Source organism: Calonectris borealis, chromosome 25 (assembly GCF_964195595.1).
Source record: "Calonectris borealis chromosome 25, bCalBor7.hap1.2, whole genome shotgun sequence".
NCBI lineage: Eukaryota > Metazoa > Chordata > Aves > Procellariiformes > Procellariidae > Calonectris > Calonectris borealis.
Window position 1 is genome coordinate 751,011 of NC_134336.1, and position 136,975 is coordinate 887,985.

Below are 136,975 nucleotides of genomic sequence, written 5' to 3' on the forward strand. Positions count from 1 at the left end.
CCCCAGCCGGGCTCGGGCTGCACCGGCCCGGCCACCCACGCCAGAGAGAGATTTGCTCAAAGAGGAAGGGGAGAGGCATCCCATCCCCTCCCGTGCTCAGCCTTCGGCAGAGGTGGGCTGGGAGCAGGGTCCCCTCTGCAGAGAGCGACTGCTCGTCCCTCGGGTGATTCGGGAACACGCTTGAACCCTGCCAGGAGCCTTCTCCTTGTCTGGACGTTACTGCCTGTGCTCACACGGATGCAAACTGTCATCTGCCTGAGGCTGACACCAGAGGCATCCTGCTCATCTCTTTATTTAGGAAGACATTTTCCGCTTTTCCAGTCTCCTTTCCTCCCGCTCTTTATCCCTGCGATGGCCGGGGACGCGCAGCAGCGAGGGGCAGCCCTGCCGAGGCGATGTGCCACGTGCTGCCGGCGGAGCGAGGCGACGCTCCAGGCTGAGCGGGGCCAGCCCGAGGGGGCCGGGAGGCAGAGAAACAAACCACGGGTGCCACTGCAAAACCTGGGGACTGTAGATGAAAAAGCACCGGAGCCCCCTCTGCTCCCCTCCTGCCACCCGCTGCAGCACGGCCCTCGCCAGCACCCAAAGTCAGTGGAAACATATGATGGTTTTCAAACGTGCAATTGGGCGTTTTCCGCTCGCAAAAGCCAGCGACCAGTCGCAGGCTGGTGGGGCTGCGAGGCCCTGGCCCACGCTTGGGTATATTTTGCATAGAGATGGAGACGCAGGATCTCAGGTGGTCTCCGTTTCTGACACTCGGATGTGACCTGCTGACACTGGGATGTTTTGCTTTGCTTCCTTGTCTGGGCCAAACGCAGCCAGCGGGGTATTTGTATTTCTTTCTCACATAGCTTAGAATGCCAACTGCTGTCATATTATTTTTGTTTGGGATTTCATGTCAGTTCAGTATGCTACTGAAATGTATCCTCCCCACAGACGAAGGCTGTTGGGAAACCACAAGCTTCGTGAAATTCAAAATTGGTAAGCAACAAAATTATGAAACCACAGGAAATGAAATGAGCAATTCCTGCAATTCTTGCTTTTCCCCTCAACTCCTCCATTGCTCTTAGAAAAATGTGCATTAAATGGGGTATTAGCAAATGCTTCCTGTCCTCCAGAAAGATTCACGGCTGTCCGAGTGTCGAGTGGGTGCTGAGAAGGATGGAGGGGAAGAGCCGTAGAGGGTAATGCTGACTCATACCAACAGACACCACAAAGCTGGGAGTAAAAAAAATACATCAGGATCAGTGGGAAGAGGATGACAGGAGACCCCCACGATGACAATAGGCAGTGACATCTGTGACCCGCCAGCACACAAGATGTACATGGAGGGCAGCCCGGCAGCTTGGAGAGCAGCGGCTCACTCTTTGCTCTGCTCTGTGTTTTATGGGTTGATAGTTCATCTTCTGTTTGCACCACTGCAGCGGGACAGCTCAGCGCTGCTGCTCCGCCTGTTGTCTCCATCTCACACCAGGGTGCGGGACTGCACAGCGAGCGTGCACAGTGCCGTGCCTGGCGTTGGGCAAGCCACTCGACCCCTCGGTCAGATGGGGTGTTGGTCCTTCCCAACCTCATGGAGAGAAAGCTACTGATTTTGAGAACATTAACCGCTGCGATGTGACCCAGAACAGGTGCAGCACGGCTCACAGCACATCTCCTTGCCGAGTCGAGCCTTGTCCCACGATGTGGAGCCCTGGAGTCCTTCATCCTCTCTCAACTTTTTGTTGCAAGTGCAATTATAGGCTAAGGGGCAAACGGGCTGATGCGATTCTGACTATGGTTGCGCTTCTCTGCTGCAATTTGGTTTGCATTTCGCTGTTGACATGTTTATGGGGTGATGATGCTGGGGCAACGGCCCCTGTGGGTAAGTGAGAGACATCAGCATTTTTTTTCCCGTTTGAAGAACGCACAAGTTGCACAAATAGCCAGAAGCTGGAAGTTGTGGTACAACTAAATCCAGGACTCCAGGATGCTCTGAGGCATGATTCGCGCTGCTTCACAAAAATAGCAACTGCAGCAGCCTCAGACCTGTTCTTCACATCACCAAGGTGCAGCTCTAGCCTGGCTTTGGAAAGGCAGGCCACGTCCTTGCAAGTGAGCAAATCAGTAGGGTGCCGCTTGCAGTCGTTCTTGTACTTCATCTTGCTTTTGGAAAGGGAGAGGGTGATGGTGGGGTCTGTGGACCGCAAGCATCCATGCCTTCTCCAGACACAGGGCTTTGCAGAGGGGCCGAGAGGTTGCCAATGTTCAAGCTGCAGCATGCGATTCAGTGATTTATCCTTCCAGGGCAGACTTCCTGCATTTCTTGTGGACAATTTCAGCCATGGTGTAGGTGTCAAAGTGACTAGCCCAGAGCAGCGGCTTTGGAGAGGGTGGAAGAGCACTGCTGTGTTGCTTTGGTCAGCACCGTCTCTGTGGGATGAAATGGGAGTGACAGTGAGCCCTGCTCTGCCCTCCTCCAAATCCTTTATCAAATGGGCCAGCGAGGGCCAGCTACCTTGAGGACCGTACTTTGCCATTCGAGAGATTGTCACAGCCCGCAGAGAGCAAAGTGGCAGCTCCCGAGCGCTCGGCAGCGCGTTGGGGAGAGCAGCTGCCTCTGTGCATCGTGCATTGCTGGCTCCGGCAGGATGTCCTGGTGCCTCAGATGAGCTGCGAGTCTCCAGGATTTCCCCAAGAAATGTCAAGGGACAGTGCAGAAAATGATGCTTTTCAATAACAAGGAAATATTCCCTGAATGAAACCAGATCTGTTTATTTTGAGTTCACTGTTGCAAATCATTGCAAAGAGAACCCAGTCCTACAGAATGGATCCAATGTGGATGTGAACCACATGAGGTGCAGGTTTGATCCAGCACAGAAACATTTTGAATTTGCTTTTTTTAATCTAATTTCTTATTGAAACAATGTGGTTTGCATGAAGGTTTTGATGTTTTGTTTTAAAACCACACATCTAATTTTAAATGTTTAAGGCTTATAAATAATACAGTAATTTTGATGCAGCCAAAGAAGATCTCATGCGAGAAACAGATAAATCAGTAAATCAGTACCTCATTTACGTGTTTAACATGTGCCACATTTCATTCCCTATCCTCCTTGGATGGGACTCCAAAGAATTTGCCCCCACATCCCTGCTTCATCCTGAGATAGAAACAAATTCCAGTTTGGAAAAAACAGCTTTTATCACAGATGTCAGCAATTAAATTGTCCACTAAGTAAAACATTCACTCACCTTATTTTTCCCTTTTCTCATTTGCTAAGATGAGAAATATTTCCCTCCATAGCTGCATTCCACCAGGAAGGCTTCCCAGCGCATCCCTGGGCAGCGCTGGGCGGCTCGTGGGAGTGAGCTCTCGCAGGGGCACACGGAGCTGCTTGGTGGAGCCGGGGCTGCAGAGCCCATTGCCCTCACGTGGGATCAGCCGGGGTCCCAGCTGCGGCGGCAGGACGACGAGCGCTCATGGGCGCAGGGGGGAAGCCCCCCCATGACTGGTAGTGAGGCACCGGCCGGGTAACCTGGGCTGCTGGGGCTGGCCAAGGCCAGGACGCGGCCCTGCGCTGCTGCGTCTGCAGGCACAAAGAGCACGCACCAAAGCAGCGGTGCAAAGGGAAAGCGGGAGCTGTGGCCCCTTAGCCCCCCTTGGGGGACCTGCCCTGGGAGTGAGTTTCTCCTCCAGAGCTACCTTCGGCCAGCTGGGTACTCCCTGGAAAAAGGGCAAGTATAAGCAAAAGCTTTAGGGAATTAAAGAATGAGCTTGCTTTAATGGACCCACACGTACCTCTGTTCTCCATGCCTGAGCTCATCTCCCCAGCAAGGACACCCAAACCAGCACTGCTGCAGAACTGCTCATTTTCACCTGCTTTTGCACCTGTCATCAGCCATCCAATAATCACTCAAGTATTAACTAATTTCCTCCTTGCTTCCACCTAAGATAGCTGCTGTCTCCTGCAGAAGGGTTAATCTAATTCAGCCACTCCAGCCGTGAAAACGAAACGTGCCCCAATTATTGTCTCTCCTCACTGTCAGAGTGAAATCTCATTAGCACTTGCGTAGAACCGAGAATGCACTAATGGGGGTGTTAGATGTGTTAATGGAAAACATTTTCCTTTATCCTTTGGCAAATCCAGCTGTTTCCACCAAGGAAGTGTGGAATTTGATCTGGAAGAGTGCATGGCCAGGCTTTGAGGGTGTGAAGTGTTAAAAAGAACAGAGCACCAAGAAGTGCACTAATCCCAGGCTCATCCAGCATCCCCTCGCTTCCCAGTGTCTGTCACTCTGCTCTCTTGATCAGCGTTATCGGATTTTTGCAAGGTACAAGGACCTGAATTTTGAGCCATGTTATCGGCTGATGTGAGTCAACGTGTAGCGCTCAGCCTTATTAAGAACAGCACCTTTAACTCCAGCTGAAGGGCCGGCTTATCTGAGAAGAGCCCTGTACTTGGGAAAAGATGAGACTGCAAATGACACTTTGTTTTTCAGTATTTCACTGCAAAGTGGATGAGAAGAATGTGAAAAGCAAAACCTGAGTGTCTTTACATCCCACTGAATAATTGTTGTCCCATTTCCTTGACATTTTTATATGAAGATAATGCTGCTCTCAAAGCTGGATTCAGATGTGATGCCAGCTCACCCAGCAGTGCTATACTCTCCTCTTAGTTCACACATTATCGAAAGCAGAGGTTTTCCACCAAATGGAAGTTCCAGATTGTAGGACACAACTGTGCCAGCTCCGGCTCTGGGTTCGGCGGCTGCACAGAGTGGGAACCCGAGTACGAGAGGGGACTTCGCACACCGCAGGCAGGGGGAGGAGAAATTCTCTGGCAGAGAGACAAAAACTGCAGAGGGGAGAGTGATATGGGGCACAAATAAATCTCTTTATCTTAATACAACAGCTCAAAAATTTCTCATGTCAGATAAATCAGAGAGCCAGAGGCAGGCGCACTATGAGGCAGGCAAAAAACGGGTGCAGAAAATTTCCCTCCCAAGGTCCAGGAGAGATGGCTGAATGTTCAGCTGCATGCTTGACTTTTAAGAAACTAAGTCACAAACAATTGCAGGTCATTTCAAGCTCAAACCATGCCTTTCCTTGTGCCTCCTCCCCATGCTGGCACCCTGGTAATTCGGGTCCCCCCGGGTCCCCGCTGACAGCAGAGCTGTCCCTGCCCTGGCTGCCCGGGCTGTGCCACACAGCCCCCGCCTGGTTTGCGTTTAAGGCTAGAGCTCCTCCAGAGAATGTAAGGCCAATGCAAACAGATTACCATTAATCCCGTCTGAAGCTGCAATGCAATTGCAATTGTTTCCTGGCAGTGCTGCCTGCTCGGGAGCAGAATGGTGCTGTGCGGGGCTGGGACTTGCATTAGCAGGGAGCGAGTCTCCTAACTCCATGTGGGAATAAGGCAGGGAAAATATCTTGGTGTTGCAAAAGGCTTTGATGAAAGCCAGGAGTATTAGCACTAGACCTCAGGCAGAGCTGTGTGAGCATTGGGGGTGTACGTCCTGCTCCTCAACCTTATTGAATATCTCTGAGCCTGTTTCTTGATACCTATTTCCAGAGTTCCGGTAGATCTTTGTCCTTCATTAAAATTACAAAACTACATTGTGTTAAGTCTCATCATCTTTACCAAGTATAGCTAATCTGAACTCCAGGAAGAAAAAACCCCAGTTTTCACAGGGGCGTCCTGATTGCTACATCCCTGCATGCTGAAAGGGGTAGCATGGGGAAAGCGGGACCTCGTGGGGCTGGTGGGACGTCCCTGTGTGAGAGGCAGCTGCAGGGTTGCAAAGGCAGCTGATGGCAAGGCTGCTGCACGCAGCGCCTGCGCCGGCCGCTGCGGCCGGGGGAGCCCAGGCAGCCCGTCCTGAGATGGCACGCCTGCGGGAGAGCCTCCTCCTGCACGCCGTGCTCCTGGGCATGCCTCCACCAGGCCTGTTTGAAAAGGTTAAAAGCATTCTTGATCTGGCCCCAGTGCAGGTCTGTATTAGAAATAAATGAAAAAGGAGAGAAGAAAAAACTATCATTCGACTTTTATTAAAGTTTCAGGAGGGATACAGGCCAATATAACTCTCCTTTTTATTAATAAAAGTGCCATTAAACATTGCATTCCACCATCTCTTTCCACTTTTCGCTGTAAGGTGCCTGGCAGCGGATGGGCAGAGGAGCGCGCTGCTCCCTTAGGGAGCTGGGACGTTTCGGTCCAGGGTGCCCCGAACCCGCCGAGGGCTGCTGGCCCATCGGCATGGCGCGGGGAGCATCGGCAGAGCGGGGAATGACAGCAGCACGATGCCCCTTGGCGCGGATTTCACAGGGATGCTGTAGCCCTAACCAAAAAGATACTGTTTGTTTAGTTTGGCAAGGAAATCCACTTTTCTTTCACTGTGTTTATTGACATATGAATCAGAGCTGGCACCGAGACCGAGGACTCAACAGTTGTGTACAAGCAAGAGAGCGTGTGTCAGGCAGCGCAGTGAAAGCTGCAGTAATGAGACTATTAATCATGTCACTCCCAGCCAGGGAAACCCCGCAGTCCCCGGTGTGTGGGACACTCGCGCTGCTCTGCGAGAGGGAGCCCCGTCACGTGGTTGCTGCGCCACTGCCTGCGCTGCCTGCCTCCGGGCTAGGAATCATTTCAAGACGTATAGACATGAGTTTGTGCTGCCACTCTCCACCGCTGCCCCGTCACGGCCGTGGGGGTCCTGCCGGAGACCCCAGCCTGGTGGTGAGAGCTGCCCCAACCCCGGGCGCGCGGGCGACCGGCTGTGGGACTGGGTGTTCCACGGTCCTTCTGTACTCTTCTGACCTTTCCTAAGTGTTGAGCCGAGATTACCCCTGACCTCCCCAGGTGAGACACTGGGGCAAAGCCCTCACCCTGGGGAGCCCTGATGGATGGTGTCTGCACCCACCCGTCCTTAGGCAGAGGTGGCCGGCAGCGCAGCTCGGCTCCCCGGGACAGCGCTGGCACGTTCTCACATCGGGCTGCAGCCAAAGAGCCACGTCCCTCCCTTCCCTGAGTGCCGGCACTGCTGCAAACCCCTAGCCAGTGCCAGCCCAGCAAGAGGCCGTTTGGTTTTGTTTCCTCCTGCAGCTGGTTCCAGATGAAGCTGCAAAAAGGAGCATTTGTGGAGGTGAGGGAGATGGAGGGAAGCCCATGGCACTGCGGCAGCCCATGGCACCGGGCAGCCCATGGCACGGGGCAGCCCATGGCACTGCGGCAGCCCATGGCACAGGGCAGCCCATGGCATCGCGGCAGCCCATGGCACAGGGCAGCCCATGGCACCGCGGCAGCCCATGGCACGGGGCAGCCCATGGCATGGGGCAGCCCATGGCACCGCGGCAGCCCATGGCACAGGGCAGCCCATGGCACTGCGGCAGCCCATGGCACAGGGCAGCCCATGGCATCGTGGCAGCCCATGGCATCGTGGCAGCCCATGGCACAGGGCAGCCCATGGCATGGGGCAGCCCATGGCACCGTGGCAGCCCACACTGTCACAGGGCCCGAGCGGGCAGAAGGGGCGGATAGATGAGGTCAGTCCCACTGGTGGCAGTGCCCAGGGCAGGATCCTGGCGCTCCTCCTGCCCTTCTGTCCCCAGCCCCATCTCCCTGTGCAGGGCCACCTCCCGGCATCCAGCCTGCTGGATCTGCATCCCCCCGTGCCTCAGCTCTGCCCGCACTGGCGACTCCTTTCTGCTTCCACGTGCCCCTGCACACACGTGCCCCTCGCCTCCGCCCCCCCGCTCTGCCTTCCCAGAACTATCAGGACAGCTAGTTAAAAAAAAACAGCAATTTTTATTCAGGATTAATAGACATTTTTAGTCATTATTTTTCATAACTTGAGAGGATTTATTTTGTTTGATCCTGGGATATAAAATCTTCCCCTCCAGGGAAATTCCCACTGAAAGTACCAACCTAAATAAGAGGTTTTCTTGTAAAATTTCAGAAGAAGCATTCTTTTGAAAATGATGGCATTTCAGGGAGAGCTTGCAATGAGAGTTTTACTTTGAGTGCAACACTCAGCTTGACCTTAATTATGGAGCTGTCCCTGCTGCTTCATTAAACAGATAAAATAAATAATAATAAGAAGCAGATTTGCTTAATGTCACTGTGGAGTTAGTGGGCCAAGTTCAGTTTGACTTGTTAAGTGCTACATCAATGTCTATGTTAATACTTCAAGCATGATAAATAATGATAGCCATTGCGTGTGGTGGACACGATGCTGTTGGAGCATCCTTCCCCCACGAGGTTTCCAACCCAACCAGTGCAGGAGCCCATCGCTCCCTGGCAGGCTGCGGCTACCAGGCGTTGACGGCGTCTATGTCTGAGGAAGCAGGTACACGTTTCGTTGCATTTCTACAAGACGATCTGTGAGCAGCCAAACCAGGCAACGTGCAACATGTGAAAGCCGAGCTTGCCTGTACACAAAAAAGCCTCTTTGTGTTTATCATGTGCCAGCAACAAGGTTAACCCCCCCCCCCCGTGCGGTGGCTGCTCCGGTACCGCTTGGTATCAATAAACTACTGGAGGAGGTTGGTGAAATCAGGAAAACACTAGATCATGAGCACTGTGCTGGGTCACCCATTAGCAGTGTCTTGGCAAATGGGGCAGTCGTCACAGCATGTATTTCATTTATGAAAGTAGAGCCCCAGGACGGCTGCTAGCAATTCAGCCGGGGGTGAATGAAGTGAGATCTTTCTCTGCTTAACTGCAGTCACACAAGGAGAGCGCTGTGCCTGCAGCCCTGGCTGGGAACGGGCTCAGCCCTGCCTCAGCGGCCGATTGCCTTACGCAACCCCGGCTCGCCCAGCACGTGGCCTGTCCCGCCTGCCCCGGCTGCGCCGCGGGCTCCTGGTGCACATCTCCCGCCTTGCTGCTGGGGGGCCTTGGCTGGAGAGCTGCACCCCGGTGCGGGAGGGTACGGACCAAGGTGGGGAGCTCCGGAAGACAGGGAGGATTGTCCGAGGTCTGGAAACCGTGGTCTGTGGGAAAGAATGGGCAGGACTGGATTTGTTTAGTCTGGGGGTGTGAGGACCGAAGGAGATGTGATTGTAGTCCTCAAATATGCAAAAGGTTATTGCAAAGAGTATGGAAATTATCTGTTCTGCGGGTCCCCGGGGACAGGTCAGGCAGTGACGGGCGAACGCTGCAGAGCGGCCACCTGGACTAGGCAAGAGGACCGTGCCGCAGCCCCAGCCCTGGGGCAGCCACGGGGCTCGGGGGGGAAGCCCATCGCCAGCTGCCCGGGACCACTCGGAGCCGCCGCGGCAGCGCTGTGTTTCCCTGGGGCTGCGGTGGGCACCCTCCGGCCTCCGAAGGGCTCTTCTGTGCCCGTGGTGCCGCCCGGTGAGCACCGGCCCTGTACGGAGAGAGCTGGTGCTGCAGCGGGGACTGTCCTGCTGTCCACCGCCCAGGCTGTCACCTCCGGTAGCACCAGCACCTCCGGGAACGGGCTGCGCGTCTGCGGGTCCTGCCAGCAACTCCCCCCGGTCAGGGGGCTGCAGGGACAGTGATAAATTCGTTATTTCTTTGTAGGCAATCAGGGCGCTGGGCTACTCTGCAACAGAGGTTTCAGTCCACACAAACACGCTGCTTTTGCTGAGCCTGTACGATGTGAGAAGTCCCTCTGAGCTTAAAGAAAAGCCTACAGGCTTAGACGTATGGCTGAGAGATGAAAGACCAAGGCCCTCAGTCGGTGACGGGAGGCCAGGCTCTGCGCGGGGCAGTCGGTGCCTCTCCACAGGGCCAGGAGCAGGGCGGGTTCACGGCAGCTGGGGACAGTCCCCAGGCGCGCTGGGATGGCGCCCGCAGACCTCCCTTTCCCCAGCTCCCCAGGACTGAGGCGAGGGCAGCACAGGCGGTGCTGAACCCCAGTTTTCTCGCCTGCTTTCCCCTGGCTCCCGGGGACTCGCTTGCCCCCAGCTCTCCAGCACGGACCTTTCTGTGCGAATGCACCGAGAGTCACCGACATTTCTGCCGACTGCGAGACACTGCCTTGTGAATGCTCCCGGCCGGCCGGGCCAGCTCGGCGCTGGTTGTCCCGTCCCTCCAGCCGCAGGCCAGCCCTGCTGCAGCGCGGGTGTGAGGGTCGCTGGTCCCACGCAGCGGGACGGGGCACGGCTGGATGCGGGGATGGGGTCTGCAACCCGCTCTCCCGCACCCAGGAAGCAGCTCCAGAGAAACAAACGCCGTCGCTGCTGCTCAACTTCTAGATATTCTGATTAGAACAATGGAGCTGATTAATGCAAACCAGATACAAAATTCAGAAAGGGGCCGGGGATGAAAACCGCGCATCCCCCCTGCGCCGCTCGGGAAGTCGGGGAGCCGCACAGTCACGTCCTCGTCCCGCTGAGCGTTCCTGCCCCGAGTGCTGGGTGCGGCACGCGGTGAGGGCAACGCCGGCGCCGGGGAAGCCGTGAACACAGACCGTGCACACGGGCCCCAGGCTGGCAAGGACGTCAACATGTTTTGGTTTTACTCAGCGAGTATTTCCACTGGGGTCTGTGCACTAAGGGAGTGCAGGGTATGGCCGAGATGCGGCAAAAAGCACAAAGTAACGACAACGGGTGAAACAGAGAGAAACACCCGTTCCTGATCTCATTCAGTTGGACTCAGTGCAAGATCTTGCCAATCTTAGCATGCAAATTAACTTATAAATTAAACATGAATTTTAAGTTGATGACATCCCTTTAAATAAACAACAACATTGGTATCTCACTAGCAATCGGCTCCTGATCAATTATCTATGTTTTCACAAATGTGCTGTTATTGTATAGTGTCTGCAGTTCCTTCATATATTGCAGCATCCTGAATCAAAGAAATCTTTCACACGAACATCACGGTCTGAAAACAATAGAACTGAACACCACTTCTTCAACTTAAATTGCTAACAGACCACAAAATTAAATAGATTTTTTCCATCTGAGAACTCTCCGCAGCAGAGTCGATCATGAAGGACCCAGTAATATCTGAGTAATTGCGCAGGAAGTGGATCTAACTAATCCTTGCAGCTTTTGCTCAGACATCGGGAGCTACAGTAAACAAAACCCCTGGAGCTGTGGCGTGCCTGATGCTTGACGTCTGCGTGTCGCGCGTGGTGCTCTGCGCCTTCCCTTAGGGATATTGCATTTTGAAACACTCCTGAGGGCTGGGACAGCTCCATCCCACCTGGGGGGCTGGAAGTGTGGGGGCTGTGTTACCCCGGGTCGCATCTGAATTGCTCTAAGACACTGCTCAAAGATGGTTAATTATTCTCCAGCCGCTGTTCCCGCGCGTGCAGGGTGGACGAACGGACTGAAGCTACCGGGAAAGTGCCTGGGCTCTGCTGCGGTGCAGAGCAGGCTGGAAGGCAAAATAGCTTCGGTCCTGCCCCGTGCCCGCGAGTCCCGAGGGAGGCTTGTTGCGGTGGTGGCACCTGCTGCCTGCTCTGCACCCGCGCCCAGCTAGCTCCCAAGGATGCGGGAGCTTTTTGGTCATGTTTTGGTCCTGAATCTCAAAATCAGAAAAAAGTTGAGCTAAAATTTAGCTTTTCCCTCTGAGTTACTTTCTTGGCAAAAATACAAGCTGTGTGACAGCTGCTACTCCAGACACTGAAAATGTTCATTCATCATAGAAAATAAAAATCCTTGTTGCTTTTCAGCCGAGAACCCATGTAATCACCATGTAACTAAATTAGAAATGGGTGACTTTGCTTAGTTTCGGTTTCACATGATCCGAACAAGACCTGTTTGGTTGACTCATCTGGGAACTGTACTTTATTACATCTTCAAAAGTTCAATAATGTTCAGAAAAAAGATATCTTTTATGATATCTAGCTAGTGCCTGCCATGCCTAGAACTGTGATTTTACCACAATAACTTTTATACTCTGAATTTCTGACATCAAAATGAGGCTCTTTGAACTCCGACTTTGCTATTTTTCTCATTGCTGGGATTATTTTTCTGCTGCTTAATTGGATGCAATGCGCAGGATCCGGGGGTGCAATAGCAAGGACCCAGGGGTGCAATGCCCAGGACCCAGGGGCGCAGTGCCCAGGACCTGGGGGTGCAGTGCCCAGGACTCGGGGGTGCAGTGCCCAGGACCCGGGGATGCAATGCCCAGGACCCAGGGGGTGCAGTGCCCAGGACCCGGGGATGCAATGCCCAGGACCCGGGGGTGCAGTGCCCAGGACCCGGGGGTGCAATGCCCAGGACCCAGGGGGTGCAATGCCCAGGACCCGGGGGTGCAGTGCCCAGGACCCGGGGGTGCAATGCCCAGGACCCAGGGGGTGCAATGCCCAGGACCCAGGGGTGCAGTGCCCAGGACCCAGGGGGTGCAGTGCCCAGGACCCGGGGGTGCAATGCCCAGGACCCAGGGGGTGCAGTGCCCAGGACCCGGGAGTGCAATGCCCAGGACCCAGGGATGCAGTGCCCAGGACCCAGGGGTGCAGTGCCCAGGACCCGGGGATGCAATGCCCAGGACCCAGGGGTGCAGTGCCCAGGACCCGGGAGTGCAATGACCAGGACCCAGGGGTGCAGTGCCCAGGACCCGGGGGTGCAGTGCCCAGGATCCAGGGATGCAGTGCCCAGGACCCAGGGGTGCAGTGCCCAGGACACGGGGGTGCAGTGCCCAGGACCCAGGGATGCAGTGCCCAGGACCCGGGGGTGCAGTGCCCAGGACCCGGGAGTGCAATGACCAGGACCCAGGGGTGCAGTGCCCAGGACCCGGGGGTGCAGTGCCCAGGACCCAGGGGTGCAGTGCCCAGGACACGGGGGTGCAGTGCCCAGGACCCAGGGATGCAGTGCCGCGGCCCCGCCGCTGCCACCGGGCTGAGCCGATTGACACCAGCTGTGGAGGCTCTGGCTCCGCGTGTCCGTGGTGGCTCTGTGCCCCGCGGGGAGCTTTGCGCAAGGCGATCTGCTGTGAGGATTTGCACATAAGTCACAGGGTTTAACCGAAATCCAATTTGCCGGAGAGGAGTGTTGGTTTAGATTATGGAAGAACAATTCACTTGTGGGTGTGCTGGAGGGGAGCAGGCGCGGGGCGGGGGCTGGAGGGGGCCTTTCCCTGCCCACCGCCAGGTTCGGTGGAGAGTTCACTGAGCCTGAATGAAAACAAATGTAAAACTGATAGGTACATTTGTAACCCATTACCAGGCGGGCTTTATGAAACCCTAAACTTGCTGGCGAGGGAAGGGAGGTGGCGGCTTCCAAAATATTTTTCTTAAATGAGAAAGTTGCTTCAGATCGCGCCGGTTCTCATGCGGGCGCTTGGACGAGGCCGAGCCCCCGCGCCTGAACCAAGGCAGCCGCTGGGAAACAAACCCGGCTGCACCTTGTTCCAATTACTGCCACCGCAGAGGCCTCGCTTCCCTCCGCAGGGCTGCAGCCCCCCGGCAGCTGCGTCCCGCCGGGGCAGGGGGCGGGATGGGGGGTCAGGGTGTAGGGTGCTAGGTGCTGGGTGTAGGGTGCTGGGTGCAGGGTGCTGGGTGCAGGGTGCTGGGTGCAAGGTGCGGGGTGCTGGGTGCGGGGTGCTGGGTGCAGGGTGCTGGGTGCAGGATCACTGCCCAGCCTCTGCTGATGCAGCACCCGGGGACTTTGCAGATGTCGGCGGGAGCAGGGGCTGCCCCCCTGCCTACCGAGACGCTTTCAATGCCCGATGCGGCAGAGGCAGAGCTGGTAGAGGTTTGGAGCACAGGTCATGTCTCTAAGACGAGCACATGAGCAGATATTTTCAGCATATTTGAGCGGCTTGGCCAAATATGGGTGTTGGTTTTTGCTTTCAAAAGATTTGGTTCAGGGCATGAAAGTATGAGGGACTCTCAAAGAAGAGGTTTGCCAGAATATTTTTTTAGACATTGTAAAAATTTTTCCCTTAGTCTCATTCTCAGATGCAACTGAACCATTTCAGGTGAAACTTTCCAAAAAACAAAACAAAATGCAATGAAATAAAATGCATCCTGAGGAAGGCACACAGTCGAGAAAATATCAACCCTGTTGACTTGCGTTTTGCACATTTAATAGGAACTGCATGTAGGTGCTCATAATACGAGGCGCCTGGCAGCCTTAGCAATAGCCTATCTGCAGTAGGCTTGCTACTATAAGGGCCAGGGAGGGATTTGAATTTCCTAGTTGTAGAAATAGAATTAAAAAAAAAAAAAAAGAATACAGAATAGAAGAAAAATTAAAAAGAAATAAATCTAGTTTTCAGTCAGCACCACAATGGACTCTGTGTTGTCACTGCCCGTCCCCAGCGCAGGGCTCCTGGCACGGGAGAAGGTGCCACTTTGCATCAGCTGGATGGGAGGGATGTGCGGCTCTATAAATGAAAACTACCAAACGTGGCAGCTGGGGAGCGGGCAGGTCATTAGCGGTGCTGGTGTTTGGTCACTCGATGGACGTTGGGGCTCTGGGAACGGAGCCTCAGCAAAGTGTGGCTCACCACAAAGGGGCTGCAGAGCTGAGAACAAGAGACATCTGCCCTGGGCCAGCCCCCAGCTTGGAGGGGCTTGGGGGGCTCGGGGGGCTGCGAGGGGTGTGTGGGACTGCCAGGGTGGGACCGCGGGGCTGCCCTGCGGGGGGGTGGGCTGGGGCGGCGCACCCCTGCGCGTGGGGCTGACGGGCCAGAATGCACCCCAGGAAAGGCTTTTCTGCCAGAGCCCCATCTCTGCCTATTATCCCTTGAAATTAAAAAGGCAGCAAACCAGGTTCTGTCCCCTGTGACTGCAGGATGCTTTGGGATCTCTCCGTTTGCATTTAACCGTAGGTGGGGCAGTGTTTCTTCCGCTGCCTTTCCCTGGCGCAGCTGCCCGTGAAGAGGAGCCCCACTCAGGGACGGTCACAGCACACGAACCACACAGAGCGTGGGAGCAGCTCCCCTGCCCATTGAGGCTTTGCCCGAGCGCGCGACTCCCGGGGTTGACTGGATGCTCCAGAACAGCAGCATCCCTCTCCCCGGCACAGACCCCCCCAGCCGCTGGTCACTTCTTCCGAGGTCCCATGGATTTGTGCAGAAAGCGCTGCCGGGACGCGACGGTGCGGCGCAGAGGGGATGCGGGGGAGCGAAGCCAGAGGCAGCACCTGCGAGCCCGCGGGTGCACATGCGGGTCTCACGTGCCCGTCCACCAGCAGGGACGTGCTCTCTAATCCACACCATTAGCAAAAGCTGCTCCATTAACATGGGTGGGGATTAGCAAACAGGCCCCAGGGAAGTTTTAGCCAGGCAAGCTGGAGGAAATGAATCCTTGCACATGCTTCCTTTTCAGAGGGGCACCATCACTTTACGGCGTGGAAGCGATGTGCGAGCATAAGTATCCCATTACAGACATCTGTGCGATAGCCCGAGCGCTCCCCAGCCCTCGCCACGCCGGCCGGCTCACTGAGTGTTTGAAAATGGAGACATCAAAGGTGTCTGCTTTATTTATGAGTCATGTTCTAGTGACTCATTCTGGTCAAAGCATGTGTTGGGGGATGTTTTAGCCATTCTGATAATGTATTGGTATAAAACCAGTACCCAGCTGTTATATAACACGGCACATTCCCTGGCCTCACAGGGACGGGGACGGTGTCACCGTAGGGATGCCGCAGCCCGCCGCACTCTCCAGGGCAGGAGGGTCCCTGGCGAGGTGTTGCCAGGGGGTCGGTGTGTGCCTGTCGCTTGGGTGTGCCCGTGCCAGTGTGTGTCCCCAGCAAGTCCCGCGGGACCATTGCCACCTCTTCCCGGCAGGGCGGTGGCACGGTGGTGGCAGCCAGGGCTGCAGGGCTCGGGGGCACTGGCAGCTTCATCCAGACGAAGGGGTCACCGCGGGTCCCTGAATGCAGCCAGCCCGGAGCGGGCAGCCAGAGCCAAACAGACCAAACTGTGGAGTCAGCCTGTTCTGTTTTCATCTATTCACATTATTTTACAGCCCTCACCAGTGCAGAATCCGAAATCCTTCATGCCTGTTAGGTTGCGATACTTGTCCCTCAGCTAGGACACCAGTGGGGAGCCCTGAGCTGCTGCAGAATGGGAACGGGAGCAAATTTCCACCTAAACAGCAGTCCTGCTGCAAGGCTGCAACTCGCTTTGCTTGCTGAGCGCCAGCAAGTATTGGGTTCCCAAGTGTAAATGACACTACCTGCCAGTGCAGGAGCTTTTTATGGATGTACTCACGCTTGAAAATTTGACCCTCAAATCCTGTGCAATGCACATGAATTTTGAGGGAAGAAATATTGGGTTTTATTTCTCAGAGGAAAATAAATGTGATTTCAGAATAAATCAATAGAACATGACTTTGCTCAGTGGAACAAGCCAAGTGGAGACATGGAAAAATAAACTCTTTCTGACAACTCCTGCTGAAAGATTCTCATCTATCCAGGTCATGGGATCAACAGCAAGAATGGCAGCCACTTGAACTCTGGCAGGCAGCCCTCCGTGGCTTTCACAGATGTTCCTGGCACTAAAGCACAAGGATGCTTTGCTGATTGCTTCTGGTCTGGACAAGGCTGGCTCCTGGGCAGCCGCAGAGCCCCCATGTGCCACGCTGGGAAGGCGCAGCCCTGGGAGCGCGCCTGGCTTTGGCAGGCAATGCCCTCACAAAGAGTCCGGTGCTGGGCATCACCTGGGGGGGGGACGCCCGAGACCCCCCAGCCTCCGCCTGCATGCCGTCCCAGCGTGGTGGTGGCGGCTACGGCAGCTCTGGTGGCTCGGGGGTTAAGGCAGGCGTTAGGGGCAGTGGGCGAAGAGCTCAGGGTTCACCAGCAGCCTCTGAAGATGTTGAAGCATTGCAAAGGGCTCCGGAGGTGCCGGGGGATTGTGTGTCCGCCTCCCTTTGCACTGTCCGTGGATGTGGGTCCCGATGTCCCGGGAGACGAGAGCCGCCCGCCCCGGTGCAGAAGCGCCCGGTTCCTGCCCACGCAGCCAGGGCAGACCCTGGGTGCACCTCGGGGCTCTGCGCTCCCGGGGAGGCCCGGCTGCCCCATCCTCCCTTTGCCTACAGGAGATGATGGTATTAAACCAACAAAGAGCGATCTGGGAAGGCTGGCAGGACAAACTCCCACTGCGAGCTCAAAAGGTGGCACCTGGAGTCCCAGCAAAGTCACTAAAATGGGGAGAAATTCTCATTTAATTTGGTTCATTTGTTATAATGATTCTTCACCGTGGGCCATATTAAACACTTCAGTGATTTTTGCCTCTAAAACCCTCTTGCAGGGATCGTGATGAAAGGTATATTTATTGTACTTCAGCTTGGAAAGTTGTTTCAGATGTTTCCAATTCATCAACCAGTTCAGACATCTGTTCCTGGTTGGGGCAGAAAAGCTTAACTTGCACACACACACAAAAAGCGCTCATTTTGGAGATTTTATGATGAGCTTTCTAATCCTAACAAGTTGTCAAATAGCACTAATAGCCAGGTCACCCGCAGCCCCCGTCATCCCCCGGCCGCCAGGTAGGACCCGCGACGGCTGCTCGGCTCTGGGGGCTCGGTGATGGCCCCCGCGCGGGGCTGCAGCCCCGGGGCTGCGCGCCCGCTGGGGCCGGAGGGGAGAGACCCCCCGCTGCCGCCCCGCGAGGGGCTGGCCCAGGTGGGATGTGTCCGGGGCTGCGCAGCCGCACCGGTGGGCTTGTCTTGGGATTGCAAAATCGGGCTTTAAGTCGGAACAAAACTAAAATACTTAGAAATTCTCCACTACTTAAAATAAAACGTGAAAGCAAATTTTGAGGGACATGTGTCATTGAGGCAAAAATCAATTGCTTTGTTTTGGTTACAACTTTTCAATAAATATAATCTATTTTACTCTCCCAAAAAAGGCAGTGAGGTCACTCCAAATAAAAAATCAAAATGATTCATTCAGAAAATGTCAAAACAGGATGTTTTGATAGTGTCAGCAGTCTATTTCCAGATTTCTTTCGAAAGATATTTTGGTTAAATTGACCAGGTTGCAGGAGGTGCTGTGATTTTGGAAGAAGAACCACATGCTCTGACAGGACACGGGCAGACACATCTCCCTCCCCTACCGCTGGTCCAAAGTTTTCTTCCAGCCCTCATTAATACTGGCCGCTAAGAGGACTGTGACTGTAATGAATCCCAACAGCTCCCATCCCAAAAGCTGAGTCATGAGGCCAAGCTGAAGGCAGATGCTGCTTGTGCTGTGCAAAAATAAACCCCCCAAATCCAAGCAAGATGCAGACGCACACCCACACCCCCCAAGCCCCAGCAGCTCCCGGGCAGTTAAGGCTCCTGCTTGACCCCTGTTATCTCCCGGCCTTTCTGCCCTCCCCCAGGCTCCACCGTGCACAGCAGCACTGCTCCCGCTGCAGTCTCCCATTGCAAGAGCCAGGGGGGCGAGGAGAGCCCCCAGCCCTGCACAGGGTGCTGCTGAGCAGCAGCTGGGGATACCCCGAGCGCATTGTTAAGAGCCCTTTGCAGCGCCGATGAAGAGCAGCGCCGATGAAGAGCAGCGCCGATAAATGGCATCGCCGGGCGGTGCAGAGGCTCGGTCGTTGCTGCAGATGACTTTTGCCTGCAGACACGCTCGCCGAGCACACCGGCCGAGGAGGTACGACTGATGAGCTGAAGGCTTGTTTCCAACACACAGTAAAAGCTGTGTCCTATTGGTACAACGCCAATTAGCGCAGGAACAGCTGAAAATGACGAACTGCAGGAATTTTGTCCTGATGGTGCAGAGAAAGCTTCTCATGCTCCAGCCAAAGAGAAGGCGAGATGCTCTGAAGGTACCCAAGGATGGATCCATCACCCGCAGCCCTGCAGCCAATTGCAGCCAGACACCGTTCCCATGGGAAGGCTGGGCTGGAGTGCGCAGGATGTATTAGACCCTGGAGCCAGCGTCTCCCTGGGCTTCAGTCCTTGCCCTCAGCATTTAATGAGGTGCTGGCAGTCCTTGGCGACTGCCAGGTCTGGACAGAAAGGACCGAGCCCTGGCAGGGCAGTGCCTCAGCTGCAAGCAGGCGACAGCTTTGGACGTCCCTCTAACAGATAAGCTGTAGGTTTTGGGGGAGCCGGGGGATCCCTACCCGGGTGTCCGTGCCGGGACCTGCCTCTGTCCCCCATCTCGAGGGTCCCAGCGGGCAGTTGCACCCGTCTGGTGACAGAGGCCTGGGGCGAGCAGCTCCATTCGGCCTGGAGCGTGTCTGCTTTCTCCAGCCACGCCAACGGTTTGGATGTGACTTTCCAGTACAGCCACGGAGAGCGAGGAGTGAGGTGCCACCCGCCGCCCCCCCCGGCGGGCAGGGGGCTGGGGACCCTCTGGGCAGCGCTGGCAGCTCTGGGAACCGCTGGCTCCCAGCGCCAGGCTGCTTTCCCGGGAGAGTAGGGCTCCAGGAATGTCAGCTCCTTAATTAATCCTGGGCCTTGTCACCTGCCTGGGGTGTGAACCCCCAGACACACTCTGTGTCTGGCCCAAAGGGAGAGTGAGAAAAGTTAATTGAACTACGTTCTTCAAAGTCACACAGAAGCTCTCCTGTTTTTCTATGCCAAGCAGCCTGAGAGCTTCCCGGAGCCTAATCCCTGGCGAGAGACAGACTGTCTAGCGACTCGGTGAATGCAGCAAATCCCGGCCGGGTGAATCTGCCCTCTGGTGCCGCACGGAGATTCTTTAATTAAAGCAAATGTTGCCATGGTGGGGCATAGAAAGCTCTTGACAGATGCAAGCTGGGGAACAACAGACAATGCACAATCTCATTAGCACCTGCAGCTCCATCTGGTTATTGGATTGGGATGCTTTGAATTTTTATTGTATGGCCTCCTTAGGTTCTCACCCCTCTCACGGTGCGAGGCGCAGGTTTGTGGCAGGTCGCAGGCATCCCCGCTCTGATCAGCACCGCCACGTCTCCCAGCGTGATGGGACCCTTTCTGCGGGTATTAGAGAAACAACAGCTTCTGCTCTGATCTTTGGAAACAAGGCAGGTTCTAGTGAGCTCGTGCCTGGCATGGATAAGTTAACACAGGACTCCTCTCCGGATGGCAGGAAGGTGGGGATCCTGCCCTCAGCCCAGGGAACACCCGCCGACGGACAGCTGAGCATCCCACACCCGCCCGTGGAAGTGATGGGAGAGGCCGGGTCGTCCAACGGCTCCCGGCGCTGCTGCCCGCGCTCCCAGTGAAAGGCAGATTGGCTGCCCCTCAAGTTGAATACGCCACGCAGGACCAGTCACATCCTGGGGAGCTGGAGCGGGACACGCAGGTGAAATGACGTGCAATGGCACAAAGGGGCTGCAGACCAAGCAGCCGCACGCTGCGAGCAGGGTTACGGGATGGAGAGGTGCTGCCCTTGCTGCAGATGCCAGCTTTGCAGGAGCGAGGGAAAAGAAGGTTTGTGCCTATCCCTGATTCTTTCTGCGAAATCCTTTTGTGGCCTCCCATGTTAGAAGCAATGACTCACGCTGGAGGCAGGCTCCCAGCTGGGCATGCCTGCTGTCCCGTCCCATCCCATCCCATCCCAACTCAACCCGGGGCGGCCGCGCTGGGGCTGTCCCTGTCCAGCAGCACACGGCCCATCCGCTGAAGCGCTGGTGAGGAGGCCTCCAGGTCCGTTTCTTATCCACGTCGCAGGCAGCTGCCGCAATCGGAACAGTCTGCTTTTTGCAGTAATTATCATATTTGCCTTTGCTCAGCCAGCTTTATTTGTAAACCGAATGGAGATCAGAATGATCCAACTTCAAAGCTGAGCTGAGACGCTGGGAGCTGGGCAGCACCTGGTGCTCGGACCCCAGCCGATGGTGGCCCAGGATGAGCAGAGCTTCAACATTCACTGAAGTGCAGAGCCTTGCTGTTTAGCATCCTCCATCCCACCCTGGCACATCCTCCCATTCCCAGTCTCTCCCCACGGCCAGTGCAATTCACAAATAGGGTGTGACGAAGCCTTTGTGGCGGCACTCAGCCCCCAAAGAGCCGTGCAGCACTTGCTGTTGCTGCTGCTGTGCTTCCAATTAGCTCACATCTGTTACAGCTATCCTTCCCTCCAGCCCCCACCTCGAGCGCCTGCAAGTGATTTTATGCAGTAATAACAGAAATCACGAAACCTGAAATGAATCTAAACAAAAGGAATCATTCAAATTACCCTTAACCCTTTGACGACCAGGCCCTGCCCGTAACAAAGAGGCTCAGGTTCAATGTACTCCATGACACAGATCCAGCATCTTGGCCAAATGAGTCATGACCTGCAGGAGAACCCAGCTGCAGGGCTGACTCAGGCTCCCGAGCACAATGGATTATTTATGCTGGGAGTATCTGACACAGATGTGTGGTGCAGCACCCCGTGGTTCGCATGGCATCCAACCTCTCCGCTCTGCGTGCAGCAAACCTGGCCTCTGCTTTGCTGTGCAAGCTGGGGGTCCCACGGCGACACCTGACTTCAGTTTCTAGAGTTTTCCTGCTGGAGGGAGCAGATATGTTTGCATTGGGAAAGCTGCTGGGTTGTCCTGTTTTCCCCTTCCATCGTGCCATGCGATGTCATGTAATGTAAGATTTAATTTCTCCGTGGCTTAGGCAAGCTGCTCCTGCTATATTGCTCCAGTGCATCGGGTCGGGGGAGCGCTCTCCAAGGAGCAGTTGTCTCCTTCTTCTGGAGTTCTGCTTTAGCAGGCTGAAGCTCTGCAGACCCACCAAGTGCCGTCTCCTGGCCTCTCCACTGTCCCTCTCTGGCCTGTGCAGTTGAGATCTCCCACAGGCTCCACCTTCCCACTGCAAATGTCAATACACGTTACTCCCCTGAACGACTCGGGCTGATAACCAAGGTGCTTAGCACACTCTGTAGCGACTGGGTTTATCATGGCTTGTGGCCAGGCTCATCCTGGGATGGCTGGATGGTTTTGACACCAGATCGCCCAGTCGTCAGAGGGTAGGCAAGTACCCATGTACATCTGCGACAAAGCGGGCAGAGCCCGGCGACCATGACTTCAGCCCATGAATGGAGCTGTCCTACGCTATGGCCACCCTGGGATTCCTGGCCTGGAAGGCTCCAGATGTCCGCAGTGTTTTTATTACTGTACTCCAGAATTCTCAAAGGCCCAAATAAATAAATAATAAAGCTTTTTTTTTTTTTTTTAAGGAACGCACCAGCTTCTTTCAACATGGCCCAATTCTGAGGCATTTCTGTGGGTTGTTGCAAATGACCCCCAAGCAGGAGGTTAATGCTGGTGGTTGTGGTTAGCAGTCACCCACAAGCTGGAGGCTTCTGACACTGCTAATAAGGCACATGTGTGTGAATGGAGAATACAGCATGTGGCAGCACCAGGATTTCCTGCGTTTGGGGTTGTCTGAAGCTCTCCGGCATGACGAGCTGCCGGGGCTCAGGTTTCCCCGACCTGCCGGGGCAGGCTCCTGGCACATGGCCTCAGCCAGCAGCAGGACGGCACTGCCATCCCAACCGAGTGCCACGCTTCTCCTCTGCTGCCTGCAAGGAGCTGGGCAATGAACACCCGTTCTGGCGTGGAGGAAGCTTGTACAGTCATGAGCATCTGAAAGAGAATCAGGTGAGTGGGCAACACTTCCCTCCCTCTGCCCCACCAGTGGGTAGGCAAATGTCCTCCCCTTTCCTGCTGATCTCCAAGAACCGAGGTCAGAGAGCTCATATTTTAAATAAAGATCCATCTACATCTAAGGTTGGTTGTGATTTAATACTGGTTATTCACATTACAGAGATCTGTGTCCAGGAACCTGTCTTGCGTGGCAATGAGCATCTCTTGAGCCTGCCCACACAGCCGACATCTCCATATGCTTTCTGCTCCAGCAGCAGAGAGCTGCCCTGCGCACAGGAACCCAACCTCTCCTGTTTTCCCTGCTCCAGAATTCCCAAATAAGCTCAACTCCAACTTGAGCAACTGACTGGGGTTGCAACTGCAGAGCAGAGAATAAAGCACCAATTCATCAACATCAGCGTGGCGACCACAACTAACTTATCCTTCTGTATGCCCCGTACGAATATGGATCCCATGTGAACACCTGGCTAATTTAAGGGAAAGAAAAGGAACATTACAGATGATGTATTCAATAAACTAATGTCCACCTCTCCAGAGAGATGTCAGAAGAGAAGGTGAAAAAGTCTCCTGAGCAGGATGAAGGGCAGGAAGATGGTGAGTTCCCCGTGGCACTCCGTGGTGGTGGCTTGCTGGCCACAGATCTACATATTTGCACAGCCCATTCTCATCTCTGTCAATCAGATAAATTACTCCAAACACAGAATTTTTAGGAATTTGTCTCACAAGCAGCGCAGTATTTTGACAAGTTGCACTGCTAAAGAAATTTGCACAGCAGCAGTATCACATTTTGCTATCACGCTGTAACAGTTATTTTTGCAGAGGGGGATCTACACTCCTCTTACTCTGCAGTTACAGTAAATGTGTTTTTCACTTTCTTACCATGCTTAAAAATAGCATTAAGTTTTTGCTGATCACATGATTAAAAAAAAAAAGCTAATTGAATGATGCAGGGAGTAAAAACATGTGGCACAGTAAAAACAAATTAGGTTCGCATATGTTTTGTGTAACCCTCAAGACTTGTCTGTATTAGATATCAGTAATGAAAAGAATATTAAACTCTAACAGCACAAAATACCATATGCTTAGGAATTCAAAGAGGAACAATGTATTTGCGTTGGATGCTCCTGAATGGAAAATGCCCACAAATAAGCATTTTTTCCTGAGCTGTGGAAAAAAACTACCGTTCCTCTACTTTTCAGTAACTTTTTAGTAAGTTTTTAGGTGCTGCTGCTGAGTCACTGGAAGCCGCCTGTGCGTTCACCCCGCTGCTGGCCCGGGGGCGCGGGAGCGGGGGACACGCGTTGGGGACGCCACACGCCCGGCAGCGGGAGCAACGTGCCCGGGGGGCTGCTGGCCCCCGCACACATGGTGTCCCTGGCAGGGGCCGGGGCAGGCAGGGGCCGGGGCAGGCAGGGTCACCAGCTGCTCGCCGGGCTCTCCCCTCTCGGTGACGGCCACGAGGAAACAGTCTTTGCCGTGGTTTTGCCCTGCGTGCTGAGGAGAGGCATGAGCGGCGGTGGGGACGCATGCCCCATCCCCGTCCCCGACCCCATCCCTGTCCCTGTCCCCTTCCCATCCCGTTGCGAGGCCCCCGGGTGCAGCCCCGGGCCCCGGGGGGAGTGTGTGTTTATCCCTCCTGTTTACGAGCTGCGAGTGGGGATCCTCGGCGTGACTCACCGCCTGCAGCCAGAAGTCAACCACAACTGTAAATTTCCAGTTTGCCTCGGAAAAAGGGGGGAGGGCAGCATGAAGAGGGAGGAAGAGCTGGAAAACGTTAGGAAAAGGCAGCAAAGGCTCTAAAGAGACCAGAGGCAGCTGAGAAAAACAACAAACAGTCTTAGAAGGATATTAACATTTTAACGAGAATTCCTTTAATTTTATCACAATAAGATTCACCAAGAGGAGGAAGAAACAGAAAGCTTCATCTGAGCCCTTAACGAAAAAATCTTCATGCTACGGGCCAATGCTCCTGCAATTAATTCCCCTTGGTGGAGTGTTTCCATGTGCACCTCCGGAGTCAGAGCCTTCACGCCTTGGCATTCACAGAGCAACTGAAAGGGTGGCAGAGATTTATTCACTTTAATCTTCTGCATCTTCTTCTGATGTTTGTGGCATCGCAGACATTGCCATGGCTGCTTGCTGGAACGTCCCAAGTGGAAACATGTGAGGTGGCGGGAGGCTCTGCCCCACGGCCCTCTGCAAAAACACCCTGCGAGTCACTGGGCACAGGGCTGCGAGTGGCAGGGACGCCTCGGGGGGCTGGGGCTGGGGCCCCCAGAAATGGGGTGCTGACAAGGCACTATCCAGACACCGTCCGGGAAATCCTGCTGTGCGCAGAAGTGAGTGGGAGCGCGGCCGGGTCAGCCCCGTGGCTCGGCGCCCGTGTCGGTGGGAGCAGCATCTGCAGAGGCTCTGCCGAGGCCCCGCACCCCCAGTCCCGTGAGACCCCCGGGGCCCTCACAGGGGGATTTGGGGTGAGATGTCCCCAGCGGGCAGGGTGACCCTGCCCAGGGCAGCAGGGTGTCACGTCTGAGCCAAGGAAGCTGCTTGGTAAGTGCTTCCCTTGCCCTGCCCCAGCAAATAAAATAAACTCATTTGGTTTTTACGTGGAAGCAGTGTTTTACTGCCTCTGAGATCAGCCGTGGTGCAAGGGAGCCGAAGTCAGACAATACAAATGACACGTCCTAAACGGCATTTTTAAAAGCTCAAGGCAAGCTTGTAAAGATTTTATTTGTATACGAGGCTGTAATGAATAAAGGAATTGGCATTGCCGCCTCCGCCACCCTCCAAGAGCCCTGTCTGCTTTCCCGAAGTAAACACACCAGGGAGCAGCGGCTGTGACGCCAGGCCCTCGGCGCCCGGGCGGCCGCGGCGTGGGGCTCCGTGCATGGCCGTGCTCGGGGCGCGGGCAGAGGCGGCTGCGAGAGGATCGCACCCCCCCGGGCTCAGGGAGCGGGGTTGGGGGCACCTCTCCCCATCGCCCCGGCACAGCCCGGCTCTGCTCGCAGCTGCAGCGCTGCCGAAGGGAAAAGCCACTGCCGGCACTGCTGGTGACAAGGTGCCCCATTTTCAGGCTTACTGCTTTGGGAAGTACTTTAGCAAAAACGTATCTTTAACCATTTTCCTTGGGAAAAAAGCAGGGCGCAGAGATGCTGAGCGCCCAGGGAGGGCTGTCCTGAAGTGCTCGGCCGGGGCCCTGCCAGCCGGGGCGGCTGCGCGGTGCCCTGCTCTGAGCCGGGCTGCCACTGCCGTGCCCACGCCCCGGCGCCCCGGGCAGCTCCTGCCCCCCCGGCCTCCCCGGCACGAAATCCACCGCTGCCCTTTCCCAGACGCCCTTCCCAGGCTGCGCAGGGTGATTTCACCACGCTAATCCCGGGCAACTGCTGAACCATTGTCTGCCCAGCGCTGAGCTAGGATATTATGGCTGGGAAAACTTCCTTCCGAACTGCAAGCTGTGTGAACAGAACTTGTTTAAAATAGCTGCCTTAACAAACAAACAGGGCCAGCTCCATTTCCATCAGCATCTCCCCTCCTCAAACATCAACATTTACGTTTCGGTAACAGGAGACCGCCTTTAGAACAACCACAGCCATGGCCACGCTGATCGTCAGGGCTCTTGCCTGCATTACTGGCAAAGGGCAGGAAAGAGGAAGCTGCTGAACGGCCAATTTGTGCAGCAACAGCGTCCCAGACATCCCAGCGTAGGTGCTGCCAGCCGGCAGCCCCACCGGCATCCGCTCCCCAGCCCTCGGCTCTGCGGGGTGGCCGAGCGGCGAGGGGCACCATGAGCACCACGGGAGGGGGCTGGTGTTTCTGGGTGCGTTCCCCGGGACAGAAAGCAGTATTGCTGTCAGAAAGCCTGTGAACCACAAAGCATCCCGAGGACGGACTTTGAAGCCCACATTGTTTTCATTTGGATGTTATTATTAAAAAAGTCACTTGCATGTTTTCTGGTAAAACAGTTTGCTGAAACGTTTCCTCTTCTCCTCCAGCTCAGACCAGAAACCGACAGGAGCACACACGGGGCCTGTCCGTGCGCACGTGGGCACGGGGCGAGATGGGATGGAGGCGCAGTCAGCTCAGCAAAGACCTCTGCAAATAACCGGGGCGGAGGTGGGAGAGGGCTGGCAGCCGCCCGAGTGTCTCGGGCACCAAGGGGGCTGGGTGAGCCTCCCGGGCACCCTCACAAGGCGCTGTCAGGGCTGCGTGACCCTGGGGTGCCCGACCTTCCAGCTCCCACAGCTGGGGCTGGAGCTCGCAAAGGGCAGGGCTTCTCTGGGACGCTGAAATACGGCTGGGTTTCCAGCAGTGTGCAGACTTGCTGCAGGCAACGCAGGGGCAGAGGAAAGAAGTTTTGCAGAAGAAGGAGAAGCCCAAGAGGCTGGCTCAGCCCGCAGCCGCTCCCACCGCTCGCAGTGCCATCGGGGACGGGCCACCCGCCTGGGCAGCACAGCGCCGCGCGGCCGGCACGGCTGCTCCCGCGGGGCAAGGCGAAGCTCAGCCCATCCGTGTTCGCGGCGGCTGCTGTGGCCAAAGGCGGCACTGGGAGCTCATGTCAAAGCCCAGGGCAGCTGGGTCCCTGCGGCCAGCCCGTGGGCTTCTCTGATGCCAGCCAGCCTGCCCAGGAAACACCGGATTTGTAACACCCAGTGAAGCTGCCGTAGTGCTGCAGAGAAATCTTGTATCTAGAGGTATCTGATAAAGCTGAACAGTTGGGCTTGGGCAAAAAAGAAGCATGGTGTTGGGATAGGCAGGAAACCGGGGGTGCTGCTGCTGCCTCTCCAAGCCAGTTTTTGAGAAAACTGTGCTTTTGGAAACCACTTTCACTGACTGGTAAACCCAGAGGATCCCTGCTTCTCAACTGGAAACTACCCCTCCAACAGAGCAAATTAATTATGTTCCAAAGACAGTGCGAGAAGCAGCGAAGAGGCCAGCTGGAAGCAGCACTGAGTCCTCTTGCACCAAGGGCCAAGTTCCACTTCACATTACGTCAGTGGGTGCTTTGACTGTGATGCCAATGTAATCAGGGTCTGTCCCGGGTGCAGACAGCTGCCTTCATGGAGAGGAGAAAATCCAGGCCTTTGGATGGTGCTCCCAGCGCGAACGGTCCCCTCCCTGCTCCGCATTTGCAAGGGGATTTGGAGTGCATCACCCTGCGCTGCAGTTCAGGCAGGCTCTGAGCCGCTCACTGGGACAGCGGTGCTGCCTTCGCAGCCTCACCGCGCAGAGAGCCCCAGCGAGGAGGAGCCGCTTTGGGACGGGGCGTCCGCCCACCACTCCGGCGTGCTGGCCGGGGGTAGCAGCCCCGAGGGGCTGGGGAAGGCGGCGGGGGCTGCCCAAGGTGAGTAGTGGGCAACTGAGTGTGCAGAGTCCCTTTGCCCTTGGGAGAGGGCAGGCATGGCCACGCGAGATGCTTTCAGGTCTGGGGACGGGGACTGGCAGAGAGCTGTCCCCGGGGCCTCTCCTCCCCCCAGACTGAGGACAAGACAAAAACCTCACTGAGGGAGACCATTTCATTACAGCAAACAGCTCTCGGGGGGCACCTCTTGCCGGTGCTGGTGCTTTGCTGGGTGACACTCCGTGATGCACAGCAGCCTGGGATGGACGTGTGCAGCTCGCTCCTTCCCATGCTGAGCCGGGCAGCGCCGTCCCTGCGGACGTGGTGACGAAGCTGGGAAGTGGCGCAGGAGCAGGGAGCGGAGAGACCCAGTGCCAGCCCTGGGGGACACCACAGTCCTCCTCAGCCACAGTTGTCTGTCAGGGACGGTCCCTGCTCAGCCTTGGCACCCCTCTCTGCTCCTGCGCCAGCCCTTCGAGCCCTGCTTGCCCGATGGGCAGGATGGGGACATTCCTCCTGGCAGCGAGCAGGGCAGCGCGGATGATGGGCACAGGTCCGACAAGGCTTGTCCCAGCCCGTCCCACACAGCTCCTGAGCACTGGCAGAGCCAGGCAGCCGTGCCACGAGCTGGGGGAGGCCTCACACCGTGCGCTGCCTCCCCTGCGAGCTGTGCTCAGGTTACACTTGACATAGTGAAGTGGCAGCAAAATGGATTTAATTTATTTACTTTTTAAATGTAATGATGGAAAACAAAACATGTTGCAAAAGTTGTTTGTTTCGTACCAGCTCTGCACAGACCCACTGAGGAAGGAGTGGCTCCTGGCAGCTCCCGCTCTTCAGAGACCAGCGATTACTGAGCCGACACGCTGTGCCAAGGACCAGACGGCTGCTGGAGACACCCTCCCTCCCCAGGGGCTGCGCTGGGCACAGCCGAGCCTTAGAGTGCGCCATCTCCCCGGCAAGGGTGCCTGCACCCACAGGGGCTCCCGGGGCTGTCCAGGCTGCAGACCTGCTGCCGTGTGCCTCCTGCTGCAGGGCTCAGCACCGCTCCGGACCCGGCACAGGGCAGTGGGCACCTCCCAAGGCAGGACGGGGCGTGTGGACGAGGAGGCAGCCATTGGCAGAGCCCACCCGCCCTGCCAGCAGCACGGGGACTGGCAGTGCGCAGGCGCCCGGTGCGGAGCAGACCTGCTGTGCTGGGGCAGCCGCTCTTGCGAGGGGCTCGAAAGTGGTGCGGGGCTGGGCTGGGTTGCGCAGGGGAGAGGGTGGCTGGTGCGTCCTGAAAGCTGGGCCCTGAGATGCGCCCTGAGGCACCAGCCCCTTTGGTCCAAACGTTCCCATGGCACCGTTAGCCCTCAAAATTTACGACGGACCACTGAGCCTGGGCATTGTCAAGCGCCTAATTGAAAACACTGTAAAGGCAACACGGCAGCATGGCCTGGGAGCCCGATGCTGATGGCCACCCGGGTGCCCCATGGCACCAGAGCCCAAGCACGGTGCAGCCGGTGTGCGGTGGCGGTGCGGGGCCGGGGTCCCCTTTGCTGGGCGCTGCCCAGCCCCGCGTCCATGCCAGTCAGGTGTCTGTGGGCAGGGGAGAGGCCCCAGGGAAACCTCCCGCAGATGTGCTGCCTCCCGTGCGGGAGGGTGCTCTTTCCCAGAACTTTGGTTAGGAGATACTCATGAGTTAATTAATCCTTGAGTTTTTAAGCAGAGACATATTTATGAGCCTTGTAAGAGGCTGGGGCCCGGAGAGACATTTCTTTATTCTTCCTCCAGCTCAGCTGAAGGAAACCATAAGGGGAAAGAGCGACTGAGCCACGAAAGCATGGAAGATGGATTTCGGGCTGGTGATGGGGAAACAAAACCCAACTTGCCTGGGTGGGAGCAGTGGCCAAGTGACAGCTCCCTTCCCTCTCCTTTGTCTTCTCATCCTTTGTCTACAGGGTGCTTGCTAGAGCCTTGCCACTGGATGCCAGGGTATCTCCAGCGTTTGAAGTGCATATGTGAAGCACACATGTGGCGTGAGTGCCCACCACAAGCCTCCCCGGCTCCTTCGGGCTGGAGGGGGCAGCTGTCGTGGTCCCATTGCCACCCTGCTGGCAGCACACACACGGGCAGTGCCGGGCTGTGCTTTGGGGTGAGGGTTTGGTCCCGTGAGCTCCCGGCACCCAGCAGCTGGAGCCACCCAAGGAACAGCTAGCAAGGACACAGGCAGGGACCACTCTGCCTGCACCTCCCTCGGCACGGCCCTCCTCCCGCACCCAGCTCTCCCCTCTCCTCTACCCTCGCCTGGGTGGGCTGGCCTGAGAGGGGCAGGGTCACCCCACAGTGCTGCAGGGCATCCTCTGCAGCCCCTGCTCAAAGACACCTGCATGGACTTTGCAGCTCTGCAAACTGCACCGTAAGTGGACTTGTGGATGAGGAAGGTGTTAACCCAGCTTCTCGTTCCCTGTGATCCTCATGTGCAGTCTCCCAGCACCAGTGAGCGAGCTCTGGCCCCCAGCAGCCTGGCTTCCCCTGCCAAGTGGATCTGACAGGCTTTTCTCTCAAGAGATCTGGGACGCTGCTGTGAGCGGGTGGAAATTGCCACTGGTCGCCTGCAGCCAGGGGAGCAGTGGAGTGCAGCGATGCTGATTACATCAGCCAAGATGCCGATGGAAAACCAAGAGTGAAAGAAACATCCACTGTGCTTTCGCTGGGCTTCTCTGCTGCATCACAAGCAGCCGAGAAAGTGTGTGATGGGGACAACCACATGCCTTCCTGATCAGGGCACATTTTTCCAGGCTAAGAGCTTGGAACTGAGGCTATTTTGCTTTATCCCTTTCCTTGGAGTGAGCTGCTTCTGACATTCCTTGTCTCTCTGCAATCACCGGTTTATCTATCCACCTCAAATGATGCTTCCTCAGCTTTACTGCGCATCTTGGCCAATAGCGGCAGAGAAATGTGGCCGCCACATGTTGGCAGCAATTGAATCCTGGGCACATTTTTTCTCTGCACAGCCTTTAAGCTGTGGGAACCATTTCAAAGGAAACCATTCCCCCTATAACATGCTTGTGATCTGAAGATGTCTATTTAGATGGCAGCCCGGCATTAATTTAGCAATTCACTACAGAGTTTGGCGTGATGTTTAAAGCACTAAAATAAATTGTGGTGAAGTCGTTTCCCTCAAACCAGATTGTGTGGTTTACATTATTTGTCAACCTTAAGTACAACTGGCATGTTTGTATCACTCATGCAAAGCCCCATTGTGCCTCTCTAGAAGGGGGAAGAATCCGCACAGAAACGCATCCAAGTTCCTGCCCCGGCAGTCTCATGTCCCTGGGAGATCTGCCCCGGAGGCACGCAGCCCAACTGGCTGGAAGAGAGCCTGGGCTTTCCTCAGGATGATGGGTGTTAAGTGCAGGCTCATATAGGTTATATTACAAAGGGCTGTTTTAATCAGACGCAGATTTGTACTTTCTGCCTGCAGTGCCTAAAATCCACTGAGCCGCAATGACTTAGACACGCACATACAAGCGCACACACATGCACACCCCCATGTGAACGGGGCTGCATGGGTCACCCGGGCGGCTGCTTGCCCACCAAGGACCGTGCCCACCGCCAGCACTGGGTGACAGCCTAGCCCCGCTGCCCCGTGCTCGGTGGCCTCTTGCCCTGCCCAGCGTGCCCAGGGGACAGTCAGGGCCAGGAGCTGCAGGGAGGGAAGGGGCAGGTGAGGGGGAGGCTGCCCCAAGCCCCTCAGGAGCCTGCCGGGTGCTTTGGGGCTGCCTTCTGGCAGGGGCTGGCGGCTCCTCTCTCTCCGGAGAGGCTGGTATGACGTCCCAGCCACACAGGCAGCCAAAGGGAGCTGGGACGGGCTGAAGGCTGCCGGTCCCACGCAGGGGACGTCTCGGGAGGTGTTTGCCTCTGGCCAGGCTGAGATGCTGCCCCAGCCCGGCTGGAGCACCAGGCACTGCTGCGGGGTCCCACCCGTCTCGCTGGCTGTGCCCAGGACATCGCAATGCCACCAGACCTGGCTGTTCCTGCTGCCTTTGGCTATCAGTGTGCCACGGGGACGTGTGCGGGGTCAGGCGGGGACAGCACGTCGGCACTTTCACCCGCACCGCTGGGAGCAGGTTGGAGGGGCGTGCTGTGGTGCTGCGCCTGCCTCCGGGCGAGCAGGCGGGATCCCGCCTGTGATCTCAGTGCTTTATCCCTTCCTTCCCTTCCCTCAGTCCCTGCAGCCAGAGAAATCCCCGGATGGCTGTCACAGCTCTCTGCACACAAGCTGGCTGGCAGCGCTGAGGGTGTTTCATTCCTCCACCTCCCAGCGACTCACTAATGCCAGAAGAGCTGTCCTGCGGGAAGCGGCTAAGGCTTTGCACTGACACAATTGCACTCGCATGTCTCCTCCAGCCCCCCGGCAGCTCTTGCAGGCTGTCATGGAGGGTGCTCCCCACCCTGCTGAGCTGCCCCTGGGGTGCCAGGACCACAGGGCAGGTCTGCTCTGCAGGGAAGGGGCAACCTCCCCTCCCTCTGCTCAGATGGTCTCACTGCCTGCCCTGGGGATCACCATCCAGTGACAGAGGGTCCCCTGTCTCCCTCTGCCCCCCCCCCCAGCCCCTCCTCTGCAGGTCTCCAGACCCCTTTCGGAGAACGTTCCCCACCGCGCTCGCGCCCCAGAGCAGTTCAGCAGGCGTGTGCTCTCCATGCTCTCCTCCCGCAGTTCACTGCACCGCGGCGTACACTTGGAAAGCAGGAGCTCGTCAGCTGCATTTCTTCTGCAGTATCTCTGAATTGTAAGAGACACCCAATTTTCTGGAAATTGAATTCAGACAATAAAAAACTCTGCTGCTCCCAAGAGCTGTCCCTGTGTGCTCTGGCCGTGTACATGTTTGTGCTTTCATTGGATGGTGGCAGAAACTCCCTTGCTCGTGTGAAAATTCAAAGGGACAGAGCAGAAGCGGGGCCAGGCTGCACAGACATCTGGCAGCTCCGGCTGCAGCTTCCAGACGCAGGCACCCGTCCCCTGTCGTACCCCGCACCCCGCAGCTCTGGCAGCCGCACAGCCAGCGCCCAGGTAGCCAGTGCAGCGTTTGTCCTCGGCATGATGAGACATTGCCCAGTACAAACACATCGTACTAAGGGCAGCACAAAAGCTCCCAGCCATGGCATTAAATAATTGTCACATTTTTCTTCTGTAAGGATTAACGTTCCTGCTAACCTTGCAAACCTTCATTGAACTATTGTCACCCCCCGAAACACAGCACAATCGCCAAGGGATTAGGGTGTCTGCGGAGCAGCCTGTCCTCGCTATTGTGCGCTCCCGGCGGGGTGAGGAAATCCTGCGACATCAGCCGATAAGTCCCTGCAGCAGGGACGCCAAATTCACTGCAAGGCCAGGCACAAGGCAGCCCCACAGGAGCCAGGGGCTGAATGCCTGCGGTGGCACCTGGGATTTGTCCCTGCAGCAGGTGGGAAGCTGGGAGCATGGCCAGGCCGGTGGCACTCGCGCTCGGGGCTGCCCTCCCAGCACGGGCAACCACTGCCATGGGCACCAGGGAGCCAGGCGGGTCCCCAGCCGCATCCCCTCCTGGCAGCGGGTCTCCCTGCTTGGCTCTGCCACCATGAGCCCGCTGCCTGCACCAGGCTCCTGGGCCTCCTAAGACAGGCGAGCACATTCATAAATCTGAGTGCTGAGGAAATCCCATAAAAATTTAACAGGAAATACGGAGCCATAAAGGGAAGCTCTTGGCATTTCTTGCCAGCTGTCGGCAATGCCCGCTGTGCACGCTGCGCTCAGGCACCTGGCAGCCGCAGCGGGACCTTGGCTGGGACAGGCTGGATTAGCAGCTAGTTCCCACGGCCCTCCCTTTGGAGCAGGAGGAGAGGAGTATGGCAGCAACACAGACTGATGCTCTCAGGAGCAGGACTTTGGTTTCTGCAGAGCTCAGTTCTCACAGACATACAGCACAAGCGGAAGCTGTTTTGCAAGCATGCAAGAGAGAAAAAGAATGCTAAAGCAAACGCAAGATTTATGCACGTAGGTCCCAGGAGAGTCTTACAGTGCTTATAAATGACAATACATATTGTCGTTCCAACCCCCATGTTCAGTAGCAAAGGAAAAGAAGTGGGAAGTGTCTCCAGCTCTGGAGCCATTGCACAACAACAGAGCATGGAAAACAACCTCATCTGTTTGTCCCCAACATCAGCATCCCCACTCCCACGGCACTTTCCCAAGAGGAAGAACCATCCCCTCCAGAGACAAATGCGGAGGATGGAGAGAAAGGAAAGTCCAGAGAGATGTGGTGCACAGGGAGCGGAGCCCAGCATCCTTCTGATGCGCCCAGTTTGGACTGCTCGACCAGCAAACACCAAGCGCTTGCTCCAGTCCTCTGCTTAGCGTGGATAAGGACTCTTCTAGACAGAGTGAAGTCCCCATCGTGGATGGGTGTTAGATTTTGGGCATTCATTTCTGGCAAAGGGCTTGAGCAGGCTTTTGGAGAGGTGGCTGAGTTGGGGCTTGTCTCTTGCAGACCTGCACGAAGAGGATCTGCAATGGCAAAAGCAGCATCTGGAGACCCCTGCAGCCCAGCAGAAAATGTACTTGCCTGCTCTTTGGCAGGGCACTCAGTATTTGGAAGCCAGCACTTGCTCATTGTTACTGCTGTGCAGTGGGATTACATGGTAGTTTTTCATCAGCTTTGCACGTGTTTGATCATATGAATAGGGACTGAACCTCCCCACAAGTGACAGCAGCCTGGCTGCCCGGGGTCCGTTGGGGTTTTGGAGGAAAGATGCCTGTTCTCATCCAGAAACTCACTGTATTCTCTGTGCACGTGGGGAGAATTTGGCTTCTCTTTTCTGGCATCATGGCAGGAAAACAGCTTCTCCCTCTGCCTTGGGGACATGCAGGTGGCCACACATGGGAAAAGAGCACTCCTAAAACATGCCTTCCACAAGGAAGTTCAGAAGAAATGTGATGCCAGCATGAACATAAAAAGAAGAAGAAGGTCACTCAAAGCCCAAGTGAATTTCCTTTTCATTGGGCTTTGCTGGCAGGTGGGAGCAAGTGTTGGTGTGGGTGGCCGTGGCACCCCGCGGGGCTGCAGCGGTGACACTGTCCTCAGCACCGCCTCCCAGGTGGTGCACCTCGGGGCATGTGCTGAGGGTTTGGCTGGTGGTTGGCCATACAGCAACCGGGAGCTCCTCCTGCTAAATCCTACAGCAGGAGCTTTCCCTGGACACCTCTGCTGTAGGCAATACAGGGACTTTGCATTTTAATCCGTTTTGCTTCATCTGGAGAAGCTTTGAGAAATGAGTCCTGCAGTCAAGCTGGCTCTTCTCGGACTAATCTCATGAGGCTGAAATGAGCCCTCATGGGCACAGAAGGGCTGGCTGGGGGCACTCAGAGCCTCTGAGCGTTGGCTGCACCCTGTGCTGCTGCGGGACTGCTTCTCATTGAACTCTTCTCAGACCATCCCTCATTTTCTGTCAGGGTGTCCATTTTCAAAAGCAGGTGGTGATTCAGGTTACCAGGATCCATCCTGAGACACCTGGAGGGAGGCTGATTTTCAGGAGATAGCAGCAGATGGACTTAGTGCCTGTTGAAAATTAGTCCCTTTCTATATCGTCCTGAAGTTTCTAGTGGGTTTTGAAAACACAAGCAGCTGCAAAAATCTCCGTCTTCCAAAGGCAGAAGGTGGTGATGACTCCGCTTTGCTGGTCTGGCTCCTGCGCGGGGCAAAGCGCAGCACAGACCAGCGCTCAGCCACGCACGCGCCACTGCTGCAGTGAAATTGGGAAAGTTTCACTGGATTCATTTTTCACCAGAGAAGGTCATGAGGTTCGAGATGGGTGTCCCACGCTGGGAGGAGAAGTCGGCTCATGCCAGCACAGCCACCAGCGCGGCGGTCTGAGCTGCCGGTGGGCCGGGGCGGGCGGGAGTCCCCCCTTCGCTCGGCTCAGTTGACCGATGGCTATTGGCTATTCCGGAGCTGATTTCCATGAGGACTTCTTTTTTTTCTGTAAAAACGTTGAACAATTCTGGATTCATCCCCATGTGGAGCGGGAAAAATTTTGAAATCTTGAACATTTTTGAGGGCTTAAAAACAATTTCCCACCCAGTTATAGCCACCAGTCTCATCAGGATGTGTTTGAAACCACTCCAGCAGGAGCTGAGCAGAGCTGGTCTCAGCTGGATACCGCTCTCGACGAGAAATGCCGTGGTCAGGGGTCATGTTTCTTCAGAAAAAAAGTATCTTCAATAGCTCAGGAAGTTATTAGTGTCTGCTAACAATAAGAGCTTTGGATTGATTCAATAGATGCTCATTTTAATTGTAAAATGCCAGTAATGAGAAATGTGCCATCCAATGACTCATTTTTCCCTTGTAAAAATTATTGGACATTTTTATTAGTTTTACAAATGACAGGACCTCGTATTTCTGAGAACACTTTATACAAGCCTTGCACAAGCCCACTCTCATAAAAGCGTGTCTGTGGTGACATCCGGAGCCACAAGAAGGGGAGCGGTAGAAAGGCCCAAAGTGGTGAGGACAGCCCACAAGTGGAACTGGCAGGACCGAACCCCAAGAGGGTGGGAAGGGGTGGATACAGTGCCGGAGACATGAGCTTCGGCGCTCCTTCCCAGCAGTGCCTTTCTGGAGAGGCACGGGGCAGACAGGGGGATGGGTGCCAGCCGGCGCCCGGAGGTCCACCCGGCGCAGAGCCCCGGCGTGGGGCAGCCACGCCGGCGCTGAGCGGCTGCCCGGGCAGGCGATGCGCCGGGCGCAGGGAGGGCAGGAGCCAGCCCCGGCCAGACAGAGCTGAGCCAAGGTAAGCGCTGTCCCCAGCCGCGGCCCCTCTGTGGCCAGCACCGGGCAGAGCGGGACCACACAACCTCCTCCTCCTCTCCCGACGGAGACGCCGCTTTGCGCCGTTAACCCCAGCGCCCGGCTTTATCCATCTTGGCGTTATCTCTGCTGGCAGACAGCAGGGGCCCGGGGTGCGCTGGGCTGGCCGCAGAGCATGCCTGCCCTTGGCTTGCCAGAAACAAGATAAGGGGTCGAGCGTGGCCAGGGGGCAGGGGGTAGGGGGCAGGAGTGCAGGCAGGCAAGGGGCATGGGGACAGCCCGGACCCAGACCAGCTGCGGCAGCATCGCTGCTGGGCTGCGTGGCTGGACGGGGCTGCTGGGGAGCGCCGGCAGGGTGTTCCTCCTTCTCCAGAGAATAGAAGAGCTGCTTTGGCCAGACCGTGCTCTTTTATAAAATCCAAGCAATTTCCCATGGAGAATTAATTTGCACAAGGGGGAAAAGAATAATTTTTGAGAATTTCTCATTTCAGCGTTTCATTTCTCCTCTCTTGTTGACATTATTTGTATTTTTATTTACATCTCCTCGTGACAAGTCATCTGTAATTCTGCTCAGGGTACCACGAGCTGGCATGATATGACATAATGCAAGGGCTGAGATAACCTACTTCTTCTATTTTAGTTTGGAGGATATTTTAAACTTTATGTTATCCAGGAAATTTCTGAAATATTTGTCTTCATTCCAAGCCAGAATGAAAACAATTTTTGAAATGTCGGAAGTTCCCGTGAAACAAGTAGCGAGTACTTCCAGCTCCGCCGCCGCGTGCGACAGGGTGGCCGGCGGGGAGGCCCCGGCCCCACGCAGGAGGGCGGCAGCAGGCAGCGGGCAGCAGGGAATGGGCAGCAAGCGTGGGCAGCAGGCAGCGGGCAGCACGCCTCTCCCCACGCCTGCCGCAGCCTGGCATGTGTTTCCTTTCCAGCAGCACAACTGCAGTTGTGCATTTAGGGCGGGGGGTTAACGGGAGGGATGGCTGAAGGAAGGACGTGGGGAGAGCGCCTGGCATATCCCTGTGCCCACCAGAAGCAGCAGGCACTGGGACAGGGTCGGCTTGGACTCGGGACATGCCAGAGCCTCCCAGCATCATCCAGGCAAGGAGCTGGGACAGGGAGCAGGACGTGCTGTGGTGTCAGCCAAGGGCAATGGGGACAGGCAGCTCTGCCAGGAGCCTGTGCAGCAGGCGCAGTCCTGCATCTCCTTCCTCATCCAGGGCAGCACATGATGCTAGGCTGGGAGGGCTGTAGAAGTCGGGTGGTGGCAGCTTCTCCCAGAGCTGTTCTTGGTCGGTGCAGTTCTGGGCCTGTCTGTGGGCTCTCCGCAGGGGCGTCAGTCCCCCCAAGCCCCCGGGGCTGATGCCTTGCAAAGAAGGTTGAGGCTGTGTGGGGCAGAGAAGCGACTCCAGCAGCCTCCCTGTGCTCCAGGGCAGATGGCTTCCTCGTGCCAGGACGTGCTAGGAGGGACCCATAGTTGCTTTGCAAACCCTCTTTGGTTTGTGGGGCACCAGCCCGGGGAGGGAGAGGCTTGGCCGGCCACCGCAGGGCTGCAGGCAGGAGGGATCTGCTCCGAGGCAAGGCACTGGCCCTCACGCTGCATCTGCCGAGACTGAAGCGCCGTGGGACAGGCAGCGCTCTGTGGGGACCATAGGAAGCCAGGGTGCCCATATCTGTGTGCCTGGGTGGAAAGCGCTGTCAGGTTCCCAAAGTATTTGCCTTTGCCTCTGTGCTGAGGCACTCAGTCCTCAGAGCTTTGCTTTGTGTACTCTGGGAACCGACAATTTGTAAAGACATGCTGCTGGGCTAATCCTCTATCAGCTCCCGGAGCAGAGACCAGCTGGGATCTGGCAGCTCTCTCCCTTCTCCCACTTCAGTCTGCTGAAATAGTGAGTGTCTCTGTAACCAGTAGCTTACAGGTTTTGACTTATACGCAAAGCAGAGCAGCAGCTTTCTGCAGTCAGCAGCTGGGACTGCACAGGCACGTCGTCCTCCCGCGCCAGCGCGGCGACCTGCCGGGCGGGCATGCCAGCTGTGCCAACAAGGTGCTGCATGCCACGCTGAGTCCTGGGGGCGATGCCAGCCTTGGCGGTGAAATCATCTTGGCTCCCTCCTGCCTTCGGAGCTGTTGTTATGCCCTGGAGACGCTCTTAGGGAAGGGAGCTCTTTCCACGGCACGGTTTGCTGTGGCTCCGGTCCACGAGCTAATGCATCAGGGAAACAATAAAATTAGACTCTAAAAAAAGGTACCTTCCTCTCTGTGCACAGGAAACTTCATGCTCTGCACGGAGCTTTTAACAGAGAGCACAGTAGCACCGTGAGTCTTGAAGTGAGTTAAAGATCACTTGTGCCATCTCCTGTGTTGTGCCCCAGCGTGCCGGCTCAGTGAGCAGCAGGCTCCACGGCCGTGCTGGACAAGCACCAGGGAGACCATTAGGAACAGGGAGACACATGCACTGCCTCGCTCGAAGGAGGCTTGGGAGAACAGGGAGGACTCAGATCTCCAAGGTGCTGAGATTTCACCGGGGCCAGGAGTTGGCGCGTAGATAGGTGCTGGCTAGCGTCAAGCCCCGGATCTTTCCCATCGGTTAGCAGGTAGTGAACATGGAGCTGGAACCAGCGTGCACTAATCTTGGGTCTGCCAAGGAGAAAGGCTGGCACAGTGACATCCTCAGCAAGCCAGCTGTCAGTGGAGAATAAATACAGCCCTGAGAGCTGCACTGCACCCCAGGCTGCTGCATGCAATCTGGAGGAGGCAGAACAGCAGGATGCTGCTGTTAACCACTGGCGGCCCAGACAGACACCAGTGTCCCCACAGACTGGCTGGCTCCCTGCAGCCTGACCCCAGCTTGCCTGCGCCCACTTGCTGCTGATCCCAGCCAGCGCCGCTGTGGCTCGGTTTGGGGTTAGCCATGACTGGTGCCGTGGGAGGACAGCACAGGTGGTGCCATTGGAAAGACTGTGGGGCACCCCAAAACCTTCAGTGCCTCTTTGCCGAAGTCCGGCTCTGATGGGACAACCCAGGCTGCACTGCCTGTCCCGGGCTGTCCCCTCCGGCACACTGTGTGGAAGCTGGCGCCAAGTGTGCTGTGCCTATCGCTGGAGTGGCCCCGTCCCGGGTTTGGGATTGAGGTCCCGGGGCCGTGCCCATGACCCCAAGGTGTGGCTGGCACAAGAGCTGCCCCCCCATCGCCTCTTGGGCTGTATCTGGGAATGGTGGGGATCTGGGGGGGCACGTAGCTGAGGGACCAGCACAAGGGGACCTGATCAGGTCATCCCAGATGACGGTGGCCAAGCAGGGACCTGGCATGTCCCAGTTGTCCCCCTGCTCCCAGGTGTGCGCCTTAGGGGCACAGTCACACGCCAAGGTGGGAATTCTGCTGCTGGCCAGGACAGGCACATGGCTGGGGTTTGCCCTTCGCAAAGACGGGCAGCGTCTCCCTGCGATGGGAGGGTGAGGCAGGGGCAAAGGGACAAGGGTCCCTTGCCCATCGCCCCCATGGCACAAAGCCGCCCCCACAGCGGAGCGGGGTCCCCTGCGGGCAGAGGGTGCCCCGGGGCACTGCAGGAGCCGGGCATCTGCCAGGCTCGTCCCTGGAAAACAGGATCATCCTGCAGCCCTCTGTGGGAAGGTACCGGTGCCATTGCTCCGCGTGTAAAGGGCCTGTGATTTTTAAGAAAACTCATTTTGAAGCTGACTGGAGTCTGTCAGAGCAAATTAGTTGCAGTTTCAGCTAGCCACTTGTTTCTGGTTTAACCCTGGGAAAGCAACTGGGCTACAAATGTTTACCTTATGAGGTAAACCATCAATATCCTTGAAACTTTGATTAAAAAAAATACTGGACTAGAGCATCTTGTGGGTTTCTTTTTTTTTTTTTTCCTGATTCGTTTCACAATATGCCAGAAGCATGGCTTGAGTTAGGGCTTTGGCAGGGGCTTTTATCATGATGGATATAGTGGAGGATAGAAAAGAAATTTGGTTATCAGAGGTTGCCAGAACTCAACTTCCTAGCACATACATTTAATAATGCAAGAGTTCTCCTTTAAAGGTCTCCTTAGAACAAATCCTAGTCATCACAAAATCCATGGAGATAAATTAAATTACATTTTAATAGTGGAGAACTCATTCCTGGGCCGGGCGCAACAGTGAAAGTATGTTCTCTCTTAGACAAAAGTAGCCTCATCTCCCATCAAAATTCTGAATGTTACCATATGAAAAACTTAATTGGAAATGAAACCCCGAAGCTCTAGGGCAGAGGCACTACAAGAGGCTGCTATGGCTGTGGTAGCTCTCTTGCCGACATTGCAGTCACTGGAGCATTATTATTCTCCCCCCGCTTGTAAATGAAAAGGCATCTCCAAGAAATAGCACCTAACGTGTATTTGCTGGAACTGCATCTGGAAGCGGCTGGCCACAGACAGTTTTGTTTTAACCTAAGCCCTGCCTCAGGGAGCAGAGATGCAAAGCAAGGAGAAGCACCGCGCTTCCCACACACGCTTCGTGCCCTTCGAGCCCCACAACGGGCTTCGGTAGCGCCCGCCCTGCCGCCCAGCCGGGCGCTCTGGCGAAGGCCCGACTGAAGCATTCTTGCCTTCGCCTTGGATCTTTGCTTTCTGCTCTGCCATCTTTTAAAGCCAGGCTCAATCCATTCTCTTCTTCACGCTGTCATCTTGAAGATATTTAAAATACGTACAGTGCTTCCCGTGCAGACACAGATATTTAAAGTGGACAGTGTGTGCAATAAGTGCCGCAGTACAGGGCCATGCGGGGCGATGCAGGCAGGGCCAGCAGCCTGGGCCAGCCTCACCTCGAGGTCCTGCATAATGAACGCTTGCAAAAACTGAGAGAAAGGGGGAAAAGAGGCAGAAAGAGAGAGGGGGAAGAGCTGCCGCAGCTCTTCCGCTCGTCCCTCCTGTGAGCTGTGGGCCTGGCGACTGGGGCTGGGCCTGCCCCGGCATGGCGCGCCGTCCTGCCCTTCACTTCCTCGTCTTCCCCTCATCCTCCCCATCTCGGCCTGCCCCTTCCCCTTGCCCCAGCCCCGGGAGCCTGAATCCCCACTGTCTGCCCTGCCTCCTCCATCCCTGAAAGCAGGGCCCAGCCCCCCGCGCTGCCCAGCCTCCTCCCTGCAGCTCCCTGCAGTGCGCGGGGCTGGGCCTTGCTCCTCTCAATGTCTGTACAATTACCAAAATCCCTCAGCAGAATTAGCTCCTTGCAGAGCACTGCGTTCAATTAATTATATAGTTTAAAACACAATACGTAGACATATTCCATCCACACCAGCAAAGCTTTTGGCTCCACTGGAAACCTCTGAAAAGCCGCAGTGCTGCAGAAGGCAGGCTGTACGCACAGCCCTGACTGAGCTCCTTCAGCATAGTCACAGGAGATAGTCTTTAACTGTAATTAAAATAATTACAGGTGTATTGCAAGAGAACAGTGTCTCAGAGAACACAGCGGAGCAAGCACATTTCTACAGCTTTTGCTGCCCAAGGATCCCCTCAACATATGTTTTCAGCTGATTTATTTATGCTGGTTTCAGTACAGTGATATTCCTATCTGCCTGTGTGGGCCTGGACGGACCTGTGCGGCTCCCTCCGCAGGGTACGCGTGTCTGCCGTTAGTGGGGACACGGGGACAGGCACTATTCAGCCTTCGATGCTGCTTCGGAACAACCCGGAGCACCAGCGTCAGTGCTGCGGCCCTTTGCGGGTCAGCGGGAACCTCCGGCTCGCGCCTGCGGGGTTCCCAAATCGCCCCAGGGTTCTAAAACCGCCCCAGGGTCCCAAAACCATCTGAGGGTCCCAAAAGTGCCCCAGGGTCCCTCCTGCCGGCAGCCTGCTCTCTGCAAGGGCACAGCTGGGGCAGCAAGGAGCCGAGCCAGGGGCTCAGCCTGGCCCCAGCCACTCCTGGGCCCCGTGTTGGTCCCAGAGCCAGCCCAGCCGGCCATGGCTCTCTGCTCTCACTGCTGCAGGTTACTGACGGGGACTCGGGACTCCCGAGGTCACCAGCCTGCATCCCCATGCAGCGATGGGAGCCCACAACAATTACAAGCTTCCTGCGTGTCTTTCCTCTGGGGTTTTGTCACACATGATGTCTCACATCTGGGATTCGACCAGTTGGTGGGGATGGTAGTGCTATTTCCATGCCAAGCTGTAGCTTTTTTACCCCCAGCCGTTTCAGGGCTTACAGCTATTGTGTGTTTTTTTTAATGTTGCAAGAATTTATATTGGGAAAAAAGTGCCTTTTTTTTTTCTTTTCTCAATGCCCTGGGAAATGTCATCCAGCAGGAATGTTCCCAAGAGTTGCTCATGGACGAGAGGAGGATGGGCTCGAGCAGGGGCCTGCATGCCCAGCTCCCATCCCTGTGCCCAGCCTTCCCGGGGTGCCCCATCCCCTCTCCCCAAACTCTCCCCCGTGCTCCCGGGGAAGTGCGGCCCGCTTCGCGACAGGCCAGCTTGGCCCCATGGTTGCACCAGCTCCTGCCCCGCTGCTGCTGGGAGCAACAGCAGCAGAGGCAGAAGGGAGGGGACAGAAGCCTGGAGAGGGACAAGCTGTTCATGGAGCTGCTCCTGCTGCAGAGGCTCTCGGTTTCATGTCCTCTTGGCTGTGCCAGTGGCCTCTTCCACTTCCAGCTCTGGATGGAGTTACAAGAAACGCTGGAAGTCCCAGCCCTGTGGTGTCTCATCATTTAAACTTGTCTTTAATAGCATCCCAAAGCAATTTACTTTTCCCAAACATCAAAACCCCCAGAGCGATACTGGGGGAGGCAGGGCTTCCCCTGTGAATCCCAGTGGCTCCCGCAGCCCCCTGCCCTGCTCCACCCGCGGGGGCTGGACGCCCTCCTTGGCTGCGGCCAGCATCCCGGGCTGGTTGTCCCCTCACATGCTGGCCCACAGAGCAGACAGCCCGTGTGAGAAGCGTGATGTGCTTTGGAAATGGATTCGCACTGTGTGATGGATTGGGGCTTCGGCTGGGTTTGTCGAACAGCAGGACTTACATCTTGGGGAGAGCGATGCATCTCAGGTGGGGTTGTGAGAGCCAGGGGAGGAAGAACTGAGATACTGCATGCAGGATGAGAAGGCAGATCTTCCCCATAAAAATACAAGTGAGGTTTATATTGATTGTCCCATTGTGAAGATGCTGGATGCCTTTTTCCAGGCTCAGCATCACATCACAGACTACTTCCACAGGATTCATTATGGGACAGAAAATGTTGCAAGCAGAAGTCTCCACGTTCGCCAATGGTTTTGCTATGACCAACCTCAGAGGGGTCTGTCTTATGTGTGGAGAAGGGAGGGCAGGGAGGAGCTGAGCTGGTGAAGAGCTGAGTTGTCTGAGAAAGGTGCTTGCAAACCCACCTGCCTGTTGGGCTTTTAGACAGTAGGGAACTAATAAACTCAGAGAGAGACAGCAGAGGGCAATGCCTGGGGCCACGCGTGGGGCAATGCGTGGGGTAACGCTTGGGGCAATGCGTGGGGTAAGGCGTGGGGCAGTGAGCAGGGCAGTGCCTGTGCTGTGTGTGGGGCTATGCACGGGCAGTGCAGAGGGAGCCCCAGCCTGCCCAGCACTCGCTGTGAGAAGCGTGGCAGTCCCAGCTGGGCTGAGGCTGGGGATGGAGCCGTGGCCCCCTTGCCATAACCCTGCCGTCCCCCATGATGATAGCAACGCTGGGGAGGAGCAGCAAGGCCCTTGTGCTCCGGCAGTGGGGGGGATGGCTCCACCTTGCAGATGTGAAGTAAGGTGACCCTCCCAGGGACTGACACAGGGACTGGGCAGGGGCCGCCTGGTGGGAGCAGGCACGGCTTGGCTCTGGCTGTCGTGTATGGCCTGATGACAACACATCTCAAAAATCCAGCCCCAGGAGCATGCACCAAGGGAAAAAAAGAAATGAGGAGAAAGAAATAGCAAGGAGATGCCAGTCTGCATGTCCTTCTCTTCTGCCAGAGTCCGGAGTGGCCCTCCACTATCCTGCGTGCCAGGGGATGCTGGGGGATGCTGGGGGATGCAGTGGAGCAGCTCCTCAGTGGGACCCCGTGCCCAGGATGCCCCCACCATCCCACTAGTGCTGCCTTCCTCCCCAGCATCAGAAGTTTTGTAGAGGAAATTTTATAGAAAAAATTGTAGCAGCTCCTGCTCTACAAACACAGTGCGCTGCTGTCTCCGCCAGAGCTCAGTGCTAGTTTGCCTCAAGGAATCTGTAAGATCCGTCCTGCTGTGATCTGTAACAATATTGGGATTAAATTAGCTTCCCTGAGCTGCAGAGGGGTCAGCGTGTGAGGCCCCCTGGTTAATCCAGCAGGCCAAAGAGAACAGAAGCCTCCCTGCATTGGGAAAGGAAAACAACGGGGTCTGTTTGCAATCCGTGGAGCTAATTCAAACAGCATTCCTCAAACAACAGGGGAAAAGGGCCTTCGAAGCAAATGAGAAAGGAGCGTTTCCCAACATGCGCATAACGTCGCTCCTTGAAAAGAGGCGAAATGTCCAGCCTGCACGGGGCGCGGTGTCAGAAAGCCCGGCAGGCATAAAAGAGAGATCCTGAAAAGCAGGGCAGCTCGCCGGGGTGCACATGTCCACCACTCGAACTCTGCCTCCCTGCCCCGTGCCTGGCAAGCACAAAGCAAGTTGGTCCTGTCGGATCCCTCTTGATCTGCCCATGGTGGCGCAGGGGCTGCAGGCAGGCTGCCCACACCACGTCTGGGGTGGGATGGGGCATGTGGATCTTGCTTTTCCTTCACCCACAGTTTTACGCAGAAGTTGTTTTCACGGCTCTGCAGCTAGTGGCTGCTCAGCACCAAACCGGGGTGACCTCCCTGGGGACACTCCCAGACCGACACACACTTCCTGGCACGGGCCGCTGCCAGGCTGCCAGTGCCGCCCCCTCCAAGCAAGGCCAGGGAGCAGCGTTGCCCAGCCGAAAGCCCAGGCTTGCTTGCTCTGCCCGGGAAGAAGAGGCACGCCTGGGTGATCCTATCAGAAAGTCAGCTCCCCTTCCTCTTGCTCCCACATCTCCCCATGGAAGACATGATCCTGCGTGCCCCCGTGCCTGACCCCCCAGCGCGGCTTGTGCAGCCTGTGTCAGGAACTTGATAGTTGTCTTTGCAACCAGAGCAGTTGTTTATGCAATAAGTTAGGCACTTGGGATAACTGTATTACCGGGGACTGAGGACTGCAGGTGTTCAGATATTATTAAAAACAATTGCTCAGGCTATCAATCATTCTGCAGGAGATAAGCCTTCTGAGAAGTAGACCTCTGTGTCAAAGCAGGGTGCAGAGAAGCAGCACACCGCAGGTTGAGGCTAGGACCGTCAGAGACAACTTCAGAACGTTCTTGCTTTCCTTCTGTTTTCTCAGTGAGCGTCTTTTTTGCTTTTTGCTTATGCTGAGATATTATCAAAGGCTGATGAGGCACCAGGGATGAGTAATGCACCCTCTGTGCCAGCCGAGAACTTGTAGGCACTGGTACCTGCCTCTGCACACAGGGTTAATGTCGAGGGCGCAGAGCCCGGGGTCTGACAGAAGCTGTGGTGCTCAGTGCCGGAGCTGCTGGGTGCAGACCCGCTGCCTGTGCCCCAGGGACCCCCCTGCCCTCAGCTGTGCCCAGACGTTGAGGGACACGGAGGAAGCTCAGCCCCATCCTGGAAGTCCCTGTGGTCCCCAGGCAGGGCAGGATTTCCATGGAGGAGAGGCCTTTCCCCCGGCCAAGAAGGGCAAAGGGGGATGAAGGGCAGGAACTGGAGAAGGATGAACTTATACCAAAAAATGGCAGGGAGGGGAACCACGCACTTGAACAGCGGACTGAGGGGTGTGGGGGAGTCAGCGCTTCCTCTACAGGAATGGGGGAGTGAGGCTGTCCCCTCGGCTTCGTGCAGAGCAGGACACAGAGCCTGGCTGGGGAAAGGCTGGAGACGAACGGGCAGGGTTGCCCAGCTGGGTGATACCTGTAGTGCAGGATTAGACCTGCTGATTGCTTTTCCACCTAATGCGACTAAAATCGGTGAATTCAGGCGGCCTTTGTCTGCTCCAGGAACATCCCGATGCCCCTTTCCCCGCACAGCGTGTTCCCGAGGGCGAGCTGCGGGCCGTGGATGATGATCCCCCAGCACCGGGAGCTGGGTCTGCTGCTATCGCCTGCCGTGCTGCTGCGCCTACTACCCCTGCCGGGCACCTGCTTGGCAAGGACTTGTGTGGGCGGCAGGGAAAATCTCCCAAGTCAGCAGCTCTGCTTGCAGTCTGGAGCCGCTTGGTGTTTTTACCCCGCTAAAATGTGGAATTTCATGTCCTTTTGTACAAGAGAGAAACAGCCTGTTTAGGATTAATTTAGGATCAGCCTCAACAGCCATTAACTAAAGAAAAACAAAACGGTAAATTAGCTGCCTGTCAGGAGGGGAAGAAATGTGGGACTTGATGCTGGATTTATTGTGGAGGGTGTTAAGGCAGGATTTAGTGTGATTTACTGTCCTCTGCAATGATACCTTCTAACACCAGGGAGCTGGCAAGCACGCCTCCTTGCCTTCAGTCAGATATACTGCTCTGTTCACTAATTATTGACGTGTCCAGTAGCCCTGTTCTTGCAGCTGGGTTTGTCAGCATTTCCATTATAGACCTCTGTCTTCGGGGTTTATTGCTCAGTTATAAACATTTGCTCCAGACTGAAACTTGATCTACAACTGTCAACTGGAGTTGCAGTGCTCTGAGAGAGATTAGAAAGAAAAAGGTTTGGCTATTCAATGCAAGCATAAAATACAAGATCTTCCGTTTATGAGATTTTTCACTCTTACAGTCAACTAAGGGATTTTGTCCCAGAACAACATTTGATGGTACTTCAGAATTTCCTAGAATAGAAAAAACCTCCAGATATAAATAGAAGAGGTCTTTAACATGGAGACTCACAACAGTGACCACTTTGCATCTGCCCAATATTCAAAACACATTCACTAATGCTCCTGTGAGATAGCGATGATCTCAGAAGATACTGTTTACAAGTGGGAAACTAGGGACATTTAACGAGGTGCCAAAGAAAATTCAGGATGAATAAAACTTCCATATACATGTGAATTAACGCAAACATAATGCAAAGGAAAAGCTGCATAAAGGGTGAATTTTCCTTCTTGCCTGTTTTGGGTTATTTTGCACCTTTGTGTTCATATCTGCCCCCACACAAGCGCTGTGCAAAGCAGAGAGGATTGCAAGTGTGTGAAGAGCACAGATCTGTGAGACTCTTCAAACCCCAGCTCCATGCCACGCCCCGTACCCCAGCCCTCCTCTTCCTCGGGGCTGCCCATTCGTAGAGTCCTGCAAAGAGCTCCAGGGCTCGTGCCAGCGACTGCTGGGGACACTCAAGAGACCCATCTTCAGCGGGAGCTCGTGGGCAGCAGTGTCGAAGGGGACCTGCCCTGGCCCCCAGCAAGGGACCTGTGGGGGGGATTCAGGAGCCACTGTAGGGCCTGTAACAGCCTTTGGAAGAGCCTATGCCCTCCAACTTCCAGCTAGGAGCCCTGCAAGCTTGCAGAGGATCAAGTGAAGATAATGCTGCTCCTCATTGCTTCAAGACTTTTGCTAAGCACTGCACAGTGAGTCACCCTGCTTGGCATGGGTGTCTCACCCATCAGCATGTTGTCCTGTGATGTCCCTAGGAACGCTTGGAAGCTAAGACAGAATTTTACTCGTTACAGAAGAATTATGGCACCTGCTTGAGTGGATCTTACACCTAAAATAAATACTGAAACGTGCTCAGACGGTTGGAGAAGTTGACCTACAAAAGGGGGAAGGTAAAGATGGAGCATTCAGTGCATCTCCTTCTGCAGCTCCCTGACTCCTGCCCATTGCAGGTCGCTGGTTTGGGATTTAAGGAGACTACCTTGTTTTATGGCCAAATAACCTTCGTGTAAAGAGTTTAGAAGATGCTGCCATTGATTTTTGCAGCACCCGTCAAAAAGCACAGCCTGCAAATTACCTTCAGCCAGAGAAAGCCAGAGGAAATTGGACAAAGAAAGCATTTAGAGAGGGGCAAGATTTCTGTCTGGGATTCCCAGGAAAGGGAACCTGAAGAAGCAGCAGCCTCCTCCCCAGCTGCAGAGGCCGAGAGTGCGGGTGGCTCAGCAAAGCAGAGAGAAGACGTACTCCATCCTCATGTGCTAAGGATGATGGTCTTAAATGGTAAGGAAGGGAGGATGGACAGATGTTGCCGTCCCTCCCACCACACCTTGTGTCCCCCTGAGCCCACCCTTGGGTGGAAGTGGACCCCGACCCTGCAAAGCAAGAATGTGCAACCTGCCCGCACTGCCCCGGGCTCTCGGGGGCACCGAAGAGAAGCAACAACCCTCCCCAGGAGACTGCGGGGGTCTGTGGGACACTCTGCGCTGAGGGGCTGGCAGGCGGCTTGCCACACAGTCGTGCCCCTGGGCCCACCCACCGAGGCACCAGGGCTCTCGGTGGAGCCACGGGCACAGGCATCGCATCAGCCCCGCGAGAGTCGGGGACGAGGGTCGGTCATGCACGGGGACCCGCTGTGCTGGCACATGACACCGACAGCCACTCGGGAAGCAGGCAGACGCCGATTCCCATTTATGGCTTGTACAGAGAGACACTGGTGCAGGGTCCAGCACGTGCCCCCCCCGAGCCCCCTGTGCAGGGGCATGAGAGGGGATGGGGGCCGCCTGCGCCTCCCCAAGGCTCCCCTGCGGCTGGGGCACTTCTGCCTCCTCCGTCGGGGACAAGCAGGTGGGGCTGCCCGCTGCCGGGCGCGGCTGGGTCGGGATGGCATCGCACGCCAGCAGGCTGGCGAGGGCGAGTTGCCGGATGCTGCCCAGGCCGGATCCTGCCCGGCCCGCCAGGCACGGTGGATCTCAGGGAAGGTGCCCGAGCCTCGACGTTCCCCTGTGCACCCGCACGAGGCAAGGGTCTGTCCCGCATCCCTCCTGGCCACCCCAGTTAAGGCGGAGAAGGGAAGGGGAGCTGACGACGGCACGGGGAGGAGAGCTCCTGGGCTGCTCAGGTGTGATGGAGGGCAGGTATCCCAGCGCAGCCTCACTGCAGTCACGCTTTTCCTGAGCGTGAGCGTTTCCTCCTGCTGCACAGCCAGAGATCGAACAATAACCAAGCTTTTGAGCTCCTTGCCTTAGTGCCTTCCCTCCTCCAGAGGATAATAAGCTGCTTTTAATATTTGACATGTTTATTAACAGATGCAGTTGTGACAGCTGATGACTTCATATGCCAGTTACCACTGAAATGTTAGTAATAACTTGGAATTAACTGTCATAAATAAAAAAGACTACAAAGACAACTAGATGGAGTGTCACTCTGCAGTAATTTACTGAGACCCCGTTGGCTCTGGATGCAACGCTGGAAGGTCCTTTGTGGAGCTCCAGTCCGGGTTTTGCAACAGTCACAATATTTTGGCTGGATATTGTCTTAGGAGGTGGTACTAGTGGGGTGGAATTCCCTCATGCAGGAGTTTGCACTAGATGCCTTTACAAAGCTGGATACTCTGGTAATAATAATAATAAAAAGCCCCTACCCGGTGGATGGGGATGGAGTCTACGGCATTGAGACCAGGATTTATTAATGTGCAAATTGCTCTGATATGATCACATACTTTCTGCTTTGCATACGCAGGGAGCAGCGTGGGCTGATGGAGTATGAACTAGCCTGGGCGATCTTTACGAGCTGAAATCCTGCACATCACAGAAGGGTTTGTTTCTCTGCGCAAAACCTGGGAAGCTGTTAGAAACCTGCTTTAAAAAACAAGTGAACAAAATACCCAGACCCAAATGCACCAGACTTCTCCATGAACTCGCCATGAATATATTTTTCATTTTTTTTGACAGAAACGTGCATGTAACTTTCTCTGGAGGAACCGAGGATTTTTGTAGTTGGTCTTGTAGTATTTTAAAACTGAGAAACCGGTAGAGTCTTTTCAGCAGTGATGAGGGAGTGACAAGTCAGAGGTAAGGGTTTCAGAATGCATGTTTGTTTAGATGAAGCTTTTGCAATGTGGGCTGCTAATGAGGAACGCAAGCCTTGTCAGCATCCGACTTGCGGGTTTGCCTTGTGCAATGTGGATAATGAGTTCAGACAATGAAAGCTGTGAGAAATCACAGCACGATCTGTTGGGATCCCCGTCTCCCCCACCCCCAAGGTGCGTGGGGCTTTGCAGGGAAGCTGGGCTGCTGCACGCTGTCCCCTGCCACTGTTTTACCTTCCCAGACCCAGGAAGGGGACATGGAGAGCTAGTTGCAATATTGATCAGTTCGCTGGAGCTCGTTGCTGATACTGGACCAGCCCCAGGGTCCCGCCGGCCGCAGCGCAGACGCTGAGTGCTGTGCAGCGGGCTGCAGTGCCCTGCCTGCTTTCCCACTGACTTCCAGAGACGGGAGCGTGCCCGAGCTGAGCAATGAGGGTACGAGGCAGTTAAGCAGTTGCTGTCTCAATATTGTCGTGGCTGCACCTAACCCAGCCTCCTGCAAAGGACGGCACCCATGGGGGCACGGCAAGCACCCGGACACCGCGGGGTAAGTACGTACTCCCTGGGTTTTCTGATGGGGGATCAGTGGGGAAATGGTTAACAGCGATCATGGTAATAATTAGACGTCTGTGTTCACACCCCATGCTGATGTGCAGGGGAAGTGCTGCTGGATCTCGGTGCTGGGCTGCCGAGCCTGTGGGTTAGCGAGGGCTCGGGGCTCGCTGCAGCACGCTCCCGCAGCCAGGCAGGGACGCGGCTCCCCAACGACAGCTCGGGTCACGGTGACGTTTCAGCCTCCGTCCTTCTGGTCCTCCGCGCCAACTGAGCCAGGGTGCTGCGAGACGTGGGTGCGGGTGACTGGAGAATGGTCACCCCTGGATGCTAGGGTTTCTTGTAGGCTCAGGCGTGTGCGTTCCCTTGAACGGCCCTGGAGACAGATGGGGGCTGTTCAGGTGATGTGGTTTGGGTTTGAAGGAGCGTCTTACACTAAAAGGCATTAAAATAGGGTAATACCAGCAGAAGCAAATGTTGCACGGCGTGGCAGGCATGGAGCCTTCGCTCCCCTGCACAAGGGTCGGCGGATACCAGTGCAAACAATCCTGTTACCTGAAGGTCCGTGAACTTGGGGCAGTGCTTACAGTGCTGTTTGTGGTGGCCAGGTTTATGCTAAGATCCTGCAGGGACCCAGTACTTGCAGTGAAACATCTGCCTGGAGCGTTCTCCAGTTTGAATTATTTTGTCCGAAGTCCATCCGTGACCCTGGAGCATGTGAGCTCCTGACTGCCCGATCACCTCATCCCCGCTGCGGGGCCAGGGCTGCAGAGGCTGGGTGGGAGGATGGCAGCAGCACCACAGGCCTGGGAACGCCGGCGCTGTGACATGCCTGGAAACCACCCTGGAAAAAAGGCTCGTTTCAGCTGGATCAGCTCCCTGGCCCCGGCGCAGCCTCTGCGAGAGCAGCAGCACCACCCTGAGGGACACGGCAGGGAGCGAGCCGGGGCCGCAGGGGCACGGATGTGACCCCCTGAGCACAGCTGAAACAAGCTGGCCATGCGGCATGTGCAGGCAGCAGCAGAGCAGAGCACAAACGCCACGTTTCCATCACCTGAGCTAGACCTGAGCTGGCAGAGCACTTCTCTGCCTGCTCTACAGGGCCACGAGACTGCAGCAAACGCCAGAGCTGGGGGCAGGTCAGCCTCCCCTGGCCTGTGGGGATGGCCCCAGCGTGGGAAAGCGGGGACCACGCAGCTGGGAGAGGCAGGGACCAGCTGGCAGAGACACCTTCCCCGGGGCTGTGCGAGGGTGACCTGTCGTCTCCCTCGGGACGCAAGTGCCCGTCTTTGCCTGAGACCCTGGCAAACAGAGAGACAGCCTTCCAGCTGTATCCACCAACAACCTGCCTCCGAGGATGATCCTCTGGGGTTGCAGCTTCCCCACATGCTTGTGTGCAGTCAGGTGGCGTGGGCCGGCTGCAGGATGTCCTTCGTTGCAAACCACCCCGAGCGATGCCAGGCTCTGCAGAGCTCAGAGCTGGGTCCCCCTGTCCTGGCAGTGCAGGTTGCTGTCAGCCCTCAAAAAGGCAGAACTCACCTGTGCCTGTGCCGGGCTTGCAGCAATGGCTGGTCTGGAGAAAGCTCAGGCTGCCCTGCTCGCTCCCTCCCACCAACCCAACGTCCTGTCCTGCCCGATGCCCACAGCTGAGGCTGCTGGTTATTTTTCCTAGTTGTGTTTTCTGCTGCTGCTGAAATCGGTGCTGCTTCTGGCTCTGCAGAGCCCAGGTTTCCCAGGCAGTGACATTCCGGTGGGAGAGCCAGCGCACCGGGAATCCCGGCAGGAAGCTCACACTTGGCACATGCTTCCTTTGCACATGGCCAAGCAGAAAGCCCCAGGTGCTGTTTAGGGTCTTTGCCCCAGGCTTCGTCTCTGCTTTTGCCTGGAGAAGTTGATTAGCACAGCAGGTTGTGACTCAACCTGGAAATTTGCTTTTAAAAAGCCTGCATTCAGAGTCAGTTGCTGTAAGCCCTTTTTTGGACACATTTACACTGAAATAAGAGGGAAATTGGGTATTGAGCTGAACAAGTGCACACTCTTGTAAGACGAGAGCCTTAGCAGCCGGGGCTGTGCTTCCCGTTTTGCATTAGACCTCCCTGCTCCCTGCACACTCAGGGTCTCCAGGAGTGAGGGCTGTACGCTAACATGGTGTCTATCCACCCTGCACCTCCCGGGGAATCTGCTGAGCATGTCCCTGCATGGCAATAGGGCCTTTAGAGTTGTTGAGGAGCCCTTTTGATGGAAGAGTGAGGTTTTCAGTGCCCTGGTCTGGGTTACTCTGAAACGGATGGTTTTGCAATTCCTGGTCTGAAATTTGCTTTGGTTGCTGCTGTTCTAGTGCATTTTGTCCCTGGTTGACATTCGGTAAGTGAGTTATTGAACTATAGGAGGCTTAAACCTATCTGAAGTTGTACCTAATAGAAATAGGTTTGCTTTTTCAGTGACTGCAGGTAAATCCCCAGGCAGCTTCCCGGTCTGTGGTACTGGAGCTGTGCCTGCCGGGACGACTCCAGGGCATTTTCAGATGCTGCTCTGTTTTTGTGGAGAAGCAGCATACACTGAGGCTGCAGCCTGCTTCAGGGCTTCTCTGCTTCCTTCTTCTCCACACCAGCATGCCGCCTCTCTGCGCTAGCAAGAGGGTAATGGAAATCCCCCAGTAAAAAATTTCCTGATGTTTTACAATTCTGAAGCACAAGCGCTCCCAGAGAGAGGCCTGTGGCACTATTAATCACAGCATTACTTGGAGCAGCTACTGTGCTGGGCACTGCACAAGGCGGGCGAGGAGCTGGCGCTGAGTGGAGCGGGGGGCCGGAGCCGGCGGGGAGGCTGGGGTGCTGCTGCGGCAGAGCCCCGGAGCGACCCCCCGCCGCCAGGCTGGGGCAGAGGGGCGGCCGCAGGCAGGAGCCTCTCCTCGGCGTATTCCCCATCAGCGGGTCACAGCACGGCTCCGCAGATCCGGGGAATGCAGTGCAGAAGCTGGTGGAAGGAGTCAGACCTCAACAATGCTGTGGAGAATTCTGCTGCCAGATTGGTTTTTATTATTTTATTTTTTCAGTGAAGTTTATGGGTTAGGGATTTTGCAGAACTTGGCACTCGGATATAATATCAAATGAAGACCTTCTGGTTCGGAAATTTGACTTAATGCAGCCTTCTTTTATTGCTTCAAGGATTAAGCAGAACAAAGTGGCTCTGCATGTGCATGTGCAGAGATGTTTGCTGGCTGGAGGCACGTGAGACACCCTGTGGCAATTGCGATGACCGAGGCGTGCATGCGTGGGACCTTCTTCCGTGGAGGGTTTCAAGCGCTGCTCATGTAGCATTAGCACTGTCTCTGCCTTGCCGACAGGGAAACACCCCTCGGAAAGACAGTGAGAAAGACTTTCCCAAAGAGAATGAGGGCCCTCAAACCCGCTATCTGCGGCGCCGCGCTGCCTTCCTCCCGCTGCGGGGCTGGCAGAGCAGGGAGGGAGCTCCGGCCACGGGCAGTCACCCAGTGCAGGCAGGGTGGTGCAGGCAGAGCAGAGACATCGGGTTCGGGGAGCACCAGCACCATGGGCACATCTCTATGTGCCTGTAAAATAGAAATAACGGTGCCGCAGGGCTGAACGAGCTGCCTGGGGTGCCCAGGCAGACGGGGTGTTTGGTATTGCTGCTCCTAGAGCACCCCAGCTTGCAGCGCCTGTGCAGCCCTCACCCACTGCCTCTGCCTCCTGCCCGGAGGGTTTTTGTGCTGAGGCAGCCGTGCAGCCAGCACGGGGCAGGCAGCCGGCACAGAGCAACTCTTGGGTGCTCACCTCTTTGCCCCTCTCCCTTGCTGCTGCCTGCCGAGGCCGGCTCTGGTGATAGTCTCTGACCGTGCCTGGATGAGGCTCCCGCTCCGCACGCCTGCCAGCACCCGCCTCCCCGGGGCTGGTTCCTGACACCCGCGTCTCCTGGCAGGCGCCAGGGCAGCGAGAGAAGATGTGCGCTTCAGAGCCCGCTGGCTCTGCTCCCTTGCCGGGCTGGGGAGCCGCACAGCCACACCTGGGGCTGCGAGCTTTAGATGTCTTGGGGAAGCTTTGCCTGCCGGAGACTTTTGCCAAGGGAGGGCAAGGCATGCAGCAAGATAAACGCGTGTGTGGGCTTCTGCTTGTTTGAAAGATGCCTCCTCTGCTGCTGGCTATATTCCACCTGTTGAGGTTCAGCCGTGCTGCAAGAGCAGCTCGGCTGCTCTCCAGGACAGGGCCAGACTGGGGAGGGTGCGGGGGGCTCATGGTGGCAGTAGTGCCTCCTGATGCAGGCTGCAGGGTGCAGGGTGCCATGCCAGCATCGCCCCATCCTACTGCTGCTTGACACTGGCCTGGGGGCTTTGGTGGGTGCCGGGGAGCTGTGCCACCCTTGGAGGGGACGGCTGGCCCCAGTGCCAGTCTGCAGGAGCACATCTCTTCCCACCCCTGCATAGTCTCCTTTATCTCCCCTCCAGTACCCGCTGGGATTTGTCCCCCTGCAGCCCTGCTCTGTCTGGCTCAGATGCCAGGCAGCAGCTCATTGTGCCGGGATCGAGGACCACTGCATGCCCCACGGACCCCATCCTTGCGTGTGGCCCTGCTCTCCTTAGCAGCCCGTTCTCGTTTCCTCCTCCGCTTCCTCCTTTTGCTCCCCTCCCAGCGCCTCTGATATCTGGGTGCCATTATCGTTATTTGACGGGCTTGAAAATCTATTGAAAATTTACACAAAGGCAGGTTGGGGAATCTGCCGGCAGTGTGGAGCTGGCTGCTGCCATAAACAACCTCCCTGGAGCCGGACTCTGCCTGCCCTGGGGCTGCGGAGGGCTCGGGGCGATTTGTCCCGGGTGCCGTCCCCCATGGCCGAGCCTGCCAGGCACGGGGCTGGGAGTTTGCCGAGACCAAACCAAACCGGGTGAACCCCTGCAAAACCACAACTCTTCCTGCAGGCAAAGGCATTTCTGGAACCTGTTCTCCTTGCGTATTTGCACCCCCTAAGCAGACTACCAAGATGAAATTCAAATTCTCTATCCGGCTCCCGGACCTGGAAACCCAAATTCCCCTGCACTCATAGCTGATGTCCAGCCGGCTGTTGGCAGCTGACCTGGCAGTTCCCAGGGGTTCATTACTGCTGCTGCTGTAATCGGGCTTTGTCCTGCCTCCAGCCCTCGCACAAGCATCTGGTCCTTCTCTCCCAGACTCAGTAAACCTTTGGAGAGCCCGTTTACATTTCGGATAGCCTGATACATTCAGCAAGAGGCAATATATCAGCAATTTAGTTATTGTGGATTAGCTCTCGAATATCCTGGGGATATAATGTTGGTCTTTCTCACCTTGTGTGTAGGAGGACTAATGGTAAATTATCTGGATGGTTTACATTTTCTGGTTTGTATTGGAGCTCCCAAGGACCAATTTATCCTGCTTGAATTGCAAACAAGGCTTACTGTCATCTCAGATGCAGGGGCCAGGTCTCTCCATAAATGAATTCAGAGCAATTCAGGTTACCCCAAATTCTTCCTCTCGATGGGATAATGGCATAAATCCTCCTAATGTTTAGACTGGAAATTGTTTGCAGCAACCTGAGCTTGACTGGTGGCTGCAATAGCAGGAAGAATCAGAATTTGTGTCCTGAGGTGAGGGTGGGAAGAGCTGGAAGCCCAGCCCTTCTGCTGCAGCCTCTGCCGGTGGGCACACCACAGACACTGCGTCTTGCAGGGAGGTTTTGAAACATGGGGATCGTGCTAGTGACCCGCCTTGGCACTGGCTTTTTAGCATCCAGGATGCCAATAGCTTTTCTGTGCTGAGTGGGCAGCTGTGGCCGGAGGCCCAGGCTCTCTTTGGGCTAGAAAGCAAGGAAACAAGGAGGAAGAAGTGTGTGCTTGTCTGGTTTGTGCTCGTGGCCTCAAGCTTTCCCATGGCAGTTCCCTGCCCTTGCACTGAACAAGCCCTGAGAGATGGGGTATGTGGCGGCGGCATAAGTTTCATGCTGACTCTTGGCACGCTGGGGCTGCATTTGCTCCCTAAGAATATCCCTGCTGCTGTCGCCGCACCAAGGGGACTTTGCCTAAACTGTGAGTATTGTGTAAACACTGCAGGACGCGGAGCGGGTTCAGCGTGTACTTCCTGCAAACGCGCTTCACCTGCAAACCTGCTGTAATTAAAAACAAAGGACAGCCAGACCGGGGCAGCGGCACCATGCTCCCTCCAGCACAGCTGGCGCTCAGCATTAATTTGGGGAGAGTTTGGACCGTGCTGTACTGATGCTGCCCCGCTCGCACCAGCCAGCATCCCCAGGGTCCTCTGCCTGTGCCGTGCCATGCCATACCATGCTGTGCCATGCTGTCTATCCGGAGGGTCCCTCCTCGCCTGGCTGCCTGTGCTGCCTCACCCCCGCGCAGGCGAGCCCCACACCATGCCCAGGTCCCTGCACGTGAGCACAGTGCGGAGAGAGGCTGCGGGGCTGGGGTGGGATCCCCTCTCTGCACAGCTCTTTGCTCTGGTAAACACTCCCAACAGCCCAGCTTAAGCACTTGACAGTGTTTATAAAGCAGCTTGCAGCAAACAGACTTGGAAGTGCAGAACAAGTTGGTGTTTACACAAGCGACTAATTATTTATTTGAAAATCCTGTGGATGAGCTGTGGGCTGTAACGATAAGCACATGGGGAGCGCTGTGCTCCTGCCCCAGCAGTGCTCGGCAGAGTCGCAGCAGGGACACGGTGAAAAGTTCAAAGCCATCAGGGCAGGAGGATGACGGCAGCGGTGAGCCAAGGCTGCCGTGAGGTACGCGCTCTGGGGCACATCTCGGCGTCAAGGCACGTGCTCCTACAAGGCCCAGCAGTACCCGGGTCACATCTCCCTGCAGCAGCTGACTCGAGATGCTGCCAGCCCGCTACTGCTGCTGTGGGCAGCTCGCTCTGGTATTTTGCTGCTGTAGCTGTAACCACCCTACAGCTGGGTTGCGGCAGGGGAGCCGCTCCGGCCGGCGGCTCTCAGCAGGTCCCCCACTCCACGGTGGGCACGGGAAGGGGGCGGCAGCCCGGGGCCCGTGTCCATCCCACAGGCAGTGCGCGGGCTGCAGCCGGGCTTCGTTCCAACACCATCGCCACTGGCCATGTGGGGCATCGGTGATTGCGCAGTTATTATAAAGGGATTAAAACTATTTTCTGTTTCATTTGACCTCACAGAGTGAAGGTTGTCGCCTTTATTCCCACACAATGGCAGCCGTTAGCGGGGTTTTGCTCTACCAGCTGCAGAGAGAAGAGTGTGGCCCTGCCTGGCAGTGCCAGAGCTCTCGGTGCAGCCCGGAGGTCGCCCGTCCTGCGTGCCAGCCGCAGGGTACACGGCAAACCACCTCCTGGGCCATTTCCCGGGGGAGCAGCACACTGCTCTGCAGCAGCCCTGCCTGTGCTGCCTCTCTCCTGGAGTCGGGTAGCGCAGCCGGCGGGAGCAAGGTCTCTGACGCTCCAGGGCGAGGATGGGGCACGCAGCGGCTCCTGGGCTGGCTGTGCCCGGAGCGCTGTGCGCTGGGCTGCCATCCGGCAATTTCCCACTGTACTGGGCTTTATTTGCTCTCCAAGAAGTTCATGCAGAGCAATTGGTTTGTTGCCTGGCCTGTCCTCCCGGCATTGCTGTCTCGTGGCCCTGTCCTGCCGCGCACGTTGGGCAACTTGCCGCTGCCGCTTGGCGAGGGCAGCGCAGCACTTATAGCCGTGCTTGCTGCTGAACGCCGGGCTTCCTCTGCCGGCAGGGCCATGCAGAGCCAGCGAGCCCTGGGCAGAGCAGCTCCTGCGCTCGGCCCCGCTCGGCACTGCCTCTGCCCGCGCAGGCAGCGCTGACCCTTCCCTGCCGCTCCAGGGGAATGGGAGCTGGGAGGTTTGGAAATTCCCTCCGAGCAGAAACGATCCCGCCCTGTCCCCAGACAGCCCCGTCTCCGGCTTGGGACTGCAGGCTCGCTTTCTGCTCGGCTCGACTACCAGCCCCAGAGGTGCCCACTTGATGGGAAACATCTTGTGTGCTTGGCAGTCCGCAGAGGCCATCTGCTACTCGAGGAGGGGCGGCCGAGGGGGACTGGCACTATTTTAAACAAGTTACAGCTATAACCGTATGCAGCATCGGCAGATGGCAAAGCCGCGTTAGGCGTTTCTACATGTGCTAACTGTTATTAAGCAACGCAGTGACTTGTGGATGAGGTTGGAGGGCGACTCGCCCCGCGCCGCTCCGGGTGACGCCGTCTGCCTGCACCCCCTGCGCGCTGCTCCCCCACTTCGCCCCACGGCTTCCGCGCTTGCCCGCTGCAGTGCTGAGCCCAGCCGTTACAGGAGTGATGTCGACCACCGAGTTAATCTGTTCTCCTCTTCCTTTGCAGTTGCTGGGAGTGCACTTGGAAACTGCAAGCAGCTAACGCTCGCTGCCAGAGCCCCCAGATGGGACTAGAGCCAAGCTCCTGCGCTCCTTACGGGGATGAAGGTAGAGCCATGTTACCTGCTACCTAAACTCGCTGTTGCTGATGTAGTTTGTGGATATGGTCCCGTACCAGGCTTCGTGCACAGACTCTCAGCTCTGATCCAGCCTGAGGCGTTTTAGCGGCAGCAGAGAGATCCCCAGCTGTGGAGTGGGCTCCTCCGACCACCCTGCGACGGAGGGGCTGCAGCGCTGGAGAGTTACTATGCAGCTTGGACTGTTTGTGGTGGTGGTTTTTCTAAGCTCGATGGATCTAACAGGCAGCAGCAAAGTGGTGAAGGGCAAGAGACAAAGACGAAGTATGTATGAAACGCTTTTCTTCTCTACTTCTCGTGATGCTGTACAGTTCGTGCAGATGGTGAATGTGTTTACCAACACAGAGAGCTGGGCAGAGCCTCGGGGTGCCCCGCGAGCCCTCGGAGCTCCCCAAGTCCCACTCCTGTGCACAGATGTGCACTACCCTATCCCGCTGGACCTGCCACAGCCCCGAGCCGCAGGCAGGGACAGGGAGGAGCTGCCCCGCGGGCTGCGGCTCGGGGCAGGGACCGGCCAGGGCTGCGGCCCTCGGGTGAGCTGGCACCCACGGCAGCGCTCGCAGCCGGAGGAGTTCGCTCTGCAGAGCAGGACGGGGTCAGCCTCCCCACTTCCCACAGCACCTCGGCTGCCATGGCCCCTGCCCGCCTTCACCCCCGCAGGCGCTGAGCAGGCAGGCAGCGGTGCCCGTCCCACACTGCGCCCCGCCGAGGCCAGCAGCCTCCGGGTCCCCCTCTATCGTCAGGTGCCTTCCCGGGAGAAGTGAGCAGGAGAGGGAAGGGAGCCGTGCATCACTCCCCATCCGCCTCCCCAGCGCTGCTCTGCTGGCAGGCTGCTGTCCTTCCCCCGCGGCCACCCCGGCCCGCCCGGAGCCCCCCGGCAGGCTCTGCCCCGGGCAGCGGCCACGCACGAATGCATCGGGCCGTGGCGCAGCTGGGCCGTGGTGGGAGCCGAGGTGCATGGGGAGTACGAGTTTTAATAATCCCTCCAGCCCGGACGGTCCTTGGCTGGTCCCAGCCTGGGGCTCACGCAGGGCAACCAGACTGAATCGGCACAAGAGCCGCCGCATGGGTTTGCCCTCATTTATGTAAGCTAGTTTTAGAACTGTTTTACATTAAAACTGTTTTAAATTAAATTATATAAAAATGATTTTATATTAAAACTGGGACTGCTGAGCCCTGTGAGAACAAGGAAAACTTGATGTCATGGCTAATGCTGTAAAGTGCAATTTCCAGCGAGGGCCTGGTTTATACCTTTGCCATGGAGGCAGACCTTGGCTCCGCGGTCCAGCGCTGCGGGAGGGATGGGGCTGGATCCCCTGGGGGTCCCTGCATACAGGGCGCCAGGGCCCAAAATGCCGAGGGGAGGTCGCAGTCCAGACCCAGTAAACCCTCCTGGCAGCCAGGCACTGAGGGTCTGCAGGGCTGGGGACCCCCGTCTGCTTTCTGTTTCATTTTCCGAGGCTGCGGCAGCCTCCGTGCCCGCGGACCCAGCGATGGGGCTGGGGCAGGCAGCAGGGGAGCTGCCAGGCTCTCGGGTCACTGAGGGGGGAGAGGAAAGTTTTCTTACCTCTCGGTCTGGCATGTGAACACTGTGGTGCTCCGCACTTGCTTTTGAAGTGTAGTAAACACAGTATTTAAAAGAATACATTTTTAAATACACAGCTTTTCTATAAACAAGGACACTGCTTGCATAATAAACTAATAAAAATAACCTGCATTCTAGCCTGCAAAGAATGCTATTGGTTTCAAAACAAGCAGCATTTTATATGATAATTAAAAGCAGAAAACTCTCAAGACATGGGATTGAGTATTTTTCTTGGACTGAATTTAGGAGCTGAGAACACATCTCTATTTTGGGGGCAGTGAAATCTCCTGCACTGCCAGATATAGTTAACATAAGTGGGGTCAGAGCAAGATCTAGCTTGGGACACAGCCTGGCCTGAAGCACAGCGCAGAATTAGTCAGACGGTTTCGCCCCAGCACCGCGCGGCTCTGGTGCCCACTCATCCTGCAGCGTGCCCGTAGCTCGGCGGGGCGGCACCGCCAGCTCCAAGAGGGGACGTGGCAGGGAGGCACTGGCCCACCGCGGCACGTGTCCCTCGTGGGCGCCTGCCCGGCGCGGGCAGCAGGGCTGATGGACAGGGAAGTGGTGGGGAGACAGCACTGGGACTCTGGAGAGTTGGTGGCTGTTTCTGGGTCCTGCTCCTCACTGCTGCCGCTGTCACGACCCTCGTGCCTGTGCTTGGTGCGGTGCTGGTGCCCGTGGGCATTGGGCACGGGGCCGTGACGCCCAGCCGGAGCGGTGCTGGGAGCCACAGCGAGCGTGTCAGTGCAGCAGGACCCCAGCCCTCGGGCTGCCCCGGGTCCCTGCTCTTCCTGCCGGTGGTGCCGGTGTTCTGGGGCCGAAGCCGGTGCGTGCAGAGCCCGGCCGTGCGGGCAGGCACTGACCGCTGCCTCTCTCTTGCTCTTCCAGTTAGCACCGAGCTGAGTCAGGGCTGTGCCAGAGGCTGCGACCTGTGCTCCGAGTTCAATGGGTGCCTGAGATGTTCCCCCAAACTCTTCATCCTTCTGGAGAGGAATGATATCCGGCAAATTGGGATTTGCCTACCATCTTGTCCACTGGGATACTTCGGCCTTCGCAATACAGACATGAACAAGTGCATCAGTGAGTACGGGGGTGGGAGAGAAAGGGCGAAACACAGGAGGGTGGCAGTGCTTTGCCGTGCTTTGCAGGGGATTGAGCTGCCTCTGGTCAGGGGAGAGGAGATGCTATGGCTGTATCGAAGGGGAGAAGGCAGTGCTGAGCAGGGCAGCGATCTACCCAGGGAATAACCCCATAATTTATGCCGATGTTGCCTAACACACCTTGGGTGCCCAGGCGCTTCCCCGCCACGGCACTGTGCAGCCGGTGCAGCGTGCAGCTAGGCTGAGATGCTCCTTCCCTTTGACCAGCCACTGGGGTGGGATGCTGCCCGAACAGTGCCCTCGGAAGCCGGGTAAGCATCCACTGCCCCCACATCAGCCCTTCCCTGCAGGTTTTGACTTGAGTTTTGGCCTTCCTGGTCTTCGAGAACCTCTGTGGGTCTTTCTGTGCTGCAGGCAGGTGGTGGTAATGGACCAGTGGTCCATTAGAGCAGAGGGCCACTGGCAAAGCCTTCAGGGCTGGGTTACCCCGTCGCAGCGTGCTCAGCACTGCCCAGGTACGCTGTGGACGTGGCATCCTGCAGGACATTTGGGAAGCTTTGTTACCCGGGCTGCCAGACTGGCACCCTCTTTCTTTGGGAGGAAGGAGGAAGAGAAAGATCCTTTCAGCTTTTAAGGTACTGCTCGCACAAGTACCTTTTCTTCTCTCCTCTGCCCGTTCACCATAGCCAAGCAGCTCTCTGAATGAGATCCTTGGCCTGGGGCTGCCTCCTTCAGCCAGAGCACCAGAAAGAAGCTGGACATGGAAAAATGCAATCACTTCCCTGGCACTTTCATGCAAACCACCCTCATGGCCAGATTTCCATCTAACTCTGTTTCTTTGCAGCCTGTACTGTAGCTGCAGCTGGAGCAGTTGATACGGGACTTTATTCTTTGCACTGTCCCACTTTGGCTGACTGATGCTCAAGCTGAAAACCAGCCCAAACCTTTTCCACCCTGCCTGATTTCGATCTGGCAGCGGCTGCTGCTGGCTATGAGAGCTGCAGCACAGTGGCTCTGTCCTGTACCAGGGAACAGTGTAAAGAAAACTGACTTCTATCCGAGTAGCACAACCAGGCCTGGCAGCATGTTCAGAGGCTCGCCCTGGCTGTTGGCAGACCCCTTGGAGCCAGGGACGAACTCCAGTTAGCAGTCAAGAGCTTCCTGAGTCTTTTGCTCACATCAGACTACATTACGGCTTTGTGGTTTTTTTCCCCAGAATGCAAAATTGAGAACTGTGAGTCCTGTTTCAGTCGAAACTTTTGCACAAAATGTAAGGAAGGTTTGTATTTGCACAAAGGGAGATGTTACGTCACATGCCCCGAAGGCTACTCTGCTGCCAACGGCACCATGGAGTGCAGCAGTCCTGGTAAGTGATGCTCAGGCACCTTTCACTGAGCTTTTTGTGCGTCTGTCGGGCCCAGTGGCATGTATTACTACAGTTTGGTTTAGGTGAGAAAACAAACCCCTCGGAGACGATGGCTCATCGTACCCGTGTCGAGCGGGTGACGGTACAGGCCAGCCCCAGCCCTTGGGAGGGCAGAGCCCTCTGGAAACCAGCCTAGACGGGGAGCAGCACCCCAGCGTTGCTGCCGCGTGTTTGTGAAGTGTGACTCAGAGTTTGTGCAGTACGGCAAGGAAAGGGGTGCCTTGAAAACTTAGGAAGCTGCTGGGGAAACACACGTACCCTTCAAGCCTACAGTGGGGGAGAGGTGCGATGGTGTGCAGGGGCTCCGGGAAGTCCTGAGGCATCCTGAGGCAGCAATGGAGAAACGAGAGTTACTGCTGGCCTCTCTTGTTATCTGGCAGCACAATGTGAAATGAGTGAGTGGGGGCCCTGGGGGCCCTGCTCCAAGAAGAGGAAGCTCTGTGGCTTCAAGAAGGGCAACGAAGACCGAACGCGGCGGATTCTGCAGGCTCCCTCTGGAGACGTGTCCCTGTGCCCTGCCACCACGGAGGTGCGGAGATGCACCGTGCAGAAGAACCAGTGCCCTGAAGGTGAGCAGACGTGGAATATCTCACCATCCCTCCCCAGCATCCTTTATTTGTCAGGCACAAGTATCCAGCCAATTGTCCAGTATCATAAATGCACTACCCCTCTATGGTACAGGGAACACAACGTGACAGCAGCTGGAAAGACCCCTGGGTAGAACCGGCACAGACCCCTGGGTGGGTGATGCTCAGCACAGCTTGCCACATGTCCCATGGGCTTTCAGATATTTTAGCTTCTTCCCTGGCCAGAGAGCAGCAAGGCAGCTGAGCAGTCGAAGGTGCACGCCTGTGTGCTGTGCAGAGGGGAGGCATCTTCTCCTCTACCAGAATGCACAAGTCTGTGTTTTTCCCAGGAATTAGAGTGTCTTCAGGATGAATGGTTTGGTCATCCTCTTATGGGATGGCCAAGGATTGCAGCTGGGTTGAGTGTTTTGAGGGAAACCGGTTCTGAGCAGTGACTAACACCACAGGGATTAAACGGCTGGGCAGGGGGAGGCAGACACGGACGATCTGTATCTGATGCACACAGCAGCGTGAGTTAGCTAAGGGGCTTGGTATGCAGCCGCGGAGAAATGCAAGTGTTAACACTTCTGCTGGAGACCGACAATTACAAAGCTAAATCCCGATTTGATCCTTCTTCCCTGTTTATATTTAGGCAACAGCTCACAATGCAAAGCACAGCCTGGCAGATAGGGCAGCTCTCGGGCACCTCTGTGCCTGGGGAGGGGCGCAGGCCCTTTGGGGCCACCCCCGGCAGCAGCGGGCCACGGGCCAGCTCGCTCTGCCGGAGAGCCTCACGGTGCCCCTTTGCTTTACTGCAGGGAAAAGGAAGAAAAAGGAAGAGCAAGGAAAGCAAGATAATGCAAATGGGAACAGAAATCGGAAAGACACCAAAGACGCTAAGTCTGGCACCAAGAAGAGGAAGAGCAAACAGAGAGGGGCCGCGGTCCCTGCAACGTCCGCTAGCCCTGCCCAGTAGCTGCCCCTTTACGTCACCTGATGGCAAGACTTCATTGCTGCTATGTATATGAAAGCTTTATTGAATCAGAGCACTGCTACACAACACGTACACATGTCCAGAAAGACAGACATATACTCCCAGACTGACCCACAGACCCGACAGAAACCACATACACAATACTTAAGGAGGCTGCACACACACACACCACCCAGGGCCGCGGAAGGACGCTGCCGAGAAGAGGAGTGGGAGCGCACACAGAGGGAAGCCCACCTCCCCAGGGCTCCGCGGGGGATGCTGCGGGGAGAAGGGGTGGAGTACAAGTCAGCGAAGGACCCAGACGCGAGACTTCATGACCAAAGGCCTCAACTCGAGACCAGCCAGTAGCCCCAGCACAGCGCGGCTGCAACCAGAGGGACGAGACTGGACCCGCACAGCTGCTCTCCCCTACCTGGGACCCGGACTCACACAAAGGCAGTGGCCTCTTTCTCTTCCCCTCACCCTTTATTTTGTGTTTTAAGCTGTATGACTTTATCATTGCGAATACATGTTAAACGTTTGTGGCAAGAGGTCAGTGGTATCTGCCCTGAATCTGCTTCAAAGAGTTATTTCAAATTAAAAAACAAAAAACAAAATGACAACCAGCTTCCTGAGTGTGTGGTTCATGCCTTGGCCCCTATGGAGGCTGGTGTTCCGCAGGACAGAGACTCACTTGTGGAAGGGAAACTCACCAAAGCTTTAAGAAAATCCCAGAAAATGTTGCCAGCTGCACTGCAGCCACAAATCAGCCGTCCTGCGCTCGCAGGACCCCAGCTGTGCTCCACGGAGCCCCCTGAGGAATTTCCCACTGAAGGATCCAGTTAACATGCAGCAGATTGAGAAAATGAGAGGTTACAACAAACCGCAGGTTGCCGAAACATTGTGACTCCACTTGTACAGTCACAGCTGCGGGACTCCATCCCGGGCTAGGGACACGCTCGTCCATCCGCCCGGACACCACCCGGGCGCGTAGCAGGAGGGAAGGCAGGCGGGAGGGGGAAGGCACAGCTCGGGCTCTGCAGAAGAGAAGCAAACTTAACTTTGGTAGAAACTACTGGTCTGCATGCCAGCGACTGGAATTCCCTGGATTCAGCACAAGCACTCCTGTTATGCCAGAGCCGACACCTGGGCAGAGGAAGCGGGACGAGGAGCGTGCGGGACAGAGACCTAGTGAGACCCACGCAGCGCACACGTGAACGCTGCCTTCTCTGCACGGAGAGCTGTACCCTCGGCAGCGTCACGAGGTGGCATACTGCTCAGTTTCCCTTATATTTTAAAATGTGCTTCCTCGATACAAATACGTGCAGACATTTAATTCCTCTAGAGTTCAGCAAAGGCCCTCTGGTCCTGAGGGACGGAGCCAGGGGAGGTGCTGTGGCTCCCAGAGATGTGCCCGGGGCAGATCAGTGATGTGCTGCTGAAGCTCCTAGCTCCCCCAGTAAGGTGATGGGCAGGGAAAAGCTCACCCCAAAGCGAAATCTGGCGAACGCAATCTCCGCTGCGCTTGCTTTCATACCACCTTCTCTGCTCTGCAGTTTTGGAGGGCAGAGCGAGACAGCGAGTGTGCGGGGACGCCTGCGGGAGAGCCCCCGGCTCGCTCCGACGGGCCGCCTGCCTGCGCCCGGCAGTCCTGGTCCTCTCCTGCGAAGAGCCAGCGGTTCGTAGCGCCCGCCGAGGACTCGGCTCCAGCAGAGGACACCGAAACTCTCCCTTCGCCCCGTTCGCTTTGCGGCTGGTTTGGCTCAGTGCAGGACGTGGGAGCTGCACAGTTGTTTCAGCTCCAGAGCTGTACCAAGATCTCTGCTGGCAGCAAAACCTTTCAGCCCATCATCCACTTTGCGTTTAAGTAAACAAGAAGCCGTTATATCTTTTAAAGGGGATTCCATTTCAGCACAATGATAAACGACCAGCATACCAGCAGAGAGAGAAAGAGGTTCTTAAAAGTCATCCTTTGAGTTGTTTATGGATCATGTTCAGACGATTCCTGAAAGCCTCCCAGCTGAAAGATCAGATCTCACTTTATTCTCTAGCCTCAGCTAGCCTGTGAGATAAGTATTTTGTTTGTGCCATGGCGTTGCATGTAAGCAGAACCATTTTTCCCTTCCGCTTTTTAGCAGCAATAATCAGTAACCCTTTCACGAACCTCAGCTTGCTAATTCATAAACGACTCCTTCCTCCCTCCTGCTGCAGTATCTCAATCCAGTTCTCAACAAGGATTAGAGAGAAGCGAGAGTGCATTAGTAAGGTTTTATACGCGGAGGCTCTGTTAACTGACTGGATTCCCTACAGTAACTCACGGCAATATTAGCACAACTATTTCAAAACTAAACTGCATATAATAAATCAACACAACCTATTTTATAGAACTTTCTAGAGTTTTTTAGAAAAACTGACAAACTTCTTTCTGTTGTAACCTTTTCCCTTCTTTCTTCCTTTTTCATAGCAAAATGGGAAGAAAAAGGGAGCAAGGCAAAGGAAAGTTTAAAATGTGTATTAATAAAATCCAAGATATTTCAGTATGGGTGATTTTAAAATTAAATTGTTTTAGAAAAATGAGGAGGAAAATACAAAAAACAAATCAAACTTCTTTTCCTTTTTTAATCAGCTCGAGAATTGTGCTTATTCCCACTCCCAGAGAGCTGGTTCATTTATGAATTTAGAAACATTTTGCCTTTGACCAACGTGATTTGCACGCTGAGCTCAACAGTCCAAGCCGCAGATTTCCTTAGGTAGGTTGATGTCATCTCAACTCACATGCACACGAACGCTCTCTTCCAGCCCACCAAATAAAATCTGTTGTGGTGTTCTCTCCATGGCATCACTGTAAAATATGCTTCTTTAAACAAATAAATAAATAAATGGGTTTGCTGAACAAGCTTTGTTTGCTTTATTCACCAAAACTGGAGTCAAACCCCAACTGACCAAAAATGTCTAGAAAGAGAGAGCCTCTCCTAAGGAACTTCTGTCTACCTGCTGCCGCCCAGAAGCCAAACGTACCTGTACGGATCACGGCACGGGAACGTTGCTGCCCCGGCTTCGGCGCGTATTCACGTTCTGCACTTTGACCACCCAGCTGCTGAACTGGAGAAGTAGTTGCGGGATGTACAGAGAGGCAGACAGACCCTTTGCCAGAAACTCCTTTGCATAGAAAATGTCTTCATTTATACTGTTGAACAAACTGGTGTTTATTCACTGGACTTCTACTCAAAATCTGCACTTTCTAGGCAGTTTACTTAGCTTTTGGGTAATTCATCCCATGTAATGGGGAACAAAGGGCAAGGAATAATATATTAACAGCTTACAGTCGTGGGTTTGGAACTGTTTAATTTCTATCTCATTTGCCGAGATTTAGGAGGTAAAGCAGACAAATTTCACCAAACACAGGTTGGTTGTATTATAGTCTTATCCTCTCTGTGTAATATAAATCTCTATTTTTCATCAGCTGCAGTCAAGTTAAATATCTGCACACATACTCCTCAAACAATAATTTACCGGCTTTCTACCCCCATGGAGATGGAGGCAATGTATATACTTTTTAGTTCATGTTTATGTTAAAATGATTTCTCACTCAGAAGAAATCTTAGCTTTGATTAAAGGAAATAGAGCGCGACAGTGAAACAGGTTATCCCTAATACTGTTATTTGGATTACATTGTCTGAGAACACTAAAAGGGGTATTTTATATATATTTACAGATTTTATTAAGTCAATAGTCTTCACAGAGAGAGATGTTAGGCATAACGTTTAAAAAAAAAAGTATTAAAATTACAGAAATACCAGCTGTATTTAATCAGTCACCATAAATAAACCACGCCGATGGCATTTATATACATGATAATATATTATACCCAACTGAATGCCAAACAATAGTTTAGATGGAGCTGCTTGCCAGAATCTCCATGATTTTTGAAGAGCAGCAGGATCTTAGCAGGAAAAAAAGAGGCAATCAGGTAGATAATATATTGTTATTTACAGCACAAACAAAGCCTGGTTAGACTCTCGTCTGCCATTCACCACTGAAATGGCCTGCAAAAGGCCATGTCAAATCCTGCAACGCGCAAGGCTAACATGCACGATGCAGTATGTGCAGCTTTACAGAAAAGAAGTCACTTTGCATGACTATCAAAATCAAATCACAAAACATTTATATGTAAATGCTTTAGCTTCCAGATTGCTAGTAAACACGTAATTCCCGTGAGAAAGATCTGCAGCACTGGCGTACGTTCAAAGGGTAAAGCAGAAGGCTCTGCAAGCCTGCGAGAACTGCGCGGGACGGAGCACGATGTTCACTCCGAGGGCTCGATCCTGCTGGGCATGGCACAGCCCGCGCTCTCAAAGTCCTTTTTCACCTTTTTGCTTTTTTTTGCTTGACTTCAGTTTTCTCCTCCCTCCAGCTTTCTCCTATTGCTTTCGGTCGCCATTTTGGGAACTCCAGATCCAGGGCGATGATATCTGGGATCACTTTTGGTTTTTCTGTTAAGGAGCCATCAAACCTGGAGCCTTTTGCCAAGGAGTCCTGCCTCCCACTCTTGAAAGCTACATCGCTGAAAACCTATTCCTGAGGAACTGAGTTGGGAAAACTACAGTGGTGATAAACCATCTACGGTATCTTCTGGCGGTGCTTGGGATGATGCTGAAGGCTAGCTACGAAACCCACGTCTGTCCCTGTGCTCTGCAGGGAATCACTGCAGCAAGGAGAGTAAGATGGCTGATGTTGCCTTTATCCTATTAAATAAAACAAAGTAGCTCAATACCACACTGAAAAAGTGCTTTGAGTACAAGTCCAGTCTTGTTCTGAAGTCTTGGAAATCTATTTTTTCTTCAGTTAATTGACAAAATCTGTAGATCATACAAGGAAGACAGTCCCTGCCAAAAATCAAACATCACTAGTTTTTAATAATACAATGGGAATAACCCCTTAGAACATATGTAATTATGGCAATGAGTCATTCTGATGGCATCACACAACCACATTCACTGGGATTTTGACAAGGAAGAGGCCACATAAAATTTGAAATGATTTCATTTCAGCAATGGTCGTGTCAATGAAGCTGAGGCCGTTTGGCAGATCCAGCAGGCCTGGCGTCTATCACTAACCCCCCTGTCCTGTCTGGTACGCAGTATGGGCTAACTGTAGCCAAGTTAGAAAGAAGAAGAAAAAAAGTTAAAAATTGAAACGGGAGGATGCATCAATAGCAAATGAAAAGCTTGTGAGTCATACAGCAACAAAAAATTATTTTAGCAGAGTAAAATATCTGACTCGTATGTTATCAGATACACAAGTAAACAACCACAGCTACAGAGATACTGCAAGTTAAAGACTAACCGCTAGCCCCAGTAATGTAATTTTGGTCAGGAAAAACATGAGACAGAGGAGAGCGCAGCTGAAAGGATGAATTTATTCCAGTTTGAATGCAATTCCCATATGTTATCAGTATAATCTTTTCTTATGACAGAAAATACAGGATTGTAGCCCACTCCAATTTGGGCGACAGGGCTCACTAAGCAGGGCTGGGGAAAGTGGTGCTGAGGCCTCCGTGTTAAAGCTTTCAACGTGGGAATTCAACAATTAACTCAGACGCATTACCAATAAAAGTTCTCCACGACATAACCTCATGTCTAAGGCTAGCTATTTCTATTCTTTCACAGAAAGAGACAGCAATTTTCTGGATGCACTCCAAAATATCTTGCTAACAATAAAAAGAGTGTTTTCTTAAGGAAAAGGAAGAAAGAGTGGGGGAGAACAGAGCAAGTATTACTCAACTATTTAGTCTAAAAATTTGAAAATCAAAAGGATCTTCTGACAGATTGATATCAACTCTAATAGAAAACACACTTGTCCTGGGAAAACTCTTCTACATGAGCCTCAAGTCTGATAGCTTAAACAATTATCTACAATTTGGAATTAATTTTTTATGCCCACATCAATGTGTATTTTTTAAATGCCCAAGGCATAGATAATTCTATTAAGAGAAAAAACAGAAATTGTAGGCTTAACCAAAACAGACTGAAAATTCAAGACCGCCATCTTACAAAACATCTCACAAGTCTTGACTCATCAGGACTTCGTTGTACAACACGGACTATGCACTACCTAAAAGCAAAATGCTGAAAATCATTAAAAGTACAAAATCTCAGAAGCTCTGTTATTGTTCTGGATTTAGAAGAGCATTAGCAGAACTAGAAGGAAATTGAACTAGCTGTGAATACTCTGCTGCTAATAAGCGTTTAGAAACGATGGGCCAGACCTTCGTTTTGGGGAATGATTCCCCAACGTGCTGAGCAGTTTGGCCCCAGCCCAACCTCTGGTATAAATTAACACCGTTTCAGTGGGGCTTTGTTAATTCCCCCAAGGTGAGGATCTTTCCAATTTCTATTAAAATCTGGCCCTAACATGAATGTAGGCTTAGTTTTTTGACGTATAATTTGCCTAAATTTGATTTAAGTTTCTGCGCTGCCCATGCAATTCTTTACATGCCTACAAAAACGCCAGTGTTATGATTTCTAATTTTAAAAAGTCATTGCCAGTAACCCAGAAAAAACAACCCTGTGTGCCCATAAACATCCCACCAGTACTGCCCTGCCGCATGTAAGTATGCTCTGCAACGCCAGTGCTCCCACCAGCATCCCTACACCAACAAACCGGTTTGCTGACCACATGCATTCATCTGCAAATGGAAATAAGCACTAATGCCAAGCTCCCAAATGATTCTTATTATGTTTCTGTGAACAAACAACATTTCACAAACAATGAGGGCTCCTGTGCCAGCACCCTCGTTATTACAGCCTTCCCTTCCTTTGAAAGGGCCTGCGGTCCCCCCGCTGCCCGGGGCGGGAGCCCCGTCCGGGACAGCAGCGTCCCGGAGCGAGACAGAGCCGGCGGCAGGGCCGCGTCCCGCCCTCCGCTCCGAACGGGGCCCTGCGGCCCACCGCCAGTCGCCCGCCCCGCAGGCCGCGCTCCCGGACAGGAGCCCTCCCGCGAACCTCGGCCTGGCGGGGCCGGGCGCCCCGGGAGCGCCCGCGGGCGGGTCGTGGCGGGCGCCCGGCGCCCGCGGCGTGGCCCGAGCTGGGGAGGCCCCGGGAAGCCCCGCGGGCACGGCGGGCCGGGAGGACCAGGGGGCTGCGGCGGCGGGGCCGGGCCAGCCCCACGCGTTGCCATAGCTACCGGGGGGGCACACGTGGCTGTCAGGGCAACCCCATGCGCCTGCGCAGCCGGAAGACTGAGTCAGCGGAAGTGCGTCATGCCGCTGACCCCCACGCCGGAAGTGCTTGTGCCGCCGCTTCCTGCCCGGTGCGCCGCGTGTGGTGGAGCGGCCTCTTGGTTCTCCCCGGTCCGGCCGTGAGCGCTGCCCCGCCCCGCGCAGGGGGCTCCCTCAGCAGGATGGTGAAGCCACGCTATAAGGGCCGCAGCACCATCAACCCCTCCCGCGCCAGCACCAATCCCGGTAGGTGTGGGGCCGCGGGCCGGGCCGGGCCGGGCTGGGCTGGGCTGGGCTGGGCCGGGCCGGGCCGGGCCTGACGCTGTATTGTCTCCGCAGATCGCGTGGGGGGCGCGGGAGGAAACAACATGCGGGACCGAGCCACCATCCGGCGCCTCAACATGTACCGGCAGAAGGAGCGGAGGTGAGCGCGGCCCGGCCCGCGGGAGGCGGCGGGGGACGCGGCCTGGCCGCTCCGTCGCCGCCGTTACCGGTGCTGCGGCGCGCAGGCGGCTCCGTGCGCCCTCCCGGGCGAAGGCGCTGAGTGGTTTCCCGCGGGCCAGGCCGGGGCGCGGGGCCGGCCTCCCGCGGGGCGCGAGGCACGGCAGTGGGGGGGCGCCGGTAAACGTGCCGTCAGTAACGGGGCCGGGCCGTGCCCTGCGGGACGCACCGGGGCCTTGCGGTGCGGGGAGTGCGTTCGTGGGAACAGACCAGCAGTGTGGCCTCCGGTGCCAGCGCCTTCAGCCTGTGTGACAGATGGAACCGCACTGAGCGCGGCTCTCCTTGCTCTGATGACAAAACGCCTGCGTGTCGGCGCGGAGCCGCTCCTTCCTGTTTGCTATGTTACCGTGGGCTGGGAAGCGTTATCCTGAGCTTCACACAGACCAGCGATGTGTATCAGGGAGTACAGCTGGAAAACATATGATGCAGAACAGCTGATGTGATCTCACTGGAATGTTGTGAACCCAAAAACGCCCAGAATTCCTTCATTTCCAATAACAGCATAACTCAAAAGCTCACCTCAAAATGTCTGAAGAGCCTGACTTCTATACGGCTCCTTTGCTGAGAGACACCCTTTCACTCCACTTGAGAATCGCTGGCTGTGGAGCAGCTCCCACCTTGTAAACATGTGTGTCTGCCACGTTGTAGATGCCGCAGGGGGTTTTGAGAATCCTGGTTCAGATTAGCAGTTTTGTTTTGTTTCACTTTGTTTTGAGAGCAGACTGGGAAATATGTATTTTAAAAATTTCTAAATTTAAGCCAGGTCTCAACTTGGAAATTATCTTATGATGAGTGTTCTGCACCAGCTGATGGGTAGAGCTGATTAAAAATTTCCATGTGAGCCCATGAGGGAAGAAAGCGGTGTTCGCTAGGAAATTGTACTTTGGTGCTTTTTGCACCCCAGTAGGCCATTCCTGGTTTGACATAAGCAGCCTTCATGAAGAGTCTGGTCAAGCTGGAATGAGACTTAGGAGTGTGCACTGGCTGACATCATTTCTTCTGTTCTGTTAATTAGCCTTTGCAGGCTGTACCACCTCTGGTAACAATCTCAGGGGCACCAGTTCTAGATGAAGGGTCTTTCTGGCTTTTGTGGATGCGCTTCTGGTCTAGTGAACAAAAGTGCAAGAGGGCTGTGTGCTGCCGTTGCGTATTTACATGTGTTCTCATTTTTCACTTAGAAACAAACATGGTAAAGTGATTAAGCCTCTACAGTATCAGTCAACAGTGGCACCAGGCACAGTTGCAAGAGTGGAACCAAATATTAAATGGTTTGGTGAGTTTTTTTTCAACTTTCAGACTCAGCAAGCTTAAAAACTGTTGAACTTTGTGTGTTCGGAGGGTGTTTATTTCAGAATTGTGATCTCAGTGCTGTGTGGGACAGATACTGAAAATGAAGGTGAAGGACTCCCACCGTAGGCATGGGTATGGGCTCATGCTTTGCATGTACTTGTACTTTGGGTGTTTGCTTTCCATGCACTCCTCTAAAGTGTGGTTATTTTGTCTCCTTTGGACATTTTCTGGGGTTTGCCCGTGTGTATGTATGTTGTAGGCTATGTATGTTAAGTGTCCTAGGGATACTTTTAAAACTTTCTTTAAATGGTGGGAAAGAAAGGAATTGGCTTATTTATGCTAATCTGGGGTTTGTCTCAGTAAAATCCTCTATTTTTTGTCACTGGTATTTTTGATTCCAGATGGACTTAATATTTTATTAGTGTACCCAGGCTCTATGAAGAGTTAAGATAAGGAATAGTCAGGCGCAATATTCATTTTTGCATGCAGGAAATACTCGCGTGATCAAGCAATCATCCCTACAGAAATTTCAAGAAGAGATGGAAACTGTCATGAAAGATCCTTACAGAGTGGTCATGAAGCAAAGAAAGTTGCCGATGTCCCTTTTCTATGATCGGATTAAACCGCACGTGAGTATCGTTCATCTGTACAGGGTGAAGGCTGGGTTCTGAGCACAGAGGTGCCATGAGTGTTATTTATCTGCAGGCGATCGTGCTGTCTCTGTTCAGCCTGGTGAAATGTTGTGTTCTAGAAGCATTGGGAGGGACAATTGGGGCGGATGACTTGGGGAAGGATGTTTTTGAGAGCCTATCACTGTGGACGTCAAATGTGAAGGCAAAGAAACAGTGTATTACTTCCCCCTAGTTTGTGAGAAGATCTATTTATTAGAAATTCTTGTTTTCCGGTAGGAAACTTACCCTAAAACATCCTAGGTTAGCATACCAGCTTTGGATGACTGTAGCAGCCACCTTATGTTCTAATGCTTCTAATAGCTCATGTGACAGAGGGACCTTTTTTGAGGATGCTTCACACTGCAAACACTCTCGTGTGATGAATTTGAACTCAAATATGTGCTTTTTATCTTGAATCAGAAATTCTTGTGCATGCAGCCTTCATTTCTAGTACATCAAGTTTTAGTTATTACCAGGTTTCTTTCATGACGTCTGAACTATTATTTTGGACTCTTACTAGCTATTTTTTCATACGGAAACTTTCCAGGTTTATGTCATAAAAATGTTACCTAAATTAAGGAAAAAGTTACAAGAAACTAAAATGTGTACTACGAAAACAGATGACTTCTTTCAGCAATGAATTGTGTGCCGTTCCAAGAAAAGCTGGCATTCATTACAGGCTTGAAAATCTACAATTTTGATTGTAATTATCCTGACAAAACTCTGAATTTGGCGAGATTTGTGCACTTGTTAGAAAAATGAGAAATGATCAAAGATAGCAGCTAAATTTTCATCATTGTAGCTTTAATTAAATTTGACGTCACTTAAGGTGAAAGAACTGAAGCATAGTTCTTTGGCAAGTGCCATGTGTTTTGTTGCTTATTAAATATCCATCAGCTTTCTCAAAGATTAAGCTGGAGACCTCAAACATTGTTAGGAAGGCGCCTGTAACTCTTGTCACAGGTTGCAGAGTTCCGCTGAACTAAGGTCTTGTACACTGCGTGTCATGAGAGTGGAAAAAACAGTGTTTGTGGTTTTTTTACCAAGCTGTTTTTCCTTAGACCTCCAGAGTTCACATTCTTGACACAGAAACATTTGAAACAACATTTGGCCCCAAATCACAGAGGAAAAGACCAAATCTTTCTGCAAGTGATGTGCAGTCTCTGGTGGAGAATGCTGAAGCCTCATCAGGATCTTATGATCAGGGCAAGGACCGAGACCTGGTGACAGAAGACACTGGTGTAAGGTAAATAGAAAGGAGAAATTATTCATTGTTTACATTTTAAAGTAGTATCTATTACATCCATCAATGCTGTTATTCTGTGAGGAGTAAGGGAAGTGAAATTAGCTGAATTTGGGATTTTTTTAATCCTGTTTTGTCCCTATGTATTTAATCCCATGCCTCCATGGGATCCTTCTGTCTTTATTCATAGTTCGTTTTCTGTTGCATGTCAGAATATCTCCAAACTCACGTTTTGGGTTAGATAGGGAACTGACTGCGGGCAGATAGGAATCTTTGAAAGGGCACATGTTCGTATGACCTTTCTGCAAATGGGTAGATTGAAGGCTGAGGACGGGGGCTAAATCCCAGCTGTCTGTTTCTTGGGCCTCATCTCCTCTTTTGTCTATAAATGGCTAAATGGCTTTAGAGAAGACAATACTGTAACCCTGCTATTGTGGTTACTGATGTCTCTGGTAATCCACTTCCAGGGATGAAGCACAAGAGGAAATATATAAGAAAGGACAGTCCAAAAGAATCTGGGGTGAGCTCTACAAGGTAAGCAACGCTTATAATTTGCAGCAGAGTCATGTCTATCAGCCTTTACAAAGTCAGGTGCTTCAGCACAGCATTGGAAATCCCATACAGCAATAATCAGAAAAGCTCTGAAAACCGTTTATTGCTCTGTTAGAGAAGCTTTAATACAATTGAATTTGCTGTGAAGTTTCTTAGAAACATTAAGACAGTGACTTTCTTCATGCAGAGATGTCCTGAGTTTGTCATTCGCTTGCCTGCTTTCCTGTCAGCCTAGTTGAACTGACTGACTTGAAACCATGCACCCTTTTTTTGGTCCTGATACGGTACATAAATGGGAACAGAAAAAGCCAGCTGTAGAAGAGAGCAGAGATTCATTTTCAAATCTCTGCCTGACTGAGCTTGATTCTTGAGCTCTTATCCCACTGGAACAAACATCCTTAAATTATATGATCTAGAGATGGACTGGTAGAGCGAAGGTATTAGCTGCTCTTAGATTCCTGGGGCTTCACCACAAATAAACCAGTCAGAGGCCCCTAAGTTTCTTTAGGCTAAAAACATCTGGCATGTTGATAGGGTTGTCTTTGGAGGCCTCTGACCCTCGGTTCCCTGCGAGTCACCTTGACTGCTAGAGGAATGGAGACTGAGAATGAATTAGGGTTGTTAGAGCAGTTTGTGTGCACTCAGTGACTGTTAGGTGTGAAATTGCTTGACTTTTTGCTCTGAATTTCCAAATGTAGCTTAAAACCTTTTCATTTAGATCTAAAAGCACTGGGAACGCTAGAGCAAAACAGATTTTGGTAAGATGCTGCCAAAAATGCAGGAAATAGCTGTGAAACAAATTCGCTTGGCTTGAAGCAAGTCATAAAATGACAGCTCCCTGCTGTAAATGCTTAGTGGACTAACAGCAGGTTCCTACTTGGTTGTGTGTTTCATATTGATCCAGAAAACATACTTTATATCCTGATCCTTTATGAAATGGCAGAATTGAATTGCTGCAGAATGGATGGCGAACATTGTTTTTGTCTACTGAAGCAATTAATTTTCCTGTCTGGGTGCACTGTTTTCTTTCCCAAGTGCTACAAGCATCTTCCTGGTGCCTAAGGACAGGTAAAAGCTATTCAGCTGTCCAGCCTGAATGTGGAGGGGAGTTAGCGGAAGAGAGAGTGGAGGATCAATGGATAGTAGTCTGAGCTTTACTAGTTTATGGGAAGTAACAGTTGTTCGTGAAGGATACAAGGTTTTTAAATTAAGGGTGTAGTTCAGAAAATTACTAGTTTTCATTTTGGAGGTATAGATGTCTTACTTTCCGTAAAATCCTTTCCTTCTGTGTGATTTTTTTTCAGGTGATAGACTCATCAGATGTTGTTGTTCAAGTTCTTGATGCCAGGGATCCCATGGGTACTCGCTCCCCTCATGTGGAATCTTATCTTAAAAAGGAGAAACACTGGAAACATCTCATTTTTGTCCTGAACAAGTGTGATCTTGTTCCTACCTGGGCTACTGTAAGCACGATCCTGCTTGTTGTTCCTTGGACCTTCTTTGTTCCTTTTGTAGCCTGTGCTTTAATTCTGTTGCCAGTCTTCATGCTGGTCTCAAAGGGCATAATGTAACTGGGTCAATGGGAACTCTCTGCTTGCCTGCTATAAAAGTAACAATTACAATGTAAATCTGTCCAAGTTTGGCTGAGTTGAGCAACACTCACCAGCCACAAATTCTCTACTTCCTCTGTCTGGATTTAACAGTTCAGCTGATGTCTCCAGAGTATGCTAAATGTTAGTACGCTTAAGATCCGTATCCACCACAGCTGGTTTGCTTTATATTGTTAAACTAATTAGTTTTAGCTAGCAGTGAAGGCGTTTTTGGGAAATTGTTTGTCTTTTATAAAAACAATACTCAGTCCTTTTAGCTATTGGGTTGGTGAAATGCTTCAAAGGTTCTTGCATAGCGATTTTCATAGACAGTTGCATTTGTGACCCGAGTGAAGATGCTGTGTACTTCTGCTCATAAGCAGATTGTTTCACCACCTCCGCAGCACAGGATCCCTAACCCAGTAATATTTTCCTCTTTAGAAGCGCTGGGTTGCTGTCCTTTCCCAGGAGTATCCAACACTGGCTTTTCATGCCAGCCTCACAAACCCTTTTGGCAAAGGTGCTTTCATACAGCTTTTAAGGCAGTTTGGAAAGGTACAGAGCAATTTTGGGGATTTGTATTGTTGTTTGGGGGAGTGGGGGTGTTTAGTATGGAGTCTTCTGTTCCGTTAATGTTTGGGGTTCGTACACTTTCCTGTGGCCATTCTGTCAGCAAACGACTCCATCAATAAATCTCCCTTCTGGAAAATATTTCTTCAAATATATTCAAAATGGTTGTCAAACTGAGGAGATCTGGAAAGAGTGGATTTGACCATCAGTCTCTGGCCTAGGTTTCTTGTAGACAGAGTATCCCATTAACACTCCTAGGTCTCATTTGAATGTGTAGAAGAAAGGACCATATTTCACACCTGTTTATGTCCTGTATGTATGCATATTCTATTAAGGTATTCTCCTTTTAAGTGTCTTCATTTTTCCAAGAAAGGCACCTTCTATTGCCTTCAGATTAGTTACTGTCTCTTCAAGCCACATCTGTATTCTGTCCCCAGCTACTGTTTGTATTTGCTTGGTTTCTCAACCTAAACAGTTTCTAAATAAGGCATTCACAAGTAATTTTAGAGCAACAAGGAATGTGAGGGGTTCACATCTTCCTTTTGAAGTAGCAAATATTTTCTTCAATGCTTGGGGTTCTTGGATGGCAAGTTGGTTGTACCCTTATACATTTCTCCTGATAGAAAAGAGCTGATCTCATTTTTTGGTACTTTGGAGTCCCCTTTGCTTTCCAATATAGTGAGAACAGTAGCTGCTCAAATGTTCAGAACTGTAGTAGTAATTTTGTGTTTCTCTACGAGGTGTTAAAAAGATGTTTTATTTCTTAACAGTTACACTCTGACAAGAAACAGATCAGCGTGGGTTTCATTGGTTATCCGAACGTTGGCAAAAGCTCAGTGATCAATACGTTAAGGTCTAAGAAGGTCTGCAATGTGGCCCCTATTGCAGGTGAAACAAAGGTAGGAAGAGATTCCTACATTAAAGATAAAAATTAATTATGTCAGTGCATTGTCAAAGGCAGAATTCATGTAAAATTAGCTCAATGACACTTTCAAATCTAGCACTTGACTGTACAGGCTATGTGACCCTGAGTCTGAGGAGTGCCTGATCGATAGGCATTGCTCTGAAGCACTGCTACTGGAAGCATTCCTGAGTTCCCACTCCACCTGTACTGTAGCGCTGTGATCTGAATGCTTAGCTGCCCTGACTCAGTGTCTGCGCTTTCCCAAATCAAATGATTGGGTATATTTGTGTCATCAGGCTGTGTTAGTGCTGGTTTTCTAACTCTGTTCTTCAAGAATGTGACAGTAAACAAGAAGACAAAGTTACAGGAATCTTTTTTGCTAGCCTGTTCATTTTACTCCTAAATATCACTAAAGTTAAGGATCATGGAAGAGGAAAACCACAGAACATTGGAGTTTGTCGTGATTGTTGTTTCTTCTCCTTGATCCTGTGAGTTAGTAGTTTGATACAAAACCTTAGGGATAGCATTGGCTGATACAGAAGGAGCAAGGTGCGAAACGTCTTGGCTAGCTAACAAAAATGCCAAGTTATATTCTGTTTCTGTGTGTTAATACCAAGTTCCTAGGATGACTCCTGTGTATTAGAACTGTGCATTTAAAAAGCAGAACAGAGGGCTGTCTTGTGGAAGGAGGTAACATGGGGAACTACTGATCTCTTTCAGGTGTGGCAATACATAACCTTGATGCGGCGGATTTTTCTCATTGACTGCCCAGGTGTAGTTTATCCATCTGGAGACACAGAAACAGACATTGTGCTGAAGGGTGTGGTATGTATCTGCACTACATGCTGGAAAATCTTTGCTGTTGTTAACATGATGGGTTCAAAGAAAGGAATGCACACTTTCCAAAGGGTTGATATTCTACCATTCGTTTTCAGGTTCAAGTTGAAAAGATTAAGAGCCCTGAAGATCATATTAGTGCCGTGCTGGAAAGAGCCAAACCAGAGTACATCAGAAAGACGTACAAAATTGATTCCTGGAAGGATACAGAAGACTTCCTTGAGAAACTTGCTTCTAGGACTGGAAAACTGCTGAAGGTGTGACAATTTTCTGCATTTGCAGACTGGAAGAGCATGTCGCCTGTTACTGAACACGGGAAATATGAATGTTTCTGTTGCTTACAGGTAATAGAAAGGTGGTGTGCCCTGCAAACGTGGACATAAATTGTTACTGGATTCTTTTAGGGTGGTGAACCTGACATGCAAACCGTGAGCAAGATGGTTCTCAATGACTGGCAGAGAGGCAGAATTCCATTCTTTGTGAAGCCACCGAATGCAGAAACAGGTCCTCAGGTGAGAATGTGATGCTCGTGCCTCTTCTCACATATTATTCGGTTTTCCTAATGGTATTCACTGTTGTTTTTCCCAGAGTGCCATGTAACTTGGGCAGTGCACGTCTTGGGCTCTGCCCGAGTCTGGTGATTCAGGTGACACTCACTTGAATTTGGTGAGGAGCAGGTAGCAATGCTCTTCACAGAGATGTCTGAGCCATTTTACAATCATCCGACTACCAGAATGTCAGTAATTATCACATCGTTAGCCTGTCATCTTAGACTTTTTCCAAAGAGATAAAATGGAAATTGCTCTCAGAGAAGATGGGACAGACTTCTTAGATAATATATCCATGACATTCTTTCGTGTAGCCTCCTGCTTTGGAAGTAACTATGACATCAAGCCAAGATAACAATGAGGAGAAAATTTCCGAGTTGGTAGCATCAAGTGTGGAGCCACCAGAAGAGAAGAATAATACAGACACTGAAATTAAGCAACTCATGTCACATGTTCGGCAGAACTTTGGGAGGATTAATGTGGCACCTCAGTTCTCAGAAGAAGACCTGGTTCCTGTAGATGTGCCAGGCTTTGATGAAACAGACAGTGATTCTTCTGGAGAGGAGGAGCAGGAAGAGGAGAAAGAGGAAAATGAGCAACATCAAGATTCAGTAGAGGAGGAATCTCAGTTGGCCGTACCAGGTGCCAGGGAGAGCTCTAAGGCAGTTCTTAAGGCTTTGGAGGAGAAGATTGCAAAATACAAAAAATTTCTGGATAAAGCCAAAGCAAAGAGATTCTCAGCAATAAGGTATCTGAATCTGTTCAGTGACTGAAATATTTTGCAGGGGGGGAAAGGGTTAATGTGGTTCTGCTGTAGTTTCACTCCATAATTTGCTTGACTGGTTCCGCTGTGTTGCCACACCCAAGTTGCCACAGCTTATCTAGTTTAGCCATAAATATTTGAACTTTGGCTATGCAGCAGTTTGTTTTTGAAAGATTATTCCAAGAAGTCCTGTTTACCAGCATAACTAAAAATGTTGTCACTTTTGGAAAGCTATGGATTAGAAATCTGTTGGTATTCTGAGTAGCAGTATTACATCTCTCCTTGATGTTGGGTTCTTTCTTGAGCAGTACCAAGGCTAATGTCCTACCTGGATATGCCAACTGGGTCTCCATGCATGTACAAGAGTATCCTAGCTCATATAGCAGGCCCAGTTTTAGCAAAGCTCATCCACCAGCTTTGTGAGGACTAACATTTCAAGGTTAAGTGTTACATTTTGTCCCTTTGTGCAGCGCACAAGCCCAGTAACTCCAGAGACAAGGTTACTCTAATACGTTTTTTAGGTGCAAAGCTGTGGCTTTGCTGCTGACAGGCTACTGGGATCTATTGGAGACTGATCACTTCTTGGAGATGGCTACATTTTGTGTTACGACATTCTTTTATTGCTTATTTTATCTTTTGTAGAATCCCTAAGCAGCTGAGTGAAAAAGTGTTTGCAAAATCCATGCAGAAGTCTGAAGAACCCAAAGAAACTGAAGACAGAGGTAAAATAAGATTAGTAGATGTTCTTAATCTACGTTTGGGAATCCCATAAGCAAGAGAAGAGAGGGAGTTAGGGGGAGAAGCATTCGTTAGCTCCTGATCGCAAGTTCTTTTTCCCCTAACGCTATTTAAATACTTCCATAGCTAACCTAAGAGCTGCCTCATGACCTTGCTGTAGCCCTTCTGTAGAACACCTGTCTGTATAGTAAGAGAGTGAGGGTAAAGTGCTAGTGAGTGAGGATAAAGTGAAGGCAAATGTTGTATTTCCAAAAGAATGGTGCTATGGGCAGATTGCAGTCTGAGCAACTTCTGCTCCACATGGTGTAATATTACACAGAAGGGAGTGGAAGGGTTTTACGACATTATAAAAGCACAGAGCTACTTCAGGCTATAGGTTTTACTGTGGTGACTTCAAGAGTCTGTGGCTTCAGTTTCCATAGTAAGTTTGATTAAGGGCAAAATCATGTGGGAGAACCCTTTTCTGACAAGCCTATGAAATTCTTCTGGACTTGCATGAGGCTTTAAGCAATCTGCTTCTCAAGAGCAGTTTTCATAGTAATAGCAAGGGATTCTCTGGTAAGGAACATGCATGTTGTTTTGGTAGAAGCTATTAAAAGATGACTAAAGGAACGCCTTGCTGAAGTAGATGGGATGGTGACCCCAGTCTTAAGTTCTGCAAACAGATGGGTGTTTTGGAAGATGCCCGAATATGTGATCTCTGCTGTTTGCAGGCAGCACAGAGAAGAAAAGAAAAAGGAAAGCAGAAGATGATGATGATGATGATGACCATTTGGGTAAACAGCCTTGCAAGAAACTTACATCCAAAGAAGTAAGTGTGATTTCTTGTAGTAAAACAAATGAGCAGAGTAATAGAGCTGGCTTTTTTTATATATATATTGCCCATTGTCACTTAAAAGCTTTGAGACTGGGCGCTAGTAAGAGGGAGAGAGCGCAGGGACTGTAGCTGAGGTAGAGGACATGTGAAGACAGGGTGACTCGCTGCTGACGTGAGATGTGACAGTAGCATGTTCCAGCTGAGCATGGACCCATAAAAGGGTCCAGCAGGTAACCATGACAGAAAGACTGTTAAGGGGAGAATCCTTTGCGGTAACTGTTCCGCTTTCAGCGTTAGCTTGCCCACTGATGTTGTTAAGAGAGCAGGGGTCTAAATGCTGGGAGATGGGGAGAATTTAGAACTAGATGGGCAGTACTGTTCTGTCTTCAAAGAGAGCTGCTGCTGCTGCTACTTTCTGTTCATGTTGGTCAAGTCTAAACAATTCTTCTAGAATAACTTAAATACCAAGTCAAATAGTCTGTCTGTAGGACTTTGAAAGTGATCTGTAAGCAAACTTGCACAGCGAGGGCTTTTTGGACCCTTGCTGTGGACTGTTGGGACTGTCAGAGGGGAGCGGAAGGCTGGATTCTGTTTATGAATGTTCTGTCACATCTTCTGTTAAAGACCTCTTGGGTGACTGTGCACATCAGGTTGCTTCTTGTATCTTGTTTACTACTCTTGTAAAGACTAAAGCGTATCTTCCTTTGTAACATTTTAAGAGCATGGATGCGTGGATTCCATATAGATGTCCATATATTCACATCAGTAATGTTTTGTTTGAAATTATTTATTTTACTTAAGACTTGTGGAATGCAAAGTGAACAACATTTGAAAGAATGCAAACAAATTCAGGCTATGGATACTGTGGATTCGCTAATGTGTTTTGTGTGTATTTACAGAGAAGACGAGCTGAGAGGCAGCAGCGGTCCAAGAAAGTAGGAGTCCGGTATTATGAAACTCACAACGTGAAAAATAAGAATAAGAACAAGAAAAAAACTGGCTTGGAGGGACAAAGATCAAAGCACAAAAAATACAAACATAAGCAATAACTGCTTATTCTATTAAATTTTACATAAAACAGCTCTAGTATGCAGTGGCTTTTTTTAATATAAAACTTGTAGTTCCCATTCAAAGCCTAGTTTGACTTGTCTTTCTTGTTCCCAGGAGTAGCATCTCACTCTTTGTTTCTGCATCATCTGAAAGTTCTTTATGCAGTTGGAGATCATGGTGTTTCCACATCACCATCTAAGGCCAGTAAACAGTGCGTTGGCAAAACATATCCTGAAGTCTTATTCAGTGGTGGTGGTTTGGGTTTTTTTTTTTCTGGAAATTAGCTTTATGAAGCTTTTCATATGACTACAGTGAATTATCTTTCCCATGTCTGCTTGCTGTGTATAGCCAGCTAGTTACGCAGGTACCTCAAGTAAAGATTTCATTTGCTTCCACTGAGCAGTGATGCTTGGAATGGTATCATACCCCTATCACAGAATCACAGAATCATTTAGCTTGGAAAAGACTGTTGAGATCACAGAGTCCAACCATTAACCCAGCACTGCCAAGTCCACCACTAAACCATGTCCCCAGGCACCACGTCTACACGTCTTTTAAACACCTCCAGGGATGGTGACTCAACCACTTCCCTGGGCAGCCTGTTCCAATGCTTGACAACCTTTTCGGTGAAGAAATTTTTCCTAATATCCAATCTAAACCTCCCGTGGTGCAACTTGAGGCTGTTTCCTCTTGCTTCATCAGAAATAACCACGTAGAGAGCTTTGGTATTGCTCATCCCAGGTTACTACTAACGGTTCTGACAAGGGATTTTGATGTACAATTAACACCAACTTGCATGTACTCAAGGAAATACCCTCCAAAGACCTATCCAAGAATTACCTGCAATTTGATTCTTAGTGAATGTGACTTATATTTATTGTAGATACTTCATATATTATTTCTGAATTTTCTGTAACATTTTCCAAGTAGTAATATTACAGAGATGCTTGCATATAAAAACGTTTATTAGTTTATTGCTTTGAAGGTCATCTAGCATATTACCAACAGACAAGTCCCAGACAGGTTCACTAGTCAAGGAGCTGAATGCTGAGACTGCATTGAAAGAGGGTGCAGTAATTAATGAAGCTCCTGAATTTCAATTCTTCAAGAGAAAAGGAAGAAACAACACAATTATGCTGCTTTCAGTTACCGGTAAGTGAAAATTCAAGATTGTTTTATGAAGACAAATCTTTGTCACTAATTGCAAACTTCTTGCTCTGACAGCTCTTCTGAGCACTGCCTGGAGGACCACAAAAAATCTACTTATTTGGTGCAACGATGCTTTCAAGTTGGGCCTGAAAAACAAATGAGACAGTAAGTCAAATTAGATTCAACCTAAAAAATAAACCCGCGTTGCTGTAAAGTGATAAATGGTCTGTTAGATATTCAAAGCGAGGAGCTGAGGGATGCTGCAATACTTCAAGAGAAGCAGGCCAGGGTTTTTTTCCCTAGCCATTCCATTCCCTACTACATGTTTTATAAATTAGCTTTTCATTCTTGGCATACACACTTGTTGCATTCTGAGAAGAAAAGAGCTGGCCTTGGTTCCATACAATGAAAGACTCACTTTATAATGTAAAGCATTGAAGAGGAAATTAAATGAAAGCTGTTGAAACAGTGGTCTGAATTCTCTCATTTCAGGCTGGACTGTGTTAGCTAAATTAAATACTTGGCTCTCTAGCGTTTGGAACACAAACTCTGACTCTGGGACAAAAGTAGCTGGGAACAGCAAGTTTTTCAGTTCCTGAGACAACTTGACGCCCAATTAGTAGATTGATCAGAGAGCTACCTATGCTTAGGGAGCGTGTAGTGCATGAAGCTTCCAGGACTCCTAGATTGTCCTCTTCCTAGAGCTACCATCAAAATAAACTACAACAGTGGTATACACACAGCTGTTAGAACACTTGTACTTCAAGGAAGGAACACGGATTCAGTGGCAACACATATTTGATCTAACAGTTACTCCATTTTGTGCCCTAAAACATTTCAAGACGGCCTGAAGACATTACTGGGTTAGAAAGGAGAAACTGTAGGAACAGTGAAGATAAGGAAAGCAGCTCGGTGTAAAGGAAATGTTTTTAGCTGTAGCCAGAAACATTTAACATTGTTTATTTTTTATTTTTTCTTTACTCGAGAGATGTGGCATTTTTCCTTTCAACAGCAAAGCAGCATGCACAAAATTACTCCTGTAATTATGCATTCCCTACTGCATAACTGCACAATTGTTCTTATTAGGTAATATTTAATGTTAAATGGTGTGTCTTGTTATCAGGGAGTCAACTGTAATGGCCAGCAGCAAAGAAACAAAACATCTTAATTGCCTTCACTAGATTTTCTATTTTGTAGTTGAGAAGGGGTGCTAACTATTGTAACCTTACAATCAAGTTATGCAGAAATAGATTGCTGGGGCATCAGTCAAGTTTGAAGCCTCTGCATTTGGAGTTCAGCTGCATGCATCTGCTCTTCTCCAGCTGACTACAACAATTCATCATTTTCTGAACAAATTCTGATCTCTTCCTGGCAAATGTGTGTATGACTAAAATTCAATTAATCTGACCTGCTGTTTGCATCATCAGGTTTACTAGTAATGACCAATTACTGGCTGAGCAAGGAAGTAGAGAATGCAAAAGCACTATTTTCCTGTTTCGTTGAGAATTTAAAGAAAGCGGAACGTTAATACAAATGCATCATAAATGTAACACTTCTAAAACTGTAAGGAGAAAATTATATCTAATTACAAAATGAGAAGTTTTATCATTACTATTTGGAATTGCCTTTTTTTACTAACCTTCAGCTGTTGATTTGTTCGTTTCAGGAACTGAACCTCTTCAGTGTGTTTCTTCTCTTCTATCTGTCGCTTTTCATTTTCACGTTTTTCAATAGCTTCACATTTAGCTTTCTCTTCATTCACTTGTCTTTCCAACTCCCGCTTTTCCTCTTCTAGCTCTGCAATCTTGGAAAAGAGTATAGATCTCTCAAGTTTTTGTTTGTTAATAATTTTCAGTTGAGATGGGACAAAGTTGTATGTTGTACAGTCTTTAAAGTGTTCCAGATATAATAGCAGATAATTCATGAAGTGCAATTAAGCCCTAGGAACACAGTAGGACAAGTCTTTTGATGACCTTTACTGCCATCCAGTGGAAATAGAAATAACTGGTTTCGTATAAAATTTTGTATGTAATATCCTTATGCTCTATCATGTGCAGAAAACTACATTATGGGATTAACAGCCCAACTTACTCTTTTTTCCATGTCAGATTTGCCTTGCTCAGCTTGTAGTGCCTTCCGCATGCCAAATGCAACACTGCTTTCGTACAACGTCTGATAAGCAGCAATTGTCATTTGGATTTCATCCCTGACTCGAAGCAGCAACAGTCCTCGCTCTGCACAGTTAATTGTAGTTTCACGGATCAATTCATCTTTAAAGAAAGGGTACAAAATTTAGTTAGAGAAGCTACTGTACATTTATCTGGGAATGCTGGATATACACTGGGTCCAGAGCTGCTTGCTTTTCCCTAGAGATAATAGGTATCTATCTCTGTCTCACCACAAACTAGAGATAGTCACCATTTTTTTTTTTTTTTGCTACATTACAGCTATAGCATCAAGTGCTAGCAAATAAAAGCGGAGTGGTGGTACAGAACCTATGGTAACAACAGTGATACTGATCCACTAAAGCAAATACCAAAAAATTTGTAATAATTTTTTGCAGTTATCAGGAAGCCTCCAGGAGAGTCAAGAGCCTCCAGAAGAATTGTCCTCAAACCAATGAAATCTCTTACACCATCTCATCAGAGAGTGTAAGAGTACTTAACAGTTATACAGTGTTTTAAGTTTTTTAAATTAACTGTTGGGGTCAAGTACAACTAAGAGAATTTTAAGCTTCTTTGCATCTTTTACTATTATGTATGTGTAAGCATACCTTTACCACACGTCTTTTGCGTGTCAGATGCTGTGAAACGCTCCGTGTAAGAGCTGACAGCTTAGGCAGGCGTTAACGGCCACGCCAGTCTGATCTGCAGAGCACTGAGAGCTGGAGGCCGACAGGGAGGGCAAGTGCGGTGCGGCTGCTGGCAGAGCAACCCTTGCCCCGCAGAGCCTCCCTTGCCAGCACCCCGCAGCCCTGCCCTGTGTTAAACCCTCTGGAAAGAGGAGCGCTGCCGGGGACACGTCTTTGGGAGCCCCAGCCCGCGGGGAGAGGGCGAGGAGCAATGCTTTTTGCCTTTGCTGGCTGGGCACTGACCGAAGCACTGCGAGTAGAGCTCCCGGCGCACGGGGCAGATGCCGGTCTCCCGCGCCTGCCTCTGCTGCAGCCGCAGGTCCAGCTGCTCCTGCAGGTGGACGACGTCCAGGCGGCTGCTGGGCGCGCTGGACACCTCCTGCACCCACCGCTGGTTCTCCTCCTCCCACTCCCTGCCACGAGAAGCACCGGGCGTTACCGGGCGCCCCGCGGGCCCGGCCAGGCGCTGCCAGGCGCGGGTGGGCCCGGCCCCGCTCACCGCGGCGGCAGGATGGCGTTGAGGATCTCCTGCGGCTGCTTCGCGGACTCGGCGGCGGCCGCCGTCCGGGGCGGCGGCGGGACAGGGCCCGCGGGGGCGGGCGGCGGCGGGGTCCCCTTCAGCGGGCGGGCCTGCGAAGAGAGCAGAGCGCGGTAGGTGCGGGCGGCGCGCAGCCCGCGGGCGCCCCGGCCCGCCCGGCCCCGCTCACCCCGGGGGAGCGCTTCTCCGTGCGGCGGCTGACGAGCACCGGCGGGTTGTACCGCAGCAGCGAGTCCGGCGGCGGGATCATGGCGGCCGCGGCCGTTGTCGCCATGGCGACGGCTCCGGACGCTGTGCGGGGGGCGCATGCGCGGGCCGGGCGCGCCCCTGCGCAGGCGCAGAGGAGCACCAGGGTGGTGCCGGTTGCCGCCGCCGCGGCGCGTCCCCGGAGGAAGTGCTTCCGGGTGGCGGCGCGCGGGCCGGAAGCGGCGCGCACTTCCCTTTGTGGCGGCCGGCGGCGCCATGGAGGCGGCGGCCGAGCGGCGGCGGCGGGAGGTGGCGGTGAAGGCCGAGAAGCGGAGCCCCCGGCGCTCCACCTCCCGCTCGGCGCGGGGCAGCCAGTCGCCGCCGGCCGAGGAGCGGCGGGGCCCGGCCGGGCCGCGCCAGGGCAGCCGCGGAAGGAGCAGCAGGTAGGGCGGCCCGGCGGCTGCGGGCCCCGCGCTGCGCCCGGCCCGGCCGCGGCTCCGCAGCTCACCCCTGCTCTCGTTGTTTTCGAGGTCGCCCAAGAGGAAGAGCAGGTCCGGGCGGAGGAGCCGGTCCCCGCGCGGCAGGAGGAGCCGCAGCCCGCACCACGCCGCCGTGAAGGTGAAGCAGGTAAATCGCGTTGTCGGTAGCAACGAGGCCCGGTCCTGCCCGCGGAGGTGTTGGCGGGGCCTTGCACGCTCCCTGGCTCCGCTGCGCCAGCTGTTCCTGTGGGAGTCGGCCGTCCGAGGTACGAAAAACGACTTCTCACCTGGCGAGTATTTTCTTCTAGTCCTTGTGGCGTGGCGTGTTGGGAAGAGGGGGGTCTTGGTAGTTTAACAGCTCGTGCTGCCCAGCTCAGGCTTTGCCGTAAGTGACTGGGTGTTCGCAGGTGTGTGTGAACTTTGCCACTTAGGCAGGCTGTCCCTGCAAGCTTCTTCACATGCCCAGAGCAGATGATGCATCGCGCTGTTTATTGATCTTGCTTTGTTCTGTGCAAATTGTAGGGATCCAAATAGTTTGGCAAGGAAATAAGTTTCTCTCACTTTGTGTTAGATCTGCACACAACATGTCCGAGTACGCGTTTTCCATGTGTAGGATTGTGATTTTCTTAAAAGCTGAGGTAGACTCACTGCTCTTTCATTCTAATTCTGAATACGTCACTGTAAGCGATTCTTCATTACAGGAGCGAGATGATCATTGTCGTAGAGGAAACGAGGAGCGAAAGCAGAGACACCCATCAGAACAAGAACACAGGAGAGAGAGAAGTGGTGACAGAGATAGACACAGAGACCACTCAGACAGAAGGAAGAATCCAAACGAAAGGCCTGGAGGTCGAGGCCACGAGCGAGAGAGGGATGTTCAGAACATCCGTGAGCAGCAAGCAGAAAGGGAGTTTTATAATGAGAGAAGACGAGAACATCGACAAAATAATGAAGGCAGCGGTGTTGACCAGAATCCAGAACTCGGGCAATCTGATAAAAAACCTAAAGAAAAAGCTTCTATAAACAAAGAGAAGCCAAGCTTTGAACTGTCTGGTGCGCTTCTAGAGGATACCAACACTTTCCGAGGTGTTGTGATTAAGTACAGCGAGCCCCCCGAAGCTCGGATTCCGAAGAAGCGATGGCGCCTCTATCCTTTCAAAAACGATGAGTTTCTCCCCGTCATGTACATTCACAGGCAGAGTGCTTATCTTCTGGGCAGGCACCGCAGAATCGCAGATATTCCAATTGACCACCCCTCCTGCTCAAAGCAGCATGCTGTGTTTCAGTACCGGTAAGTATTACTCTGCCTGCTGGTGAAACAGGATTATTCAGGAACTTCTGAAGAAAACAAACAAACAAAAAAACCCTGGATATGCAAGTTGAATTTGCTGTAAGTACATTAGAGAGAAGTGGAATTTATGTTTGACTGCTGCATATCATCCTAGCAGTAATCAAAAATATCTGTAATTCCTCTCATTTAACCACAAGCAGCCTTTTAGTAAGACAAATAACACAGCAGGGTTAAACACAGAACTGTGTGTGTGTCTGAATTGGAATAAACCAGCAGGTGTAATTGGCAGTAAAAGTATTTCAAGGAGAGTATTTTTTCATTTGGTCTTTCACAACAAAGTCTGCTGATCTCCTCTGAAGCAGCAGGGGTTGCCTGCTGCTGAAGACAAAGATGCTCTCTTAGGGAACAGCCATCTGTTCTGTTGTAGGAATTACTGTGTTATATCATCAGACGTTTTAGAAGGTAATGCAGTCTGTCAGAATCTCACGCAGTTTTCTCGTTGCTCTCATCAGACTTGTTCAGATCTCTGCAAGTACAGCTAAGTATTAACTGCACTGGGGCTCATGTGTTGGAAAACCCGTCTGTTTTTGGAGTACCTTTTCTGTCTCTCGCTGTTGTGATTGAAAGAGTGTTTTTTGTTTTGCTAGGCTTGTGGAGTACACTCGTGCCGATGGTACTGTTGGCCGCAGAGTAAGGCCCTACATCATCGACCTGGGCTCTGGGAACGGCACTTTTCTAAATAACCAGCGGATTGAACCTCAGCGTTATTATGAACTAAAGGAAAAGGATGTACTGAAGTTTGGGTTCAGTAGCAGGGAATATGTTCTTCTCCATGAATCTTCAGATAAATCTGAGGCCAACGCAAAGGACGATGATGATGAGGAGGAGAAGGAGGAAGAGTCTGACAGTTAACAGATGAGGAGGATGTTGGGGGGGCAGGGGAGAGAAATTCTTTGTAGTTGAACATGCATTGGGATGTAAACATTGGAGCATCGCAGCACAGATGCCTCTTACTGCCTTAAAGTCCATTTTCTGTTGCTGATCTGTTCTTGTGGTTTATTTTAGGGGACTTAACTGATTATTCATCTTTGATAGTTCTGCATATCAGGAAATACAGCTTGGTTTTTTTTCCCCGCTTTTTTTTCCCCTGACAAGCAAAAGATCACCTGAATGTGAAAGCTCTGATGCCCGAAATACTCAACAAACATTGAAAGACTGTCCTCTTCTAGGAAACGATATAAAACACAGCTGGCATATTTAAAATTATTTTTATTAACTGTTTTGTCATAGCCCTTTGAAAATGCTACTTAACTGAAATATTAGTTAGAAAGTAACCCAATGCATTTTGTAACATGTCTCGTTTGGCAGAGTTTGCCAAATTCCTTTGCCTGTTACGAGTTCTAGACAGGAGAATTTACCAGCCTCGCTACTAAAAAGGTGGAAATGTTGCAAAGCCCCTCTTGTATTTGTATGTTTTGGGTAGTTAGTTTGCCTTGTGATATCTGTCAGGGAGGGGCATTTCACTGGAATACACTAGCTGAAAATTAACAAGGTAATTTGAAATAGAAGTTAAACGCTTCTGGGATTTTAGGTGATGGTATTGTGATTTGGGGCTGAGGTCTAGGTTGGTGTCTGCCCAGTACGTGTTCCAACATGCAATGCTGAAACTGTTACTGGATGTTGAGTGTCCGGGTCTAAAGCTGGGGCCATTGTTTCTGATACCACCCCTGCCCCATGAATAACTCCTCCTTGTTTTGTTTGTATTACGCATAGATACCTTTTATGTGGTGACACGTTTTAGCCAGAGTTTGCACTATTTAAGTTTTCTTTTTATAAAAAGTTACACAAGTCACTTGTTTAAAATAGTCTTCTCCCCTGTAAAAGAAAACAATGCTTTAGGAAGAGAAAAAACAATTCCACTCACTGAAAGTACTTGCGTCTTGCATATTTGTGGATGTCTTCTCCCCATTGCTTTATGGTATAAGAAATGTATATTTTCCACACTGTTTACTAATTTGCCTGGATGTTTGTTCTGTGGTCACAAGCTGTTCATACCTGCTGTGTACATACATTGTGTATACAAGTGTTGCGTATTGTATACACAGGCTAGAACATTTATGGTGTAAATATGGGGCATTGATGTAGGTTTTCAAACAGTAGGTAGAATGAGTTTTGATTAGGAGGATCTCCTTTATATATACTCTAGGGGTTTTTAAATAAAGAATTTGTAAATTTAGCCCTAATTACTTTTAGTTGCCATATTTTTCTAGTGTCCTTTTTTTTTTCCTTTATGTTCCTTGAAAGAGATGAACTTTCAGTGCTCATTTTGGTATTAAGGACACCAAATAAGTCAAAAGAAATGGCATGATTTGTGTACTTGAGAGGCTGTGAGTGTGGAGGGATGGGTGCCAGGGTTCGTACCGCGCCCCTCTGCTCCCACCTTTCTGACCTGAGCGTGGCCCAGGTGGCTTGTTCTGCCTGCAGGCCGCTTGCCCGATGGGGCAGGTTGATGCTAGGAATACGAAATCGCTGTGCGATGATCAGTACCGTGGAAGGGCACACCGGCCCCTCGGGTTTAGTCTAACGCATGTAACAGGAGCTTGAAGCTGGCTAAGAAGAGTTTGAATGAATCGGGCAAACGTGCACAAAGTCGAAATGACCAGTTTTGAACGGGCTGTTTTCCCACAACGAGGAGGCGCGGAGCTGGGACGCGTGCGGCTGCGGTGGAAGAGGGAGACAAAACACCGCCCTGCCTCGGCGAGACCCCGAACTCCGTCGGATTTGTCCCGGTTTTGTGCCCGGCCCCGCCGCGGGACCCTCCGCGGCCGCTCTCAGCCGGGGCCCCGCTGAGGAGGAGCGAAACCCCGAGAGCGGCAGAACGGGCCGGGCCGGCCCCGCGGTCGCGCTCCCCGCTGGGCCGTTACCCGTCCGGTACCGGCAAGGGGCGGCGGGCCGGGGCCGCGGGCGGCGGAAGTCGAGGCCGCCCCGCGGCAGCCAGCGCGGCGCCTGGGCCGGGGCCTCGGGGTTTGTGGCCTTCTTTCAGCGAAGAGGTTCCCGGCCTCGCTGCTGCGGGGCGCCGGGCCCCCGGCCCGCGGGCGCGGCGGGCTGGCCGCGGGGCGACCGAGCGATGCGGCGGCACGGGGCGGGGGACAGCCCGCGGGGCCGGGCGGGCGCAGCGGAGCGGCGGGGCCGGGCCGGGCTCGGCGCTGCCCCCGGCGGCCCCTCCCGGCAGCGCAGCCGCCGCCGCCGCGCCCCGCCCCGCGCAGGCCGCCGCCGCCGCCATGGCCGCGCTGCACGCCAAGGCCGGCGGCCCCCCGCAGATCCCCGACACCCGCCGGGAGCTGGCCGAGCTGGTGAAGCGCAAGCAGGAGCTGGCGGTGAGCGGCGGGCGGCGCCGGGGCCGGGGCCGGGCGGCGGCGGGGCCTAGGCCGCGGGCGGCGGCGGGGCCGGGCGGGGCGGCGGGGCCTGGGCCGCAGGGCGGTCGCGGGGCCGGGCCCGCTCCATGCGCTGCGCTGTGCCCGGCAGGAGACGCTGGCCAACCTGGAGCGGCAGATCTACGCCTTCGAGGGCAGCTACCTGGAGGACACGCAGATGTACGGGAACATCATCCGCGGCTGGGACCGCTACCTCACCAACCAGAAGTGAGTCCCGGCGGCCCTGCCCGCCCTGCCTGCCGCTGCCCTGCCTGCCGCCGCCCTGCCTCCCCTGCCTCCCCTGCCCCTGCCCGCCCTGCCTGCCGCTGCCCTGCCTGCCGCTGCCCTGCCTGCCGCTGCCCTGCCTCCCCTGCCCGCCCTGCCTGCCGCTGCCCTGCCTGCCGCTGCCCTGCCTCCCCTGCCCCTGCCCGCCCTGCCTGCCCGGTGCTGCCCGCCCTGCCTGGTGCTGCCCGCCCTGCCTGCTTGCCCACCGTGCCCGCTGCTGCCCACCCGCCCTGCCCGCCGTTGCCCGGCCCGCCGGGCCCCCGCGATGTTGTTTCTCTCTGTTTCAGGAACTCCAACAGCAAAAACGACCGGCGGAACCGCAAGTTCAAGGAGGCTGAGCGGCTCTTCAGCAAGTCCTCGGTCACCTCGGCAGCGGTGAGTGCCGGCCCGGGCCCTGGCGGGACTGAGCATCCCTGTCCCCTTCCCTTGCTGCTCCTTGGGGTAGTTGGTCCCGTGGTGGTCGCCCGGGCTGCTGCAGGACCAGTTTTCCACTTAAGCTCCTCTACCTGCCCTATCTCCCCCGACCCGAGCATCTTCATCCCATGTCGCAGCCTCTTTCAGAAACCCTTTCCTAGTGCCCAGAGAGGTGAAAGGGAGCCGCAGTCAAGAACCATCTGTGCCACACGCTTGTCACTGCCATCTGTGTCTTTATCTTTTTGCTCCTAACCCCCTTCTGCTGTGCCATGCTGGTGCTAGGTTGTAAGCTCTTTCAGGAAAAGGCATGTGTCTTTCTCTGTGGGGTGATCTCTCTGGTTTTGGACATTTGAAAAGTGGTAAGTGAATTACTGCTTTCATTAACATCCCTTTTGGTTTTCTAGGCGGTCAGTGCATTAGCTGGAGTTCAGGACCAGCTCATTGAGAAGCGTAAGTCACTTTTTCATTTCTCTCAGAATTTGGAAAGAATGACACTTCTCCCCACCATTCAGCTCTGTCTCCAGTTGTCTGGATCCGTGCTGTACTCGCTGCTCCTCCACAGCACTCCCCATCCGGGGTCCTGCGGCTGCTCCTCGTAGGCTCCTGAGTGCTCCCAGCACAACCTCTAGCTACAGAAGTCAGAAAAGTGGCACTGTGAGAAACAGAATTAAAGTTGAGCTTCCTTCTCAAGTAAACTTGTATGCTCAGCAAGGGTTTATTGTGCATAAAACTTACTTAAATAGACTTGGTGCTCTTTGGAGAAAGAGGTTACAAGAGCTGAAGCAATGTGTTTCTGTTTGTGTGTCTGTCAGTCAGTTGCAAGTGACATGGGGAGGGGCCACTTACATTCAGGATTTTTAAAAATGTTCTGTAATCAATACCAAATCAGATGCAATTCTAATGTACTTCAGTTGCTGAGGAGGTAGCTTGCTGTCCTTCAGAAATATTTTTCAGGTTCTCTTGTTTACCTCCTGGTGCCCTAAGGCTCAGCGTGTCTCTGCTGCCCCGTGTACTGTTGCTGGGGGTTGCCTCTTCCATGCAGGGCTTTGCCAGGGCAGCCTGCGATGTGAGCCGCGGGGAGGTAACCGTTGTGCTTGTCTGTCTTTCTCATGCTCTAGGGGAGCCGGGCAGCGGCACAGAAAGTGACACTTCTCCAGACTTTCACAATCAGGAGAATGAGCCCAACCAGGAGGATGCTGAAGAGCTGGATGGGTCTGTGCAGGGGGTGAAGCCCCAGAAAGCTGCTTCTTCTACTTCTTCTGGGAGCCACCACAGCAGCCACAAAAAACGGAAGAACAAAAATCGACACAGGTTAGTGGTACCAGCAGCCTTCTTGTCACCCCTTCTGAATGGTTAGCTGAGGTTGAATTTACTTTATTATGTGAAAGGAACTAGTAACTTGTTAGAATAATGAGCAGCTCAGGCCATTTGTTTTGGTCATTTTTCTGGTTTTCAGTTTTATGCATCCTGTAGCATTCATCAGGACCTCATTACTCCCATTGTATCAAGGAGGGGAAAACACGCTGAGGAAGTTAAACAAGCAGGACAGGGTACTAACTCCAGCTCTGGTACAGCTGTGCTTTTGACCAGGCTTTTTCAGCTCTCCTATCTGTCCCTGAGAATAAAGCTGTCTTCCTTCCAGTAGAGGAAGATTGCAGTCCTGGCCTCCTGTGCTTGCTTCTTGGTTTCTGCAAGAACCAAATAAGATAGAAATGTCAGTACTTTCCTTGGGAAAGAAGGGTGAAAAAGCAAATTGGAATGTTTTGGGGGTTGTGGACACTCTTCACTAAGATTTCCGCTCCAAGCCCTTTCAGTTTGCAGTGTCCCAAACTGAGTCTCTTTTGAATACGGAATGGATGAGTTGCTTTGTCACGTTAACCTCAAAGTGCATCAGTTATTAAACTGACCTGAAATTTGTGAGAAACAAAGCTTTCCTGAACTCTTTATGGTTGAATTCAGATGGTCAGTTCTGCCCCTTAAGGTATGCCCCTAAGGCGTGATGCAGCATGGCGGGCTGATGGCTCAGAAATCTGAAATATACTCCCTGCCTTACAGTGCTGCTCTCTGTGGGCCAACATAACCTGCTGCTTAACCATGTCTCGGTGCCCCTCAGCAGAGCTAGCCCCAGGATTTCTACAGAGTATGACAGTGCACTGTGGAGTCACACCCTAAGGAGAAAAAAAAACCATGGAAATCCATGCTTTTGGAAAGAGGAGACACTGCAGAACTGCACCTCTCTGGAAATGATAGCTGGAACTGGTATCTAAAGATTATTGGAAGTAAAGGAGCTTTTAAAAATCAAGTGTTCTTGCTAACTTTGAGCTTGTTGGCTTAGTGCATGGATGGGCTTTAAGGGACCTTCCCATACAATTACAGGAGGGAAATGTTTTGAAGAAAAGTGGTTAGAATTTACAAAGATTGCTGGGGGAAGGTTGGTTTGGGAGATACGGAGGTAGGTATAGTACTTGAAAAATGTTTAACTACTTTTTCTCCTTCATTAAGTTTTGAGTCATTAGCACGTCTTTAATTCTTAGCTTAGAATTTTCTTCCTACAGCAGTCTTAATTGGGCAAACATCCTAGAAGTACTGGGTGTCCCTTTGGTTCCTCATGAGCTGGGAATCCAAAGCAGTTCAAAACTCTTTTTGCCTGTAGACAATTGGAAAGAAGTTCAGGAATAACACAAGAAATGACATCTGTAAACAAGTTCAGAGAAACAATCTGTAAAACTGAAGTACGGCTTAAGATTATACAATTTCAAATTATAAAATAGTCTACTAATCACTTACAGGGACAGCAAACCAATCCACTGCAGACGCAGTGGGGTGCAATACAAATGCTGTAAATAATATAAATTCTTTTGCTCCGTTACATAATCCGAACTTTAGCGACAGGAGTTAGGAAGAAACTGCCCTACTGACAGGTTGTGTTGCTTTGGGGTTTCTTCTACATTCCTTCCACTGAAGCAGCTGATGCTGGCTACTCTCGGGGACAGAATGTTGGACATGAGGAGCCCTGGTCTGATCTGGTATGGCAATTCTTATCATCCTAAGAGATACGTTAGACACATCTACATTACGGAAAGGCTTTTGCAGTTAGCCATTGACTATTTTGTAATGCTTAGCATGGCCAGATAGATAATTAAAAGAAGATGATAATTAAGTTTGTCTGTAATAAAAACACTGTTAAAATTGTGAATGCCATTACTGACTATCCCCTAAATTTTGGCAGAAAAGGCCAAACAGTTTTCGAGTATATCTAGGTTTAAAAAAAGCAAACAACAAAGCAGTCCCAGTCTACTGGAAGTATAGCTAAGTGCTTTAAAATGCGTTGCAGCCCAGAGTGCTCTTTAGGAAGAGACCTGCGTGTCTGTTTCTTGAGTGTCACGGAAAAAAAAGCCAGAAAAAGATACACTGCCGTTTCTTTTTGTTCAGAAGCTCTTCCATTTGCCAGCATACATTTGAGTTCTGCTCACGTGTTCCTGAGGAACTGGGAGGTGTTGGGAACGGGCACCCTGAAGGTGCACTGACTCCACTGGACTTTCTATTCCTATGCCACTGAGAGCAGTGTGGAAAGTTGGATGCAGACTGGGCAGAACTGGTGCGAATAGGCAGTTTAACTTCGAACAGTTAAAAACAGGGAATCAGATGGAAGCTACGGTGTCTTTGTTGAAGTCATCCTCTGTTCCCTCTGAGACCACAGGAAGGCCAAGATGATTATTTTCTGGGTGCTTAGCAATTTTCATGGCTAAAACGTATTTCAGGAGAAGAATTCAGAAATTCAGTGCTGAAAAGCTACTGAGTTACAGCTGATTTGATGATAAGTCCTTTCCAACAAATACAGATGTTAGCTGTGGGGCAGAACTGTTTCTAGCGACAGTGCTGCGATATCTGTGTGAATGCTGAGACAAGGGGTGGGAATGTCACCAAACTGTAATTAGCTTTGGCCAATTGACCGTGTTCTCTTTTTAGCTCACTGAAGGAAGCGAGTGCAAGAGGATGTGTGTATGCGTGTGCATTATGAGAATATTCGAATGCAAAGTTGGCCACTTAGTTCTATGTCGTCTCCACCTCTGCCTGAACAAGCTTTGCTTTGGCGTAATAATCTAGACAGAGCCACTGCTTTCTGACCACCCGCTCGTTTGTTTTTGCAAGCAAATCAGTTTTTCTCTCTGCCTGTGAGCCAGTGTGCACTCTCACGTATCTGATAGCTTCCTTTTTCAGCACCTAAAATTCCCTCCATAAAACCACTCTGCCTCTGTTCTAACACCTTTTTTTCCCAGAAATCCAGTTGGGGAGGGGGACTCTGGATTGCCAAATCTGGAGTGCTTTTTGTGCCCAATTCTGGTTAAGATATCTTAAGAACTTCGTGGCATTTGAACACTGGCTTTATTATTTTTTTATTTTATTTTTTAGTAATCTCGCTAGGGTGGCTAATCAACTAATTTATTTAATTCATTAGTATATTAATTTCTATTGCTTTCTTCCTTTCAAATGCTGCCCCTCAGCCCGTCTGGCATGTTTGATTATGACTTTGAGTAAGTTTGACTTGAATTAGTACTTGTGCTGTGTTGTTAGTGTGTAGACACCAATGTGCCTTTTGAGACCTTTCTAACCCATAGTTTATCTGTTTAATTGTAGGTATGTATATTAGGTTAGGCTGGGAAGTTTTTTTTAAAAACAGAAAAGCGTGATGGAGGTAACATTTTATTTAATAACTTCAGCAAAATTAAATTAACTTCACTCTTCTTTACCTTTCTATTTCATTTTTACATAGATAAACTTTTTAACTTAAAAACTTAGTTTAAAGACTGATTCTTCTGGCTTTGCTTCTTAAGGAGATTAGTGTAGACTTGGATATTTCCTTCCGGAAAAATGTAATAAACTCAGTACCTTTGACTCATATAATCCCTGTCATCTTAAACTCCTATCTCTACTCCAAGTAAATAACCATTACCACTATGTCTGAATAATTACCTGTGGCATAGTTACACATCTAACAGATTAACATAGAGCATGCATATTTAAACTTATTTCTTTATGCTGCATAACTTCCTTGTGATTTTTATTATGAACCTTTATTAATAAACTCTTTTTTTTGAGTGGACGGAATATGCATTTTGGCAAATAATAAAGAATCCACTCTCCGTCTCTTTGCTGCTCTCTTGTCCAGTAATATTGGGACAGTGATTTGGCTCAGCCGAATTGAGAATGTGGATTGAATTAACCAAATAGTCTTTGTTGTAGCCTGTGCCATATGCAGTAGCTGGTTCTTTGAACTCTAGTCTTGGTTTAATGTATTGAAATGGACATTTCTCTTATCTTTCCAACCACAGGATTGATCTCAAGTTAAACAAAAAGCCAAGAGCCGTAAGTATCCGTGCTCTGTCATTGTTTTCATTGTTCATCTGTAGACTTGAGTGGCTGACTGACTCCTAATCTTAAAAAGCCTCCCTTGCTGTAATTTAAGATCTTATTTTCATGGTTGAGGAATATCATGGTATGAAATAAGCATTGTCTTGTGGATTTAACAGTAAATAAGCCCAGGCAGGCTTGTTACGAAGCTAGGTCACAGTTAAGTCCATTGCACCTTTTATGAAGAAAGCTGGTTTGCGTCCTATTATCTTGTAATGATCTGGAACATTAAAAGCATCTGGTTTGAATTCATGTGTTCTTGAATTAAGGTATTGAAGGGTCCTTTCTTTTGAATGTTTAGCTACCAGAAAAAAATCTCTTTTCTGTTTTGCCTGCGACTAACTGAAATGAGAGAAGACTAAGAATCCCAGCTCTGCAAGCAGAATTGAAGGTAGAAGAGTCTTAATGTGCCTGTCCTTTCCTTTCTCTGCAGGACTACTAGACTCATCAGTGCTGATGCTTCTGGGATTTAGGTCTACGTGGATCCCCACTGAGAAAAATGCCAGTCGACTGAATGAGCACAATGGCAGCTCTCTGGCCAAGTGTCTGCAGACGGGAGTGGCTCACTCTAAAGAACTTAGATGGGGGGAGAAAATCTTGGACCATGTACTTTGCATCATTTTTAAATCACCTGAGCTGCAGGAAGACTAAGGTGTAGTAGTAGTAGTAGTAGTCCTGAATTCCTGACTATTCTGTGCTTCCACCTTAGTCGGGAACTTCCTAAAATTGGCTGATCTTGCTGCTGCCACCCGTCATCTGCAAACCCATGGAGAGCTATTTCTTTTTCCACTGGAACTGGGGTATGATTCAGTATGTCCCATCCATGTTGTAAGACGTAGATTACTTTTGTTGCCGATACTTAGCTTTGTAGTTTTGTTTTTGTTTTGGTTTTTTGTTGGTTTTATTGTTTGTTTTTTTTTTAAAACTAAAGTGTATAGTTAACAAATTGACTTTTGGTTTCTTTGTTTTAACCCATGTAGAGTGGAAGGTTCTTCATTTTGTGGAACAGCTCATTTTGATTCTTACTCAAGCAGAGAAGAAGGTGGTTAACCCTTTTCTCTAACTTTAATTTTAAACACCATCCCCTAAAATTTATGCAGCGCTTTTAGATGTGGGGAAGGCTGGAGCTCAAAGCCATCTTGCTCTTTGCTGTCTTTGAGGTTGGGTGGATTCTCTTTTTAATACAAATTTATGTCATTTGTACATAAACAATAAAAGTTACATGTTTGTCTCTCTTCTCATGTTTTGTTCAGTCCAAAATTTGACTCCTAGTGCTTTTTATTCTTCATCTGGAAGGACTTTGCTGGAATTCTTCCACTTTTGCATAGTAGCTGTTCCTTGTCTCGTGACCCTTAGGACGTTTCCTTTGTGCTTTCTTTCCTCTGGTAGACATAACATTGAGTGCTTGAAAGGATTGCCAGGCACTAATCTCCAGCTGTGTTCAACTAATCCTGCTTCAAGGTAGGACTTGGATGTAAGTCAGTTCTTGCTGATACTGGCAGAATGCCCGCAGATAAGGCATCAGCAGTCTCAGTTGCCACTGGAAGAGTACACAGAGGGATGAGTGTTAGGTGCTTTTCACAGTAGCCAGGTCGAGATATCAATGCTGATGTTGAAATAGGCTTTGCTTTTCTCAAGGTGGTAAATTGCCTTTGTTACCGGCGCTCTAATGCATTTGTGTCTGCTTAAACATTGCTGATGGTGAGAGTGCCATGGGAAAAGTTGTATCCCCAGTACGTGCATGTGCACTTCTTACAGCTGAGTGTTCATTCCGTTCTGCTACACCTCTGCTTTCCTGGTGTCTTGGGTCTTTTTCAGCTCCCTCCAGGCAACCCAGCCAGTGCAGAGCAGTGCCTAAGAGTGAAGGTAAATGTATAGGAGCGAAGTTCTCCCTTGTTCTGTTGTGTGCTTCAGGGATCGAGGCAGCTCCGTATTTGTTCATGGGGGCAGCTGGCTTATCCTGCAGTAGAGCGAGCGCTGGCACTCTGCTGTCAGGGGCCGACGGCTGCTTATCTGCGGGGAGCGTTGGGATGTCACGGCTTAATGGGAGAGCTGCAAAGCTGCCCTACTTTTTTGTGTTTTAAGTTACAGAGGTTAAATACAGGGGGGTGGAAGATCTAGGAAACGGCATAAACTCCTAAAAGGCCTTGCCTTTCCATAGTTCTGGAAAAAAGAAGTCTTAGCTGGTGGTTTTTGATTACTTGGCCTTGGTACAAAAGCAGCTTTTCTCCCACTACTGCTGCTGTTCCAAAGCAAGGATTGCAAGAGCGCCTGAACTTCAGAGGGTAAAATCTTTGCTGCACCTCTTTGACCTCGAGGAAAGCTGCTGTACCTTTTTGGCCAGAACATTTATGTGCAGAGAAACAGCAAAGGCCTTGTGTCGCTTGGAGTCCTGTGTGTACAGGCGTTTTTTTGTGGCAAAGTGTCAGTCAGCTCCGCTTTCCCTGTGATACGCATTAGGGGTGCTGTGGGGACAAGACCTTTCCAGCCTCTGGCAGTGTTTGTCACTAAAGGAAGGGGACAGCCTGTTCTGATGAGGACAGTGTCTGATGGCAGCAGCCCTGGGGAGCCAGCACATTGATCAGAGCAGAAAGCTAAATGGCAAACGCTTGGTTCACAGTTAAAGGAACCCCGTTCTGCTGCTAGGCAGCTATTCCCTCCCAGGTCCTGCTGACCGCCAGCAGCCCTTTGGCTGCCGCAAGACAGGGGAGATTAAGAGGCCGTGGGGCCCAGCGTGGTCTGCCCCAGCAGGAGGAACAGTTCCTTGTCGCAGAACAAGAACTGATAGCCATGGCTCTGCAACACCAGCTTCCCTGTGGTGTTACTGTAAGGAGAGGGGAGGACAGTGTGCGGGGTCTCCGATCACTTTGGGAACATAAGCACTGTCACCCACAAAAATGCTGTGAGATGGATGCTGGAGTCTGACTCTGGCAGTTTTGCCTAAAATGTCTATTTTATTTCTGAAGACTTCTATTTTTTTCTTCCTAAACAGCCCAAGTGACTAAAGATCCCCAGGATAGCCAGTGCCTGGCCTTGGACATGGAGTCAAAGCGCGCCGCACAGGCTCTTACCTGAATGGTAACAAAAGCTAAAAGGAGTAGTTAAAAATAAATCGCAAGTCCCTTGCTTGCAGGAGATGAATCCTGAGCAGAGAAATGAGGGGTGGCAGAGCAGCAACTGTCCTTATGGCCACCAAAGGTAGAGCAGGAGAAATGCTAATCCCCTGCACAGCCTCGTCACCAAGAGGATTAGGCAGGAGTTTATCGAGCCCAAGCAAGCGGCCAAGCAGCAGCCGAGAGCTGACACCAGGCAGGAGGGGCAGCAGCCGCCCCGGCCGCGTCGGGGAGGGGTCCGTGCGTGGTGCATCGCTGGGTAAGGGGGCAGAGCCGGGGAGGGGGAGCAGGCATCCCTGCTGAGCACGTGTCCCGCGTGCTGGGATCTGGCCCTGCAAATGCTCGTCCTCTCTTTCGTGAGCCTGGCACTCGGCGAGCCAGGCTGGACGCCGGTGTGTGGTGGTGCACCGCGCGTCCCTCCGGTGCGCAGAGCGTGGCGGGTGAGCGAGGCAGCGGCTCCCGGGGGCGCGGGCACATCACCTCCATCTCCTGGTCTGCAGGGGCCCCATGGGCAGGCAGCGCGGCCCGCCAGTGCCGAGGTGGAGACAGCTCCTGTGCGTCGGGTGCTGGTGGCTCCTGTCGCTCTCCGGGACGGCGCTCCAGGGGCTGCGGTGGCTCTGGAGGCTGGCGTGGGTTGGTACCCCTTCCCCAAGGGCCCTCACGCACTTGCGTTGGTTCCAAACGTGGCGCGTGTCCAGAACCAGGGGCCGGGCAGGGGGTGGGAGGTGCTGCCCGGGCTCCGTCTCTGTACCAGGGGCTGTGGTTCGGTGTGGCCAGGGCAGCGGAGGGGGGAAGGGAGGGGTTGCCACCCCATCATCCGGCAGCGTGACTGAGGGATTGGGACCCTCATCCTCCGGAGTTGGCTCTTGGCTCGAGGCACTGTATAGTTCTGTCCACCAAGAGCTCTGGGGACGTGGGGATATTGCTCCGGGCTCTGCGCTCCCCGGGGTGGGTTTGAGCCTGCCGCTCTCACCGTGCGGCCGCCGTCCTCTCCCCCAGTACCTGCTGATCTGCTACAAGAGCTGCTGGGACGGCGCCTTCCAGGTCACCGAGGAGGTAACTCCCCCAATGTGCCCCCACACCGCGGGGGCTGTGGAGGGCTCCGACCCACGGGACACAGCTGAGCCTGGTGACATGGTCTGTTGGGCGGCCCTGCAGTGCCAGCGGGGCTGTAGGTCCCCAGGGCACGGCATGGCATGGTCAGTCGGTGCCGGGGGCCATCCAGGCTCGGCTGCCCATGTATGTGTCAGTCCCTGCTGTCTGTGGTGGCTTTCAGCTCGGCACGGCGCTGCAGATGAGGCTGGAAAGTGGCAGCGAGGGGAGTGAGGAGGACGGGGGCTCCACTTCTGCGCTGGAGTCGGAGCAGGCAGGTGGGTGCCCGGCACGGCGGTGCGGGCAGGCGGGGGTGTCCCTGGTGCAGAGGCTGGGCAGAGCCGGTGTTGTGGGGCACTGGCGGGAGCAGAGCTGTGGTGCCAGGGCAGTGGCGGAGCAGTGGCAGCGAGGCGACGCCAGCGAAGCTGTGCTGGGGAGGCTGGAGGCGCTGGAGGCCGACGTCCGCTTCCTCTGCACCGAGCTGGGCGCTGAGAAGCTGCTGTGGAGCAGCCGGTTCCTGGAGCTGCTGCAGGAGCAGCAAGGCCTGCGCCAGCGGGTGAGTCCCCCATGGGGGCCCCAGCCCCCTCGGTCCCCTCTGGTACCCTGGACCCTCATGGCCCATCCCAGCTGCAGGAACGCCCGTGGCGGTGGGACAGCAGCGACAGCCCCGAGCTGCCAGGGGAAGCGGAGGACCAACGTGCCAGTGGGAGCGATGGAGAGAGCCCGGCAGGTAGCATCGGGGGACTTGGGGGGATGGGGAGCCAGTGGTCAGGGAGGGGGGACCTGCCACCTGCAGCCAGACCTGGGGTGGGGCAACGTGCTGAGCTCTGCCAGTGAGCGGCGTGGGAAACCCACCAGGTCCCACCTGGGCACTAGTGGGCACTGGGCTGCCCTGGGAGGTACTTGGGAGGAGGGGGTGCTGGGGAAGGGTCAGGATGCTGGCTGCCCAACTCCAGGGGCAGGTGGCCCAGCCCTGGCTGGACCTGGCAAGAAGAAGCGACAGCGGTGCGGGGGCTCCATGGGGGCGGCTCCCGGCCCCCGCCGCACGCAGAGCTGCTGCCTGGGGTCTGCTGCTGCCCCCGAGCCACCCCTGCACGGCTCCCAGTCCTGTGCACCAGTGACCAGTCACCGCCGGGAGCCCGGCTGGGTGCTCCTGCACCTGGCAGAGCTCCGGCCATCGCGTCCCCTCTCACCCTTTTGCTCTGTTAAAGGACGCCGGTGGATGGAACCACCCTGGCAGCCGGCCCCGTGCCCAGGCAGTCTTTTGGGGCCAGCGGCTCCATGACAGGCAGAAAATGTAAGTGAAGGTGCAAGCAGGGTGTTGGCGAGACAGGAAGGAGCCACATATCCCTCCCTGCCCCGGCACCGCAGGACACAGGCCATGACAGCACGGTCCCGGTTGCATTCTTGTGTCCCTGTTCGTGCCTCCATCCCTCAGTTCCAGCCGGGCCCTGCCCCGCCCTGCCTGTTCAGCAGAACTGCAGCCATTTCCGAGAAGCAGGAACCATCCGGGAGGCAGCTCCAGGCAAGCCGCTGCCTCCTGCGCTGCCCAGGGCAGGTCACAGCTGCCCCGTGCCCACGGCCACCCCCGGGGCTGCCTGTGCCTGGGCACATTGTCTCTGGTGGAGCCCAGCAAGGAGCATCTTCCTGATCCATTGCAACTTGTTGGGAGCTTCCAGGAGCGAAGAGTAAGGCCACTGCCAGCTCTCGGAGACACTGGGGCCATGGATGGACTGCAAAACCCAAGTGCTGCCCCGTTTACTTCCTCGTTGGCCAGATAAGTCCCCTCCGTCAGCTGTGCCGCACACGTGGCAACTCTCAGCCAGCTCCTTGCGACAGCACTTACGGGGGGGAACCGGCTCTCCTGGGGTGGCCGAGGGGCCCTCATCCGCAGAGAAAGGCTCAGCCGGGGATGCTGTGCCGAGTGGAGCAGGCTCCGAGCTGCACCGACCGCACGGGGCACACCTGAGGAAACCCACCTCTGCCTCCAAAGAGCCATGTTGGGCCGGTCAGCCCCAGCCCCGCAAAGGGAGAGGAAGCAGCTGGGGAGGCCTGGAGGAGGGCGCTGAGCCTCCCACCCCAGGAGGGCAGATCTGGCATGGCCGCAGGCCCCCACGGGTGGCAGGATCAGCCTCAGGCTCCTGCATGATGCGCAGGGGTGAGGGGCCACCCTGTGCCCAAGCCTTGGTCCTGCCTCGGGGGGCTGCGTGCTGCTCCCACCCTGCCAAGGACTGCCCCCAGGGCTGCCAGCCGCTGCTCTGCTGCTGCAAAATACAGGCACCCACTTTCCTCTTGGTTTTGTTTGCTTGGTCTTTCCACTCACAGCTGTGCCACCACCGCGCTGCAAAGACCCCGGCCCCGCAGCTCTTTGGGGAGGGGGTGCCAAGACGAGCTCTTGCTGAAGCAGAGAGGGGGCCGGTCCCCACCCCGTGGCAGCCGAGGGCTGGCCCCGAGCGGTGTGTGCCGCAGAGGTGATTCAGTCAGGGAAGTGTTCGCTGCAAGCGGGAACTGTGCTGCTGGGGGGAGCGTGCGGCAGCAGCACTTCCCGCCTGGGGGGTAATCCTGCCTTGCGAGAAGGCTATGCAAACCAGCCACTCCTTGCCAAGAGATGGGCAAACTCTTTTCATCGCTGTCCCCACTGCTCAAAACATGTCTCGCCAGCCCTGTGTGCACAGCCCTTCCCTGCAGGCCCTGGCACTGCGCTGTCTGCCACCGCCAGCTGCCTACACCCTTGGCAGCGGTGACCCCTCAAGTGTCTGGCACTTAATAACTCCCAACAAGTGCCAGGTAAGGGGGGAACAGAGCTACTTGCTGGCAAGTGGCCTATTGCAGGAGCTGCAGCTGCCCCTGAGACAAGGCAGCCACAAATATAGGGCATCTGCCCTCTGCCACGGGCAGCACAAGGCTCCTGCTGTCACTGCCGGCACGACCTACAGGCGCAGCTCGCTGTGCAGCACCGTGCACGTGCACCAAGCCCCCAGCCTGTGCGTTAGGCAGGGAACAAACTGCTGAACGATTTTGCGCCCATAACGCTCCCTGCTTCCCAAGCAGGGCAGATGCCCTGATCCACCGCACAGGCAGGCGGCTTCCTCTGGGACAGGCCAGAGGAAACTCCAGTTTCTCCTGCCTTCCTCCAGCTGGTGCTCGCTGTGGGCTGCAGTTTTCACTTGGGATGAGTGCAAAGAGCCCCCCATGGCACATGGCTGAGGGTCAGCCAGTGACGCTGCTCCTCGCGGTCCTGCAGCCCTGAGAACTGGCCTCCAGCACTAAGGCTTTTATGGGCAGGCTTTCATTCTGTTTTTATTGCCAGCACCAGGTAGACTTGTCTGATGCTGCTTGGGAAGTAACCCTGCAATGCTGTGGAATGGCTGCCATGACCCTGGGCCTGCTGCTGTCCCCAGGGCCCTGGAGAGCACATGGAAACCATGCTCACAGCCCCGACTGCAGCCCCAGGGAGCTGGCCGGGTGCAGGGACTGGGGACAGGCTCCTACGAGCAGGGATTGTTCCTCCCAACATGCCCATGCAACGCCCCGCGCCATCAGGGCACTGATGCAATGCAAATAACAGCAGCCTGACTCATCCTGCACCTACCTGGCTCCTGCACGGTGTCTGAGGTGGGACAGCCCCATGCTTCTTAGAAACACCAAAATAAATCAGGTCCTGTGAACAAGCCACTCCTGCTGCAGCAAAACCCCTGCCCCAAACTGGCCGTCCCCTCTCCCACAGGAATCACAGCAGCATCCACGCAGACACCTCAGGATCACTGGCGGTGTCAGACAGCAGCTTTACAGCGATGCAACAAGGTCCCAGCCCTGCTGCAGCCACGGCTCAGCTCTCCGGAGGCAATCCATGGGGCTGTGCTGGAAATCCCCTGCCAGCCCCACTCTGCTCAGCGACTCTGCCATGGGCAGGGTTCAGGAGGTGGAGGGTGAAATCAAGCAACATTAGCTACATTTGCCAACATTTCCTCGCCACTGGAGCAGCCCCCCGTGGGTGGGCAGCCCCCACTCTCACCACACAGCCTCCGAGTGAGGCAATAGCTGCCTCGCAGGCTGCGGAAACCTTTCCCCCGGGCCAACACGCCATGCAAATCCTCCTGACCTATTGCTCAACCAGATGCTGTATTAACTCCAAAACATTTGTGCAATGCGGGCTTTGGGGGGCGTGGGGGAGGCACGCCGGGCCACAGGGAAGCTCAGGGCTGCTTCTCGCTCATAGCCAGTGGCTTCGCCAGGAGGGCTGAGCTGGCTGCTGCCACCCCAATCGCTGCAGCAAGGGGTTTAGCTTTGCTCGGGGCGGTCTGCTCAAGGAGAAACTGAGACAGCAAGAAAGCTCTTCTGCTGCCCTCGTGCAACTCCTTAAGGGAAAACTTTCCACGGGCAAACCCTGGCCTTAGGAGCACAAGGTGCTCAGGGGCTAAACCCCACGGCACCAAGGAAGGCTGGTGACAGGCAAACTGAAAAATGCGTGGCTGGAGGGTGAGCACTGACGGGTACCTGCACAGGCAGCACTCTGCCATCCCCAGCACACCACCGGCCTCTGCCTGCTTCCCTGCCCTCTGGCGGGACCCAGACCCTCTCCTGCTGCACCTTTCTGTTCACTTCGGTGCAACATTTGCTCTGTGGAGTTACTCGCTTCCTGCGTTTCTGTCTTACAGCAAGAACGTATCCCAAACCGCCTCTGAAACACACAGTGCAGAGCTGCTGCCATGCTCGGGCCACCTCGTCCTCTTCCTTTCTGCAGCCTCACGGTTCGGCTTGATGCTGAACCTGCTTCCTTGTAAGGTGGCCTGCCCCAGAGGGGTGGCATCGCCGCAGCCCCCACGTGACACCGCACACACGTGTGCTTCCATTACATAGCAGCCCCTTTCCCACGGCCCGTACAGGAGCCTTGGGTCAGATTCCTGCCTCTGGAAACGCCTTAAAATATTAGAGTTGAGCTAGCCACATCCTGGAAATCCCCCGGTGGGAGGGAACCAGATGGGTTCAAACGGAAGTTCAGCAAGCAAGAAGGGCACAAGGCAGCTGGTGCAGGGGGGAGGCGAGCAAACCTGGAGAGCAGGCTGGGGCCCCGCAGGCACCGGGTGCCTGATCCCCGCTGGGCGGGGAGCAGGGGGCTGCATCCGCCGCCCAGGGCCCTCCCTGGGTGACCGCCCGGCACAGGAGAGGGAGAGACAAGAATCCAGCAGTCTACCCTGACCTCTGGCACAGCACAGCTTCCCATTTCTTCCTTCCCTCTTTTGAGTATCGATGTAAAAAAAAAAAAAACAAAGTCAAGATACCCCGCAGCACTGACTTCTGAAGGAGGGCTCTTCCCCTGCCTGTTAGTCCTTTTGTTGCGCAGTGGATATTTATTACCTTTTCCAACTCTTTCTAGCACAACTGGGAAGGCAAAGAGGAGACTGTTCTCCTCTATCCCCAAAACACACTGATGGACCCCCCATTCCTCTTTGCAAGCACCCCTACCCAGCCTCCTCACTTTCACCTCAAAAGAGTTTTTCCTACCCCAACCCAGCCTCCTTAGTTCCCTTTACCCTGCCTTGTGCTTTTGAGAAGGGTGCAGCCACAGCGATCCCCTCCTGCTGAGCAGGCACCTGGCTCCAGCAGGAAACAACGCAGATGCCAAGTGAGAATGACTTGACCACTGCTGGAGGGTGAAGGACAGCACGCTTGATTTAGAAGGAAAGAGCTAGCCATGGATGGGCTCACCAGACTTGTTTTGCAGAGCTCACAGCTGCTCTAGCCAGCTCCCGTTGGCCCTACTGTCCAACAGAAACAGCCTTGCATCGTCTCAGCAATTCTCCTTCTCTTTCCCATGGTTGTGCCCTGGCACTTTTCAGGAGCCTTCTGCACCCCATTCTCAGCTCAGCCCAGGAGCTCCCCCTTTCAAGCAGAACGGCAGCGACTCCTCACCCTGTAGGAAAAGCTGCTCGGAGAGGAGCCAGCCTTCTGCAGGGCTCGGCACAAGGCTTTACCAACTGCACAAGGCCAACAGGACGAAGGCAGGGCAACCCCGCTGCACTACAGGAAACTTTCAACAGGGTGCCTGTGTGTGACCTCCTTAACTCTAACAGATCAGTAAGCTGACAAGGAGATCTAACCTATTTTAGATGGATAAGAAACACAATGCAAACGCACAGCAGTCATGACAGGTCCCCCCCACTGATGTGCCCCAAGGAAGCGGTAAGCCACAGGGTGCGTCTTGAAAATTCCACAATAACAGCACAGCGAGAGGCTGCCCGAGCACGGCAGCCCATGCTGTGCAGAGAGGCAGCTCCTCTGACTCAGTGCGGACGCTTGTGCAGGGGGAAAATATGCAGCAGTGACAGTCCGATCAGCATTCCCCACGTTTCCCGAGCTCCTGAGCAGCACAGTGAACGGGCCCACCAGAAAGCGGTACTTGCACTCCAACACACAGGTGCACACAGAAGCCTTGTGTGAGAGAATGAGAGAATTCAGAGAAACAGTGGCTGGATTTCCGCTGGGTTTTCTGGGTGGATGGCAGCACACACAGCAGCAGTTTGTGGGAATAATTCTGACCAGATTTGTGTTAGGAACTGACCCTCCCAAATTGCTCTGTGCGCCACCAGGACTGTCACTGCAATAGAAGAGTTAACATCATAACCAAGCTAAGTCGCCACCAGCTCTTCCCTTCCTGGTTATGGTAATGAACCTCTGTGCTTCTGAGCAGATTCCTTCAGCTGTATCAGTCCAGTTTTGATAGCAGTAAAAATAAACATTCCCCTCCCACATCTACGCATCCTGCAAAACTAAAATTGTCTATTAAGGTATTTTACAGGAAGACCAGCCTTAAAATCCTGCAGCATTTTTCAACTACAGACTCCACTACAAACAGCAGAACGGCCTTCACCTGGTTAAAAGGCCTGATCAAATCTATGACATATCACTTAATTCCCCCCACCCCAAGTCATTAGCCATCATACATATACAGAACCACACGAGCTTACTGTCACTTCAGATGACATCCTCAGGAGCCAATAAATGACCTTTCAGATTGTGAGGTTCAGATTTCAGATTTGTTTTTTGAATCAAAGCACCATCTCCAGAAGCACCTGCTTTCCTTGTTTTTGATTAACTAGACATAGCCATCGCTCTGTATTAAGAGCACAAATTTGAATAAAGACCATAAAGTTAGTTAACAAGTCAGGTAAGAACATGCTGTACGGCAGTACAGCAGGTAGGAGGGGAAGATTCTTATGCAGAGGTGTGAGCATTGATATTCCTACTGCATTTCCTGCCCAGTTCATAACAAAGCTTTAGAGCAAAGTCTTGACATGTTAGTTAGCATATTATCACGCTCAACATCTGGCACAGATGTGCTACATAACTGGATAAAGCATGCATTTATTTCCAAAGCGTACTGTGGAACTGGCCATTAAAACTGAAGCACAGCCCAGACTATTAATTCGAAAATAATTAGGAGTGTACTATTCTTTAGCACCTGAGACATCCAAAACCGCTGCAGTTCTCATACTGCAGTTAAGAGCCACATGCCAGCGCACTGCTGCCTCATTCCACCTCGCCTGCCAGTGCATCCCCTGCGCAGTGAGCTAACTTCAGTAATGCCGAATAAACAGTAAACACTGGACATGCTATTATCTGCTACAGCAATGTGGAACAATTTGAGTTTTTTGACCTGTCACACTGCATCAATTAACAAGCCTGTCAATATCCAGCCATCAGACTGTTGCTGCCATTAGACTTCGTATGGAGATCTAAGATTGTCAGAAGAACCCCAGGGAGAAAGGATAATTTCTCTGACTTTCCTAGAAAGCCAGCCAAAATGTTAAATGGTCTTCCAAAAAGCCACCAGAGACAAAATAATTCAACTCAGCAGTTTTTATTTATATAACACAAGTTCTTACTTTGCCATGGCTTTCACATGGCTGCCTCCATTCAGTACATAAACTATATACTGCATAATGATACAGGAAGTTCAGTAAAATGTCAGCTTGTGAGTATAAAATGTTAATCTTCTGATTGCAAGAGAAGCAGCATATATCAGCATTCCACCAGAAAAACAAAAACCACCACGCCAAGTAACACAATGGCTGAGTCGAGAATAGTACTAATTAAAAACAGCATGAAGCAGCAAGTTGCTGGACAATAACATTAAAAACCATTTTTCCTGTAATTTACAAATATGCAAAGTATCAGGTTACTTAAAATTAAGAAGCATTTTGCTTACTAACATGAAACATTACTAATTTGTAATGTATCATAATTAACCAGGTATACAGGTTTCTGTGTCCCTGTGGTTTTTATGGCACATGGTGCCAGTCTGGGTAGGTCACGCCTTGGACAGTCAGAGGGAAGAACAGTAACAGACAAAACCGTTCCTGAAGAGGGTTCTCAGAAACAGCTGTATTCCACTCTCCCCTTCACAATTTGCCACTCAACAACCTTGGTTTAACCACAAGATGGACATATTTAAAAAACATAACAAAAAACACAGATACAATGTGTATCAACAAATCAACTGCTTCTGGCCTGCAAGTGCAAGAAACATCTTTGTGTTCTAAGCACAATGAAATTCCAGGACCAGAACCAATTACTACAGCAATTGGTTTTGCATATTTAAAATCTGTTACAGTATCTACAGTAAAAAACATCTTACAGAGTAAGAGGGAATGAAAGGGGAACAGTCTTACCAAGTAAGTCTTATTTTATATTTTTGAACACTGCTAGAGTTCGACGAAGCTGAAGGGGACAGGAAAACATTAGTAAGAAGGAAGATGAAGCAACACCTTTACAGAGAAAAATATTAAGGAATCCTCAGGAACAGTACTGGCAGCAGTCCAGACATGACTACAGCTGTTTTACCGAGTGCTCAAAACTATTGCTGTCTGAAGGCAAAAGGCACAACATCATAACTCCTCCTTGTCCATGTTGTACAGAGACAGCCTAAGACAGGTTACCAGCCAAGGTCAATGTTTTAGAGCAGCATCAACAGCGTGGTCATCCACGCGTTCCGACAACTGCATTTTTCAGCAAATGCTGAACACACAACTCGCATGTAGCTTTGGAGCAGTGTCAGGCCTCTCATCCTGAGAAAGGATTGCACTCCCAGCTCCTCTTATTTCTGGGAGCCGAGTAGCTTGCTAAGCACTTGTACATATTGGAGAATTACGTCGTCTGAGGAAGGTAAGCGTAACTGGGAGGGGTATGGAAAGCATCATTAAAGAATGCATAGTAAAACCAAATTAAAGTCAGCTAAACCTAGCTTCATACTAGATTTATAATCCAACATTTTCCACAGATCTGCATGGTAGGATTTAGTAAAGAGGCTTAGTTAAGAGCTAAGAACAGGCTTGAGAATGCATTTCAGTCTTCACAAATAAGCCTCACACCACTGCAAAGGTAGTACCCCCTTATCTTTCACAAGCCCCCCTCCCTATGCCTGATAATACACTGAGCCATCTCAAAGCTAATAGGAGGAGTAAAGTCACATTCAGTTCTTAACAACTGCAGGAATTTAGGCTGTGCCTGACTCGCCATGCAACCCCAAAGGAAAAACCCTGCTCTGAAGCTGCAGCCTCTTCTGTTCAGCACCCAGAGCCTCTTCAACATTCTCTGGGGCAGATGGGACCCTGGCATGCCTCTTAGAGAGGCAGCCTATGTCTAGACCAGAATTTGCTGTCAGCATACCACATCTGGTATCCAGCCTCCAGCTGGAGCCTGGTACTTCCAAGGAATAAGGAGGAGCCCTCAGCAGGCATCTATGGCAGCTACAGAGTGCAAACACTGCCCCTCAAGCTTTCCACATGCCTGGCTGCCCTCGGCATCTGCCTCATATACCTGGGTTCTGAGACTTGTACGTTAGTATCTCTGCAGCTAGCCTTTGGGGATCCAGAAGCCGAGGGAAACGGCTCATCACAGCATCAACTAAATGGGGATGGAATATGCCACACAGCTTGACATGCACGTTGGCCCGCTCCTCCGCAAACTGGTCAGAGACAGCCCACTGGCAGGAGTCCCCATATGTTGGCCCTGGGGCTCTCTGTACTGAACGAGGATCTCGCACGCTGGTAGATCTCACTTGAGGAGGTGGCATCTGGTATGGTTCAGACCAGTACTCATGAGAATGGGGCGGAGGGGCATTATACTCATTGGGCAGACTGTATTGCCCAGCATTAGCTGGGTGTACGGGTACTCCATAGCCTGAGAAAGAGTGAGATGGTCCTGAGTGAGATATCTCAGGGCTATACTGCAAGAAGCTAGCACCAGAGGAAGAAGATTTATGGGAACCATGCTTGTAAGAGACCAGACCATTTTGCTCTAAGCTGGGAGAATGTGGGTAGACAGGTCTCTGCCTACCACAGGTGCAGACTGCCACCTGATCGGCATGGGAATGATCACAGTGACTGGTAGATCTGTAAGGCCACATGTCAGATAGTTGGTTCTCCAAAGACCCAATGCCTGAGTCAAGATGCTCCTGAGAGACATAAGACAGAGAGTCCATATGAGGCTGCTGGTACCTGTCAGAGGACCTGTGGCTCCCACTGTTAGGAGGGACACTGCCTGACACACAGCCTTTGACCTGAAGCGGAACATCGCTGGGCTTTGCTTTGTGGGTCAAGCTTTTCCTCTCTGCAGAGACCTTCTGCAAAGAGCTTTTATCGCTCTCTGTGGGCACAGAGCACAAGAGCTCTGCCTGAGAACCTCTTTTGCCCTTTTTCTCCTCCTTGGCACTGGTACTTCTGGTAGGAGACAACCTTGCATTGGCTCGGAGTTCATCAGCTAATGAGCGCTGGGGCTGATTAATCCTTTCAGGGTGGTAGAATTTACACTTAATTCCATAAGTGCATTTCTTCCCTGCAAGGAAAGGCAGAGCATGGAATGAGCATGGAATAACCAGCTGAATTTTACTAAATACATGAATTACACTTGCACAGACACCTCAGTCCTCATGTTTAGAAGGCAGGTCTTACCATAAGGGCACTGTTGTTTCTTGTGTTCTGGCACCACAGGTTTCTTTCTGAGAAAGTTATCCAGGCTGGGGCCATGTCGCCCTAAGGGATCATCTGGAGGCATAAACCTGAAGAAAAATAAATCTCAATCAGGCGCAGTTCACTTCCTTGGGTCAGGGTTTCATTTCTTCTAGAAGTCTCCCATTTCATTGAAGGTTAAAAGCTACCTGAGCCCTAAAAAGCTTTCCCATTTCACTGCAGTGACAACTCTCCTGTCACCTAGTAAAGACTGGCATGAAGTGCTTCACTTTAGGCACAGAAGAGGTTTTGTGCTCTGTTGCTGACCAGAATTAGTACTTGCTGCTGGGCCTGCTAATGATTGTTTTGTGAGGAAATCAAGTCCTAGAGCTCTCCTAGGAACTCCACTACGGCAGAACTCCTAGCTCCTAACCACGAACAGCTATTAAGGTGACTCCAATTCCTTATGCCTTTGTACCTCACCACAGTCAGGCAGTTCTTCCCACCACACTTCCTTCTACCAAAAAACATCTCTATAGGATTTTTTTCCCATTCTGTACCAGCATTTTGCTCTTTCCATGCATCACTTGCCATTGCTTCGTTAAAACAAGACGGCATGCTCACACGGATCTTTTTTAAAACCAAAGGAAGAATGGGAACATACTTGTCGTTAACAAAGGAGTACATCAGCAGACGCTCCTCAATGAATTTCTTCCACTCAGGACGCTCGTTCTGCAGGTCCCGATAAGTATCATTAGAAACCACAATGCCATCAGACTCATGTGCCAGTTTCACAATGAATCGATCATCATAACAGACAACACGCTTGCCTCCAACCCGCCTGGAAGGAGTGAAGACCAGAATTTTCTTCTTTTCAAGGTCACGGAGAATGTACTGGTCTAGAACAAACACAACTGTAAACATACTTCCACAGCCCAAAGGCCTTTGCACAGATAAAGTAACATTATAAATAAACGACAAAATTCACGTAAAGTCATTTCATCTCTCCACAACCCAGTATTCTCATCTTTTCTTATACCATCCATCAGGCTGTCAGAGGCGGATTCCTAGCTGCGGTGGCCTGCATGGGACCCCAGAACACTTGGAGCACACCACAGAGGCTGCTGTAATACAGCAAGTCCCATCCACATAATCCTTTGCATGCATCAAAGTGTGATTTGCATTTAAGACTACCCATACTACATGCATAGATTTCTGAGTAGAGATACTTAGAAATCTCAGCTGTTTGCAAGTTCAGAGCAAACTCCCCTCAACTTGAATAATTCTGACTAAACTCCCATCAGGCTTTAACTTTTAGCATGTAGAAATTCTATACCGTCTACAATGTCAAATATGTTACAGTCAAATACATAGATGAAGATGTGTCCCTGAAAGTTGAAAAAAATGCAAGTACTAAAAGACAAGAAGTTAGGAAGCAGAGTAGTATTACATTCTTTGTTCTCTGAATTATTCCAACTGATCCAGGCAAGAACTTGCTTAGGGGAGAAGTTAATGACTAATTCTCACTGGTCAGCTCAGCTTACTGGATCTCCTACTACTTAGATCTTCCATTCATAAGTTAATTACTAACTAGCCAGAACTTTGCAAGCTCATTAAGTGACAAAGCAGTAAGCCTGAAAGGCTACTTTTGGTTTTCATATTTCCACACCTGTTATAAGTACATCTGGTCGTGGCTGCTCCTTCCTCCAAGATGGCACAAAGACTGTAATATCCTTGTGTCCCCTGTCCCAAAACCACTGGACGGCCAGAAGGATACCTCGGCAGGAGAACACTTCTTTATTTCCATGGCTGCAACGAAGAAGAAAATTTCAATATTCAGGTTATGTACAGACTAGTCAGGCAATACACGAAGCAAATGGATCCAGCAATTCAGACAACCTTTAGTGAAGAAGCGTTAGAGTAGCACAATCAGTATTCCTTGCTCATCTCCTGTAAATAGCAGCACTAGATCTTCATAGAATTACTGTTGCTTTTAGCGTCCCAGTATACCAATAAATACCCAAATCCTCAGTGGGAGGGAGAAAGCAGCCGTAACTGTTGCAGCTGCTCTGAAACAGAGCCTTTTCTTCAACTCTGGACTCCAGATCTTTATTTTTAGCCCCGAGTACAATGTGATCTTGAACACCCTTTGTCCTATTCTGCCAGCTAGCACCAGTGGCTAACCTCTGCCAGTGTAAACTGTACCCTCAGTAGCTGTTTTGCTTGTAAAGTTAAGGAAAACAAGACATTTTATGCACTCAAGGACATCAGCACTGAGGAAAGATGCTTCTTCATTACATCACAGCCCAAAAAGTCAGTTACAAATGCACTATTTGCACAAAATAGCAACATCTCCTGTTAACAAGATCAGTGCCAAACGTCTTAACAGCACTTGGCAGTTTGAGAACAAAGTTTGACAACAGCATCAGAAGCTACGTACCAATGCAAAAAGCTGCCTCGTAGTTATTCATTAGGTCATATCAATAAGTTTCCAGAACTTCTAAGAGGAAACTACCACTCCTATTTTACGAGTGCCAGTATATACAGTGTAATCAGCTCTTCTGTTGATAATGGTTCTGGCAAACTTTCAACATTTCTGTATTACAGCCTAATTCGTCATTCTGGGGATCTAATAGCCTGCATTTCAGGATGACACTCCGGTAAGATGTACTATACTGAAGATAACTGGTCTCATAATTCAGTAAGATTTTCCCCACCTGGGCACTACCCCCGCCTCAAGTCTTACTCTTCCCATCTACACTTGAATGACGTTTCAACTCCCACCACCCCTCAGCACGCTAGTGAACTCCTCCATAAAGTAATGACTAAAGAGCTTACATCCCAGCAGAGGCATTGCTAAGAAGTGCTATTACTACAGTACAACCGTAACACTAGAAAGAAACTTTATTTCTCCTCCTGTCCTCACCCTTCTTGAAGCTATTAAGAAAACTGAAGAGTTGGACCAAAATAATTATTCTATAAGAACTATACATTTAACACCACAACTAACTCCTAAAGAGACACGTAACACATCTTCATTAAGAATCCCAAACTAGAGAAAGGCTGACATTAACAATCAGAAGAATGATGCTCTAAAAATTTTCTCCAATGTCAGACTGGTTTTGCTATAGATAGCCAGACACAGGTTTCTACAGTCTTTTAGAGATAAATGAGAAAAGCAGAGATTTTTTCCAAGTCCCTGCTACCAATCTCAAATCTACAGAAGGTAGCTAATTGGGCTGATCTGATTTGGCAGCAGCCAAGAAAAAATTCCCTTAGAAGGAAGTAAAAGCTAATTTCCACTATGATTTGCATATGTTTGTCAAGAGCTGTTCAGGGAGGCCGCTGTACACACTGCAAATGAATCAGCAGGGAACATCACACCATCAATACAGGAAGTTTCAGAATGGAATTCCCCTTTTAGCAAATTGCTTAAAAAAGCCAGGCTGCTTTTCTCATGTCAAACTCTGTCCTATTGGCAGCATTATTACCGCCTGGTCTGCCCTGAGTCACATTTGCTGTGATCTCTCCTGCGCTTTTTGGGATAACTTTCATGGGTGAGAGGTTCCTCATTCAAAAAGCATAACCAATTCTGTTGTTTAAGCCTGAGCACTTATCTAAGGTAAACTTCACTGCAAGAGTCACACTTATCAGCCCAGGTCTCACAATGGGCCATTTTCCTCAAGTGACTGCACAGCTGCTGGAGAGCCGCAACAACAGGACTGTGCTCTCCTGCAGACGCCCAGGTCACACCTTTTGCTCTCCAGCCCCACTCAATTGTCACCAGAATTCCTCATTTGCCCTGGGACTCACAGGCTCTGTTCGTCAGTCGCACTGCAGACTGTACCCCGTCTTTTCTCAGTCCTGTTCTCAGAACTGTCAACCATGGCTTAGAGAAAACCACACCTGCAAACACATCTCCACTCAGCACTTTCACCATAGACAAAGTCTACAGTAATGCACGGAGCAGCTCTGTGTGTACCCTGTTAGTTGTTTGTTTGGTTTGTTTTTTTTTTTTTTATAAAAAGGTCTGTGTACACAAACACACATTACAAGATCTATTAAGCTAAAACACAGTGAAGGAAGCTTGCTTTTGAACTGCAACAACAAAGCCCAATTCAGAAACCTGGTGCATTAGATTGATGGAGCCCAGGCCCCCCTGTGCAGAGGTGGGGAGTGCAGCACCAGGGGTTGGGGCGGGGGCAGGCAGCGCTCACCATCCTGGGGAACAAAAGCCAAAGTGAAAGCGGGGACATCAGGCCAATAAATATCCAGCCCAGAAATTCTGGGTGCTCCATGGATATTAGGGCTCCCACACTCCCAAGTTACTGTTCCAAGCCAAGCGGCCTCGCAGGCTGCCTCTGGTTGCAGCACCTGACAGGACCTGCGCCATCAGCACCAGAACACGCGAGATGCTGAGGGCAAGTCGCAGCCCTGCTTTGGTGACACCATATACTAGAGTGCCCCTTTGGCATCCCATCCGTTCTCTACATTGTACGGAAATTTAACCAAAATACAAGAGTCAAAATTTGGAGACAGCTCCATATTACAAAGCCTTCGCTAATTAACCTGTAATTATTTATTGAGCAACTTCCTGCTACAGAAACTTACATAAAGCCATTAGGTAAGAGGACAATGTATCTTCAGTTATCCTCCTCATAAGCTAGAAAATAGAAGGAAATGTCTTTATTTCCCAGGAAGCATGCCCGCTCTTGTCAGAACCCTGCGACCACTGGTTACGGGCTGGCAGGGACCATGGGCAGGAGAGGCCATCAAGGCAGACTGCATCTGCAAACGTGACGCTCAACCTCGTGAGAGCTATGCGTACTGGTGAGGTGCCTTGGAAAATATTACCAGCCACTACCAGGGCATCCAGCGGTAGCTGTCTGCAGCAAGAAACCCCCAGAGTTTTTCAGACTGCAAGCTCTTAGCGCTTGGCACACCTCATAGCTAGAGCCCCAAACGCACCTCATGGCCACATTGCTGCCATCGATAACGATGGGCTTCAGGTTCTCGCTCTCCGTCTCCTCCGGGGCCGGCACGGGCGCGGGGGCCTTGTTCGCGGCCCCCCCGCGCGGGACCAGCGGGGCCTCCTTGGTCTCCGGCGGGGCCTCGGGGCTCTCCCGCTCGGCCGGGCCGTGCTTCACCAGCTCCCCCAGCACGGTGTTGGTGTCGGCGTTCAGGCCGAGCTTCTGCAGCACGACGTGGATCTCCTCCGAGGAGTAGCCCAGCTTGCGGAAGAAGTCCACCTTCAGCTGCATCTCGGCGCTGTCGCACGGCTCCCGCCCGGGGCTCCCCGCCTCCTCGGGCGGCTCCGCGCCGGGCAGGCCGCCCGGGCCGAGGCAGCGGCTCTCGCACGGGTCTCTGCCGCTCATCCTCTCTCCCAGCCGGAGCGCCGGCGGCCTGGCGGGCGGGAGCGCCTCAGGCCAGCCCGGGACGGAGAAGACGCTGCCCGCGCTCATGGCTCCCCGCGGGGGACTCCCGGCCTCCGCTCACGCCCCGGACCTGCGGGCCAAGACGGGCGTTAGCAGCGGGCCCCGGCACGCCTCCGCCGGCCCCCCCGCGCTCGCGGCCCGGCCTCCGCGGGGCCCTGCCAGGGCCGAGCCAGGCCGCGGCCGCCGCGTGTCGAGCCGGGCGCCGGGCCCCCCGCCCCGAAGCCGCCCGCCCGCCCCTCTTACCGGCCTGCCGCCGACGGGCCGCCGCTGCGTCGCCATGGGGCCGGAGCGGGCCGGGCGGCGGCCGCCGCTTTATACCGGGGCCCGGGCACCGCCGCGCAACGCGGAAGGGCAGAGCGGGCGGGGGCGGAGCGGCGGCCGCTTCCCGGTCCGCCCCGCGCCCCGCCCGGCCGCGGCCCCGGGGCGGGGAGGCGGCCCGGCCCGGCCCGGCCCGGCCCCGGCGTGCGGCCTCGCCTCGGGCCCTGCCGCCGGGCCTGCCGCTCCCGGGGCTGCGGCCGGGCCTGCCCCGCCGGGCGAGCCGAGCCGAGCCGAGCGGGGCCGGAGCTCGGCCGCCCCCCCCGCCGCGTCCCCGGCCCCTGCGGTCCCCTTTGGTCCCCTTCCAGCCCCGCCGGTGCCTCCTTGCGGAATAACCCCGGCAGATGTAGAGACAGGTCCCTGCTGCAAACACCTGGGGTTTATGCAAATCGTGTTGCAATGCAGGCAGATTTGCCCCGACAAGCGTGCTCGTTAGGTAAATGCTCCCTTCTGCTGCCTGCCCTCCTCGGGGACAGCCCGCGCTCCCGCTGCCTGCAGGCCGAGCAGGAGACGCAGTTAGCAAAGGCAGGCAAATCCCGGACCAGAGGGGTCGATGCCGTAGAGAAGCTGGTTCCTCAGAGGGTTTTCCAGCTCGTGCTTGGCTGCTGTTGCTCTGAGGTTAGAAACATTAAAGCTCCGGTCCTGGCCCTTTTTTACTTCCCCCCATCACCAGAGGCAGATATAAAATGGTAATTGAATCCCAGAGCTCCGAAACACGTGCTCGGTGCTCCCCGAGAGTGCATCTGACCCGTACGGGGTGTAAGGCAGTACTGACCTGCTGCCCCTCACCACGTTAAAGACCGGGCTTTGGCCTAAGAGCTGTCAGGAAAACATCGCTCCAGCCCCAGCGCACTCAGTACCCAGCTGGAAAGCAGAGGAGACCTGCGAGCTGAAACTGGAAAGGGAGGGAAATGGGACAGAGAGCAGGGGACGGTGGGTTGTGTCAGGTGCAAGGGCAATCCTGCAGTCACCGAGGAGTCGCTGAGAATGCACCACTGCTGTTTAAGCCAAGCCTAAGCTGTAGGCAGCTTTAGGCAGAAGGAACGTGTGAATGCACAGCCACAAGCTTCGGGCACATTGGCAAAGGTGCTCTCTGTATTTTTATGTTCTGTATGAGATGCACTTCCAGCAGCCGGTGCTTGGACACAGCATATGGTGACGCTGAAGTCACCTGATGGATGGACACGGCAGAGCGTGGTCAGGGGTGCTAGCAGCGTCTCCTGCCATGGTGGCCCCTCCTGCGCTGGCGGTGACCAGCCCGGAGGGTGCCCACACAGGCTGCATGCCGGGCGTGCACTGCGCGGGAGGCTGGAGTCTCTGACACACATCTCTTGCACCACTTTGATCCCGTGGTGGCTTTGATGCCAGTGGCTGTGATTCAGCCAGTGGAGCCTTATCAGCCCCGGCTTTTAGAGGAGGTGAGAGCCAACAGGAAGCATCTATCAACCACCAGTATCTGTCCCCTGACCATTCGCTAAAGCCACCCTAACAGACTGTACGTAGCTGCAGGAATTGAATCAACATTTCACAATGTGCAAAAATTTTAGGTCTGTGACTTCTGATTAATCATTCCTAAACAATTTGATGAAGGTAGTTGCAAATTTGCTTCCCTGAGGCCATGTACCAGAGCCCAACTTAAGAGCAAGGGAACTCTCCCAGTTACAGGAATACATTTGCATTCATCTTCCTTGTGGTTACCCTGAAACAATCATTTTTTCTTGTCTCTGGCCATGTCTGAAACCGCACTGTGTACTCAACAGTAACACATACACAGAGGCTAGATTCAGATCAGAGATAATATCCTTAGTCAGTACTTAAGTAGGTGCTTTCCCAACTCTTCTTTCCCTTGGAATCTACTCCAGTCAGCATGAATTTAGCATTGTTTGTGTGCTTTTGCTTCCAGGCTAAAGTCTATTGCACCAAAAAGTATATGGCCACAGATGTGCTTTTTATAGGAAATACCCCAAGTAAGAGCCACAAAGCTGGATCTTTTGATTTATGCAAAGCAGTGACAGCAACTGCATACTGCCTGTTTTGATTTGGTAAAAAGGAGAAGCCAGCACAGAGAGAGGGTCTGTTGGCTTCTCCACCCTAAGAGTCAAAAGGGGTCATATGCGCCACACCCCAAAACTCCTAGTGGGTACTTTTGAGTTTGTTTTTTTTTTTTTGCATTTGCAAACTGCTTTGAAGAGAAAGTTTGCTTCAATTGTTTGGCATTGCAAGGGCTGTTGTGGAGGCTGCAGCTTCTGAGGATCTGAAGATTTCCAGAACAAAGCCTCTGCCAGGATCACTGGTGCACCGAGCCCTTCGCTACCACATACAAGGCAGGAGACACGAAGGGTCCCCTTCACAGGGAGAGGGGCTGGAAGAGCAAAGCTGTCCCGCAGTGCCGCCTTCTCTGCCTGCTGGTGAGAAGGGCTCCTACGACTTCCCAGTTTGAAAGCAGGAAACCAGCTCTCACTTAATTGGTGTGATTTGAAAGTGTATTGACCCGTTCCACTACTCAGCACAGAGGAGCAGCTATTGCAGTTAAATTCCTTGTGCAAACGAGCCTGGAGTGTCTTCAGGGACAGTCATGCCTCTGCTCCGCTGTCCCCTGGACCTCATGCTGTGCGGCTGCTGCTGTACTGCGGCTGCTGCTGTACCGCCTTCGCGGTGGCTTCCAGGAACCAGCCGTCCTGCTTCCTCCAAACACGCCCGAAGGTCTCTGCCCTCTCTGCTCACCCGGGGTGTCAAATCCAGCGGGACTTTGGTAAAGCCGCTGCCCAGGGAACAGTACTCTGCAGAAAACCATGACCGCAACAGCCCGCTGCCATCGAGTTTGGAGCAGAGAGTTGTCCTGGAGTGGGGAATGCTGGAGCAGCTGCACAACAGAGAATCGGTCTGAGGGGAGGGAAGGGAGCCATATTCAGATGAGCCTAATAGCACCAAGTCTACCTGAAATGTGCCAATAACTATTTCATGGATTTCATAAGGGGTCCTGAGCACCTCCACGGTGTTTTGCAGAAGTGCTTTCCGACTTGCCCACTCTGCTTCCATGACCAGGTGGCAACAAACACCACTTAGTTTTGGGAAAAGCATCTTGCACAGCTGAGATTTGTGTGTTGTGCGCCAGAGGCCAGGCCCTCATCTCACAGCCATCTGACTTTCTTTCTGCTGGGCTGGTGGGGTTGGATGGCGTGCCAGGGGACACGGTCCCGGTCCCGGGGCTGAGGCGCCCTGCGGGGCTTGTCGGGAGGCTGGGCTGGGGGCGGCGGGGCTGAGCAGGCGGCAGTGCCGCGCCGGCAGTCGGGCGGCCGCATCGTCCCCTTTCTGCCGCAGGACGGGCCGTCTGCTGGCGCTGCCGGGCTGCCGAGCGGTGCTCGGGCCTCCGTCCCGCTGCGAGATATCTGCGCCCACAGGAAGGAGGTGGAAATCCCCTCTACAGCGCACGCATGCACGGGGCCTTTCCTGAGGAGGAACTTGAGAGAGCGAGGGGGAGGGCAGCGGGCAGGCGAGGCCAGATGCTAGACCACAGGATGTGCCCAGCCGCTCCAGCCTGGTGTCTCGGGCAGCCGGCAGCGTGTCTCATGCTGCTGAAGGCTTGTCTTTCTCAGTCGGGGCTTCTAGTACGCAAAAACGGAACGAAAGCTTCCGGGGCAGCAGTGACGGCGAGGTAGCCTGTGATAGCAGGAGCCCTGTCCCGGGGATGGGCTCAGTCCCTCCCAGGCCTCCATCTCCTTCCAGTTCTCTGCTGACTCAGTGTAAAGCAGTGCTTTCCTCCAGTCTGGTTCCTTGCTCATGAACAAGTCTCATAAAATCCTGACATCACATTTTTCTAGGGATTTTTCTAGGGATTACCACTCCCATGTCCCAGACTTTAAAGGAAGAGCTCGTCCTCTGGCAAAGCCTTTCATCTCCCACTCGTACATTTAACACAGTCAAAATAGGTGGTATTCAAGGATCTTATTATCTGCTGGCGGGGAAGAAGCTGGCCTCGTGCCAGTTCCTTGGGAAGAGAAGCCAACCCTACAGAACTATTGCTAACCAGCCTCAATCAGGAGCCTTGTCAGCAAAGTGGCCATGGACCTGGCTTGCCTACCTACGGAAGCTCAAGGCAGCTAACTTGCTTTTAAAAATGGGCTAATTAAACCTCATTTATAAATGCCTATATGGGACCACTTATGTTAATTAAGGACAATTTAAATGGCCTTTTTTAGTAGCATTTGGGAGTAAATTAAACTGAATTGAGGCCACTTTAATTCTGAATGAAAGTTTTATGCAGAATTCTAATGCTCTTTAATCGACTTTAGATTTAGTTACTTCAATTTAACTTTGTTAAGAGTCCTGTGTAGACAGCCCTAGGCAATGAGGGGCAGGTACCCGTACCTGCTTAGAGCTTGAGCTCATGGCTACAGCCTCTCTGGGAGAGGACAGGGCTGGGGCTGGCTGTCTTGGGATCTGTGCATTCCTGACAGCTTTGGCATCCTAAATCCCCTGTTCATCTGCGGAGTGACCTAATGGCTCGTCTCACTGCACTTACCAACATATGCTCCTGGGTGATGCGGACAATACCAGGTAGATTAACTGAATCCTCCCATCACCTGCGACGCAGGGATTCAGAAGGCTGGCAGAGCTGCATCTGAATTTTCTTTTACAGTGAGCAGTACAATTTATTACACAGTACTCAGCACGTCCAGGAATTAAAGGAAAAAACAAGTGATGATTTATGCCCTTTCTTTGGAACAGGGTCACCATGCCTCATGAGGAAAGCCGAGCAATAATGCTGGAAGGAAAACTTAGCAACATCCCGTTATATCAGTTTGCTTTTACAGCCGCAACCCCTCACATTTATGGAGATGCTGACTGAGAGACCATCTGCTTCTCTTGCTTGCTTCAATAAAGACGTCGCTGATGGCAGCATCATAGCTGGTTGCAGAGTGAGAACCCATCAGCTGACGCATCGCTCCGGTTTGGAAGCATGCCCAGCAGAGGCACCACTGGGAAGGTCATTCCCCTCTCGCAGGCCGGCTCCGCTCCTGTGCACACGTCGGGCAAGAGCTCTTGGCCTCCCAGCCCTGGTGCTATGTGCCATAGTGACTTAAGGGAGAAAAGGTAGCTCAAGTCTTCTCAGAAAAAAGGAAAATGTAGCAAGGGAGAACTAGAGGAGAAGCCAAAGAAGGATTTGTAGAACTTACTGATTTGCGTTTTGAGCCTGTATGCCCACAGTACCTGTCACATTGCTAGCTGTCTTCGTAGTGCTGCCTTCATCCACGAGCATGGGATTCCTTTGCAGCTGCAGACAAATAGACTGATTTTTCTCTCTCTTGAACTTCTTTCCTGGCTTTTAAGGAGATCCTCATAAGGTCTCTGCAGAGTAACTTACTCCCTGCATAGCCCGAGGGCTCTGTGCAGAGTAGACCTGTTTCGGAGGCAATCGCTGGCCCTGGAGGAGAGCGCACACTCCCGAGGGACCATGCCAGAATAATTTATTTGGCTGTCACTGCGACTGCCCGTGTGTCTGACTAGACACGGCCTTAGGTACTACTCTGAGTAAGCAGCCTTGATCTCTTTGGTCTTAGTGAATGATGGCATTAAGTTATAGGAGGATGGGCTTATTTCCTCAGTGACAGATGGATCAGGCACACCCTGACTATTTTTTTCTCTTGCGCTTCCGTCAAGGAAAAGAGCCATCCTTTCAAGGTCTTTTTGACTATAAATCTGTTATTGTTGAGGGTTGAAGGGACAGAAACAGCAGAAGCCTCACCATCACCTGGGCTGTCCCAGGTGCAGCACACGGTGCTGCACGAGCACGTGAGGTCTCGGCTGACCAGCCAGGGATGGTGAGACAGGTACCCTGCAAGGGGCTGCGAAATGAATCCTCCCTGTCTGTCCCACCCTAGGGCTGTGCAGCTCAGCGTGCGTCTCCTGAAGTCTTCCATGAGAGGTAAAACTGCACACCAGCAAGGCACTGACAAACCACAGCTGGTGTCAGACAGCTCCCAAGAAACCCTGTCGCCGACCATCCTGGCAGCAAGGAAAGGGCTTGGCTGAGCCTGGGAAAGAGGTTCCCCCACATCCCTGCGCCAAAGCCAGGGAGGGTCGTTCCCACTGCCCCTGCCCAGGATGCATCAGTGGCTGAATATCTGGATGATTCCTCCCTGCCGTGATCACCTCGTCCCGGCAGACCTGTTTAAGAGAAGTACCCAGAGCATTTGCACTCAAGTAGCACCCTCTCCTTTCCGAAGCAGCACTCCTGGCTTACCGGGTAACCTCGGGTTTACCACAGCAGAGTCAAAAACAGAAAGAACCAACAGACTCAACTAATAAATAATGATGGGGAAAACCAAGCAGTTACGCAAGTGTCTGTGACAGCAGCTATTTACCGTTTTGCTAAGCCCTTCCCAGTCATGGCCCCTCTGCTGGAAAATACCAGCTGTCCCCTTCTCCAGAAACATCCCTGCCTGCTCCGCCTGTGTTTTGCTTAGATGCAGCATCTGTAGCCGCAGATTTGCTGTACTCTGACATGCCTGGGAGCGTTTACTACTTCAGAGCTGAAAGAATAATATAAGTTGAACAAACATTTCATGGTATTAACATAAGATGTTTAAATAGACAGTCACAGAATATTTTATCCCACCCAGAGCAATGTGAAGAGCAGAGGATTTATGCCTATTGCTGAGCAAATACCTCTTGAGAAGTCACGTCCATCTGGGAAGCAGACAGTTTTTGTTCTAAGGAGCTGAAAGCAGAGCACGCCTGAGAGAAGCAAGCCAAGGGCAGCAGTGCCGGAGGCTCTCCTGCTCTTCCCCTCCAGGAATGGCGGAAGATCCTACAGAGTGGACCTCACCTCGGGGCGGGAGTTGCAGAGCTCACTGTGCCTGCGCTCTGGGCACGCAGAGGGGAGATGGCACAGCTACACCTCCGGAGCCCCAGCCTCCAGAGGAGCTGGCTAGGGATGCCCCTTGCTCTGCAGGGAGAAGGGAGATGTGTGTGCTCTTTCCCTGTGCTCTGCATGAGTTGGGGCACAGGACGAAGCCTCCAAACCACCCAGGGCTGAGATCCCTGCAGGTCCCGAGGGAGAGCCCCCAGTGCCCGCTGCAGCCTCGTGGCAGCGTATCCATCACGTGCCTCCAGCGTGCGGGTGCGTGGTGCCGTCGGGCCCCAGCTCAGCACGTGGGCTGGGAGCGAGCCAGGTCAGCAAGGCTGGCTTCGCAGCGAGGCGCTGAGGCAGCGCAGTGTCGTGGCTCATAGTTAGTCATCTATAGGCATCTCCAGGATGAATGGAGACATGTAGCGAAACCGGGTGTCAGACACTTCCTGAGCAAAGGGACACACATCCCCGCACTGTCTGCTCTGTGCTTTGTTGTTGCGTTTCCAGCCCTGAGAGCAGGAACATCTCCCTGAGTCACAGGGACGTGCTCTCACCTGGCAGCTCTCAGTGCCCGCAGCAGGAGGGAGCAGCAGAGGGGCAGCCGGCCATCCCAGCCCGGGCCATCAGCTCCCAGCCGAGGACACAGGTGCCAGCAGCCGCTCTCCAACAGGCCAGTCCCGAGCCGCTTCACACGCTGGTGGTGCCAGCATGCAGCGGGAGCGTTACAGGGAAGAAGACTGTTCACCTGGGAATAACTTCCAGATGTTCCCAGGCTGGAGTGTCTGCTCTGGGCGCCCAGGAGGTCAGGGAAGGACATCTCCAGTCCTTCCCTTATGACCCCACTGAAGTTTACAAACCCAAGGGCTTAACTCCTCGACAGCAGCTTTGGGACCTCTTGTGCTAAGTGGGCTCATCGTGAGCCCCTCGGGACACAGGCTGGGTCTCCCCAATGCTTCTGTTAAAACTGTGTGGAATGGGATTCCCGGCTCTGCCACACACTGAGCTGAGCGCACATTGCCAGCCAGAAAACTCTCATTTCCTCCCTCTCCTGGCCAGGATGGCGGGGTCAGCGTGGACCCCAGACACGGGGGCCCAGCGTCACCATCGGGGCTGTGCCGCTGCCTGCCTGCCTGCGCAATGTGGGACAGCACTGGCTGCCCCAAAGCCCTCCCACAAGACGGATGTGTGTCACCGGGGCAGAAAGACAAACAGACTGCACAGCTCTCCCCTCACGGCTCCCATGATGTCAGTGGCAGCAGGAGCCGCTCCGTTTGCCGATCTGATATGACTCAGCCTGTGTCAGCGTGGCAGCCGGCGGAGCCGGCAGGCAGGGGCCGAGAGGTGGTTTCCTACCTGCTCGGGCTAAACGTAGAGAAGGTGTTAACTGCCCCACGGATCAGTGGCAAAGCTGATTCCCAATGTTTGGCGGATGGCCACGAGTGTGGACAAGGACTGAGCTGTCTGGTATCAGAGGACAGCTCCGTGTTTTGCACACCTCGCAGCAGTTGTGCAATGCACACAATGCAGAAGTGCAAACAGGGCTGGCCTCTCCCTCCACTTACGCTGCTATTAGAGCAGCCTGTCTCCATGGGGCAAGACCGTGCTTTTGCTACCTTTTGCTGGGGATTTCCCCAGCGCGAGGAGTGCCATGCTGGTGTGGAGCTGGAGCAGCCTCTGGCTGCATTGGGCTCTGGCTGCTCCTGGGGAGCTGCGGGTTTCTGTAGCATCCGGGGCACAGGGAGCTCCCCCGGGCACAGCACCACGCTCAGGATGCTGCGGCCGGTGGCTTGGGCCCCTGCCATCTTCTGCGCTGCCCAGCCCCGATCCTGGTCTGTTCAGTCCTGCTGATGTACCGCAGTGGGAGAGCACAGCCAGGCCCCAGCCTGTCTTTCCACTTTTACACAACAGTGTACAAAAGGAGTGATGCATTTATTGCAAAACAGCATCTGGAACAGAAGGCTCAAAAGACACAATATTCAGGAACAGCATGTGGGATCTGAGGTCTGTTCGTCAGACTATTTCAGTTAAGACCTCGCAAGTCTTCGGCAATGTCCTCCCAAACCCCACGCCTGATTCACATTGACATCAAGTAAAGAGGGCAAGGAAGTGATTGCACTTCTAGTTTTGTTCTTTTGGATAAACTACCCCTTTTCTAATAATTAGATTTGTTTCCACCAAGAGGACTGAATAAGGTTTTACAATTTAGTCCAAACTTTCTAACTGATTGTCGCCAGCTTTGTGGAATGAGCATTTGGGATGAAAAGGATGATATGATACAGAGAGTAGGTTATTGAGAAGCTAAGGCCCGGTTAATGCCATCTTCCAGTCATGCTGGTAAATGCGTCTTGCATTTCTGGGTTTGTCTGTCCAATCTTATGTGCAGAAATGGAAATATTTCCTTTGGTTTATAATCTGAGTTCTCTGTACAGTAAATACTAACAACTTCTGACTGCTTACAGCAGAAAATAAATCTGGTGTGCCTCTCCCAAGTTCCTGTTTGCTATCCTGCCTACTTGCAGACTTGACAGAGCAGCACATCCTTCTCCTCCTTGATCTATGCACAGTGTCCCTGTGAAGGGTGGAAAGTTGACTGTTTACCAGTGATAACTGCATTTTGGTAGAAAAGGTGTTTTCATGAAAGTAGAAGACTGGCTTTTGGTTTCCATTTAGGTTTGGCTTTAGCAGTGATTCTGCTCATTAATGTGCTGTTGAAATGAAGGGAAAAACCTGTGCATGCAACAGCTCCTTAAGAAATATTAACAGTATTAACCCAGTGGTCTGTTCTAACTTCTTGCTTGGGTAAGACTCCAGCTTCCTCAGGCAAATACCTAAGGAGGCATCGTGCCTCGCCAGCAGTCTCAATTTCTGGGTGTTGCTGTCAGTACAGGCTTTGGGTACTCCCACACAGCAACGATCCAGCTGTGGATCCAGCTGAGGGGGCAGCTCTGCCTGCAGGAGGGCCCGCGCGCCGCCCCAACACTTCCCAGAAGGACGCGGATGCGCGATGTAGCGCGGGCAGCGTTGGAGTGGGAAGAAGCAAAGGGTGCGGGAAGGAAGAAGGATTTCAAAGAGAAAGTGGCAAACCCCGCCTGGACAATCCTGTCCTTTAAGGGTGCTGGCCCGAGAGAGCCAAAGGGGAGGGAAGGGCAGAAGGCCAATAACCAGCCCCAGTCCCGCCCGGGACCCCCGACACGGCTCCCCGGAGCCGGCCCGGAGCGCGGGGGCTCGGCCGGGCCCCGCTCCGCCCCGCGAGGCCGCCCGGGGGTCCCGGCGGGGCCGGAGGGCTCCAGCGCCGGATCCGCGCTGCCAGCCTCCCACCTAGAGGTCCGAGCCGGTGCTGCAGTCCCGGGCAGCTTGCCCGGCGCTTCGCCGGAGCCGCGGTGGGCCCGGCGGGTGCGGGAAGCTGCTGCCGGGGTGCGGGGGTCCCCGCACGGCCGGGCCCCGGCGGGGTACAGGACCGATTGTGAGAGGCTTATCTCTGGTCTTGCTACGGCCAGTAGCCCAGGTCTGTGAAACCCGGCCTGAAATCCCCAAAGAAACGCCTGCAAATGTTTTTTGGGGGAGCAGCGTTGAGCAGGAGACATCCCTTCCCGCTGCGGAGCCCGCAGTGCTGGCCCATCGCTGCCGAGCGTCCCCTCCGCAGGTCCCCGCGCTCCCACCGAACCGTCGAGGGGATGACACAGGCCGATGCGAAGACTTCTGAGCTATGCTTAGCGCAAAGCTGCAAGTGCTAATCCATTTAACATGACTATAAAAAAATCCATGCTAATAACCTAGTGCAGCTTAAGGCATTTAGACAATTCTCTATCTGTCTGTAATTCTTTGTAATAATAATTAAATGACCTTTAAAAAGGCAGTGGGTGGAAAAATTCCGTAAAGCTGAATAGCAATCCAGCAACTGCTAAGGAATATTGAAACTCAAGAAGAAAAAAACTCACTTTGATGTTAAGTGATGGGAGGGGAAAAAAAAAAAAAAGTGAAGCGATTAGGTGTGAAGCTGGAAGTTTGTTCTTTGTTTGCACTGATTTCCAGGTCCTGTTGGGCACAATAAATATGGGAGCACTAAAAACCCAACAGATCAGTGAACAACACCCAGTGCACAGGAACCTCGACTGGCTTCAGCCCCCTTTGTCCAGTTGTCTATACCCAGCAGTCAGAACATCTGCTCCAGAGCCAGGGACAGCAGAGCAGGCGATGGCAGGGAGCTTTGCCATTACCAGCAGCTGTTAGAGAGTGGCCAGGCTGGGACAGCCAAGGGCTTAGGTCCTTCTGAAGGTCCTTCCTGAGAAGCGGGTTAAATCGTCTGCGGGTGCTCACAGACCAGGACTGAAAAGCCAGGGCTGGAGAGGAAGGTGCTGGTCCCTCTGCCCCGTACCCACTTGCCAAGCATCAAACGTCCCCTCTGCCCTTCTCGCTTTGGGCACGGATTTCGCCCTCACCTGTGCATTGCCAGAGCAGCTTCGGCACTGACCTGAGGCCGTGGCGATGGTTTCATGGTGCTGGCCCTCAGCAGGGCTCACGAGTGCCCTCACACCTGGGCAAAGGGACCAGTCTGCCTTCGTCAGCACTCCTGCTTGCCAGGAGGGGACAGCACGGCCAGGGACACGGCCGGAGACACACACGGCCGGAGACACACACGGCTGGAGACACACGTGGCCCCCTGGGTGCTTGGCAGCGGGTCCCCCGACCGAAGCAGCGGGTGGGTGGCGGAGGCCAGGCCAGGCAGAGCCTGCACCGTCCTGGGAGAGGAGCTATCGCCGCGCAGCGCTGCCGGCCGCCAGCCCAGCCTCCTCGCGGTATCGGCGCTTTGCAGCCTTGCGTTGGATTTGATCCCCTACAATACATGGGATTTATCTCTCTCACTTTCATGTGCCTTTAAGGAAACACCACTTTTTATCTCATTTCTGCTGCTTTTTATCATCACAAAGAGTTTTTAATGAAATGAGAAAGCGTCTGTTTTTGCAGGCCGGAGCGGCGTGGGTAATTTCAATATAAAACAAACAAGGCAGCTTTCAAAATTAAAATTTTATGTGTGGCATTTTCTCATTTAACGGAATGCACAAAGACGGGCAAAACCAATTAACAGGAGGTTGAGACTCAGCACTCGGCAAAATTAAACAACGGGACTCTGCAAAAGGAATGATTTGTTCAAAGGGAGCCAGAAAAAGGGACAGAGAGGAGGAGAGGAAGCAACGCTGCTCTCGAAAATTCACCACCTCTTAAAAAAATAAATGCAAACAAATCTGCATCCTACCTTACGTTCCTCAGACGGGCTTCAAAGCCCCACAGACCAGGCGGAAACACTGGGGAATGGCAAGGATAATGTCTGGGAACGTCAGCTTCAGGGGAGAGCTGGGAAAGTCTTAAGTCCAAGCTCGGATACTGCCAGCAGCAGGAGAGGTTGGCTCCCAAAACGTACCTGCCCCAGGCTGGCAGCTCGCGCAGGGTGCAGGGCTCCTCCGGAGACCCTTCAGGAAGGTGCTGCTTGTTTCCCCAGATTTCCCTCTGCTTCCAAATCCCCTCCCACCAAGAAAAAAATCAGTTCCAGCAGAAGTTAAGCTGGAGACAAAAAGGAGACAAAGGTGGAGAGGAAGGCGGCAGCTGAGCGGGAGCAGAAGGGCAGCGATGCTGCCACCCGCCCCATGCATTGCCCGGGCAACTGTGCTGCTCCTGCGCGGGGCTGTGATTAGCGGTGTGGTTAGTAACACCATGGGGGGCTCCAGATGAACCATCTTAAAAGAGAGGAAGAGGTGGAATTAAGGCTAATCACTCGTTATCAACCTGGGGGCTGTGCCTGCAGAGTTCAAGATTTACAGTCCCTGGGAGCAAGCCAGAGTTGGACTCTGATTGCTGCAATCACTGCAAAACAGGGATGGGGCTTATTTGGCTGCTTTGCACATGATTTGTGGGGTGAAGTGCTGAATTCTTTAAGGTGGCAAGAGTCTGGATGTATTTAAGCAGCGATTTAGCCCTGCTCTGGCCCAGCAGCATCACACAAGTGAGTGAATCGAGCGTTTGTCTCAGGCGTGCCACCCTTTGCCGGAGCAGCAGGGATCACAGGGGGAGAGAGTCCCTCTGCCTGGTGACTAAAATATGGAGCAGTGTTATTTACTGTGCTTCCAGCTCTGGTTTCCACAGAGCGACCGACGGAAGAGGCAAAAGTCACTTGTTAACGAGGGGCAGCAGCAGCCTAGCCCCAGGCAGGAGCTTGCTCCTTGCATGTAGCAGCTCTCGGCTCCATGTCTTGAAAGAAGAGGCGATTCCTAGGAGGAAGAGCTCGGGAAGGGATGTGCTGAGGAGCTGTTTGGTGAACCCACAGCAGCCTGGGCAGAAAGAGGTCACGAGCACGTTACACCCGCTGATGTGGGAGACAGAGCCAATGTAGCACTATTTCAGCCCACAGCTATTTATGACTGACAGTCTGGTGGTGCCAAATGAAAGGGGGGAGCCCCAGGCCTGGGTTTGGAGGGGGACACCAGCTCGCAGCCTGCCTGCTCGCTGGACGGTCTGGCGGGGCAAGCCCCTCGCAGAGCTGCAGGCAGCCGGGGAATCGCCCGAGGGCGCTGGCAGCCGCCGGGCCAGCCTGGCCATGGGAGCAGCCGGAGAGCGGCACGGGGCTCGCAGGCATGCCGGGACACAGGCACAGAGTGGGAACCCTCCTGTGTCTGGGAAATGAAACTTCGCTGAAAGGAACAAGAGAGCAAGCCTGTGGAAAGAGAGGAACAAGCTGCCAAGCCAGGTAATCCATCTCAGGAGTGTAGGCGTCAAGATGATTCATGTCTTCCAATTTACTCCCAGCTCAAATCTAAAGTAAATCAGCCCAGACTGTTCCCCGCCCCGTGCGGCAGGACACAACGCTGGGGTGCGGGGGAACATGCCGCCCATCCATCTCGCTGGTGTCGCAGCTTGTCCTGCGTAATTAGAGCCAAACTGTTTGTTGATAGGTGAAGGAAGGAGAGGAGGTGCCCTGGGAAGGGAGATGGGATGTGAAAGGGGATGATGAGAATGGATTTTTTTAATATGCTGTTCATCTGCTTTCCTGCAGCAATTCCTTTCACAGGAGAATAGCCCAGGAAGAACATTATCAGTGTTAGTTCCCACCTGTAATAAGAAAGTTGTCCAAAGTCTTACCTACCTTTTTAAACTACTTACAATTCTCCTGCCTCCTTTCTGTGGCCTTTCTGCCAGCCCGCACCACCCACACCGCCTCCGCCGGCAGCCCGGTGCCAGCCCCCGGTGCCGCAGAGGGGCAGGGCAGCAGGGGCGCAGCTCGGGGCACCCCTCTGCAGAGCCGCTGGCGGGGAGCCGGACGGCACCTGCGCCCCGGCGCAGCCTCCCCGGGGCAGCCTGCGCTCGCCCCGGGGCCCTCTTGCAGGTGGGGGACTGACACCCTGCGCGGCCCACACCGCGGGCCGCCGTGCAGGCAGAGGGGTGGGAGCCCTGTCCCTGCAGCTCCCCCTGCTCTCGCCTCCCGGGTGCCGCTGCCCCGTGTCCAAAGAGCCCACAGAAAGGAGCGTGCACGGTCTCGTTCCTAAACGAGCCGCTGCTGAGGTGATGCCCTGGGGTGAGTGAATGCAGCCCCCGGCAGCACTGCCCGGGCGCGGGAGGCCTGGGCCCCGGCGCAGCCCCAGCCCTGCTCCCCGCACCCTGCGTTTGCCCTGGGACGGGGTGCGCGGGTGCTGGCGGGCCCCCGGGCGACACGGGGTGCAGGACAGGCCGCGGCGGTGGGGCGGGAGGGCACGAGCAGAGAAGTGACGCGGGGGAAGCCAGTGCCGCCATCTCGGTGTTCCGTCGCCACGCAGCCCCGGTGGGGACGCCCCGCTTTGGTGAGAGGCCATAAATCCACCCAGGGACTTCTGGAAAAGAGAAGCTGCGAAACAAAACGAAGCAAGAAGGCTGCTGCCCTCATATTGGCATCTCGCACCTCGTTACAGCTAATTACTGACAAAGGGCTCAGGCAGTATTTTGAAGGCAAGCTATGAGGTGCCCCAATCCCACCTTCAGTGGAAGCAGTCTGGTTGGGTTAATTTTTGTTTGTAATTAGTTTGAGGGCAATTTCATTTTCAAGTTATTGATTTGAATTTCATAGTGTTTGAGAAACACTGGAAAAAAGATTTTATCTCTTTAAGGAAAAATGTTGAAAGAATGTGTGCCTTGGCCTCAGGGCTTTTAAAAATAAACTGGCAATTTTGGGCTAAATATGAGCTGACTGTAAGATTGGTAATTTTGCAGTATGCCAAATGTAAAATGGGGGGGCAGAGACCCCCATGAGGCTCACGTGCCCCCAGAAATTCCCAGGTCTGCGGCAGGTGATAAGAAGCTTTTGCCATCTTGCTGCAGAAAGTTGAGGGAAAGACAAGCAGCGGAAGAGGGTTTGGAGGATGCGAGGGAGTTTCAGCTTCATCTCCCGAACTCGCCTCCACTCTTGAGTCATTTAAATACAAAAGTTGTAGGTCTGACTGTTCCTCACTGGCGTGAAGCGCCAGCATCGCCGAGGCCAGTCGGGCGGCTCCCGTGCTCATTCTCTGGCTATCGGGAGTAATCGCGGCTGCAGTTTCAGGCATGAGTGGCAATCAGCCACGACTGCCTGCACGGAGCGCGGGCTGCAGGGGTCGAAGCCACCAGCCCTGCGGCAGCTGCCGATT

General features: G+C 52.9%; 7 protein-coding genes across 18 annotated transcripts; 5 read left to right on the plus strand and 2 right to left on the minus strand.

The window, feature by feature from the left end:
* Nucleotides 1–59,483: 59,483 nt before the first annotated feature.
* Nucleotides 59,484–68,154, plus strand: RSPO1 (R-spondin 1). The gene is made up of 5 exons (XM_075173202.1): nt 59,484–59,877; nt 62,087–62,278; nt 63,515–63,664; nt 64,105–64,293; nt 65,109–68,154. Exons 1-5 carry the CDS (start codon nt 59,784–59,786, stop codon nt 65,264–65,266), a joined length of 783 nt encoding a protein of 260 aa, XP_075029303.1. The 5' UTR covers nt 59,484–59,783; the 3' UTR covers nt 65,267–68,154.
* Nucleotides 68,155–72,537: 4,383 nt separating this feature from the next.
* On the plus strand, nt 72,538–84,585 carry GNL2 (G protein nucleolar 2). Of its 4 annotated transcripts, XM_075173889.1 has the most exons (16): nt 72,538–72,728; nt 72,822–72,906; nt 74,162–74,256; nt 74,763–74,902; nt 76,006–76,190; nt 76,655–76,721; nt 78,044–78,202; nt 78,770–78,883; nt 79,669–79,797; nt 80,523–80,627; nt 80,738–80,896; nt 81,044–81,151; nt 81,502–81,935; nt 82,593–82,672; nt 83,402–83,499; nt 84,405–84,585. In XM_075173889.1, exons 1-16 carry the CDS (start codon nt 72,665–72,667, stop codon nt 84,552–84,554), a joined length of 2,172 nt encoding a protein of 723 aa, XP_075029990.1. In that variant the 5' UTR covers nt 72,538–72,664; the 3' UTR covers nt 84,555–84,585. The 4 variants fall into 4 exon arrangements, with proteins under 4 accessions (XP_075029990.1, XP_075029991.1, XP_075029992.1 ...); XM_075173890.1 differs by lacking the exon at nt 78,770–78,883 and having other exon boundaries at nt 72,539–72,728; XM_075173892.1 differs by lacking the exons at nt 72,538–72,728; nt 72,822–72,906 and adding an exon at nt 73,419–73,611.
* Nucleotides 84,586–85,579: 994 nt separating this feature from the next.
* Nucleotides 85,580–89,413, minus strand: DNALI1 (dynein axonemal light intermediate chain 1). Of its 3 annotated transcripts, XM_075173895.1 has the most exons (6): nt 89,263–89,383; nt 89,055–89,185; nt 88,799–88,968; nt 87,796–87,974; nt 87,344–87,508; nt 85,580–85,850 (listed from the first exon to the last, which is right to left on the minus strand). In XM_075173895.1, the coding sequence occupies exons 1-6, from the start codon at nt 89,365–89,367 to the stop codon at nt 85,815–85,817; spliced, it is 786 nt and encodes a 261-aa protein (XP_075029996.1). In that variant the 5' UTR covers nt 89,368–89,383; the 3' UTR covers nt 85,580–85,814. The 3 variants fall into 3 exon arrangements, with proteins under 3 accessions (XP_075029996.1, XP_075029994.1, XP_075029995.1); XM_075173893.1 differs by having other exon boundaries at nt 88,799–89,185; nt 89,263–89,413; XM_075173894.1 differs by having other exon boundaries at nt 89,055–89,413.
* Nucleotides 89,414–89,515: 102 nt separating this feature from the next.
* Nucleotides 89,516–93,292, plus strand: SNIP1 (Smad nuclear interacting protein 1). 2 transcript variants are annotated; one of them, XM_075173897.1, is made up of 5 exons: nt 89,516–89,722; nt 89,810–89,906; nt 90,460–91,049; nt 91,477–91,586; nt 91,697–93,292. In XM_075173897.1, exons 1-5 carry the CDS (start codon nt 89,556–89,558, stop codon nt 91,741–91,743), a joined length of 1,011 nt encoding a protein of 336 aa, XP_075029998.1. In that variant the 5' UTR covers nt 89,516–89,555; the 3' UTR covers nt 91,744–93,292. The 2 variants fall into 2 exon arrangements, with proteins under 2 accessions (XP_075029998.1, XP_075029997.1); XM_075173896.1 differs by lacking the exon at nt 91,477–91,586 and having other exon boundaries at nt 89,519–89,722.
* Nucleotides 93,293–94,288: 996 nt separating this feature from the next.
* On the plus strand, nt 94,289–101,814 carry MEAF6 (MYST/Esa1 associated factor 6). 5 transcript variants are annotated; one of them, XR_012677276.1, is made up of 9 exons: nt 94,289–94,426; nt 94,575–94,690; nt 95,035–95,122; nt 95,566–95,611; nt 96,280–96,472; nt 99,667–99,696; nt 99,800–99,857; nt 100,495–100,528; nt 101,007–101,814. XR_012677276.1 is itself a non-coding variant. In XM_075173900.1 (7 exons), exons 1-7 carry the CDS (start codon nt 94,331–94,333, stop codon nt 101,013–101,015), a joined length of 582 nt encoding a protein of 193 aa, XP_075030001.1. In that variant the 5' UTR covers nt 94,289–94,330; the 3' UTR covers nt 101,016–101,814. The 5 variants fall into 5 exon arrangements, 3 of the variants coding, with proteins under 3 accessions (XP_075030001.1, XP_075030003.1, XP_075030004.1); XR_012677277.1 differs by lacking the exon at nt 99,667–99,696; XM_075173900.1 differs by lacking the exons at nt 99,667–99,696; nt 99,800–99,857.
* A 179-nt stretch (nt 101,815–101,993) lies between these two features.
* LOC142093027 (uncharacterized) lies at nt 101,994–106,694 on the plus strand. Of its 2 annotated transcripts, none has more exons than XM_075173898.1 (5): nt 101,994–104,742; nt 104,963–105,056; nt 105,168–105,508; nt 105,990–106,075; nt 106,217–106,694. In XM_075173898.1, exons 1-5 carry the CDS (start codon nt 104,194–104,196, stop codon nt 106,557–106,559), a joined length of 1,413 nt encoding a protein of 470 aa, XP_075029999.1. In that variant the 5' UTR covers nt 101,994–104,193; the 3' UTR covers nt 106,560–106,694. The 2 variants fall into 2 exon arrangements, with proteins under 2 accessions (XP_075029999.1, XP_075030000.1); XM_075173899.1 differs by having other exon boundaries at nt 101,994–104,319; nt 104,686–104,742; nt 104,963–105,508.
* A 5,929-nt stretch (nt 106,695–112,623) lies between these two features.
* ZC3H12A (zinc finger CCCH-type containing 12A) lies at nt 112,624–121,537 on the minus strand. Its single transcript, XM_075173904.1, has 6 exons — nt 121,406–121,537; nt 120,696–121,232; nt 117,397–117,536; nt 116,392–116,626; nt 115,731–115,837; nt 112,624–115,614 (listed from the first exon to the last, which is right to left on the minus strand). Exons 2-6 carry the CDS (start codon nt 121,187–121,189, stop codon nt 114,590–114,592), a joined length of 2,001 nt encoding a protein of 666 aa, XP_075030005.1. The 5' UTR covers nt 121,190–121,232; nt 121,406–121,537; the 3' UTR covers nt 112,624–114,589.
* Nucleotides 121,538–136,975: the final 15,438 nt, after the last annotated feature.

Coding starts and splice junctions, on each gene's coding strand:
- RSPO1 (XM_075173202.1), top strand. CDS start 59,784: ATGCAGCTTGGACTGTTTGTGGTGGTGGTTTTTCTAAGCTCGATGGAT. Junction 62,279..63,514: donor AGACATGAACAAGTGCATCA/GTGAGTACGGGG, acceptor TTTTTTCCCCAG/AATGCAAAATTGAGAACTGT. Junction 64,294..65,108: donor GAAGAACCAGTGCCCTGAAG/GTGAGCAGACGT, acceptor GCTTTACTGCAG/GGAAAAGGAAGAAAAAGGAA.
- GNL2 (XM_075173889.1), top strand. CDS start 72,665: ATGGTGAAGCCACGCTATAAGGGCCGCAGCACCATCAACCCCTCCCGC. Junction 76,191..76,654: donor ACAGAAGACACTGGTGTAAG/GTAAATAGAAAG, acceptor ATCCACTTCCAG/GGATGAAGCACAAGAGGAAA. Junction 81,152..81,501: donor ATGCAGAAACAGGTCCTCAG/GTGAGAATGTGA, acceptor TCTTTCGTGTAG/CCTCCTGCTTTGGAAGTAAC.
- DNALI1 (XM_075173893.1), bottom strand. CDS start 89,401: ATGCGCCCCCCGCACAGCGTCCGGAGCCGTCGCCATGGCGACAACGGC. Junction 89,186..89,262: donor CGGAGAAGCGCTCCCCCGGG/GTGAGCGGGGCC, acceptor CTCTCTTCGCAG/GCCCGCCCGCTGAAGGGGAC. Junction 85,851..87,343: donor GAACAAATCAACAGCTGAAG/GTTAGTAAAAAA, acceptor TTTGTTTTTCAG/GCCCAACTTGAAAGCATCGT.
- SNIP1 (XM_075173896.1), top strand. CDS start 89,556: ATGGAGGCGGCGGCCGAGCGGCGGCGGCGGGAGGTGGCGGTGAAGGCC. Junction 89,723..89,809: donor AGCCGCGGAAGGAGCAGCAG/GTAGGGCGGCCC, acceptor GTTGTTTTCGAG/GTCGCCCAAGAGGAAGAGCA. Junction 89,907..90,459: donor CCGCCGTGAAGGTGAAGCAG/GTAAATCGCGTT, acceptor TCTTCATTACAG/GAGCGAGATGATCATTGTCG.
- MEAF6 (XM_075173900.1), top strand. CDS start 94,331: ATGGCCGCGCTGCACGCCAAGGCCGGCGGCCCCCCGCAGATCCCCGAC. Junction 94,691..95,034: donor CGCTACCTCACCAACCAGAA/GTGAGTCCCGGC, acceptor TCTCTGTTTCAG/GAACTCCAACAGCAAAAACG. Junction 96,473..100,494: donor AAGAACAAAAATCGACACAG/GTTAGTGGTACC, acceptor TTCCAACCACAG/GATTGATCTCAAGTTAAACA.
- LOC142093027 (XM_075173898.1), top strand. CDS start 104,194: ATGGGCAGGCAGCGCGGCCCGCCAGTGCCGAGGTGGAGACAGCTCCTG. Junction 105,057..105,167: donor GCTGGAGTCGGAGCAGGCAG/GTGGGTGCCCGG, acceptor GTGCCAGGGCAG/TGGCGGAGCAGTGGCAGCGA. Junction 106,076..106,216: donor CTCCATGACAGGCAGAAAAT/GTAAGTGAAGGT, acceptor TCCATCCCTCAG/TTCCAGCCGGGCCCTGCCCC.
- ZC3H12A (XM_075173904.1), bottom strand. CDS start 121,189: ATGAGCGCGGGCAGCGTCTTCTCCGTCCCGGGCTGGCCTGAGGCGCTC. Junction 117,537..120,695: donor GGCAGCAATGTGGCCATGAG/GTGCGTTTGGGG, acceptor TCTTCGTTGCAG/CCATGGAAATAAAGAAGTGT. Junction 116,627..117,396: donor ACCAGATGTACTTATAACAG/GTGTGGAAATAT, acceptor TGTTTGTTCTAG/ACCAGTACATTCTCCGTGAC.